The sequence below is a fragment of the Leptosomus discolor genome, chromosome 7, assembly GCF_034619465.1.
Source record: "Leptosomus discolor isolate bLepDis1 chromosome 7, bLepDis1.hap2, whole genome shotgun sequence".
Taxonomy (NCBI): Eukaryota; Metazoa; Chordata; class Aves; order Leptosomiformes; family Leptosomidae; genus Leptosomus; species Leptosomus discolor.
In genome coordinates this window covers 39,419,414-39,561,949 of record NC_141397.1, presented here as the reverse complement: position 1 = coordinate 39,561,949, position 142,536 = coordinate 39,419,414, and the positions used below count along the sequence as shown (strand labels likewise).

At 46.7% G+C, this 142,536-nt stretch overlaps 4 protein-coding genes across 8 annotated transcripts; 3 read left to right on the top strand and 1 right to left on the bottom strand.

The window, feature by feature from the left end:
* Positions 1-41,263: 41,263 nt before the first annotated feature.
* Positions 41,264-75,100, top strand: LOC104343515 (serine/threonine-protein kinase PAK 3-like). The gene is given in 12 exon segments (XM_086468561.1): positions 41,264-41,802; positions 46,605-46,671; positions 59,126-59,254; positions 60,237-60,393; positions 64,620-64,683; positions 66,231-66,311; positions 66,676-66,721; positions 68,773-68,866; positions 69,297-69,312; positions 69,314-69,490; positions 73,315-73,452; positions 75,028-75,100. Coding segments are annotated over 12 exon segments (1,581 nt in total).
* A 41,107-nt stretch (positions 75,101-116,207) lies between these two features.
* KLHL30 (kelch like family member 30) lies at positions 116,208-121,046 on the top strand. Its single transcript, XM_086468259.1, has 8 exons — positions 116,208-116,407; positions 117,410-118,244; positions 118,334-118,502; positions 118,735-118,821; positions 119,050-119,196; positions 119,291-119,479; positions 120,056-120,201; positions 120,795-121,046. Exons 1-8 carry the CDS (start codon positions 116,208-116,210, stop codon positions 121,044-121,046), a joined length of 2,025 nt encoding a protein of 674 aa, XP_086324385.1.
* A 650-nt stretch (positions 121,047-121,696) lies between these two features.
* On the bottom strand, positions 121,697-140,768 carry ILKAP (ILK associated serine/threonine phosphatase). 5 transcript variants are annotated; one of them, XM_086468034.1, is made up of 13 exons: positions 140,705-140,768; positions 139,774-139,839; positions 139,336-139,392; positions 138,138-138,260; positions 137,116-137,242; positions 136,154-136,260; positions 135,583-135,676; positions 133,702-133,789; positions 132,278-132,399; positions 129,219-129,338; positions 127,760-127,841; positions 127,382-127,563; positions 121,697-121,740 (listed from the first exon to the last, which is right to left on the bottom strand). In XM_086468034.1, exons 1-12 carry the CDS (start codon positions 140,748-140,750, stop codon positions 127,423-127,425), a joined length of 1,173 nt encoding a protein of 390 aa, XP_086324160.1. In that variant the 5' UTR covers positions 140,751-140,768; the 3' UTR covers positions 121,697-121,740; positions 127,382-127,422. The 5 variants fall into 5 exon arrangements, with proteins under 5 accessions (XP_086324160.1, XP_086324159.1, XP_086324162.1 ...); XM_086468033.1 differs by lacking the exon at positions 121,697-121,740 and adding an exon at positions 127,085-127,268; XM_086468036.1 differs by lacking the exon at positions 121,697-121,740 and adding an exon at positions 127,275-127,296.
* On the top strand, positions 122,139-123,904 carry LOC104349291 (erythroferrone). The gene is given in 9 exon segments (XM_086468560.1): positions 122,139-122,267; positions 122,309-122,377; positions 122,738-122,905; positions 122,907-122,962; positions 123,041-123,141; positions 123,214-123,303; positions 123,387-123,440; positions 123,443-123,486; positions 123,806-123,904. Coding segments are annotated over 9 exon segments (810 nt in total).
* Positions 140,769-142,536: the final 1,768 nt, after the last annotated feature.

The window sequence follows — 142,536 nt, the reverse complement described above, 5'->3', positions numbered from 1 at the left end:
ATAGTAGAGCAGCCTGTGAAATTGAAAGCAGGGTGATACCATGTGGTGGTGGAGCTTTGGCACCTCCTAAAGTTCACATGAACTTGGTAATACCTTTGTTCTGCGTGCAGCATGTTTTTCCTGTAAATTCTTGTTTGTAAGATTATCTGTTTTTTGGCATGTTAGTTTAACAAAGTAAAGGAGTAACCACGTGAGATGCTAATTTTATTTGATGCCTAATAGAAAATTAAGATTTCTACTCGGAAGAGCTAGTGGGGGCTTCCCACTAATGAAGCTAATGAGGGCTTCCATTTGAAGTTACAGAAATTTCTTTTTGAAATTCTGATTTGTTTGATAGGACAAGTGTCACGGTAGGGACTGACACCTACAAAAATATATGTAAAAAAGGCAGCCTTTATTAAGTTACAAAAGGCCAAGATGGCCGAGATGGCGCAGCAGAAAAAACATACTCTTTTATAACCTTTCTTATCTGTCCACCAGTTCATGCACTAAGGCTGCTAAAATGATTTGCTCAATAGCTCTGTCCGTTCACCTCTATTCACAAACTGATTGGCTGGAGCTCCTACTGTATTTCCCACTTCATTCTCTTGCCAAATTTCTGCTCTGTGGTATTCACTTGTTTAGTCTCTTCTTGCTCAGTCTGTTATTGTGATAGGTAGAGACACAGACAATTTAAAGTGTCAAAATCCAATGTGAATTTTATTATATTAGCAAGCGAACAAGAGCAAAGGCAGCGCTGGGCGGCCGGGGAGTCTGCACTCCGCCAACGGCTCGCAACTTCCCGCCTCGTGTAAGCACATTATATACAGTCTCATTTTCTGTATTCGCAACGTCACAATCAGGGTGATGTCGCAATCAGGGCGATACTCTGCGCATACTCCTTCTGTTGCTAGGGGGTCTTTTTCTACCTCCTGGTGGTCGTAAGGATGAAGGCTGAGGGTCTTCCTCGTTGCCCTGTGGGTGAACTTATGCAAGAATGTGATTATTCAACCCCTTCAGCCACGGGTCTTGTTTACTTTGCCGAATGTCCTTCAGTTGAGCTATCAAGCCTTCTTGTGAGCACATAAATCTTTCATCTATACCCTCCCATACAGGTTTAATGAACAAAGCACAACATGTTACTTATTACAATCCCCCCTTTTTCTTTTGTCCATTATTTTGTTCATTGAACCTTTGTAGCTCTTGAGCACTCAAGACAAGGGTTTCTGCTAAATCAGGCTCATCGGGTACCAATTCGTATTTCGCTCGAACAAGCATCAGGTGAGCGGCTTCTAAACGGTTCTTAACTATCGCAATAACTTTATTAAAAATACAAGGTCCGAACGCAAGCGTTAAAGTGAGCAGTATTAATGGTCCCGCCAATGTTGACAATAAAGTAGTAAGCCAAGGAGAATGATTAAACCATGATTCGTACCAACTTTGTTGGGATTCTCGTTCTTTCCTTCGTTGTTCCAACCCCTTTCTTAGCTCTGCCATTGTGTCCCGTACTATTCCGGTATGATCTGCATACACACAGCACTCTTCCTTTAAAGCTGCACACAATCCCCCTTGCTGCAAGAATAATAAATCCAAGCCACGTCTATTCTGAAGCACCACTTCTGATAGTGATCTTAGTGATTTTTCCAATGCGTCTATTGATTTTTCTATTCTGCTCAAATCCTCATCCACTGCTACTCTAAGTGACTTAAATTCAGCTTGTTGATTAATCAGAGAGGTTATCCCTGTGGCCGCTCCGGTTCCTCCAATTGTAAGGAGGGCGGCTATGGTCAGAGCTGTAAACGGTTCTCTCCTAGCAAGATGGTGCTCGGGGGTGGTTTGATAATTGTAGACAAACTCATTTGAGTGATATACAATTTTTGGAATTATTGCTACTTGTATGCAATAATCTTTGTTTTTATTAAAATTTTGTAGGCTCAAGCAGGGTGTTACTCCGATACTTGAGCACACCCATTTTGTGTTTGGCGCTGGTATTAACCAATCCGCGGGGGCTTCCTTGGTGAGTGAAATACTTACATTACACAGATGCTGTTTTATGGGTGGAATTGTCCCAACGCACCGTCCTTTTCCTGTTACTTGTTCCAAGGTGAGACCTTGGACCTGATCTTTTCCTTTTCTCCATAAACATTGTGCAGGGTTCGTCCCATTTACACGCTTGGCCTTAGATGTAATTCCCACAGCCTCGTAAAAGGGTGGTCTAATGCCGTAACACAGCCAACAGGAGCTGGTCATTTGTGGGTTAGTTTTATTCAATATTTGGTAGCTCGCTTGCATCACTTTCCATAAGGTATTCCCTCCTAAATCTTCTTCCGGGATAGTTATACCAGAGTGAGGGTTTTTACTAGTAAGCTGGATATTATCGCTAATTTCAGTATCATTTGCGGGTCCCAGAATTTGTTCATGTGTGAGCACAGGATTTGGTCCAATTGGTTCAGGATCATTTGGAATGGCCTCCTTTTTTATAAAGAATAGGCTACCAGGGTCGGCACCGGCCACATAAAGCCGGACACCCCAGGTTTTTCCGATTATCCATGCTGAGTCCTCTGGGTTTAGGACGGTTATGTTTATTCCCTGACATACGTTTCCCAATGGTGGCCCGTTTCCAGTGTCTATATAATTATGCCGTGTTGGTTTCGTGCAGCCTGAGGGCCTCCACTTTACTGTAATGAACTTGTCAACTCCTCCCCCAGGGGTCCAATCCAATGCTATGGTTTCGCACCCCCAATATGCACAATAATAGTGCCCCGGTGAGTTACAGTATCCTTTGCCTGGGTTTGAGGCTGGGCACATATAGAATGGTGCTACCCGGTCTGGGTGCCAATAGGGACTGAGGGATCCCACCGTCAACTGGAAGGTGGGTGCTCCTGACTTAGTGATATTCTTAATTAATGCTTGGTCTTCCCATCTAGATAGGGTCCAATTAAAAGGTTGGTGTGCGTATGGCTCACAGATAGGGACGCAGAAGACTACCCAGATTGCCCCTATAAATATGTATCGGGAAAAATGGTGGGTTTTGTAATATACCAATTGCTTATTCCTACCCCAATTTGATACCCGTACCCGATTTTTGTCATTTGCACTCCAGGGCTTCGCCTTTTTGCTACCATCCTTGAGGCAAGATCTCAAGCACTGCTTTGCGGTCCCAATCATTGGGTTCGTTCCTCCACAGTTTTTTACTCCTCTGCCTCGCTCGTCGACTCGGTTGCTTCGAGCCACGAGGGGTACCATCTTCTCGGCAGCAGGGGTATTCTTCAGGAGGGCTAGTGCTTACTTTAGCAGCTTGCCTCAGGATGTACGAATTCCAGTTGGTATCTTTAACTTGAGGTGTGTTGCACTTCACCCCTTTCAGGAACTTCCGGCACTGCCCTCTTACTATTTCAGCGACAAAAGGAATCGGTTCTTTCGAATGGTAACAATAATTTTCGGGCCAGATTCCCTTAGCAAATATCCCCCACCATTCCCTTGATTCGGGAATAGTCTCTCCCTGTGATTCTTTTAATTTTTAGTGCCAATTTTGTAAGTTCTCTTTCCCACTCCCAGCAGATTCAGCAGACGCCCCTTGGGATCTTCAGTCTCGGCAATGGGCCCACCACCGTTCCCGACACACCTTACACACAAAGCACATGAATGAGTAACAGTTACAACTTAATATCTGCAATCTTACATGCCCATCTTTAGTCAGAATTGGATTTTCAATATATTCAATTTCAAAAGTATTCATTCAGGTCTTTTGAAATTTTATTTTTAGGTCCCCAGGTACACTGGTCACTTGCCACTGTTGATTCTTTATGGGTCCTTTGATTCGGCTGGCGTGAGTCCACCCTCTTTCAGCTGTTCGTATGGAGGTTTCTGTAGTAAGTAAAACAAGATAAGGCCCTTCCCACTGTGGAGTTAATGAGGTCTCTTTCCATGATTTAACCAACACCCAGTCCCCGGGTTTCACTTTATGGATTGCCATGTTTAATGGGGGTCGTTGGACAAGCAATCCTTTTTTCTTCAACTGTTCCCTACGACTCATTATTTGAGTGATGTACCACAGTACATGTGATTCTTTTAATTGAGGGTGATTATGTGGAACTTCTAGGTCATAGGGCATCCCATATAACATCTCGAATGGGGAAATCCCTACATCTGTACGGGGTTGGGTCCTTATATTTAAAAGTGCGAGGGGCAGACACTTGACCCATGATAGTTTGGTCTCAATCATCAATTTGGTGAGCTGTTTCTTTATCTCCCCGTTCATTCTTTCTACTCTTCCTGAACTTTGGGGATGCCAAGGGGTATGATATTCCCAATTTATTCCCAAGGCCCCCAAGGTATCCTTAACTATTTTAGACACAAAATGAGGTCCCCTGTCAGAATCAATGGCTTCTATTACCCCATATCTTGGGATAACTTCTTCTAACAGCACCTTTACTACAGTTTGGGCCGTTGTTCGTGCAGTCGGGTATGCTTCCACAAAGTGCGTAAGGTGATCCACGATTACCAGTAAATATTTGTACCTACCCACCTTTGGGAGTTCAGTAAAATCTATTTGAACCCTCGCAAAAGGCCTATGTGCCAGCTCTCTTCCCCCTAAAGGTCTTTCTCTTACTTGACTCCTGTTGACCTTTTGACACACTAAGCAACTGTTTGTTATTTGCTTGGCCAGACTATAAATACCCATACACATGTATTTATTAGCGAATTGGTCTATCAAAGCTTGGGTTCCCCAATGTGTGGTATCGTGGATTCTTTGTAATACCCCCATAGCCAAGGATTTTGGAAGTACCTGTCTCCCATCAGGTAACACCCATTTTCCCATTTCATCCTTTTTTACCCCTATTTTATGTAATTTCTCCTCTTCTTGAGTGGTGAAACTGAGGAGGTGGACCACCTTTCCATGATGCAAACAATGCTTTGCTCTCGGATTCTCACAGGCACATGCTATCCCATCCATGCCCCAATCCTCCCAGCAAGCATAACAAGGTTCCTTATAGAGATTACCTCCACAGTTGATACATTCTTCTCTCTGTTTGAAGGGATCCTGAGCCCTTAGAACCATTAGAGCAGCTTTTCTAGCCTCCTGATCCGCAGCATTATTACCCCGCTGTCGGAAATCTAGGCCTTTCTGGTGGCCTCTCACGTGTACCACTGCAATTCGGTTAGGACCTCTTAGGGCGTGAAGGACTTGGGTTATTAGGCCCTGGTGTATTAAATCCCTTCCCTGGGAATTTATGAGGCCCCGCTCTTCCCAAATTTTTCCAAAGGTATGGACTACCCCATATGCATACTTTGAATCTGTATATATTGTTCCTGCCTTTCCCTTTAGTAAACATAATGCTCGGAGTACTGCATAAAGTTCGCATGCTTGAGCTGACCATGCTGCGTTCAAGGGTCCTGATTCTATTACATTAAGATTTCTTCCCCCGATTACTGCATACCCTGATCTTCTCTTCCCTCCTACCACTCGAGAGGACCCGTCCACAAACAGCTTTTCTCCACCTTCCAGTTCCTCCTCCTCCAAGTCTGGCCTTATCTTTGTTTGTTCCTCAATGGTATGTAGACAATTATGTGTCAACCTTTCCCCTTCAGGTTCCCCGTACAAAAACTGGGCCGGATTTTGTAAAGTAGTGCTTTCTAAAGTTAGTTTTGGTGAGGAGATTAAAATCCCTTCGTATTTTAACAACCTAGAATCGGTGATCCATTTTTCGGCTTTTTGTTGTAAAATTCCCCGGATGTTGTGAGGTGATAGAACTTTCAATTCGCTCCCGAATGTTATTTTGTGTGCCTCTTCCACAAGCAGAGCTGCTGCCACTATCGCTTGCAGGCAGGTTGGCCACCCACGGCTCACTGGATCCAAAAGTTTGGACAGGTATCCTATAGGTTTCTTTTTCCCAGCCCACTCCTGTGCCAATACTCCGAATGCCGTACCCCCATCGATATTCACAAACAAGTAAAATGGTCTTTTTAAGTCTGGTAAGCTTAATACTGGTGCATTAATTAAATCCTCTTTTAAGCTTTCTAATTGCTTTTCATCCTCCTTAGACCACTTTAACAGTCCCTCTTGGCTTAATTTGGCATATAGAAACTTGACTTTGTTACTATAATCTTCAATCCATTGTCTGCAGTACCCCATTAATCCCAACAGCTGACGAACCTGTCTTTTGTTTGCCGGAGGGGGCATTGATAGTATCCCATTTACTCACTCGGGATCTACCTTTTTTTTCCCTTCGCTCAGCCAATGTCCCAAATATTTGACCTCTGGTTCTACAAACTGTAATTTTGATCGGGAAACCTTCAATCCCTTTAGGCTTAGGAAATTTAACAATTTGATACTCTCCACGCGGACTTTTTCCTCTTCTTGTCCAGCTATCAGGAGGTCATCTACATACTGAATCAGCTGTACTCCTTCTCCCTGCTCGTACTCTTGGAGAATGTGCTCCAGGGCCTGTCCGAATAGATTGGGAGATTCCGTGAACCCTTGGGGCAACACTGTCCATCTTAACTGCTGTTTTCTGTGGGTTTCAGGATCCTCCCATTCAAAGGCAAAATAATCCCTATTGTCCTTATCTAGTGGGCAAGCCCAAAATGCGTCTTTGAGATCAATCACACTGTACCATCGACTTTCAGGTCCCAGCTGGCTCAGTAAAGTATACGGATTTGCCACAACTGGGAATCTTGCAAGTGTTCTTTTATTAATTTCCCGTAGGTCATGGACCAATCTATAAGACCCATCAGTTTTCTTTACGGGTAAGATGGGTGTATTGAAGGGAGACATGCATGGTTCCAGTAGCCCTTGTTTAATTAATCTTTCAATCTCTGGTTTCAACCCCATCCTGCCTTCTCGTGAGATTTGGTATTGTTTTATTTTTACTGGAATTTCCGGATCCCTGATAGTTACAGTGAAGGGTGGGATATTCAATTTGCCCACTGTCTCCGGAGTGTACCAAACCTCGGGGTTAATTTTTACTTCATCCTCACTCCTAAGGGGACATAATTTTACTTGTAACTCATTATTTTTAACTTCCAAATTAATGCCTAGTGTGATGATCATATCTCGTCCCAGTAGGTTATAATCTGCTTCTGGGACCAACAATAGGGATCCCACCCCAAACTTAGATTCCGTTTCAAAAAGAACGTCTTTTATTACTGGAACCTTGAAAGGCTCTCCTTTTGCTCCAATTACTTGCATTGTCTCCGGGGACAAGTGACATCCCTGGGGTAACTCTTGTACTGTGGACCTCTCGGCCCCTGAGTCCACAAGGAACTTGATTTCCTGTTGCTGGGGACCTATTTTAATTTTTATCAAGGGCTCGGTTTTATGTCTAGCCCCCAGCAAATAGAGCCCCTGACACCCCTAATCCTCCTTGAATATTTTCTCATCCTGCAGCCGTTTTCTGCATTCCCTTCTCATATGACCCTTCCTCCCACAATAATAACACTCCACGTCCTTTCTCCTTGTTCCTTCCACCCCAGGCCTTGGGTCTGTCTTGTGAGTCGATCTAATCCCACCCCCACGCTGTCCTTCCCGAGCCACTGCCACCATCAATCTTGCCTGCTTCTTAAACCTCTCGTCCTCCCTTCTGACAAACACCTTCTGTGCCTCCCTCAATAACTCATCCAAGCCTCTGTTTTGCCAGTCATCTATCTTCTCAATTTTTCTTCTAATATCTTCCCATGCATTTGCTACAAATTGCATTTTCAGCAGAGCCTGCCCCTCCTGAGTGTCTACATTCAGACTGGAATACATTTGGAGACTCTTTCGTAGTCTCTCTAACCATTTAGTGGGCGACTCATCTGCTTCTTGATGTTCTTTGAAAGCTTTATTAATGTTCTGTCCTCTAGGGACTGCCTCCCTGATACCCTGGATGATGATATTTCTAAGATCTTGCATGTGGCCCCTATGTACCAGGTCCTGGTGATCCCAATTGGGCCTCTGTAGGGGCCATTTCACATCTGCCGCTGGCCCCTGGGCATGCTGTGCGTCCCAAATTCGCATCCCTGCCCTCCTGATCATGTTTTTCTCCTCTGTGGTGAATAAAATCCCTAAAATAGCCTGAATCTCATCCCATGTATAAGTATTGGGTCCTAAAAATTGATCCACTCTTTCCGCTACCCCCAGCGGATCTTCCAGGAGATCCCCCATTTTATCTTTAAAGTGTCTTACGTCCCCTGAGTTAATAGGGACGGATACGAACCCTATTCCTGGCTGTGGACCCCCCATTGGCACTTCCCTCAAGGGGTACAAACCGCCACCCTCATGTGTACGTCGTGTTTGGCTCCTGGTTCTACGTCTGTAAGTTTCAGGGGAACAGGGGGGCGAATCAGGGTTCGAGCGGTGAAGGGCCGAGGGCAAGGGTTGAAGCGGTGCGGGTGGTGGTGAAATGGGAGGGGGAGGCGGTGGAGGGGGAATGTATGGTGGTGGTATTACAGGGACCGCGTCTTCCTCTCTATTCTTCCTCCCTCGGTAGCCACCCCCCTTTTCTTTTAAAGGGTATAAATTTACCCTAGTGTCAGCTACCATCCACAGACTGGCATATTCACTTTCCTCCAAATTAAATGGTTCCTTTGAGTTAACATAAATGTTTAGCGCCTGACATATCCAGTCCTCAAATGATCCAAAAACAGGCCAATACAGATGGTCTCCTCGAATCTGTTGTCCGCCCCAGACTTCCATGCAATAATGGATCATTTTCACCTTATCTTTTCCCTGCCTAGAGGGAAAGTTATCCCAGTGTTTCAACATCAGCCCTAGGGGACTATCGGGCGGTATTTGGGGCAATTTCACATGGGGCCCCTCTCCCATGGGCTCAAAGGGCTTGCTTTTCCTTTGTCCCATCTTCTGAGGCACTCACACACACACACCAACTGCTCCCCTCGTTTGTGGCTCGCTCCCTCGCGGGCTACGAGAAACGCACTACTAGAGGGTCCGCACTCACTTCGCCCTGGCAGGACGTCTCATACACCGTGCCCCAGGATACCCAACCCAAACCGAACGGATTCCCGGCCTATACTCACGCGTCCTGCGTCTTCGTTCGGGGCTTCGTGCACAAAGATTACAGGGTTACCGGTTCTCCTTTGCTCAGTGTTCAATTTAGGTTCGTCGGTCGAGACAGAAGCGACCTGAGGGCTGCAGGGGCCGCCAGATGGCGGGGCGCCTCCCCAGTGCAGCTGCAGGCCACAATCTAGTCGCGATCCGAGTCACGGCACCAAATTGTGATAGGTAGAGACACAGACAATTTAAAGTGTCAAAATCCAATGTGAATTTTATTATATTAGCAAGCGAACAAGAGCAAAGGCAGCGCTGGGCGGCCGGGGAGTCTGCACTCCGCCAACGGCTCGCAACTTCCCGCCTCGTGTAAGCACATTATATACAGTCTCATTTTCTGTATTCGCAACGTCACAATCAGGGTGATGTCGCAATCAGGGCGATACTCTGCGCATACTCCTTCTGTTGCTAGGGGGTCTTTTTCTACCTCCTGGTGGTCGTAAGGATGAAGGCTGAGGGTCTTCCTCGTTGCCCTGTGGGTGAACTTATGCAAGAATGTGATTATTCAACCCCTTCAGCCACGGGTCTTGTTTACTTTGCCGAATGTCCTTCAGTTGAGCTATCAAGCCTTCTTGTGAGCACATAAATCTTTCATCTATACCCTCCCATACAGGTTTAATGAACAAAGCACAACATGTTACTTATTACAGTTATCACCTCCTCAAACCTGTTTACAATATTCTTCACCCACTCCTTTCATCTTCTCATGGGTATACGGGGATGCTGTCGAGGCCAATTTCATCTTCCTCAGTCAGGCTATCTCCGCAAACAAGAATTTTTTCTTTAAAAAAAAAAAATTAACTGAAGTCATATGTACAAGGAGTGCCTTGAGAGCAAAACATAACATGCTTGCAGTGTTTTGAGACACTCTAATTAGTTAAATACCACCATGTAGTCTGAGGATACATTTCCAGTATTCTTAGGAATATGCAGTTTATTTTGAATCTTGCAAGTTCAAGGAAAAAAAAAAAAGGAAAAAACAAACAAACCCCATGTCCTAGGTTACAGTGTAAAATGTGCCAAAAGGAAAAAAAGTATTCTATTACCATCTTCAGGAGCTGTTGAGACCAGGTGGGGCGGTGCTCCCTGCCTCCCCCCTCTGGACTATCTCCTGTTACTGGGCACAACAATGCCTTATCGCCTGACCCATCGATAACTCGCTCCTGGACTATCTCCTGTTAATGGCCCATCAAGGAACTGCCTCACGACTCCCCATCCCATTGTGAGATGCTCCGCCCGGGGGGAAGGAGCCAAGCAGTCCATGCCAAATAAAAACTGAGATTTCGAACACCCTAGCAGGCTTCTTCCACTGGATTCCCAGAGGAGTTTTTCCCCCCACTGGAGTTCCAGAGGACAAGAGCTACCTACCTACCACTGGACCTTCGGAGGAAGACCAGACTCTTTTACCTGATTGCTGCTTCCACAGAACTACATCCATCGCTTCAGGAGGACTGCAGCCATCATCTTATCGGACTGCTACTGCCACCCTAACAGGGTGTCAGGTTGTATTTCTGACTCTGTCAGTGTAAACCAGTGGGTTGTTTGTTTTTTCCCTGCCTTGTGTTATATATATATATATATTAGTAAAGAACTGTTATTCCTATTCCCCATATCTTTGCCTGAAGGCCCGTTAATTTCAAAATTATAATAATTTGGAGGGAAGGGGGTTGCACTTTCCATTTCAAGGGAGGCTCCTGCCTTCCTCCACAGACACCTGGCTTTCAAACCAAGACACCCCAAAAGAAACCCCTTTTTCAATCTTTGGGAATCTTGGTAGTTCTGCAGATTGAACATTTCAGTCATGTTCAGAGAATCAGTGAAGAATAAATGTTGTCTTATCCTCCTATCGACGGTAGTGATATTTTGCAGTATATTCTTATTCTGCAGAGTAAAACTATTGAGGGTACTGTCATGTGACCTCGGTGGAATCAGTGATGGCCTGTTGCTTGTGTGCTGTTCTCAGACAGACCCTCAGTGCAGATGTCTTAAAATCTTTGCTTGCTCACCTAAACTTGGACATTTGTTTAGTACCCAAAGGAATGGTGAGGAAGAGCTGGTGTCCTTTAGTGTCAGTGTTGTTGTGACTCCTGATTGTAATCACAAGCATTTCTATTTTGAACAAAGAAAGAATTTTGTAATGATTCATTTTACATGACTCGAAGTCAAATGCTCGGAGGTTTTAGTTCATAACGCTGAGGAAGCTCGTGTTCTTCAGCCTTAAGTTAACTTCTGTAGCACAGTGCTGTCAGTTGCGTTTGTGTTGATTTTTTGTTTGACCTGCACCACGCACTTGAGGAACACTTTAGTTTTGGTGAACGTTGGGATATTTTTGTATTCACAATCAAGTTACAAGACATCTGAGTTTTAGTCCTTGAAAGCTAATGTCTGCAAACAGAGAAGGGTGTTAGACCAGCTTGTTTTCCCTAGCCCTCACAATTGAAATGCAGACTTTTGGGGGTGGAGGGTGGTCTGAATTTTTCACTTCTAATCCTGTATTATGGGAGGGGAACAGTGAGTTTACTTTGTTTCATGACTGCAAATATGTATGTTGCTGAATAACAGAAGGCCCTTGAGTGTTTATCTCACTATCGTGGCTTTTGTCCTGTTAGGAAGGACTGCAACAACAGCTTGCAGTTATTCACACTTCTAAATTTTAAAAATATATGTATCTTTTGGAGAGAAGAATAATTTTTTTTACAGTAGTAACTGCCACTTTTCTCCAAAACATTTTATTTCGGAATTTCTCCCAGGATCCTACTGAAATTTCCTCCTCCCTGCAACTGTCAGCTTACATTACTGGCTAAAATTTCTGTCTAGCTATAACTTGGAAATGCTAAATCCTGTTCTGTGTTAAAATAATTATTAAATGCTCTTTTCAGAACATCGGAACAGATATGACTGAACTGACTTAAGATGTCCAGTTCGGTGAGAGAATCCTTTATTGCTGAATAGATTCCGCTTGGCTTGACTTTAAAATGATAGTGTTGAGATTAGGCCTGGTAGTTAAATGGATGGTAGAAGGGAAGCTGCGTAGGGTACAGAAATTAAGCACATGCCTCATACCATCATTCTTACTTCCAGTGTTTCACAAAAGATTAAACTGTACTCAGCTACATTGGTCTATTTTAAGACAGCACATGTAAATAAGAGAAAAATTGTGATTTCTAAAAGTTTTATAAAATGAAACTAGCAGCTGTTGTATTTTTGTGTTTTTCAGGACAAAGTTACAAAGACCGGAACGTGTGGCTACTGCAGACTTCAGTTTAAACAGAAACATCACTGCAAGATTATCCCTGGGTGCTTGCAGATTTCTGGTCAGATGTTAATGTTTTGCTATAAATAAACAAGGTATTTAGAAAGCCAAGGTTAGGGTTTGTGTTTATCTCAATGATGGGAAGTCCAGTCTGTACCTTTTTAAAACCTAACTTGTCAGGTATTTGAGAGCTGAATGGTGTTATAATATCCGCTTTGTGCTTAATTTGGTCTCCATGGAACAAAGGTCCTGCTTTGTGTGGCAGGCTTCTCGCAGGCTTGGAAGTGGCCCTTGGCTGCAGCATAGGTTTGGTTTGTGTTGGGTGGATTTGTATTCTTTTCAATGCTGAATTGGATGTAAGTGTTTACTGGGGGATCCTAGGTGTTTGCCTTCTGGCCTTGTTTGACACTCTGAATTTGTTCATGGCCTAGTATCTATAGCTAGATTCACAAGTGGAAGCACAAAGATACTGTGATACTCAGCATTACAACACTTAACTGCTGGAAGCAAGACTGTCATCTCTGAATTAAGTAGCTACACTTGCTACTTGTTTAAAAGAAACAGCCAGTGCCTTACAATGGTGGTCAGTGTGAGCTGGAGAACTACCTGATCTGGCACACGTGAAAGGTGAGGACATAAGCATCTGTACTCCAGTGGGGAGGATCAGTGTGTAAATATCTGATTCTGCTTGGGATTCGCACCCTTGAAACCTCTTTAGGAGCTGAGTCTTGTCAGACTCAAAGTAGGGATTGCTTCATTACAGGTAGCAGCTTCTGCTCCTTTAATACAGATAATCTGAAAATGAGAGCATCCACCTATGTGTAAACCACCCAGGCTGTGTGAGGCTGGCTGTAGGACATCATCTACGTTCTTGCTTAATTTCACTTACATAGCATGTGTCTGGGGAACGAGGATCTGAGCTTTGGTCTTTGCTCCAGAGAGCATTTTAATCTGTTGTCAGCAAGTAACTTTTTTTTAAATGCTGGTGATGGAACATGGTCCCAGATAGTAATTGCTGCTTGGCCAACAGTTAATGGGGGGGTGATTCTAAACCTGCTGTTTATATCACTTTAGTTAAATTGATGTGGTGGTATCAAGTTGAACCAAGTTATGTGGGCCTAGAGCTGCTTAACTTGCTTGTGTCAATTTATAGACGAAGTCGAACCAACAGTCAGGCTAAAAGCAAGATGTGAACTATTCTGTCTGTGGAAGCTGTATGTTTAGAGGCTATACTGCACTTACTCACATGCAGGTACACCCCTCCTTTTTTCATTCATTCCACCTGTAAGAGCTTAATCTCCCCTTCTGTCTCTTCTCCTTCTTCCTTCCCTCTCTTTTTTTCCTTTCCATTGCTGCTGGTCTGACTGGCCTCCATTTCATTCTCTGTAATGACCTAGATTTAGGAAGTAATATTAGAGTTATGCATTGTCAATTCAGCGTAGGTGACTGAGCACTGACTTTTCTGTAAGTCAAAGACTTCTGTTCTCAGTCCAAGACCTGACTGAGGCTAGGTGGCTTTTATGATGTTTGTAGCTTTGTGATGTTAGTGCAGTGACCCAGTTCAAGAAGACGTAATGTATGCTGTGTTTCAAGTGGCACCCGAGCATGTACGCAGATGGCAAAGGATCTTTTCATAAAACCCAGTAACTTGCTGCATTCAGCCTGTCCGACCTTATGTACACTATCTGTCAACTGAGCATAAATGTTACAAGTACAACTGGTAAGTCCGTCTCATGCTCTAAATATAAAATAATTGCTTGAACTTGCAGTGTCTGTCTTTAAGCATAAATCTGGTTGCTTTTTAATCTGGCTCTCTCTGCTTTTTAATCTACTCTCCTAGAGTATCTTTGCCAGCAGAGTTCTCTCTCATGGTGCAGTCGTCTCTGCAAAGAGACATGAAACAAGTAATTGTATGTGGTCATCTTCCTTGGGCCTTTGATTTTCTTATGAATAATATATCTGCTTGGATCACTGCTGCTCATAACAAATTAGCAATGTTTAAATTGGCATGGTGTTTGCTGAGGACCCAGACAACCCCAGTGCCACTGGTCTCAACTGTGGAATGCTGTTCTTGGATATTCTCCCTAAAGTACTTGTGATACGTGAAGCTGTTGACACCAGTGAAACAAAGGAGGTCTCTGTTTTTCCTGTGAAGATCACCAGAGCAAACTTTAGACTTTGCTCCTTAATTCTCCTACTATGTGCTAAGTTTGTGTATCTAGTTGTGAATGGCTGTTTATATGAAGCCTTGCACTTCGAGCCACACCATCCACATACCTGTGGAAAGGCCAGGCTTGATCTTCAGGGAAAAGAAGTGAGGAGAAGGAGGAACTCCTACTGTGTTGGTCACAAGCAGATACATGTGAAAATGGATCTGTGAGGATAAACTAAAACACTTAAGTAACAAAGCAAGGATAGACTAAAATACATCAGTATCAAATCAGCTTTACAGGTCTTAGGCAACAAATTCAGGCTAGGAAGCAATATGGAGTAAAACTTTCAGACTTAAATTCCATCAGTCGCTGGTTTATTCTTCATAGATAATTCATCTCAGGCTGGAACTATAGTCTCTTACTCCAATTACCAGAGTACAAACCACAGTTTACACTCTGTCACTATGGAAACATGGAGTATTCTACATTGATGGGTAGCTTGTCTGAACAGCTGTATCTTGCCTTTACCTGCTAAAACCAGATAGGCTCTTTTCTCTTTACTGGCACATATATTAAGCTTTTCTTAGTGAAAATTACTATGTATTTAAACTTCCAAAACAAATAAGGGCCATGCCTCCTTTTCCCCTTGTTATTTGGTAGCTCTTTGTCCTCTAATTAAAAAGTAACTGAATTTACGAGGCAAGTCCTGTTTGTTCATGAGAGCACAAAGCACTACTATGACTATGGCATAATATGCAACTGTGTGTTTTTTTGAAACTTCCTTCAGTCGTATGGCATCTGATTGTGCTCTTGTAACAGGTTTCTCCAAATCAGCAAACAGTATCCCTATACCTCTTACTCTCTGGCCTGCCAGTAATACTTGCACTTTTTATTTAATGCTGTTCCAAGTACTAGATAAAATGCAACATACTGTAATAGCAGTAGGAATGTTTGGTTCTGTCATATCCACGCTGTTGGCATTCTTTAGTGTGTTCCCTGCTATTGGTTTGTGTTGGTTTGAGAGGCAATTCAATCTTTGTGTGGTAGTCTCTCAGTGTGTAGTCTAAATTTAAAGCCAGGGATTCCTGAGGAGCACATCTGGCAATTCAGTCCTGCCAGTGGAATAGATTCATCAGGGGAAAATGACCCAGCATTCACCTTGTTGTAAAGTTCATGGTGCACATGATAACACGTCTGCCTCTCCAGAGGTCCCTCCGGACCTGTGTCACTGGAGAAGAATAGCAGTTTCAGTTTTCATAATCAGAGGTAGTAGAGTAAAGCAAGAAAAATAGAATGAAAAACATGATGTGTATCACTGTTGTAAATGTCACTTAGATTGGGATGATCATCCTCTCACATGCTTTTATTTTGGTCAAGCATTGCCCAGTGTTAGCAGCATGTGCAACAAGATATACTTTGAAGACCTCCCATGCCCACCTAGTGACAGCTTTCGCTCCAGGCTTTCCAGATCCCAAACCACTTTCTACTCACTGATTGCAGTGGCGGGTTCCAGGTGGAGCATAATGACCAGTTTTTCCACGTGCGAAGCAGCTTATGGAGCTCAGATGTGTTTGAGATATGGTGAATTTGACTGACAGTTACAGGAACTTATTTTTCTGCACCTGCAAGTTACGCAGTCAGTATTGGTTATTCCAGGTTTGTGTTGCCACCCATCACCATCCAAAATCCTCAGTATTCAGGTGTCAAAAGCTGAGCTGACAAAGCAAAAATTGCCCTGTGGAAGAACAGATTCTGCAAGTGCAACAGAGGAACCAGTAATGTGATCTATGCAATGTGGAAATGCTGTGATGGAGCATTGGGAGCATTGCCTTAAAGCTCCTCTCATTTTTTTTAAAGGGGCTGTTAGTTTCCCTCAGTGTGATGCAAATGCTGTGAGAATATGCATAACTGCATTTATCCATACATCTGCTGCTGATAAAACATCCTGCTCTAGGAAGTCCTCTCCATCAGCCTGCTGTGCACACATTTTTATTGACGTACTGGCAACTATATGCCAGGACAAATGCTATCCACAACGCTTTCTAGTGGAGATGTCGTTTTAGTGAGCGTTAGAAATCAAGCAAAAAATTCTTATCCCTAAGCAGTGTAAGCAGTGTGAATCCAGTTGTGAAATGAAAATGTATTGAAACATTACAGAATATATAAAACTAGCTGCAGCTTTGTAGGTCTTTTCCCACCTTTCTTTTAACATTTGGCTTTGGACGTTTTTTCTGCTTTACTTTTTTTTTTTTTAACTTTCTTCCTGTCTTCATGTCTTCCATGTTTCTAATGCTCCCCGCCCCCCCCACTCAATCACTTTATTAAAGACTGGGTCTTTGACAAAGCAATGGTTATCTTATAATAAAGCTGTCTCTTTGGAACAGCCTTTAATGGTTATCTCCTGCTTCAATAAAGACTGCCTAACTCGAAAGCCTTTTCTTTAAAAATGAGCTAACAGCAACTGTAGCAGAAAACCTCAAATGGTGATAGGAAACAAGATTGGCACTAAGCATCTGTTCATTATCTGTAGTGAAAACGGTCATGCTGTGTTGGAGAATTCCGATGTGACTGATGTGTATTGCAGATTTCATGTTAACAGTCCTAAACCTTAATCTATTAAATTGTGTCCTGAACTCTGACTTGAAATAGTAAGGACAGGGACTTTCTTGTAGTGCCTTTTGGTAAACAACTGTGAGGTGTCCTTTGGTGGGGTTGGTTTTTTTTGTGTGCTTCACATGGGTAGTTGAGACTACAAAAGAGAACTTCTTTGGCAGCATGTTGGGCAGGTGCTAAGGATAGACATCTTGGTTAACATAAAGTTGCTTTCAGATTTAAATTTTAAGAGTGCCATTATCCCTTTTGTGTAATGAAGGCACGTTGGAAGTACAGCAGTGAGACTGAAGAATGGGATCTGCCCGACCTAATTGTAGCCTGGGTGTAAGGGAGGTTGGACACTGAAAATGAAAGATTGTCAGAGGAAAAAGGTTTTCTTCTGTAAACATATTCCGTATGGCGAGGATTCCACTGTTGTGTCCAACAGCCCAGGTACCCCTCTGAGGAGAGAGGGAATGGACAGATTTGAAATAAGACATTTTAAGGGTTGAAGTTGTTGCAGAAATCACCAGATTTAGGATTTTAAGATACTGCTTAGAAATCCCCTTACTTTTCCCATTTGATTTGAATATCAAGAATTCTAATTAGTGAATATTGATAGGAGAGACTAATGATTATTTTGGGAAAATAAGTCTCAAATGGAATAAATGATCAAATATAAAATAAAATCTGTATTGCCAATGCTGCTAGCATACTCCTATAAAATTCCAGACCTAAGGTATTCATTAACCAATAATCTGTTAGTGGTTAGAAACAAGGACAGTATGTTGTAGTCCAAGATGTCTGGAAGACAGGATTTATTATGGTACCCATTGTGTACAATCTTTGAATCATGACCAAAGTAGGTACAAGCCGAGAGCCTGCGAGCCAAGGACATGTTCCTTGACCATACACGGTCAATTCAAGGAATGGTTGAGACCTCCGACTCACAGTCCACTTACCCAAGTTATACCACCTACTCAAAAGGGAACAACAGAAGACTATGATAGAGGCTGTGCACTAATTTGCATCAGAAGCGAGAAAAGAATCAATCATCGAGAGGATGAAAATTAATATGCATTGTATAGACTGGACATGTATGAATTTAATATATAAATATTTGTTGATTGCAATGTGCAGGCGGACATCTTTGGGAAGGAGCCCATGTCCCCGGTGCGCACGGTGCGCATTGTTAATAAAGGACGTCTCTACTTATCTAATTTTGTGTACACAAGTTTTTCTTACCTCTGCAGATTTGCAACAGTTTTGGTGAGCCAGGCAGGAGCCTTGTGAGGGGACTGAACGGGATCAGGATTGGATTGGACTCCAGCCGCACCAAGAGCTTCTCGGGGAGAAATATCCTCCTTTCCCCAAAAAGTTCCTCGCAATGTTCCTCTGGATCAGGTAAGAAATTAGACACATCCTATCTGGTTCTGGGTAAGCCTGCCTGTCAGACGGAGCGAAAGTTCCGCATGATTTGGGCTAGGGAATTCTCATCTTTGGAAGCCTAGGTGCCACCTGGTAAGACGAATACGAAAGTTTCACAGGGTTGGCATCGGTAAAGGCGTTTGAGTCCCTGTCTGGTAAAGGGGTTTGAGTCCCCATCTGGTAATCTGATAAAGGTACCTGAATATAATACCATCATAAAGCTGCTATTTTAATTGTTACTTTGATAGTACTATCTTTGTTGATGATTTATTGTATATGAGTGTGAGTAATAATGGGCCCTTGTTAATTGTGGTTTGAATGAGACATAGCTCAGCTACGAAGCAAATGTGGAGCTTTGATCCGCGTTTCTGTTATCCCGCAAGGGGTGCAGCTGGAGATAAGCGAAGCGAAAGAACGGGGTGTGTGTTGGAAATATTATACTATATGTGGATTTGTTCTTTAAGAGAAAAAACCTGAGTGGCAAAAGAATGAGGGTTGTCTGATCGAGTAATGTCTCTTATGATAAAGGATATAAAAGGCTCAGGAGTGTTGCTCTGCATGTACTAAATTGAAAGTTTGTCTTAAACATTTAGCATCTAAGAAGGGGGGACAGATAAATACAGGTCCTGAACTAGATGTTGCTCCTACCACCCCAGCAGCTCCTGCTGACCTCATACTTCCCCCTATCCCAGTACCTTCTCCTGAACACGAATCTGACCCCAGATCTGGCCATCCAGTGGGGCAATTGGGCGAGGACACTGATTTAAGAGAATGGGACCAGCCTTGTCCAGGCAATAGTGGAATAGAGGACGAAGACTTTGAAATAGAACCCTCTTCACCAGTGTCCAGGAGAAATCTATATTGTACTCATTTAATAACTCCCTTAAGATTGAGGGCTAGGAAAAAAAAAAAAAGAGGACATTTTTAGGAGCTGCTAGAGCAACATTCTCAGTTTTAAGTACACAAAAAGGAATGATAGGAGCATAACCAGCAAACATTATTGGAGCCATAGGGAAAGAGGAAAACTGGCCATTCCTACAACCCCTGGATTTGAAATTTGGAAACAAAACTGTAACACATGAATTTTTGTATGTTCCAGAATGTCCGACACGCTTAATGGGAAGAGATGTTATCTAAATTAAATGCACAAATCGTTTTTGAAAAAGGGGAACTGTTGTTAAAAGTACCTTAAGCAAAGATAGGAGAAATTTTAATGATATAAAAAACAAAGATACAGGAAATTCCCCCAGAAGTAAATTATGCAGTAATCCCCATGGTATGGGAAACTGATATCCCAGGAAAATCTAAATTGGCACAAACTGTAAAAATTGAATTAAAGGAAGGTGTGAGACCGGTAAGGATTAAACAATATCAAATCAAACCTGAAGCAAAGCAGGGAAATAAAAAGTTAATTGATAAATTTTTGGAGTATAAAGTTTTTAGAGGAGTGTGAGTCAGAATATAATAGTCCTATTTTACCAATACAAAAGCCTGCTTCCTTATTTGGAAGTCTACGTTTGTCATCAAAGAGTTAGAAAGGTAGCAGTTTTTTCTCGTAAAGTTTTTTTTCTGAAGAAATTAATATGTAGTAATAAACAGAATTTGAAATTTGCTGGAGCATTCATTTTAGAACAGGACAGTGCAGAAACACCGCGGTGACACTGATGAATGAGTTTCTGACCAAAGCCATGACAAAAAATAAATAACCTTACCTGTGTTTTTAGATCTCAAGGTCTTCTGGTGGTTTTGATGGCAATTCTTTTCTGCTTTTCCTAGAAATAAAGGAATTCTTTGTCTTTTAAAGGGCTAGAGATTTTAATGGTCAGCTTCTGTGTAGAGTTGCGCAAGACTTACTATTACTTTCTGTCAATATGAGGTTTTCAGGTGGTTGTCCCAGTCCACAGCCATCGCTATTAATACTATGATGTAGCAGTCACCTGTGTGAGAAGTTCGTGTTGGTTTGTGCTTTGCTCTCAAAGTTCTTTGTATTTATTTTACTTCTGATATATTCGAGTTAATTGGCTAGGACTTGTAATAATCAGTTAAGTGTTGGTCTTAACTATGCAAAATACTTTTTAAGCACATAGTTTTATTCCTGGTTACAGTCTGTTTACTTCAGTTGTCCCAAGTGTTTGAATGACCACTGGGAGAGTAAGTGTTGACTGAAGAGCAGTCTGATGGTTAGGGTGTTGGAGTTCAGATTTTGTTTTTTCCATCAATTTCCTCTGAGGCTTTGGAAAATGCTTCTAATATCTATAAAAATGTAAAATGAAGTAGAAGAGAAGTCCTGATTTATAATTTGGCACAGTGCTGCACTGGTAATCTGATCTAAATAATTTGAATCTACTTTATAACATTTTCACTTCTTGGTCTAATTACAAATGAAAAATAGATCCTTTTCTTCATTTTCCTGAACTTTGCTGTCAGTACTTCCAGGGTCTTTTGTTCTGGATGCCTGAACAAGTTCACGTGTGTCAGGTCTTTCTTAAACTCATTGTTAATAATCTCATCGTTATTGTTGAAAGGATTGAATTACACCTTTCTCTCAGAAGGACCAGGAGCTGGGACAGCGAAATAATAAAATTGTTTAGAATAAAAGTGATGCCATTAGTACTGGAAATAAAATGCAAATACTTCCAAATCTGAAACACGAGAATGGGAATATTTGTGTTCTGTGATACTGGTGTTCACAGAGATTCTTCTAGACTTGAACTGTGGAGCCTCTAGTTAAGTAGTACTCTTACTGCTTTACAAAACTGAGTACATCCTGAGAATCTTTTTTTTTTTTTTTTTTTCGCGAGTGAGAGATGGTTGCAACTTTATACTTCAACAGCCCAAAACCATTTTACTAATTAGCGATCTTTATGGACTGTGAGTTAACTGCAGCAATAACTGTCCAACAGACCTCAGGGACAAAAATTCGGAGGTATGATTTGTCAGTATACTTCTGAACTTGTACAAACTTCTTAATCTGTCTCCTGACACGGGGTGATTAGCATGAAGTTGTTGCATGGCTTCAGAAAGAGCCTTTCTTTTCAACTCTTGGAAATGTGATAGCTTCTGAGGAACACTCTTAAGGGCTCTTTTAAGGTGTGGCTTCACTAAGCAGTTAGCAGTAGGGCTGCCGCAAAGTCTATCGTAGCATTGACATTAACAACCTGCATGCTTTCAGATTTGGTCAAGTTTACTGACTTTAGGAAAAGTCATAGATTTGAATTCAAGTCCATTTCTTACTCAAGCTTGTCATGATGGGGCATGTGAGCTGACATAATGTGCTGGTAAAAGCTCTTAGAGCATCTCACTATGAAAAGTAGAATATACCACTGGAGGTACATGGATGAACAAAAACAGTACTGAAGATGCAGAATCGCTGAATAGTGCTTTACAAAGTTAACCTGGCTCTTCAGATTCGGTTGTTAATACCAGTGGCAAGGGTATCTAAACACACGTGTATAAAGCAAAATCTATTTTCAAAGAGATGGAGACAATCACTTCTCTGACAATGAAAAGGAAAATATATTCAGTAGCTTCTAGTCCTTTTTTTTGGTTGGTTTGTTTGTTTGTTTGTTTGTTTGTTTTTTTAAATTTTAGGGCTAGCTTCTACTATGCCAGTAGCTGTAGCATGGGAAAACAATGGTTTGGGCAGATTACCGTATATGTATTCTGCCATCAGCTGAAAAAAAGACCTAATAAATGCTTGTTTCTGTGAGCCCTTGGGTAAAAAGCAATAAAGCTACTACAGAAAACCAACTAGTAGGGAATAAACTGGTTTCAAATGTTTACTTTGTAATAGCTTCATCAAAAGTTATATTCACAATGCATAAAACTACCTCTCATAGCTAATCTATGGTTATCCCCAAGTTTTACCTGTTACTGTGATAAGGAGACTTTGTCCTGTTTACTTACAAAGCGTACAGCGTCCTGGGAGTTAAATGGTTTCTATTTTGTTTAGTTTTGTCCCCTCTCCATTGCACCTTCTTTTAGCTAATATTTAGTCCAAAAAGTCTCCGACGTGCTTTACGGTTTTTTGGTTTTTTCCAGATCTGTACTACCCCTGCTTTTGTACAGAAACCCCTTAGTCCCCATGGACCCTTGATTAATGCAGTGAGATGTCTGTATTTTGTTTGGATGTTGTTATTTCAGTTATCAGGTTGTACTGAGGAGCTTAATGAAGTCCTATGGGTATCTTAAATGTGGGAAGTCCTCCATTCTGTTATTAAATATGTAGCTTTTAAACAGATAACAGATAAAAAGCGAGGACTTACTTTGATCCAACTAAATGATGATGGTGGTTGTTATTATTATTTTCTCAGTGCATTGGAAATGCAAGTTCTCTTCCATTCTTTAAGCAGTCCTGTTGCTTTTGATGATCCATCCAACTCAAAGGCGTAATACAGTAAGATTTGAAGTATTTGCAGTAAACTTGTGTAGATATTTGATTCCTTTTTCTAAATATGGTAATCAGTAGACATAAGTTTTCAAAACCTGAATCAATAAAGTTCTGTTAGTGGAACTTTGTATGCAGGTTTGTGTAATATATGCTGTTCCTTGACATCTTCAATTTAAGCAGGATTTTGTGTAAAGCCAAACTTCTTAGAATAATAGCAGCAATCCCAGGGGACATAAAAGAAAGTATCTTGGGAGCAGAGGTAGACCTGTGTTTTTGATTGGTCATCTTAACTTTGTTGTCAGATGAGAACCAGTTCTGTAGTTGTAGTTGCAAGGAAACATTCAACTTGGGTTTCCAAGTCAGTCCAGGAAAATACTGTCTGCTTGAGCTGTCGGAGAGCTTAAAACTATAGCTCTGAGGTAACCCATTCTTAAAACTATGCCAGTCTGAGTGCCAGTAGTGATCGTAGAATCGTAGAATCATTAGGCTGGAATAGACCTCTAACATCGTCAAGTCCAACCATCGAACTAATACCACCAGGCCCACTAAACCATGTCTAGAAGCACTACCTCAACACATTTTTTGAACGCCTCCAGGGATGGTGACTCCACCACTTCCCTGGGCAGCCTGTTCCAATGCTCGATAACCCTTTTGGTAAAGAAATTTATCCTAATGTCCGATTTAAACCTCCCCTGGCGCAACATAAAATCATTTGCGTTGGAAAAGACCTTTAAGATCATCAGGTCCAACCATTATCCTAACACGACCAAACCCACCACTAAACCAGGTCCCTGTGCACCACATGTGTACGTCTTTTGAACGCCTCCAGGGATGGTGACTCCACGACCGCCCTGGGCAGCCTGTTCCAATGTCTGTCCAGTCTTTCAGTAAAGAAATTTTTCCTAATATCCAATCTACATCTCCCCTGGCGCAGCTTGAGGCCATTACCTCTTGTCCTGTCATTAGTTGCTTGGGAGAAGAGACCAACGCTGGCCTCACTACAGCTTCCTTTTAGGTAGTTGTAGAGAGCAATAATGTCTCCCCTCAGCCGCCTCTTCACTAGGCTAAACAACCCCAGTTCCCTCAGGTGCTCCTCATAAGACCTTTTTTCCAGACCCCTCACCAGCTTCGTTGCCATTCTCTGGACCCGCTCTGGAACCTCAACGTCTTTCCTATACTGTGGCGTCCAAAACTGCACGCAGCATTCGAGGTGCGGCCTCACCGGTGCTGAGTACAGGGGCACGCTCACTTCCCTACTCCTGCTGGCCACACTACTGCTGATACAGGCCAGCATGCTGTTGGCCACCTGGGCACACTGCCGGCTCATGTTCAGCCGGCTGTTGACCAGCACCCCCAGCTCCTTTTCTGCCAGGTAGGTTTTCAGCCACTCATCCCCAAGCCTGTAGCGCTGCATGGGGTTGTTGTGACCCAAGTGCAGGACCCAGCACTTGGCCTTGTTAAACCTCATACAATTGGCCTCGGCCCATTGATCCAGCCTGTCCAGATCCCTCTGCAGAGCTTTCCTACCCTCAAGCAGATCAACACTCCCACCCAACTTGCTGTCATCTGCAAACTCACTGAGGGGAGCACTCGATCCCCTCATCCAGCTCACCGATAAAGATGTTACACAAGACTGGTCCCAATACTGAGCCCTGGGGGACATCCCTTGTGACTGGCTGCCAGCTGGATTCACCACCACGCTCTGTGCTTGGCCGTCTAGCCACTTTTTAACCCAGCTTAGAGTGATGTTCTGAAATGTCAAGACTACTTTACTGTTTCACTATTCATTGAGATAGAAAGTAGTACCATATTTATATACATCTTACTTGCATTCTGAAAAATGTAGAGCCCACACAGGCTGATAGAGTCAATAAAATGAGTACAAGAAAATACATGTACCTGGATATTAAACTAAAGAGCTGCAAAGTCTTAGATTTGGAATTGCTTTTCTGAAGTAAGTATTGTAAAACTTTAGACTTACTGCTATAATTATTGTCGATTCCGGATGCTTCAGTTGTAGGGCGTACACATGTTAATTAGCGAAGTTTAATAATATTTATTTCCTTGAACAAAAACTACCTTCGTTGCTTTTTCTTTTGCTTCTTTGTTGTTGGGCTTAAGGTTAACTGTGATTGGATGGCTTGAACATTTGTCAGAATACATTTGTGTAGAAACTGGAGTCAAATAAAAAAAAAATCCAAAGCCAACTGAAATACTAGACGAGATCATAGGCTTTGAGCAGGGAGGTTGGACTAGGTGGTTTCCAGAAGCTCCTTCCGACCTCAACCGTTCTGTCAATCTGTTATGTGACAGAAGAATTGCATTTAATAAACCTGCATTAAAATAGGTTTATCCAACTAGTTTGTATTTCAGATTTTGTTCCTTGTTTTGTTGAAATATTTTAACTCATTCTGTTGTCTTCAATTAAAAGAAAGAATACCCAAGTCATTTCTACATAGTGGAAATTAATGGAATCAAAACTAAAAACAAGTTTTCATCTCTTCCTCAGTTTTGAATGACTATCGTTGATCTGTTTGACAAAACAGAAGTGAAGATACTTGTTCTGCATCTGCTTGAGAGAGATGGTCTCTGTCACAAGCCGGATTTAGAAAAACTCTGTAATTCTAGGCTGCTTACTTTTCAATGTCCGTGGTTTGATTTTCTTTAAAAATGTTTGTTAGACATGGTTTCCTTAAGATTTAAAAGCGTTTAATTGGAATGATGTTAATGGCCTACAGCAAACATAAACCTCAGTATAATTTGTTACACATTCAAATTTAATCATTAAGAGGTTTACTTTAAAAGGAAAGGGTTTGTTTGCAGGTTGCTTAAACGGAAACAATTTAGGTTTATGGCTGTCTCCTAATATGACCCTATCAAAAAGTTGTAGTAATTTTGTGGTGTTCAGTTGCTGAGGGGTTTTTGGTATCCATTTTTTGAGAGTGAAATGGTGACAGTTAACTGTTTGGATAAAGGACCACGATTTTAACTAGGTGAAATTAAAGGATAAATTCAGTACAGCTAACAGAGATGCACTCTGGTTGCTTATGCTGATGTACTGCAGCTGCTCCACTCAAGCATTACAGACTTCTAAGAACTATCTGAGTTTGAGGAGAGATATACTATTAAGTCAGTACGGGATTAAATAGTCTTCAGTCGTAGAACAAAAGGAAACAGGCAACACTTAGTAAAAGTTGTATAGTTCAGATTAAGTTACATTTTATTATTGGCATTTAACAGCTCACTTAGCATGCAGAGTATCTCTTCAGCAGATTTACATTTGTCAGTTCTAGTGATTGCAGTGAGTACCAAAGAATTTTAAACTAGGAATACTTAAACACAAGTGAAAATTAAAAAAAAAAAAAAAAAGAAAAGAAAAAAAAAAGTCTGAGTTTGACAGTGCTCTTTTAGTCCTGCAGGTGAAACTTTTTAGAATGCAGAGGTTTCAACCGGAGTGCTCCTTATTTGAACGCACACACCCACGTGCTGTAACCAACATACATGGAGATAAAGTGTACATAGTTACAAATGTTATGGGTTTTAATATACAATGTGTCTTGTGTTCAGTTTGAGTGGGTTTGAGCTCTATGATAAAAATATCACTTCTTGCATGCTTTTGCACATATGTTTTTGGTATTGTTATTGATGCATTTTTATGTTTGTATTCTTCTACTGTTTGTTTTATAGCAGCTTTACTGTTCTTTAGCCATGTGCCATGACGTATAAGCATACTGGCTCTTTCTGGCTTGGTGAACAACAGTATTCATTCTAGCTGTAATAAAATTAATGAAAGTAGTTTATTGAGAGTAGAGGACACAGAAGAGCTGCTTGGTGATTTTTTATTTTATTTTTTTTAATACTCACGGCAATGTACAGAATTCAAAGTAGAAGTTTTCTGATAACTCAGAGCATGTCACCTGATACTATATGCTTTCACTTGTTTTGAATTATGTGGCTGCAGAGTAAGAGCTGGCGTTTGATTTTTAGAAAAGTTTAATGACTTTGGGTTTTTCATCCCTTTAAAGAATGTAAATATTTCACATGAGAAGCTACTGGTTATAATATTCCTTTATAATAAACTCTTTTAGTGCAAGTTGACGATGTAATTCGTTTGTATCGATAATGTATAATGTTGATAGAATTCAACATTATAGGAAGGCAAAGAACTGCAGGAAGTTAGAGAGTGCAGCAGTCATCCGTAGTTATGTCAATCACTTGATAGAGTTTGGCTTTTCAAACAAAGTGGGATGTTGTTTGTGAGAACAAAGAATGTAAGCAGTGTCCATGGTATAGAAAACAATGACTGTGAAAAGAATTTTGGGACGTTGCAGAGAAGCAGCTCAATGAATATCAGAGTGATGCTGAAAGAGCTGATGTCGGTTTTGGTTACATTAATAACAGGCGAATGCTGAGGAGGTTGAAGGTAGCATTTGTGAAACAGATGGGATAAGCAGTGTGTCCGACTCCTGCTCCAATGTATTTTAAATTATTTTGCAAAAATACAGAAGGCTCAGGAGAGAGCTCAAACATGTGTTTTCCTCCTCTGGAGGATAAGAAGATAGATTTTTGTTAGATTGTATTAGGAGCTTGTGAAGAAGAGATGAGAAGTTCTAGTCTACTGAAAAAAAACGTGGAAAGAACAAACAACAGCTCAAACAAATATTTAAGGAAAGAAGAGTTTTAGAGAGGGGGGTCTTAAGTGATTTTGAACTGCCTGTTAAAGTGGTAGCCTCCTCCTAAAGCTAGCCATGGATCTTTCTAGAATGACTGCTTTTGTCATGTGAGCTACTGGATGACCGGGTTAACTTCTAGGTCTGTAATATCCTGGAAGGCCGATAAATTGATCAAATCTTCCCCCATAACTTAAAAAAAGTACGTTAAATATCAGTCCACCGCATCAATCTGATTCAGTACTGTATCAGTGTGGCGTAATGTCTGGTTGGGAAGTACTGCTTCTAGTTCCGTCTCAGCAGTGCGGAGTACTAACCATACTTGTGAGGTAGAAGGATTTTGAGTGCCAGTTCCCCATTAGGCTCCTTGTGTTATCTCAGAGCTTACTGACTTGTGCTGATCTGAGCTATATACAAATAGTTGACCCCAAGTATTGGGGATTTAGGTAAAAGCTGTGGGTAGGATTGTGCTTCCTGTATCTTGGAGCTCTTGAGAGAGCTCACTAGCTTTGCAGCACCACTCTAATGGTGTTACCCCGTAAGAAACTGAAGAAATAAATGCAGAGTATTTCTACAGATGGACCTCTTCTCTGTTGTTGTTGCAGGTACAATCACACACAGACACACACATACAATTTTGAAATACCAATGAGATTCTGGTTTTCAGTGTTTTCTGAATTCTTAAATTCCTTGTCTGTGCCACTTCTGTGTGTGTCCTCCATCCATGAACCTAGACTGATTTTCAGAAGTCATGTGTGTTAAGTTTTGTGTGTTGGAGGTGCTTCTGCCACCAAACCTTCTCTTGCTTCTCCTGGGTTCAGTCATATGTATATGTTGTTCAGGGTACCTACTGTAATCATTATTCGTGGTTTCTCTGTCTGGGATACGAGGGCATAAAGATGCTTCTGAGCAGCACTCGTCCTGGTCAGCAGCTTTGCAATAAAATGCTTACTTTCAATAGCCATGCTTGTACTGTGGGCAAATTTTACTGGCCCAAGTGCCGATGCGTTCCTCCGGCATTCAGAAAAAGCTCTGTCTGGGTTTTTTTCTTGAAAACATGGGGAAAGCTATCTAGGAGAGTGGTAAGCCTAGTGTCTATACTTAGCCAATCAATAGAAGCTATCATTCTGAAGAATGTAGTCAGTAAACAGCTAGATAAATGTGTTGCACCTGAGAAGATTCAAGATGACTTTGTAAAATTAAGAACACTCACAAAAAATTTTTGTAGCTTTTTGTAGTCATCAAGATGATGTGGATGAGGGAGAATCGATTTTAAAAATCAAAACAACGGAAAAAGCTGCTTTTGTCAGGGCTCTTGCCAATGATCTGTACAGAAACTAAATAGCCGTGAAATAAGTGCTTTCCTGTGATCCTGCTAAAAACTTGATCCTGTTACTCTGTAATGGTTGAGAAAGAAAATTAAATGTTAGGAATTACGGAGCAAGGGAAATATAAGCCAATAAGTGTACATGTAAAAATCTGTAGTGTGCTTGCACCTCAAATAACTGCAGTTCTAACCTCTTCATAACCTTTCTCCCATCAAAATGGATATAGGAGAACTGATAAAGATGAAACGGGTAAGTTAGGATTCCAGAAGAGACAAAACTGGGTAAGGAAGGTAAAAGCCTATGAAATCTTGAGGGATATAAAGGGAGATATGCATTGGCTGTTTACGGTCTTTTCCAATGCAAGAACCAGAAATCATCAAATGAAGCCAGCAAATGGCAGCTAGCGAATAGGAGTTGATTTTTCACCCGTGGGTTGTTGAACTGCTGAGTTCCTTGCCACAAGATAGTACAAATGCTGAAAGTGCATGTTGCTTCAAGAGGAGTAAGTCTTTGAAGAAAAATCTGTTGGGAGCTATTAAATTTGTCAGAATCATGCCTGGCCCAGGAAGCTGCAAGTGGTTAGAAGCTCTAGAGAGATTTATCAATAGCTGCTTACCCTGTTCTTGAAGCATCTGCTTTTGGGTACTTGATAGAACCTGATACTGGGCTAGTTGCATCTTTGGGCTTACCCAGCATAGCAATAGCATCTTTTATGTTGGCATCCTGTGTGCCTGGCCAGGAGAACACGACGTTTCAGAAGAGCTATGTTCACACACTCCTTCCTTGAGGTTTGAACATTTGTGCACTCTTTTGATGCCTTCAGAATTTTTTGGTGCTTTTGATACCTGTGACCCGTTTAGAAAAGGTCTGACTTGTAGAGATCTCCCAAGGACAGAAAACCATAAGAACGAATTTGCATCCAGTTGCCAACTGGACCTTGGTGAAATTTTAAATGCTTAATATATGAAAACAGGAACACATGGCAGTTTAAATATGAATTGGCCATCGAAGGTCACAAATTTCCTCCAGCACAAAGGTCTCCAATTTGTTCTTCGGGAGTGATAACTGATTGCATGAACCTTGTTATTACATTCCCCTGATGGCTCAAATGGAGATGATACACTGATTGCAATAGTAGTGCCTCGGGTACAGTCTTCAGAGGTATTGAAGGATGCTCGGAAAAACTTTTGACCCCTTACACTTCAAGATTTGCCATTTCTTTGGTAAGAGAAATGGTAAATGTTGCAGTCAAAAGTTTCTTAGACCTTCAAAGATTACCAAGGTTTACTGCTCTACTGTAGAAGTATGGCTGAACAATCTCTTCAGTTTGGGACAGGTAACTAATGTGTCTCTGCTTTTGTTCTCAAAGGCTGAGTCGCAGCTCTTGTCTTGCAGGAGAGCTATGTCTGCGCTGTAATTGATGCATTTAGTTACATCAGCAAAGCTCTCGATAGTACCCACCTTCATGCCAGAAGCCATTGTTCAAGATACTGGAATTGAGGTACACATGAAGAGTTCCTCAAAGAAGAAAGGTTACTTCTCTGGGAGCTGCATGGTTCTTAATGGCAGTGTCCCTATGTGTTTCACAGTTGGGCTTCCTTCCCTGCAATTGTGAAGCCCACACAACATGGGTTCAGTTCTAGTGGAGGAAATGGGGGTTGTAGCCCTTAACGTCTTTGGACATAAAATTTGAGTGGGCATGCAGGACGGAGGTGTGATCTCCACAGCACTGGTATTCATAGTACTGGTGTTCTTGTGGCAGGTGGTAGATGCACACCCAGAAGTGGAGTGTGTAACACTTAAAATGTTTCTAAGAACGAGTGTTATTGTAAGGTAAGTATTCTTTTTTGACTGAACTGCAGGAGAAAGATCAGGAAATGTTCACACCGAGGAGCTCCTCTCAAAAATGTCATGCCGTAAGCGTGAGCTTGCATGCATGGCCATAAACGTACAAGTGTTGTGTTCTCTGTTGCTTTGTGGCCTCCTTGTCCATGGCTTTGACCCCATCTGTGTTCCTCTTGCTTTTCCAACCCCTGTGATTCGTATTTCCCTCCCTTCTTCACATGCTGTATTTTCAGAACAGGAAGTGCTCCTTCAAGCAGTATGCTCCTCCTCTTTCCTCCTATTGAAATAAAAATGGAAGGCGCTTTTCCTTCCCTTTCCTGTGATTTCAACTTAACAAAAAGAAAGCTGGACTTCTCTCTGGTTTTGCTTTATTGGCTGAGTCTGGTGCTGCCTCTGCCATTTACAAGTGAACTATTCATAGATCATTAGGACTCACCACAAGAGAAGTGAATACTGTGCCTGTGCGTAGTGGCGTTTTTTGTGTGCGCGCTGTGGCCTCCCGTTTCCTCCTTTGCATCAGAGCTCAAAGTTAGGGAGTGGGTAACAGAGGGTGAGAGGAGACTTCTTTGTATTTCATCTCATGCACTTGCAAGATAGGAAGAATGTCCAGTTCTACTTCTTACTTTGTTTCCAAGGAGGCTCACGTGGCTCTGGTGATATATTCCCCCCCAGCAGCTGTACAGCACTACAGGTTTTGGTAATTTTGCGATGCTCGTCACATGCCGAGTCTCTTGTTCGTCAGGGCAGTGGGTCTCTGCGGGAGCTGCGTGAGGACACTGACACGATCAACGTGATCTAACAAGTGAACCTTTATTTCCGTGTTTCCAGTGCAATTTATAACCCTCGACCACACCCAATAAATGCTGATTGGCTTCATCGCAAATAACAGCCCATAGTCCAACCTGATTGGCCACATTGCGAGTCATGTTCAAGTCACGTTCACAAATGTTCACACCCATCTTCTTCAAGAAATTAAAACTGCGTCATTAATGGCGGCTGTCTCTTCTCCTGCACCTGTAAGATGTTCATGCCCCCTGCACCGGAAGTTGTTTATGCTTTCAGCAGTTCCGGTACGTCCCAGCTCAGATTCTCTGGAAAGGCTGGATTGTTCACATGTCCCTTGTTTCATAAATGTCCTCCCACAGGTCTCTTTTGTGACCGCAGTACACTTTGTTGCCTGTCTTTACCAGCAAGACATGCGGTGAACTCCAGAAACATAGGGAATCTCCTAAACAAGTCAAAAGAGAACTAGGATGACACTGCCGAATGTAGAACTAACTGAGAGGTTCTGCTTCCAAGAAAAAAAAAAACACAACAACATAACAAACCAAACCAACCAACCAACCAAACAAACACGGGGCGGGGAGAATTTAAGTTCCTCACTTTCACAGGAGATCCAGCATGTGGAAATGAAGAAAAGCAGAAGAAAAAATGTTGCTGCTTGTGAGGCTTTTTTTCCATCCAAACCTGAAAAGGGAAATTGCTATTTTTCCTGCTTAAAAATCTGAAACAATAAGGAGGTTAAAAAGATGGTATGCATTTTTATAAAGTGTATGAAAGGTCTGCCAAATTTTGTTAAGGCTCTGTGATTTATTGGTAAGGTCAGTAAATGACAAATAGGTTTTCTTAACCATATTTTGATTGATATGATGCATATTTCAAAGTCTATATTAGGTTGTTTCACAGCAGTTCTGCAGAATTTCAGGCAATTTTTACTTCTGTCTTCAAGGGTAAATGTGCTTCATGGCTGTCCAAGGAACTAATCGCTGAGTTACGATCCTTATTGCAAAGCATTGTGTATCCACGCTTCTATATGCTCTGTCCAAATATTCTGCTTTTTCTTAGCAGGGTACTGTGCAGGGATGTCTGATAAATGAGTAGTGCGGAGTACACAACCAACAGTTGAAAAATGGGTGTGGATTTTGAATTGTGGGAAAATTGCTGCAAAGTGCTTTCTCTTCTGTTAAAATAATAAGAAGGAACAAGACTGGAGGACCAAATAATGAGGTGTGTTTTCATATTTAATTTCAACCTGTGTTGTACATTTTAAACAAGACCCCTGTAAACTCAGGAAAATACCAAAACTGTAGCCTTAGGTTGACTGAAAAAAAAAGACAGTTTCAAGAAAAGTATACCAAAAAGACTGTCCTCTTTTGTGTTATAGTATTTCAAAGCATGAAAAAAACCAAGGGTGGCAAAAGAGGGTATCTCTTCCTGTACCATAGTCACCGTTACCTTACAGAAAGATTCAGAGTGCTACTTCTGCCTCTCCGTTTATGCCTTCCTATTTCCTTCTCTTTCCGTCTGTGCTATCCAGAACTCATGTCTACCTGCTGCCACTGTGGTGGGTTTGCTTTTACTGTACAGAAGGCACTGAGTTTTCTCTCCCGTGACCTCATTCCGACTATGTAAGATCATTACAAGTAAAGCCTTGAGTTATAAATTCTTCAGGGGCAGAAATAACTTTTTTTTTTTTTTTTTTTTTTTAAATGTTGTGCACTAATGTACATACAGCTAGCTCACAAGTAACGTTTAGCATTGCTTAACCGATATATTTGCTGTGGAAAATATATTTACATGGACACCATTTCAATGAAATCGAAGTAAGCGTTACCTTGGATGTGCAAGAGCAGAAAAACCTGGGGGAGTTTTATTTAGAGATTGTGTGGAAGACTGGTAAATACACAATCTTGTGCAATCAGTAACAGTCTTTATGAATTCTTATTTTTCTAGAGAGCTCAAACTGGAAGAGGGATAGCTTGATTTGGCCTTGACTGTCCTGTAACTTGTGTAAATCTCTTCTCTTTTAATGTCTTTTGATGAAAAGAAAGAGAACAGATTTGCAGCTGAGCTGGATGAATATCGGTCAGATACAATGAGCAAAATAAATATTGTTTGGCTAATTATCTTAAATGTTTGGAGAACAATGAGAAATGAGGCGAAGTTTTAAAAGGTCAATGTATTTGACTTACTGCTTTTTTTTAAAATTATTGTAGACTTTGTTGAACATTTCATGTAACTTCTGTAACTTTTTGTTCTTTATTTGTACACCTTTTCAAATAGAGCATTCTACCACTTTGTAAGACTGGATTTTGCATGTTGCTAAAATGTAAAATACTGAAGCCCTTACCTTTCAGTAATGTTACATAATGATATTCCTTTTCACTTCTTTACGGGTTTTGAGAACAACTTACCCGTTTTCGCAATTTGTCATGTATGGTGCTTTTACTAAATTAAATACTTGAACTTACTTTAAGCTGTCAGACTTACTCGTTGTTTTGCTGTTTAAGACCTTACATTTAATACTCAAATGGTTCAGTCTCTAGAAGTCTTGTTCTGACCAAATTCAGACCTGATCTTTGTGATTTACTTAATTCCGCATACTCTTTTCAATTGATGAGGGATATTCTTTCCTGACTTGTAAATAGTTAGGGACTTCTAAGTATATATGTTTACCTTTACAACAAAGAATACTAATACAAAGTTAATAAATTTAGTTGTCACGGTTTTTAAAAGGTAGGGATTTCTTTGACTATGAAAGACATCATGCATATTAACACATCCTCTGTGTTTTTCGAGGTGAATCTAATGAATTACACTTTTGAAAACGTGGGATTTCATGTTCTTCATCAACGTTTTCCTGTATTTACTTTCTGAGTTCTGTCTGATTGGTTTGATAATAAGGCAGATGTCTACAGGTGGATCTATTGATCCATTTTGTTTGTTCTTCTTAAGGTCAGATTCTTAACATGGGAATAGGTGTAAGCTAAAGTCAGCATAGGGAGAAATAACCAATTCAGCTCAGGTACTTGAAAAAGTCTATATGCAGCAACACGATCTTATTTACTCTGCTGTTGTGCAGTTATACCCTCAATATTTCATCTCTGTGTATTTTTCTGTTTAAAGTACACAAAAACAAAACCAATGTTCGGTCACAGTTCCAACGTATCTGAATAGATGTACTATTTTGAAGTTCTGTAAGGTTTTTATTCTGTATATACTATTCATCAGAAAGACTTTTAATGAACTGTCAGGTTTCTGTTTTACTTCACGGTGCATGCCAACAAAGCTAGGCTTAAAAGTAGCACAAAACAGTGTGCAAGATGTTAAGACAGTAACTATAGCTGCTTAAAAATAGCCTTTGTATGACACGTATCACACTGGGCTTCACTCTTTGTTGGAGTGATTTGGTATTGTGTGATATGAACAGCTCATAAAACTGAGTACTGATCCGAACGTCATTCATGACGTACATAGAATTTCTGTTAAAGTTAAATACTTTTCAGCTAGGTGGAAACTTGGTTTAGTGCTGAAATTATAAATTTATGTTCAGCTGAGATAGGTATTGTTAATACAGAAGGTATTATATTAACAGTTGTATTGATTGTTAATATTGGAGGGTTTTGTTCCACAAAAGTTCACTCAGTTAAAAAAACCATGGAAACAGATGAAGAGAAACTTGAGTTTCTATTTCAGTGGTCCTTTAGGCGAGTAAGGAAAAATAGTATAAAGTATGTCATTGAGATGGACCTTAACAGTAGTTTGCTGTAGCACACTCTGTGTATATCTTTAGAATACATAAGTGTATATTTATGTGTGCCACGTTTTTTGAAAGAGCCATATGAAAATGTCCTAGGGGAAATTTTATTTGCTGGTTTGTAACAAGCTATCATAAAAATACGTTTTTATTAGTAGAAAGAGCAACGCTCTCCTGATTGTTTATAACGAGGCGTTCACTTTCACACATGGAAAACGGTTGATCGTTATGTTAGCTGGGTCCATGGGAATCTCCAGTTGTCAGACAAACTGGATTTGATTGATGGAAAGCGTGAAACGGCGAGACTTTTTCGCATTCAGTTCTTACACGTATGAACAAGAGGCTCACCGGTAAGATTTGGTTTTCGTTACACTTCACAAAAGCAAAATAGTCTTTATAAAATTATTCTTCAGTATCTTTTCAGTTAGTATGTGTATTTTCATAAGGTCACAGAAAACTGTTTTGCGTAACATGAAATGTAAAGAAAGGCAATTCAAAAGCGGTAATAATGGATTGAATGGTTAAGTCTCAGAGATTAAAAATAGCTGTTTATTTTTAACAATGAGTACTCCAGATGTAATCACGCCAGTGAGTCTCTTCTACTGACTGAGCCTGAGAATGAATGCTTTTTAAAACAATAACCAATAAATTGAGAACGTCTTAGAAAGATGAGATGATTTTCTTCCAGGGCAGACAAAGCTGCATCGAATATGTTCTAAGTGACATTTCCTGTGAAGCAGACCTCTGGGTGAGATTTGATGATAAGACAAGAAGGGCTCTGGCTTTATTAAGTACATCCGTCATGCAAGTTGTGTGTGGTTCTGTTATTTTGATACTAACATCAGAGGGAGCGGGAGCAGGACAGAGTGATATTTACACTGCTCTTTCTTTGAGACCCCAGCAGTTTCCAGTAATACCAAAGGCTTTCCTTGCCCAGATTGTGAGTGACTGGACTAACTAGACTGTTTTCATGGCTTCGCATGAGCCCTGAACAGCACCTGAAACGAGAGACAACTACTCTCACTCATGTGGTCTGCGCTGCTGTTATCGTCTTCTTTCCTACCATAGTTCTTCTTTCCTACCCTCCTTCTGCTTTTTGTTTTAACAGACATGTAGCTGAGCTGACCGGGACCGATTATTTTGCCAACTTCTGTGGACAAAAGGACAACTTAGAAACTGCTGTCCTGAGCAGACCAGCATTGTCTTAAGCCAGCCAGAAATGGGAGTGTCTGAAGCTGCCGTTCCTTAACAATTCAACCCAATTCAAAAGCGTTGCCATCTTTTTTCCTTTGACTGCAGTTGCCTGTGTCATCTCTTGACCCAGTGCAGGTTCTTGTTGGTCTTGCTGGTACTGGCCAGGGGGGCAGCACTGGCAGCAGAACCATGGTGGTGTTCAATTGGTATTTGCCAGTTTAGCTCCCTGATCCGGTTTACCATGTTACCTGAAAAGTACCGGTGTTGGAGTAAGGGAAGAGAAACGCACAGTTAGGGACAGGGAGTAGGGGACTGGCATACTGCCAACATAAATATGCTTGAACTATGCCTGCAAAGACTGTTCTGCCTGTCGTTTTCTCAGATGGCGGTGAGTGGGAGTGAGCAACAGAAACATGCTTCATTTTCTGTCCTGACTGTTCTTTTCTCTTCCCTTCTGTGCACTTATGTTTTGTTACCTTTGAACCTTTCCAGATCAAAAAAATAGCAGTTGCAGCAATTCCCAGTCACCTCAAATAATTTTTTTTTTTCTCTCAGAAGAATCATCACTGCCATTTAGGTAGATACTCCTTTTCTCCTTAGCTGAAAGAGATGTTAGATGGAATAGCATTAAGAACAGATTTCAGATATTTTATTTTTTCTGTATTTTTGTATCTCTCACTAAGTTTTGCAAGACCTTTTTTAAAGGTGTTTCTTTCTTTTATTTTATTAAGCTGCCTTGAATATTCCATAGTAGACTAAACAAATCTAACAGGGAGATGGTCATAGACATATGGATTATTAGTCAGATGATTGAAGAACTTGCTGAAAACTAGAAAAAAACAAACCAAACCAAAAACTCTAGCTCTTGCCAGATCCAGTCCCTGACCACCTCATCACACATCTGAGCTCATCACTGGACACAAATTAGTGCAAGGCAGCAGCAGCAGCTTATGCTGCTGCAAAGCTACACTTTCAAACCCCAGCCTGTTTGTGAGGTAGCAGGGTCTTGTTAAAGCTGTTGGTTCTCGAAGTTGATTTATAACGTCAAAGTTAAAGAAATTATACCTAAGCCATTCAGTACAATACTTGAATACGTGGTGCGTCAGGCAGAGGGCTTTTGAACAGTGATTTAGTTGCTTACAAAGAACAGAATCTTAGGATTATATGGGGTTGTTCTTTGATATTTGGAGATTTTCAGTCCTTTGCCACTCATGTGTGTAACTTTCAGCTATTTTGTTTTTCATTGTGAATGGACACAGCGAATACCTGGCTATCGGTGCTTTTAAAGCCTTACTAAAGCATTGAATAATAAATAAATAGGGCTGTTTTTTTCTCATGTTGCTACCTCCAGATACAACATTTTGTGATGTCTTGAACAAGGTGAAATTTCTTAAACTTTTTGGGGTTTTATGCTTCCTATGCTACTTGTGGCATCATCAGGGAGAAAGCACAATACTCAGAGCAAAGCAGCAGACTTTTGAAACAGGCTAACTTAGATTCTTCCCTTAGTTCTCTTGCTGCAAAGCACGTTCTAGTTACTTCTCATGGTTAAAAGCTTGGAGGCACAATTACCAGCTTATGCAGCTCTCATGTCATTTCTCTGTTTTCTCAAATGTTGAAATAATAATGCAGTGCATCATTCCTGGAATGATGACCGAGAAAATGGTCATCAGCTGCATGTTATACTTTGTTTTCTTCAGTATTCTGCAAGTCTAAAAAAAATACAGTTTAGTAAACGCTTGTTCATGACTGTAGCATGGCCATCCGTATATATCGTTGCAGCCTGTTGGATGTTTATTTTTCCATAGACAACAATTAGAAGTACTTGATTTTCAGTTATTACGGCTAAATAATGAGGAAACACATGGAAAAGTTCCACTGTATGTGATAGAAAATGTACCTTAAAAGTGAGAGTATGGCTATTTATTTTGGAAAACTAGTTGTCCATACTTTAAATTCTGGAAATGTGTGTACTCACACAGTTTGATACACCCATGTTTATTCTGCATTTTTGAAATTACAGTGACTATATCCTACCTGGTTTGCAGTATCGTGTGGCATCTATATGATGCTGTGCATTGCAAAGCCAATGAATTGTATTCCTGTGACACCCAGCATCCAGCAGCGAGCTCAAATGAAAGCCCTGCAATGTGCTCCCTTAATAATGGAGCCAGAATACCGCTTCTAGGGCAATGCTCTTCTCGTGTTAGACTTCCAGTCGTTACATCCTTCCATTGTGATAGCATACAACTACTGTTTTTCAACCTGCCTGGCATATGTTGAAAACTTAGGAAAGTAAGTGGTTAATCTTTTCTGACAAACTTTAATTCCATAGAGACTTTAGCATCTTTTCTAAGGTATGGAGAAACCCTGGTTGTCATTGGAAACCATGGGAACTGTCCTGGGTTACAGTGTAAAATGTGCCAAAAGGAAAAAAAAATATATTCTATTACCATCTTCAGGAGCTGTTGAGACCAGGTGGGGCGGTGCTCCCTGCCTCCCCCCCTCTGGACTATCTCCTGTTACTGGGCACAACAATGCCTTATCGCCTGACCCATCGATAACTCGCTCCTGGGCTATCTCCTGTTAATGGCCCATCAAGGAACTGCCTCACGACTCCCCATCCCATTGTGAGATGCTCCGCCCGGGGAGGGGGGGGGGAAGGAGCCAAGCAGTCCATGCCAAATAAAAACGGAGATTTTGAACACCCTAGCCGCCTTTCTTCCACTGGATTCCCAGAGGAGTTTTTTCCCCCCACTGGAGTTCCAGAGGACAAGAGCTACCTGCCGACCACTGGACCTTCGGAGGAAGACCAGACTCTTTTACCTGATCGCTGCTTCCACAGAACTACACCCATCACTTCAGGAGGACTGCAGCCAGCATCTTATCGGACTGCTACTGCCACCCTAACAGGGTGTCAGGTTGTATTCCTGACTCTGTCAGTGTAAACCAGTGGGTTGTTTGTTTTTCCCTGCCTTGTGTTTTATATATATATATATATATATATATATATATATATATATATATATTAGTAAAGAACTGTTATTCCTATTCCCCATATCTTTGCCTGAAGGCCCGTTAATTTCAAAATTATAATAGTTTGGAGGGAAGGGGGTTGCACTCTCCATTTCAAGGGAGGCTCCTGCCTTCCTCCACAGACGCCTGTCTTTTTCAAACCAAGACAGAACGTATGAATAGCACCATTTTCTGCTACACAATAGAGATGATAAAAATCTACCGTGTGGGGGTGTGCGTGTGTGTATGCACGCACATACACATACGCACATCGATATGTATTTTTAATTAAACAGAGAATTAGACACTGTTCTGTTAAAAAAAAAAAAAAAAGAACTCTGTATGTCCATGTGTGTACAGCTGTCCCATTATTGTGGTGATGCTGGTTTCTCATATTGCTCCAGAATAAGTTAAAATGTCACATAAATCTACTACCTATTTTCAAAACTGGACTAATATTATTCCGCTGTATGTTAATAAATTATTGTTGTTCTCTTTTAACAGTTGTAGTTCATTCTGGTCTTAACTATTCAAAATGAAAAGATACGATGAGTTACTCTGTGTGGCATCTCTTAGGGAGCTTAACAGCAATTCTGTTAATTGGGAAAAAAATCTCATTGGTCATTATAACATGTCATTTATAATTGTATATAGCTAAGAAATTTTGAATGATAGTATGTTTGTTTATACCTGAGATTATAATTATGATTGTATCCTTGCTAGTGTTACCAGCATTTTAAAGTGAGTTGGTGGTTTTCCTTGATTGGGCTGTAAATGAATGAATTTGTCTTCATATTTAATTTTTCTCTTTACTAGATAGGATGCGTTCAAATTTGGCTGTACATCTCTCAGAGTACTTCTTGACTTACTTTACCGGATTAGACATGATATCACAGTGTCACCCAGTGGGGCAGCTTTTGTCAAGGTAACGGTATTAGTGCTCTGTGACAGGCATTTTCCCTTCCTGTTGGCTGACTAGCTTAAGATCATATTGATCTTGTAGTTTATATTTTGCTGCATTACGAGCAGACAGAAGGGGGGGAGGTTCAGTCAGTCTCCCATTTCCCCATGTTTTTTGATATCTGTCAGACAGCTGACCTTCTGGCAGTTCAGGAAATATTTATGCTTTATGCTTTCATGTATACCAAAGGCTTATCTCATCAATAATTAAACTCTGTTTTACTTGTGCATTTTGGGGATCAAACAGTAATTATCTGCGTGTAACACTTCATTCTTCTTCTGCCCGTGTAGCAGAATGTTTTCCTAGAAAAAGAGTCATGGTTCGGGAGAGGAAAGTCCCTGACATGCTTCCTGTTGTTCTCATTTGATGTTACGTGTCTGCTGGCTGGTTTGTAAGGAAGTAATAAATATGGCCTGGAGCTCTTACAATTAGCCAATCACCAGCATACATATATTTAACGTAAAACAGAAACTTTAAGTAAAGAATATTGGCAGAATTTTTAAAAGATAATATTCCTTTAGCATTTAACATTTTGAGAATTAACAGTTAAATAATGAAGTCCCATTTCAGTCAATAAGGTTATCTAAACATTGGGTTAGTGGGGCTAATGCAAACAAAGACCAAAAAGCTATTTACCCTGCCCTTAAGAACTTTGCCTGCATTCTAAATCGCTTGTAGTAGTTGTGGGAAGAGCCAAAGCGTTGGTGCCTAAGGCACCTTGCAAATTAATTTGTCCTCTTAACAGTGATTATCTTAACTGTTCTGGGTTTTGCTTTTACGCCTAACTATTTAGGTTGGGCTTTTTAACATAATTTTTTTCTTTGTTCCCTTTGTGGCAGCCTTCGATAAGAAAGGGTGTGCTGCCAGGAATGCTAGAAGAAACCTTGAAGCCTAGGATAATGCTGAAACAGTCCCTGAAGGCTTATAAGCATGACAAGGGTGTAACTCGAATGCTTGAAGCTCGGCAGTCGAGTCTTAAATTTATAGCTGATTTTACATTTGGTGACACTGCTGCTAATTTTTCTAGAAGAATGCCAGCTCGGGCGGGGCGGCCCTGCCACGGCGGGAGCGGCCGCTGGCGAGAGCGGGGCTGGCCCAGGCCTGCGGCCGGGCTGGGCGGCGGAGAGCGGCGGAGCCACCGCCTCCTCGCTGGGGCCTGCTGGAGAGCGGCGGCCGCGTCCCGGTCCCGGTCCCGGTCCCGGTCCCGACGGGCGGCGCCGGACTCCGCTGCCCGCGGGGCGGGGCGGCGCGGCGCAGGGGCAGCGGGGACCCACGCGGGGCCGGCCGGGCCGCGCCTGCCGCTGCCCGCGGGGAAGGAGGAGCCGTCGGCCGCGCGGGACCGGGCGGGGGCAGGCGGGGCCGCAGTGCCCGCGGCGGGGCCGGGTCCGGGCTCGGGCTCAGGCCGCGGGTAGTCAGCATCGACCGTGTGGGAGGGGCCCCGCGGGTGGCGAGAGTTTTCACTGCAGGTGTCGAGCGCAGGGCACGGCAGAGGTTTCTGCGGGGCTGCCCCGTAAATGCGGGCAAGGCGGTCTAGGAGCCGTTCCAGCTCGCCTCGCTCTCTCCCTGGCCAGGGCACTGGTGCTGCATTGGCTTCTCCTCAGTGTCGGGAGGGGTCATAGCGAGGAATGAGGCAGCTCCAACATGGCCACGCTGGCGCTTGTGTCAACCAGTCCTGCCCTCCCCGACTGGGAGCTTTGTGGTGGAAAAAAAATCAGCTCGTCCCGCTCTTTTTTTTTCCTGTGGTTTTGTTTGGTTGGTTGGTTTGGTTGTTTTTTTTTCTTTTTTTGTTTTTTTTTCAGTGACCAAAGGGCTATGGTTTTGTGCTGGAATCAGAGCCGATAATCCAAGGAAGTCTTCATTCCTGCTGAGCAGTGCTCACACAGCATCCAAGTCTTTTTTGCTTCTCCCACTGCCCCACCAGCGTGGGGCGTGCAGAAGAATTTGGGAGGGGACAGAGCTGGGACAGCAGGCCCCAGCTGACCGAAAGAATATGCTGTACCGTGTGACATCATGCTCGGCAATAAAGAGCTGGGGGAAGAAGAAGGAAGGGGGACACGTTTGGAGTGGTGGTGTTTGTCTGCCCAAGTACCCGTAAGGCATGGTGGAGCCCAGCTTTCCTGGAGAGGGCTGCACGCCTGCCTGCCGATGGGGAGTGGTGACTGGATTCCTTGTCTCGCTTTGCTTGCGTGCGCAGCTTTTGCTTGGCCTGCTAAACTGCCTTTATCTCAACCCACAAGTTTTCTCACTTTTACCCCTCTGATTCTCTCTGCCATCCCACCGGGGGGAAGTGAGTGAGCGGCTGTGTGGGGCTTAGTTGCTGGCTGCGGTTAAACGGCAACCCTTCCAAAGCTGCTGTTCCTTCACAGAGGAAAAGCCAACAGGGGATTAGGTCTGGAACAGGCGTGGGCTGTTGGTTTTGCTGTTCAAAGTGCAGGCAAGGATAATAGAGGGGGTTATGACTGCTAGGGCAGGAGGAGGGTGGGGGTGGTGGGAAACCCAATGGGCAAGTTTTCTCACTACCCTGAAAATTTTCTTTTCTGCACAATCTTCCTAAAATCTTCCTGGGTGCTGTATATTATGGTTACAGCTCGGATTACTGCAATATGAAACAGCCGTGTACAGTAACGAAGGCATGTAGAAGGTTCTGATTTGATGATTCTGGATTGTGTCCTGAGACTTTTGCAAGACAAGGACTTGCTTTGTGTTTTGCGAGCAGAAAGAGGCAGTGACCGGCTTTCAAGTCAAAGTTGACGAGGGAGAGAGGAGGGTGGGGTGATGATGTACAGGAAAACCCAACACAACTGATCACATCTTTGCAGTGCAACCGTTACAGAAGCCCTATGGAAGTCCTGCTAGAAATTTGGACTAATGGTGGCTGGGTATTTGTTTCAGACCCGCAGATCACTTACTTCATTGCTCTTTTGAAGCAGAAAAGTGTTTAGTTGACAGCACCGATACTAAGTGGTTAACACCAGGATGTGTTTGGCACCTTGCATTCCAGTGGCTGTGTATTGCATTAACATGGTGCTCTTGACTTTCTGCTCCAAACTGCAAGCTCGGAGCGGCTGGTCACGAGGAGTTGCTATTGTCATCGTAATGCAGGAAGACACCTCTCCAAGTTTGGTCGGTTGGACTGGAACCCTTCTAGTTTATCTGCACTGTTTAAAGTGGAAGGGAAAGTCATGTCTAAATACGCTGAGCAGCATGCTGTGCAAGACACTGAAACGAGCAGGTGTCCCCGTGTCCTCCAGGTGTTGTCAAATGAAAAGGGTCAACAGTCACAAAAATTCCTGGTTTCACAACTAGATGGGCTTGTGTAGTTGATGGGGGGGAGGGGGAGCATCAGACCTTGGTGGCACCAAACTAATCTCAAACAAGACCACGGGAGTCCCGAGATAAGAGAATGGTAAATGTCTGATTCCGTATGTAAAGTTAGGAGTGACGTCTTTTACTTCACTGCAGTTACTTTGTTGTTATTTTGTATATAAGACTGGGCTTGTTTCCCCAAAGGGATGCTAGCTTTGTGGAGTTATCACCTAGCACACTTTTCTGTGCAGAACTGGAATTAAACAAATATCCCGACTGTGTGTTTTTCAGCTCTTTGCACACCGGGTAAAAGAACCCTGATTTTTGGGACAACAGGACCAGGGTTCTAATATCCCCCCAGCTTCTTGGAAAACACATAGAAGAAAGTGCGAAAAATGAGCTCTTGGAGAGGAGGGAGGAAAAAACCCACTAGATGACTAAGAGCTATGTCTGTAGTTGGATAAAGCTGCTCCGAGAGAAAGAAATCCGTCTTCCCTCCATGGAAGAGTAAAGGCAACGATTAGAAATAAGGAGCTGTAATAAGGTATCTTTTTTTAACCCCAGTGTCGAAGCTGTCCTTTGAGCATTTCCTAATCCCACTACAGCTGAAGTGGGTCAGATACCTTAAAAGCATCTCTTCACTAACCCAGATAATATCTGCAGTTGTCGGTATGTGAAGTGGGAAAATATCCGGTTTGAATAATGGCCTAATTAATCCTTTTAGCCTAAGGGTCGGGCTATGGACTCTGACAAGCATGAGGAGTTGAATAGACCTTTTAATGGGTCTCCCCCTTTTGCTACTAGTGTTTCTGTAGAGATCCTTGATCTGTTAAGTACAGTTCTTGCCTCCTGTCCCACTCCTCTCTCTCTGCTGGTTTCAGCTGGTAGTGAAAAGTCGGGGGGTTTCTCCATTTTTCCCTTTCTAAAGCAAGAGTTCTATGGTGTAAAAAAACAAAAAACAAAAACAACAACAACAAAAAGCTACTGCTGCCTTTCATTTAACGTTGCCCTGCCCTGTTGGTCCTGTGGTGCTTCTGACTGCAAATAAGCCTAAACACGCAGGACAAGTGGAGGGTTGGAGGCGGAAATTATGCCTTGCTGTAACTGGAGTTCCAGGACAGTAACCTGGGGGGCCTCCAAACCCAGGTGCCTGGTGTCCTGCTCTGCCTAACTGGGCAGTGAGCTCGCTGAGCCAGATTTGAACGCACTCTACAAACAGAGCTTGGCTTGTGCTGCTTTCTATGTTGACTGATTTAGATAAAACAGATGTGTGTACAGCTAAGCATCTGAACTATAAAAGCTGAACACCGTGTTAAGAGCAGGAGGCTCTCCCAGCAACATTAGCTGCAGATTAGTTCATGTTTTCGTACTCCTCCATAAACAAAACCAAGGTAATACTGAATTTACTGCATCAGGCCTGTTTAACAGACTGCTTCGTTAGATGTCCTTCAACTAGAACACCCTTCCAGAATCAGCAGCAGCACAGCAAATACATTTAACTAAAAGAAGCCAGTGTTAAACTGTCTTGTTTAATGTTAGCAGGAAGATGATGGGAATATCCTTAAATCAAAGCTGGTATGGAACCGGAAATGGGTCGAAAACTTCTGCTGTGTAACCCTTAGTGGAGTTCAAACCTTTTCATTTCCTGGTATTTAGTTCTAACTGTCTAGAGCAATGCAAATAAGTTGTGTTAAGATGGTAGCAACTTGGATCTTTTCTTCTGTCCACAAATGGTTTTTTAAAAAAAGTAGTTGTGGCTTCTAAATTGGGTCAAGTTATCTAAAAATCATCAGCAGGATTTTTTTTCTCATTTATGTTAATGCTGGGTAAAAGAGCAGAAGTTGGTTTGGAAACCTGTAAGCCAAAGGGTGTTTTCCAATAAGTTTCTTTTTTTTGCTTTTGTGGAGTCTTCAGCATTTTATTTTCTCCCACAGTAGTTTTAGGCTGCAGAACCAGCCTCAGAGGCACTAATGGAATTACTTTTCCAATGCTTGGCTCCTTCTAAGGATATAGATTGCCGTCATACTCAGAAGCTGGTTGAAGCGATGGAAGCCATGTGAGGTATTGGAAGATGATGATAGGGGGCCATATAGAAAATATACTTTCTAACCGGAGATATATCGAAAATATTAATAGAGAGCTACATAGAAAACGCTAAAACTAATAAATCCTGCTTTCCCAGAACTAACATGCATGCAAGTAGGCAATTAATTACTAACCCCTGCAAACGGCCTGAGAAGGAGGCCCAGAATGCTAGAGAAAGAAGCTGATAAGGGGAAACAGAAAAGACGAAACCAAGGATGTAATTCATAGTTCAAAGGTGTCAAAGGTGGGAGGAGATAAGGGCTAAGGAGGGCTAGCTAACATCCATCTTCGAACAATAACAAAAGGGAGGTAGCCAGATGTGCACTCAAGGACAGACCAGGCCGAAACCGGTCTGGGACTGCAAGCTCAGCCAAATTAGAGATTTCAGGGGAGAGGTGAAAAGTACACAGCGAGGAAGACCTACGGCCTTCATCCCTGAAGACCCCTGCCCACGACCACCTGGAGGGACTGCGCAAGCGCACGGAGGAGGGGCCCAAGGCGGAGATTATGGAAATGGAGTGACCGGAAGGAACTGCCTTTTCGGGGATAGATCATGAACATGTATAGATGTCTCTGGAATATGTAGTGTTTTAATTGTATAAATACTGGACAAGTGGCCACGATGGGCATGCACGTTTGTGGTGGAGCGATCCCCTGTGCATCTGCGCGCAATAAACATACCTACTTTATAACCTTTCAGGTTGTAAAGTTTCTTTCTGCACGTCAATGAGGAAGAACTGAATCGCAGGTATAACAAAACTGTAAAACTTGTTAACCTCTTCAGTTTTTTTAGGGCAAACTTATGAGTTTTCTTTACAGGCTGATTGTTCTTGGAAAACTGAGTAACTTGGTCAAAGAATGGGTGTCAGACCTTGGTGAGAGCAAGGTAAGGATTTTTTATACGTTCTTACCAAAACAGCTGAAGCTTTTTTATTTCTTTTAAAGGCCATACTACTGGGATTTATGCTAAAGCTCAAGTTTTAACTTTCTTCTGAAGTATTGAGCGGAGCCGTAGTAACTGCCATTGAAATAAGTTATAAAAGATACTTCAGATGAAGATCTTGAAGTCTTTGGGGCACTGATTGACTCTGTGAAGTGGCTCTATCGGTTGACTTGTAGCAGTTAACAAAGCTGAAACAAGGTGTTGTGGGGTGAGATGGATGGTAAATGGGCACTAATCTTGCCCCAGACAGCCTGCAGCACCCAATGTGGTTTGACATTATTACACGAGACTTGCCTTTTGTATAGCTGCTTCATGTGTGTCTGCTGCAGGGAAGACTAATAATTGGTCTTATTTGTCTTATTTTGGATAAATTAATGAAAGGACTGCTACATTACCTTTTTTTTTTTTTTTTTTTTGAGTTGCAAGCACTCACATCAGAAAAACAGCATCAGTCTCTTAGACTAACAACTGCGTAGGGGGGTGAGAAGACACTGTTTATGGAGGCTGTTGTGGTCTTTCAAATAACTTGCATGTAGGTCAGTGTGTTTCTTATATTCTAAAGTAAACTCTCTTCGGCCCACAGAATCTTCCCCCTTCAGCAGCAGCAAATGTTGGTGGCAAATATTTACATTAGGTTCTTAGAGGCTTGGCGCATGCACTAAAGGTAGAACTTTCATTGTCTGATCATAGTTCTAATGTTTGAAAGCGACTTACAACAACAGCAGAAGAAGTGGAATCTCTTTGTAGGTGCTGACATAGATGCTGTTTGTGTTGTTTCCTAGACATGTGGAAAGATCAGATTTTTTGCAGTCATTGTTTGAAAAACTAAAACATCAGGAGGAAATAAAGAAATCTAACAGTGAGTAAGCTTTCTCCTTGATAGATTGTGCAAGTTCTACAATAAGACTATTCATGTTCAAGACTCGTATTCGTAGTGAATGTTTTACAAGCCAAAATTAAAAAAAGAAGTTGTTCCTGAGCACCTTGTAAAATACTATTTTATGCAGCATGAAAATGCTGAAGTCAAGCTTTTGGTTCCTTTCCCCGATGACTGTACATCGGATAAGAATCTTGGTGGTACGCTTCTCCCCTACCCATGTTTTGGGAGTAAGTCAGCTGCATCAAAAAGCAAGCTTGTCCCTAGGAGCCTTGCTTTAATCTTAGATGTAGTTGTCACCAAAATCAGGAATAAACCTCTTAACCCCAATGCAGCATTACAAGGCAGGCGTTCTTTTATTGCGGCGCCGGTTGCACGGGGGATCGCTCCACCCGACGTGCATCCCGTATGCGGCATCAACCAAACCTTTTATCCCCCTGTTACATACACAGGCATGAGATTTCCAGGAAAGTTTAGATATGTTCATCCTATTTCCTGGAACTAATTATCATAATCATAGTTGCATAGTTATTAGGCATGCGGCCTGGGTCTCTGAAGGGCTTCCATGGGGTCTTTGGTGGTCTCTGGTGTCCTTTAGTGTCTTTTCCATGAAATCTGAGTCTTTCTTCCGTATATGGGCTTATCTTGTCTCATTGCCCTGTTTGCAGGTTCCTCAGTGTCCTTATCTTGGTAGTTTACCAAGGGAGAGTTGGAAACAGGGAGGATGTAGTTGAGACAAACAGCAAAACCGCGGGTGGAGTGGAGCTCTTCTAGCCCCGACAGCACTGCTGTGCGTTGTGCTCAGTAAGGTCAGTGCAGTGTTCCCCGCTGAGGTGACTGGTCTGGGGTACCAGAGGAGACGGATGAGCATCAGGCTAAGCTTAACGGTGGGAAGAGTCACAGGGATTCACAGAGCTCCTCCTGGTGGGAGAGGAGGGAAAGGGAATGGGAGCACAGCAGTGAGGACAGAAACTGGGCTTCACTGAAATAATTAGCGTTTTAAGTAAACTATAGCACTCTGCCTGGAGCCGAGGGCTGGAGCGTGGCTCTGAATCACAGCATAAAATCGAACAGGGGTCCTGAGACACTGCTGTTGTGCAGCCAGGGACAGGATGAGTCCCCAGACCTGGGGCTTGGTCTTCCTCAGGGTGAGGGGCAGCAAGGAAGGCTACAGTCCAATGGCAACTGCGATAAGCTGGGAACTTATCAGGGGAAAGTGGGGAGCAGTTGTAAAAGGCAGGCAAGGGAGAGAACTGTTCAGTGAACAGCTGAGGTGCATTTTTCTTCTCGAGCAAGCTGAAAAATGTCATTTCTTTTATCTGAAACCAACTGTTTCATGTCAGAATCTTGCTGAGGTACCATGCTTGGAACTTTATGGTGCTGTTACTCAAAGCTGTGCCACAAACAACCCTATGGTAACAGGCGTGTGTGGTAGCAGGAGAGAAAGAGGAAGACTTGAATTGTTTTCAGGATGTAATAATTTTCCTGCTTAGGTTTTGATTGATTTTAAAGCAAACATATTGCTCATTTTTATGTGTAAGAAAGTACTGAATTGGTACTTCTGAATGAATTTCCTTTGGGCAGATTGTTCCCCAGGACTAAACGCTTTCCAAACACAGAGCAAGGAGGGAACAGAGATCATAATGCTTGCTGTCGATATCCCCCCAACATGCACCTTCTTTCTTATATCATAAAAATGATTCACTACCACATAGTTTAAGATACCAGGTAGTTTCAGTACACCATTTAAATTTTGCTTTGGAAGTCTGATTTTAGAGGAAAATTTGAATTGTAAACAGCTACAGGAAAGAAGTTGTAAATAAAAAATTTGAAAGTCTTTAACATGGAAAAAAAAAAGCTTTATTTTAATGGTAATAAGTGATTTTTAGGAATTGGCCACTGCATTTATTTATCGCAGTAATCATTCAGAGCAAACTTCTAATAGAGAGGCTTCTGAATTCTACCAGAAGGTTTTTCTTGCGCTCATCCCTCCCCAGGACACCAGCCTCGGCATCCTTACCTGACAGGCTTGCTTTCTGTTCTGCTTTTGCAGGAGGCTGTGAGGGCTGCTGAAGGGTCCGATGGTCTCAATATTGAAGAGAAATCTCCAGCCCAACCATTGAGGATGAACAGCAACAATGGCAACTCTTCAGCACTAAACCACAGTTCCAAAGCGCTCCCCATGGTCTCTGAGGGAAGAACAAGAAAGCCAGGCTTCACTCCATCTTCCTAGGAGGAGGGGATAAAAGTGAAGTATCAGCAGTGCGAATGGGTGGCTACATCTCAGTTTGCTTTCTGTTGTTTGTGGGTTGCCATATTTACTTTCTGCCACTGTTTTCTGTTTTAGTTGCAGAACATGCTAAAGTCCTTCCAAAGCCTTCTGTTCCAATGGCTCTAGTAACATGTTTCAAAGGAGGAGGTGGCATTCAGTCAGTTACTTTCTTGTAGTTGCAAAGCCAGTAAAACGTGCCTGCGTTTTGTGACTGGCTTTTTAAAAATAACTTGATAGTTAAGATGGGGAATCCTGTCCTTTGGATTTTGCTTTGCATTTTCAGTAAAAACAGAGATGAGATTGCGTACTTTTGAAGAGACATTGGCAGAAATGAGAAGGCAATGTGCCTGACACTTTTGGGTTGTTATTTTCAGTGCACTTACATTCCAGGAACAGGAGCAAGGCTCTTGTTGCTTTTGCAGCAAGAGTGGACAAGGAATGGCTCAGTTTAAAACCTGCAAGGTGCGATTGCAGAAAGAGAGTCTTTTAAATGAGCAGGAGACAGCATTTCAGTTGCATGCTTTGAAATGTATTGTCAGAAAGGAGTGTGTTTTGAGTTAGCGTGTTTACAGAATTATGGGAAGGGATCTTAATTTTTTGTAATGCCATGGGAGCTGATGGGCTGTACTCACAAGTGCTGAGGGAGCTGGCTGATGTCACTGCAAGGCCACTGTTGGTTATCTTTGAAAAGTTCTGGTGCCTGGGGATGTTCCTGATGACTGTAAAAAGGCAGATGTCACTTCTGTCTTTAAGAAGGAGGATCTGGGGAACTATGGGCCAGTCAGCTGCAACTTGGTCCCTGGGAAGCTGTTGGAGCAACACACAAATGAAGGCTAAGAATATGATCAGGAATAGTCAGCAGAGATTTCATGCTGAGCTACACTGACCGCCTTCTACCAGGAGATGTCAGGCTCGGTGGTGATGGGAGAGCAGTGGGTGCTATTTCTTCTTTAGTACGGTGTTCAACACAGCCTCCCATGGTATCTCACAGACAGACTGTAGTACAGTCTAGGTATGTGGATGGTGAGGTGGACTGAAAAGTGGCTGAAATGCTGTGCTCAAAGAGTTGTGATCAGCAGCACAAAATCCAGCTGGATTTCGAGGGGGATTCCACCTTTGATGTGCCTCACTGTTCCTCCAAGGAGAGCTCAGAAATATGGCACTGTGGTCATTCCCTCAGAGCTCCAGCTCACCTGGGCTGCTCAGCCACCCCATTCATGAGTCCTCTCCACAGGTCATGTGGAGCAGCTGGAGCGAGTCTGGCATTCAGAACTCCTCACAGGCAGTAGAAGGCACGATTTCAGCCCCATTCCTCCCCTCAATCAGGAGAAGTCCTGATGACTTCTCTCATGTGAAGGCTGTGACTGGATGGGCCCGTTCCTCAGGCAGACCTGGCTGGTTTACCCTGCAGAGTGCTTTCCAAAATGTCCCCTTCTGGGAACAACATTAATTTTCAATTGATTCTTTTTAAAGACCAAAATTAAAATCTCTCCTTGCTTGTTTAGTTCCTGGAAGAACTTGGGTCATCTCTTTTCCTGACTGCCAGCGGGATGGCATTACCCTGCTCCGAGAGAACATTTCTTGAATAGGAAGTGCTGTGTGAAATGCATGCAGAAAGGGGGAGATCCAGAAACAACCCCTCCTGGAAATGATCGGTGACATTAAAAATAGATGTAATTAACTAGCAATCGGAGCAGTCTGAGGAAGCATACAGGTATCGTGATTTTCAATGTGACTGTGAGGGTGAGTAAGCTAAGATTTATAGCTTGATTTTGTTGGGTGAAATAATAAGCGGAGAAAGTTTAGCTTGGCTGGCCAAGGCCCTTGAGGTGGTTTCGTCTCAGGGTTGGTTTGTAGGTCAGGGTATCAGGTGGCCTGTGTGTGCTTCACAGACTCAGTGACACATTTTAGAGAGTCCTGCTTATAAAACAGAAGGTGATTGATACGGCTGCTCTCATCTAATGCAGTACTTTGCAGCATCACAACTTTATATTAATAGTCCACCACTGGTACTAGTAAAGAGAACGTGAAGAAAACGCCACGGCAGGGTGTTTCTGCCTAAACCTGCAGGAACTTTGTTGTGTTCCATTTGCTGGTGAGACAGGAGGGATGTGAGGATGGATACGCTACGGTATGGTCTCTCCAAGGTGATGGTGTGTACTGGGACTGCTGTGCTTGGGGACCAGGAATCTTTTGCAGTCACTCCCCTGTTGGAGTGTAGGGTTTTCAGTTAGGGTTTGAGCACTTCTGTGTTCAAAAGCTGGTTTTGGCAAGCCACTGCTGGCTCTGTGGGGCCCCTCTGTGCTTCTGCAGTTGAAACAAGCCACTTAGGCATTAGTGTCCTGCTCCTTCCCTTAGCACCTGACCTCCTTAAGTTCTGTTGTACAGCTCCTCTTGCCCCATCTCTGGGGTAAGGTAGCCCGTTTTCTGAGGGCAGGAAGCCGAGGCAGACAACTGAAATTTGTTTCAAGTGTCATGTGAGCAACCTTTGTGGAACAAGGAGCTGAACTTTTTCCCCCATAGCCCGTGCTGCCGCTGTGAAATTGGCCTGCCTTCCTCGGAGGTAATGGTGGTGATGGGAGCCTCGGTGGAGTTCACAGCATTAGTGCTTCCTTTCAGCAGAGTGCTTTGCCTGAGGAGGATTGAGAGCAGAAGGGAATTACTTGTGTTCTTCTGGTTGTTTGATACAGCCTTGTTCTTCGTTCATTAAACCGCCTGTAATTGCTGTGCTATGGAATAAATTAGTACTGTGTGTGAACTGGTGGCTCTGTGAAGGTGCTGTAGAGCATTCAGCCTAAAGAAATGAAGGGGCAGCAGAACCACCACAGCTCAGATGCCCCTTTCTGCTGAAGAGGTACATCCATCTTAAGATTACTAGGTGAACAGTATCAGTTCCGCTGAAGCTGCTTTAGACTGAGCTGCGGATGGGAACAGTCTGACCTTTAGTCATCCGGTTGCCTCCAGTACAGAAAAGCAAGAATAGAGGGAAGTAGAAAAAGCCAGTGGGGTTAAGATTAATGGAGGAGAAAGAAAAGGACAAGGCTGCTGGGGTAGGACAGGAGGAGCAGAGCAGGAAGGAGGATGGGAGGACAGCGTGAGTGACAGTGGAAGGGAGAGGGGATGGAGGAAAGAACAGAATGAGATGAAGAGGAGGCAAGCAAACAGGAGGGCATAAGCGTGGGGTCAAACCCTTCCTCCCTCTCTGGAGAAAAGCTGCTACTTATCTGAGTCATGTTTTTCTGCCAAACAACTACTCTTTTAACATAATAATAATGGTGATGCTGCAGACCGTGGAAGACAGAAAACTCTTTCCTTGTTCTCTTTTAGTCTGTAATAGTTGCTGAGATGGTGTGGGTGGCCCTTGTGGCTAACTGCTGTGCGGCAGGAGTGTATCGTGAGGGGCATTTATGAGAAAATCAAATAGGAATGTACAGTATAAACCCCTTGAATCCGGTCAGTCATTGCTTCAAAGGAGTCGTGCCTTTTCGTCTCATTTTGCCAGCTTACATAAAACAGAAGTGATGTGATTTGCAGGGCACAGACAGAAGTGTCAGAGTTTTTAGACTGGGGAGGGGTGAAGGTGTTGCAAAGGAGATGTTGAGTTCTTTATTTAATTTATGGTTTATCAGCGTTTGGACCATAGATGTTATATCCACAGTATGGTAGGCAGAGGTCTGTGAAGCAGATGAGGCAAATCTTAGGGAATGAGCTGGTGGAACACTTGCCCCCTAGCAGGAGAGGCCTAGAATGGACAAGGGCTGCTTTTGATGGAACGTTTCCTATAATGCCTTATTTCACTTCTAGATTTGACTGTTGCTTTGAACTGAACTTGATGATCCTTTAAATCTAATTTTCACTGCATTTGCTTGCAAATGATGAGGTAGGAGAAGCCAGTTTTCTACAGTAAAAAGTTATATGTGCCGAATGGAGATGATGTCTTGTAACTGGAAACATCTATCCTGAAAATTAAAGAACATCGTCTTAGAGATAAAAGGAGAAAACCCTTTGCATTTGTATTTGATACATTGCTGCCGTCTTTACTGCATGCTAACTGAAAAGAATTCATCACCTAGCATTGTGTAGAGGTGTGCAGTACAGACAAAAGGTGACAGTTAATTATTTAATGAGGGTGAATACAACAACGCAGAGAAAGGATTAGAAACATCCAAAGTACTCTAGACTGTAATTATGAAGAGCAGAGCATCTTCCAACTAAAGGAGGCTGTAAGGTAGAATAAGAAAGGTTCACAAAGAGAGGCTTTGCGGAGCTACTGTCTGTGAGCAAAGACAGACCCAGGCTGGGAGGGGTGCTGATACATAGCGAGTTCAGCCTTTGGATGAGACCCCTAGGTAAACTTAGGAAGCTGGCAGACATAATAGTAAAACATCAGAGAAAAACGTTAATTAAAAGTCCGTGAGCATAGTAGTGCTTTATGTTAGAAGACTGATGTGCCAGGAAATAGATTTCGCGAAGCTCCGTCCTGGTTGGTAAGGGTAGAAGGGGACACTTGCTTTTGAAGTAAGACACATGCAAAATTGTCTTCATCCAGCTGTTTTTGATGTGCATGGCATGGCTGTCACTGGCAGTGCACTGAGGGAATACAGAAGGCAAAGACAGGACCTGAACAACTGCTCAACTGCTCCTTTCTCTCCTGCTGATCTGTAACTATGGCACATGTATTTGTTTATGTATTGTTGTTAATAGACGGTGATACACTGGCCTTTAGAGATCCCAATATAGAGTCCCATTGTGAGAAGCACAGTATAAACCTCTAATATATCTCTGGGTTTCTCACAACTGTTAGCGTGAAGTCATGTCACATCAGATCTATAGAGCAAACGTGGTCCACGGTGAGGATATGTCGACCAGACACACAGGTAAGGAGGGCAGCCAAGGAGAGGGTGGGATCCTGGGATGCAGAGTACTTTCTTGAAAGATATGAGATGATGTGACTTTTTTGTATTCTACATGAGTGCTTTAAGCGTGACTTTATTCCTAAGTTTGTGTTAATAACTCTCGCATACTGCAAGTGAGCACTGTAATACAGTAATTTGCTCTCTACAGCTACCTAAAAGGAAGCTGTAGTGAGGCTGGTGTTGGTCTCTTCTCCCAAGTAACTAATGACAGGACAAGAGGTAATGGCCTCAAGCTGCACCAGGGAGATTTAGATTGGCTATTAGGAAAAATTTCTTTGCTGAAAGAGTGGTTAGACATTGGACAAGGCTGCCCAGGGAGGAGGTGGAGTCACCATCCCTGGAGGTGTTCAAAAGACGTGTAGCTGTGGCACTTAGGGACATGGTTTAGTGGTGGGCTTGGTCGTGTTAGGATAGTTGTTGAACCTGATGGTCTTAAAGATCTTTTCCAGCCAAAATGATTCTATGATCCTATAACATTTGTTCCATAGTTTTTCCACTGAAATGACAACTGTATTTGGTAGAATGGCAGTTCCCCTCTCCGCTGTTACAGATGTACCACTGGCACTAGTAAAGATCCTACAAACAGCTCTTTACTGTATTATTTAACCATGTGGTAGTTAGTCTTGGAGCACACTGGTTCTCCAGGGAAGCCTGGAGAATATTTGAGGTACCCACCAGCAGGATAGATGTTTGCATGTGGGTTGATGCTGTGTTTATCTGGGTGTTTGGGAGTTGTCCAGAACTGGCACTATTGTGACCATTTCTCAGAGAAATAAATCTCTGTTGAACATGGGTTCTTGATGCATCAGAGTGAAGGCAGATTCTCTCAGACTTTATTCCACGTATGCTTTATCAGGGTCAATAAAAGTGGGCTGAAGTGAGGTTTGTCAGTCGTAAAAGGCACAGGAGATGGATGACCACAAGGGAAGTTCCTTTCGAAATTTGCTAAAATCAAAGGGAGATGAGAAACATATGCAGATTGACTGACTTCCAACTCAGTCAAAACCTAGATTGGGGTGTGTAATGGGTCTGCCTGAGATGCAGCCCTCACCGTGCTGTGCAGTGGTAGCTAGATAACATACCAGTGTTTTGACTGCTGCTGAGCCGGGCTCACACAGCACCAAGGCTGCTTCCCCAACATTTCCCCAGTAGGCTGGGAGTGGGTAAAAACTTGGGTGGGGATATAGACAGGACAGCTGACCCAAACTGTCCAAAGGGATATTCCATACCACATGACGTCTGCTCAGCAATATAAGCTGGGGAAAACAGGAAGAAGGGGGGGACATTCGTTTCATGTTTGTCGTCCAGAGCAACCGCTACGCGTACCGGAGCCCTACTTCCCAGGAAGTGGCTGGACATCGCCTGCTGATGGGAAGTAGAGAATAAGATCTTTTGTTTTGCTTTTGCTTCCGCGCGCGGCTTTTGCTTCATTAAACTGTCTTTATCTGACCCACGTGCCCATTGTTATATTTTCTCTCCCCTGTCCAGCTGAGGGGGTGAGAGTGATAGAGTGGCTTTGGTGGGTACCTGGCATCTGGCCAGGGCCAAACCACCACAGGGTGGCACCAAGGCTGAGTGTAAAGGGACTTCAGGTGGAGTTTTTCATTCAGTAAGCCCTGCAATTGGCTGGTAGATGTTGGCTGTGCAGTATATGGGGAAAATGACAGGCTTTCAAATTCAGGAAATTATACAGGATATTTAAAGCAATTGTTCATTAATATAATTTCAATGCAGAGCTGAGGCTTTCAGCGATTGGATCAATTTTCAAATGTCACCCTCACTCATAAGATGTCCGAGAATTCATGTAAGGCTTTGGCACTCTCAGCCTGTTTTCCAAGTCCCTGGTTTCTGCATCTTTACAGTAGAGAACCTAGAGAGCTACAGGAGCTCGAAAAAGAGACATCTTTAGCAGCAGTGGCAGAACTCAGTGTTACGATTTTGAGAATTTAAATGCAGATTCTTAAGCCTGTAGGGCTCCCTGGTACGCTGAAAATGAATTGTATCAGGATGGGGTTTAGCTTTTAATCAGACAGCAGTGATCATTTCAGCAAGATGTGTTTGCATTATTAAGCATTAAAAATCCAATGTAAAGCTCCTAAAATACACAGTGGTGTCCACAAATATAGAACAGTCTTGTTATGTCTGCACTGAATCACCAGGAAAACAAGCTAAGCCTTAAATCGTTATGCCATGAGAGAGCAGAATTGATTTAAAGATGAGTTTCAAGCCCTTTTTCTCCTATCTCTGTCCGAACTTTCTTTCCTTTTTAAGGTTGGATCCTGGTTTTAGCTCTATATTTTGTTAGAGAACGATTGCATCTAGTGTATAAGCTACTAATTTGAATGGTAAGGTGTCAATCAAAATTTGTGAAAGTAATCTTACAGGTAGCATGGGATCTGTGAGGCTGTGGCTGTTCAGTATTCTAAATGCTCATTCTTTCCACTTGGCATCTACAGGGCATTCCAGAGCAGTGGGCCAGGCTACTGCAGACCTCCAACATAACAAAACTGAAGCAGAAGAAGAACCCTCAAGCTGTTCTAGCTGTTCTCAAATTTTATGATTCCAAAGATGCGATTAACAACCAGAAATATATTAGCTTTAGGCCAGGAGATAAGTCAACATCTTGCTGTGAAAAAGGGAGGGTCAGGCCCCAAGATGAGTCAGACCAACGTTCAACATGCAAGTGGTCAAGAAGCAACCTTAGGAAATTCCACTTTGTGGAATGCTCCTGAAATGAATTCTATTTCTCCTTTTCTCCCCTAAATGTCATTGAAACGGTGTCTTTTCATTGTCACTTGTTTTTTGAACTAAATAAGGTACTAGATGGAACAATCATTACCATTTTTAGTCAGAAGCATCAGTGGCTGAAGGTCATGTTTACTTTTTGTCTTCGCATCCTTGTTCCTTCACAGTGTTCAGATTGGGGTACAGGGTATACTTGTTTGTGCGTTTTATAAGTTACTCTTGGATCCTCCAGACTAAGAGGATTTTTTGGGATACTTTGTGACAGAGCACATTTTTCAAGGATATTCTTACATTAGCTGCAGAGCAGAGTTGGTTGCTATGCATAAATTCACAAACCAACCTAGGACGAAAGCTAGGAGGGCTGCTATTGTGATATAACGGGAATGTTGCCCCAAAGGAGATGGAAGGTGTCAGTGTCCAGAGCAGCCTTCGTAGCACACTCCTAGGCATGAAGATTAGGTCTCTCTGTTCCCTGTGGCCGGCCCTTGCTGGTATTTATACTGGATCAAAGTGATGCCATTTCACAGGTAACACAAATGAGATGTGAATATGCAGAATAGTGCCTTTGATTTGCTGCAGTTTTCAAAGTGGCCTGTTGTAGCCAGCTTTCAAGCAATTGGTAAGCACCCAAAAAGGCACCTTTTCAATTTTTTTGTTTCACCAGTGAATTTGTGACAATGTGATGTTAATGCCCTGCCTCTGAGTAGCAGCTGGGACTGGTGGGGGGGTGTCAGCTCATGTAACTTTAAATATCTGCCCTGTAGGCTTCAGTTTACATGTGAGCAATGATGAGGTGGACTTCCCTGCCCTACTCTGTATTTGGAGTCTGCCTGAAGGTGGACTGCACCCTGGCAGTGGCTTTTATTCTCCGATGCCTGTAAGGGGAGCCTGGGTGAGCAGTCAGGATGCCTGCCTGGCAGCCCCAGGCAGGGCGGCAGGATGCACCTTGCTGCTGAGAGGGATGCATTCACTCTTGGTTACCAGCAAAGACTGGAGAGATCAGTGTGTTAACTGTTGATTAGGTAAAGAGGAGGATGGTGCTGAAAAAGGAGCTGCTAAACAGGGAAATTCAGCACTGTGGGAACAGGCAATATGGTTACCTCTTGGGTAAAATGGTAAAGAAACAGCTAGCCTTTCTCTCCAAAACGAGATTCCCAGCAGGATGATGCAGGAGGCCTTGCACTTTGAAGTGTGTTAATTAACCTAGCTGGTAAACACCTGTTAGCTTAATTAGCTGTTACCATTTCTGTAGACACAATGCCAAAGCAGTTAACCAGCAACTAGGTGCGATTTGTAGTGATATGGTCAAGCATTACATTTTGTGAAATTAGCCTCTGACTAAGCATGGGAATGATTTAGTTGTTTTGGCCAAACATGAAGAACACCAAGGCAAATTAACAAAACAGCAGATTAATTTGTAACCTTTAAATAGTGTTGTGCCATGCAGAACTTAGCACTGAGGCCTGTAGCACTACAGATTTGTCTAGATCGGTTGCTGATGTCTAAGCAGACTGAAGTGTTGCGTGATTATCAAACCTCCCAAGCACCAAAATGGGGACTGTCACTCATGCTACTGTCTGTCCATAGAGCACAAAATCAGCATCAGAACCCCCGCTAGCTCCTTCTGTTTCTGAAGGAGAGGATGAAGGTGGTGAAGAGGAAGATAATGACGAACCTCCCTCTGTTATCGCACTGTGGCCTGAACATACAAAATCAGTAAGTCCCAGCTTTGGTTAGCATTGCAGTTGGTGTATTTCAGAGCTGCATGTTTCTGATCAGACAGCATTTGGCGTTCATGGATGAATGGGCTGGAGTCCTATCATGACCCAGTGCTTCACCCACGTCACTGACACCAGGAAAACCTAATTTGAACTTTCACAGGTAGTCGTGAGTTTCCTGTGATTCTGATAGGGAGCATGTATTCATCTTAGTATCAGATAAGAGGTAGCACTATGTCTGTTAATGCTACCGATGTAAAAGTGAGCAGCTTTGTCCAAAGTATCTGTATAGGCTCTCTGGCATCAGTGGAGAGAGTGATCATCAGACACAGTCCACACCCTTGCAGGATACTTAGGGGAAACTGTCCCCTGGAGGTACCTGTTGCTCTCTGCAGACTTTATAAGGAGATAAATGAACAGCTTAGACCAGCCCCTTAGCTTTTACATGGCTGAACTTTGGTGAGGAGAGTCCTACACAGAGATGCATTGTAAAGAGAAGGTAGGCCTCTGAAGGACTGGAATGCAGTTCCTAATGGCCACTCCCTAAGGCTTGAAATACTGATGAGAAGTCAGTTCCACCATTGTGATCAGAAAAGGAAGATGTTTCCTGCTTCCCTTTAGATACTTGGGTAGCAACTAAAGAGTCGTTTTGTTACCCATGAAAACACACCAACATCAAGGAACAAGGCTCTGGGGCCCTGGACGGATCTAATTCTCTATCCTTGCAACACAGTAAATTAATTGGTTCAGGCATCTTTTTAGAAAATCAATGAAAATTGAAAACGACACTGGCCATGAACTTGTGTAAAACCAGCCTGTCATTTTTGCCTGTTGAGTTTGAGAAGTGGACAGCAAAACCAAACGTTTTAAGAGCCCTGGATGGGGCAGACAGCATCTTCCTAAGGGTTTGCATTTGAAATACAATCTCAGGGGCGTCTCTGCAAGCCACTTTTCTGACGCAAAATACTTTCTTGTCACAGATCTACACATGCTCTGTAATTGAACCTGCTGCTGCACCAGCACCAGCTAAAGGAGCCACCACTCGCCAGCCTGAAAACTCAAACACTTTGTACAGAGACATGTACCGGCAGCAAAAGATACCTAAAATGACAGATGAGGAGATCCTAGAGAAACTGAGTATGTATTCTGTACTTTTTGCCTGATAAAGCAGAGTATGCTGTTATGTAGGTCTCGGGATTATAGATACTCAGTGTTCATCCTCACTTTAGTGTTGCAGAGTCACGACTCCCTACATGAACTGTTACTGTGCTTAAGAGGAAGTGAGAGAGCACTCTGGGTATTCCTTCTGCCACCGAGGGCAGCTGTGACAGAGTTGGATTTGCCTGAGCTGCCTTCTATGCTAAAGGCTAAAGCAGAGATTGTTTCTGGTTGAGCAGAAGGCTGTGATCTACTGACTGGCCTAGTGAATGCCTGTGTGCTAATCGCTAAATGGAATAGAATATTTGGGTTCCTAAATTATCTTTATACTCCTGATTCTTACCAGTCATTGGAGCCAAAATACTTTGCGGAAATCTGTTGCGTTGTTGGTTTTGGATTTTTTTGGTTTGTGGTTTTTGTTGGTTTTGGAGGTTTTTTTAAACCCATAGACAACTACAGCACTAAGCTGATTCTTCCAGCCTCAGGGAGCTCTCCTGCCCCAGATATTCTATTGGTTCCATTTTTATGATTGCTGTTACTACTACTTCTACTAATATATCTGAGTTCATTTTTATAAGAATTCCACGTTTTTGTCAGAGCGAACTCCTTTGAAAGAACATCAGTTGACACCATGGATAGAGAGGAAGAGGTGTTTTCAATGTGCCCCAACAGGAAAAAAAATACTTTTATAACAGTCCTTATTTTATTTCTTAGCATTATGCATATAAAGATGTACCAGAGACACATCTGTGTGGCATGATCAGGTAAAACTGCACTGCAAGTCTTTCTCAGGAGGCAGCCTGCAGCACATCCACTGTATATCCTTCAGATACATGGCACTTTGTCGTAGCTCATTCCCAGACAGTTAATACTATTAGAATCCTAACCATTGGCCCAAACCCCTGTGTAGGTCATACTCTAGGAAAAGACACCAAGCCCTTTGTGATTCTGCAGTACAACAACTTAATCTGCTTCTTGCACTTAGTAACTGCCAGTGCTGTGTTCTCAGATGAAAACTTATTGGGTTCATAACATAGCCCAGTTTACTCTGTGCCTACCATTGACTGTTAGGACAGAAAGTGGATTGAGCTACACCTCCTTGTGTGTGATCTCAAAGCCAATACCATTCTGTCTTTAATGGGGGCAACAGCTTGAAAAGGGGTGCAGTCTGGCTGTGGCTTCTTCACAGTGGTTGTCAGTGCTCATTCTTGTGCTGTACCAACCTTTCTGTTGTACCTGCCCTGCCACTGATGGCTGGTGTGACTGCAGAGGCTGAAGCCTTCCTCAAGTGTGAGATTTCAGCTGCTTGTGTAGAGTTCTCTGCACCCTTAGCAGGTTTACAGGACTATCAACAACTGAATCTCAGTGCCATTAGGGAGTGTCCAAGGGCTAAGTTCAATAGCTTTAGCTGAGGGCACAATGAAGTAAATTCCAGAGCAGATAGTTACTTGCAGGTATGTCAGCTTATAATTCCTCCCTTTATAAGTTTTCAACTGAGGCTAAATGTTTGAGGCAGGCTTTGCAAAATTGTTTTAGCAGGCAGTGTAGCAGGTGGTGGGGATGTCCTGTCGTCTTGCCGTTCTGGCAGGCAGGATTCCTGGCTAGGCATCCAGTCAGATGCCCATTTGGATGCTGAAGCCCTCTGCTCCAGAGGAAGGGCCTAGACTGGGGAGGGAGGTGTTTGTTCCTACTTACAGTGAAATCTGTGTCACCTAATTTTGTTTTGGATGCACAGGTGAACAAATAAGCATGTGTTTGTGTTTGTGATACAGGAATATTGCCAGATTGGTCCAACAAAATATGCTGTGAAACATTGGAAGTCTTCCTCCTGAACTAATCATCTTAAAGTATTTCAGTGATGCACATTCCAAGTTAAATCTTTGGAAGTCATTTGCATTGAGCCGTCACTTTCGTTGTTTGTATTTTATCTGGGAAACTACCAGGCCAGAGAAAGCAATATTTTTTTTTTTTTATTATGCCTTCAGATTTGTTTATCAGATCTTGGCTTTTTCACTCAACACAAACACAGCATCCTAATGACTGCTTGCTTTCCTTCCCGTTCAGACTGCCTGCACCTCTGAGTAGGCAAGAAGCCGTCAGACAGTGTATGCTTTACTTTTTGCCTTCGGTGGCAGATGAGCTGCACAGTGGCTGATGGACCCAGACTGTCCCTTGGCCTGTGCTGGATGGGCTGGCCCTGCCTTCCCCTGCCACAAGCGCAGAACTGCCGGGAGGCAGCAGCAGCCCATCTGGCCTGGCTTCTGACTTGCATCACCTGCACTTCTGAAATGATCAGCATCTCATTTGTGCAGCTGTCTGTGTGACACTAGCGCCTGAGGAGTGTTGCTGCTGCTGTTACCCAGCACGGCTGTGCTTGTAGGTGAAGGTCAACCAACGTGTGTGCAGTGTTGGGAGTGCGAGTCAAATGCTAGTTACTGATCCGAGTCAGGCTGAAGACAAGCAGTGTGGTTCTTAAAATGTCACAAACAAGGTCTTCTCGGGGACTTAGCCTGGTAATAGATGATTAGGGTCATAGTTCTTAAAGCCCTGTAATTCTTGAGATGCTGCTCTTTAAAAACATAAAGGCATTCTTTTGGCAAGCCGCTGAAACGTTGAGAAGATCCCCTCCTGGGAACACTTTGCAATATTCTTCCTGTTCTGCAAGTGTTATGAATTGTAATAATTATAATTGCCATAAGCATAGCGATATCGTGTGTAAAGTCAGCCATAATGAAAGCCATCCATATACGAATAATTCAGTTCACCGACTACACCCCTGTAGGAATGGAGGAGGAGAATCTAATCGATGTCCCAGGTATTGATACCTTAATTTGAAATCAAAGTTTGAGCGCTTGGGTATGACTATAGCCGTAGGGTGGGATTGTAGCGAGAGCGCAAAGTTAATCCCAAAGTCTGAGTCACATACACCATGTAGCTGCATGCCTGGAAGCATGAAATTCAGCATTGGGCGAAGTGGCAAGCACTGGGCAGGGGGCAACCATCACTAGATCGATATCTGGTGTTATGTGGATTGCCCGAAGGAGTGTGAGACAGGTGGAGGCCTCGTGGTCCCAGTCCCCCGTTCTCTTTGCCCTGAACAAAAGGAGCCACTACCTCCCCCCCATGCAGGTGTAAATTGACAGACTTTGTGGCATTAACATAAGTGATAAGATATAGTCATCCCCACCCACATGTATACCCTGGTGATGTAATGTATGTAATGTAATGTAATGTAATTTTGAGTATAAATATCACCCCAATTTCGGCCCAAAAATTGGGACAGGATCAACTCGGAACCATACCAACGACCAGACGGATTGACGAATTCGCTCCTTCTCCATCCCCCTCACTTGGGACGCTGTGTGGGTAATATTATTTACCTCAGCAAACGCTGAGAGATATACTTTTCCTCCCCGGGTGTATTTCACGTTTTCTTCTCAGGTTCATTTCTGTGCTTCCCTGAGTGTATCCTTGATTCTTGTTTGTCGTGATTTTACTGTCTCTTGTTCCACTGTATCCCTGTTATACAGGCTTGTCTATTTGCCAAGTGGTCGGGCCTACAGTGGACAAGTTGTTATTGTTGTTGGTGTGTATGTGTGTGTATAGTGAGTGTTGTTGTTATTATATTAGTGATAAACCTTGTGTTATACCTGTAGCTTTTAATTTGTCACCGGCAATACAAAAGAACCTGCAAATGTTGCTGTAAACGATTACTATTTGTCTCCCAATGTGCATCTGTCGCATATTTGGTGCTGGCCGCATAAGACCGGATTGACTTCCCCATTTTCGCAACAGCAAGTGGCGCCTGTTCATCAAAATTGATTCCAGAACCCAAGGGGCAGTTAACCTTCAGAAGTCTTCAACCTTCTGGTGAATCGCAGAGACTATTTATTCCTAAGAAAATGAAGGCTCTGTTGTTCCAGCTCTCATGAATGTTTCTAGACAAGAAACACTTGCATTGGTCCTTGTTCTTTTCTGATACATGGCTCCTGTGAATGTTTCTCAGTGTTCTTGGTTTCCTGTCAAGGTGACTCTCCAGAGGACTGTAGAAAATCAGTCTTCATGGAGACTATCTGTGCTGCAGAGCTGCCTATATTGTTGTTGTCACCCAACTGGCTACAAATGGCTCACAACCCCAGACAGTGGGGCTGCCTTTCTGATCTGCTGGAAGGTGGTATCTCCATTTTTAATGTTGTTTCTTTCAGGGAGCACTGTGAGCATGGGAGATCCTAAGAAGAAATACACTCGATTTGAAAAAGTTGGGCAAGGGCAAGTCCAATCGCAGTTACTTATACAAAAGTGTGGGCCAGGTATTTTGCTGGAGTAATATTGTGATAGGTAGAGACACGGACAATTTAAAGTGTCAAAATCCAATGCGAATTTTATTATATTAGCAAGCGAACAAGAGCAAAGGCAGCGCTGGGCGGCCGGGGAGTCTGCGCTCCGCCAACGGCTCGCAACTTCCCGCCTCGTGTAAGCACATTATATACAGTCTCATTTCCTGCATTCGTGATGTCGCAATCAGGTCGATACTCTGCGCATGTTCCTTCTGTTGCTGGGGGGTCTTTCTCTGCCTCCTGGTGATCCTAAGGATGACGGCTGAAGGTCTTCCTCGTTGCCCTGTGGGTGGGCTTATGCAAGAATGTGACTACTCAACCCCCTCAGCTACGGGTCCTGTTGACTTATGCAAGAATGTCCTTCGGTTGGGCTATCAAGCCTTGCGGGCACATAAATCTTCCATCCATACCTTCCCATACAGGTTTAATGAACAAAGCACAATATGTTACTTATTACAATATCAAGCGTGAAGTTGGGCAAGCTCCAAATGTGTTCAGACACTGGGTTTAGATACTCCTGTCTCTCAGTACTGATCAGAATTTGTAACTGTGGTCAGAAGGCGTCGTCAAAGACCACTTGATGCTGGCAATATCTTGTCTGCAGCAAGGAGCAGGACCTGGAAGATCTACTGTCCCTCAAGTTTGTGACACCCGTTTGCTTGTTCTCTTAGGAGAAATTATTTTTGTATGTCTCAAAATAATACGGCCATGCTAAAGAAAGGAGAAAAAACTTTATTGCCTGAAAGAGCAACTTAGAACCTGGTAGTTGTCAGGCAAATAACAGTTCTCAATAACATTTCTTTCAAATATTTTGCTTTAAAAAATATTCAGTGATCAGGATTATAACAGCATAGTTTAGAAACTGAAACCAGAGATTAAATAATAAGCTGTCTTTTCTAGCAGAGGTAGTGAAAAACAATAGTAATAAACACAGTGTCAATGCATTGTCCTTTCCTCAGATGGCTGGCACATGTTCAGGGCTCTCAGAATGACTGCATGGTGTTGCCAGAGTTTCGCAGATAGATCCAAATAAGAGGTCTGAGAAGGCACAACTAGACTCTGTGTGTGTTACATTCGCTGGAAAAAAAACACACACACACACACACACCCCGGAGGGGGAAAAAAAAAAAAAAAACAACACACCTCAACAGAGCAAAACTGGAGAAAATGGGAAAAGGATGATATATATTGTTTTCCAGTTTTTGTAGGCACCCCGCCCTTCATTTTTGGACTAAAATAATTTAGTATGAACTCAGAAGATTTGTACCAGCCCTTTTTCTTCCTGTTGGACCTAAGTTTTATCTTGGATACCCTGCATGGCAGGGGGCTGGTGGGCTGCTGCATGGTGCGCTGCTGGCTCAAGGAGTGGAGGAACTAAGGTGTTTTAGAAACACTACAGGCAGCAGAGAGCTCCTGACAGGGCTTTCATTTATAGGGTTTAAACCACTTCTCATGTCTTCACTGCTCTTTTGTTTCTAGGGCATCTGGAACTGTCTATACAGCACTTGACATCACCATGGGACAAGAGGTAGGTGTCAACAGCCCCAGCAGATTTTGCAGGTATTCAGCGCTTTCCCCACCCTGGTGCGAACAGTGCATGGGCTTTCGGATCGCCTGCAACATACTTCATCCGCTGTCTTCAGCTTTTCAGGGAAAGCTCTTTAAGGGCAATGTGTTTCTGTGCCTCAGGAACTGAATGCTTCCTGCGATTATCCACTTTCCAGCAACCATTACACCGAGGGGTTGATTAATACCTGAAAAGGTGCCTGCAAATTCCTGGGGGGAGGTCCTGGTTTCCTTGGAATCAGTAAGAGCCTTGGTGCTCTCTGTGTTTGGGCTGATGCTTCACCCATCGCTTTCAAGGCCCATCATAAGAGCATTGGTTTTTTACTGTGTCTTGAGAACAGATTGGTGCTCTCCACAGTGTTGTTGGTCCCAAGCTGGTACCATATTACATCATCCCTGACTGGGTATTTGAATGGAGAGAAATCTGTAAAGAAATCCCAGCAAGCCTTTGGGCCTGCTAAAAACTATAATTTTTACTGCCAGTGTGAATGTATTGATTTAGAAATTGTTACATCTCTGTTCCCCAGTGTGCACAAAGTTGTGCTCCCACAGAGAATGTTGGTCTCTATATACAATTTAACTCTACATTTACAGCATGTAAATCTGCCTGTGGACCTGGCCATAGATTAGTTAGTAATACAAACTGTAAAATCTAAAGATCTGTCACAATGAGAGGCCTCAGGAGAACCCCAGGGGTGGTCACAGATTCCCCTGTTGCTGTGAGGAATAAATAGCTTCATTATGTCCCTTAATTTCGAACAGACTTTGTCCTTATTAACAACCAGCAAGAATGCAAGGAGGGCAGTGGTATCTTTCAGAGAACACACTAGCTCTGTCTTAGTTACTGAATATATTGATGCATCCATTTGCTGCTGAAGGCTGCTATCATTCAGTCCCAATTTATCGTAATCACAGGTTCAGACAGTAATACTATTTAGCATTTTTTTCTATCACGTGTTTCATCTTCAAAGTATGATGCAAGACCTAATTAAGGAGAGATCGTGTTTAGGACGCAGTTTTGTGTTTTATTCACACTGAAGATGGTTGATACACACACTGACAGACGAGAAGACGTATATCAAGAGCAAAGATCTCTCCAAAACAATACAGCCGCGTTTAGGTCCGGTGTTGGTGACAGCCCGTTACAGCCCATGAACTGGTTGCAGGGAAGTGGGGGCCAGGGGGTTGAGAAGCAGATCTTGAAGGAAAGCAGAGTTATCGCTGACAGTCCATGTAGTGGCCCATTTAAAGTGGCATCTTAACATTAATTTCCTTTTCCAAGCCAGAGGTTTTGAATATGTACAAACTCTGCCTGAAAATTTGGCTGGAAAACCTGGCACGAGAGCAGAGGGCTGCTCTCTTATGGCCTGTGTCAAGAGCAGGACTGGACAGAGGGGGAGGCTGGCCAAATTGCATAAGGAGGGAAAAAGAGGCAGACTTTAAATATCCCCAGGGCCTCGTCTCCCCAGGAGGAGTGTGTCGGGTAGGAGGGCTCTTCTGGGATGGGTTTGTAGGAGCCCTTGGCTGGAGCTGAGCTTGAAGGCAGGGAAGGAAGTAGGGCTGAGCCCAGAGGGATGGGGCTGGCAGCAGTGGGCTCAGCAAGGAGGCCAGGACGAAAAGCTCAAGCAGGGAGCATGGTTGCCTGGGGGAAGATGGAACTGGGTGGAGGAACCAGGATGAGGCAGAGGCAGGATCGCTATAGGGTTCAGAGCAAAAGTTGTCATATTAGTAATAATCAGACAAGGTGGTGTCTTAGAGAATCCTGTTGCTCTTTGGGGCTACAGCTTCAGATTTCTGATTAATCATTTCTGCCTGTCAGCAAATACATCTGAATCTTACGGGTAGTGTCTCATCCACCTGCAGTGCTGCACTTTACAACTGCTTTTAGACAGAGGCCTACAAGGCATCTAAAACCTCTAAGCTTCTAAATTTTAAAAGAAGAGCAAAGAAAAATAGAAACTCATTTGTCACAGTCCTCGGCTTAAACGGATAGCATTCCACCCAAAATGGTGTTTGCTTCTGAAAAATGACTAATGTACTATTTCCAAATGTGCTGTAGAGCCTGACAATAAAATCTTTGTCCTGCAGCCTCCCACCCAACAGTGATCCGCTTCATATCGAAGGAAGGGTCTTTTTCATTTTTGGCAAACAATAGTTTGTCATATGGATGGAGATAGCACACTGATTGCAGCAGCAGCCATTCTGTCTGTGATTTCAGGGGATAGTCTGTAACAGTAATTGACATTTCTCTTTCCAAACCTGATATGCCTTCATTTGGAAAGTTGTTACTTTAATACTGTTGAAGCAGCAAGCTATTCCTCTTGACAGCACAATATCCGGGCATTACTCACAGTTCATTTAGAAATTAAATCTTTTAGAGGCATTTCCTTCTTGTGTGATGAAATCAGGTCATTAATTTTTACCCTCATGTTTGTTTTTTACCTATCAGTGCCTGCAAGCCCTGGATTTCCTTCATTCAAAGCAAGTGATTCACAGGGACATCAGAAGTGACAACATTCTTCTTGGAATGGATGGGTCTGTCAAATTGGGTAAGTATTCATGGTCAGGCACAGCCTTCCCAGGCTGTGGCATGGGGCTGCTTTTCACTGACTGCCAGTTGCCGAAAAGTGATGCCTGTCGTAGTGCGCTGACCACTGCTGCAAGCTACAAGCACAATTCCAATGTGCAGAGAGGCATTGAAAGGAGAAAGGTGTAAAGAGTGGCTTTGGTTTGTGTATGGCCCTTCCAGAGGGAGGGAGTTACAGCCTTAAGGTTCAAGTAAATAAAAGGCACTGCAGGAAACTTGAGGGGTTTTTCTTAAGTGGCCAATTCAATATTTCCGTGGCTACAGCACTGTGTAAACAAAGCATGGCCGCTTTTCCAGATAGATTCAACATGTTCTTGGGCATATAGTGGGGATTTCTTTTGCTTGCTTTCATAATTCAAGCTGGCTTTAACAACACCTGCTTTTCTCCTCAGCTGATTTTGGCATCTGCTCGGATCACCCCTGAGTAGTGTAAACAGAGCACAATGGTCGGGTCTCCATATTGGATGGCACCAGAAGTGGTGACAAGAAAAGCATACATCCCCAAAGTGGACGTCTGGTCGCTTGGAGTCATGGCAATAGAGATGGTGGAAGGACAACCTCCTTACCTTGATGAAGATGCTCTCAGGGTAAGGTGCACATAAAATCAGATACCACTGTCTTTCAAATCTATCCCATGTTAGATCCCCATGAAACAAAATCCCAGCTGCATCAGCTGCAACCAGTTCCACCACAGCCCACTTCTAAAAAATGTCACTGGAGCACAGCAGCATGTACTGTAGCCTTGGTTAAGTCAAGGGAAGAACCTCCAAAGAGCAGTGACTTGTAGCCAGTTCAGAAATGTGCCATTTCTACCTTCAAAGGTGCTTGAAATATCTCGTGCGGTTTTTGAACTCTTTGAGCTGCATCTCTGAATGACAATAATTTTCCACGGGCAAGTTTATCCAATTGGGGAATTTTTCTGAAAAGCATTCCAACTGTATCTGGAGGCAGAGAAGTCTTTTCAAACTCAGGTCAGTGCTGATGGCTTACCTGAGCCTTTCAGGAAGTGTCACTGTTTATAGAAATGCCATAATTACTCATTAGCAAATAACTTTCTAGAAATGTGTTTTAGCACAGAAACTTGTAGTAAACTAATGTATTTTTAATGTTTTGAAGTTTTCAGTTTCGTCCTCATTCCTTAAAATGAAATTACCATCTTTTATCCCAAATGGATATGTAATAGTGGAGGAATGTATACCAAGATAAAACCTCATGACTTAGATTAGGTGCTGCACAGTTAGTTCCTGATAGGGATGCAGGAATTTATGAGGAAATTAATTGTGACCTATGTGTATAGATACATAATTTTTGTTAAGGCTACAAATAAAATACAGCATGACGTGTCGCTTTTCTCATAGCAGTAAGGCTGCACTCTCTCTGGTCTATGGCACCTAGACAGCGTACTGCAGGCTGAGAGAAGAAACAGCAGAACGGTCAGGAAATACCGCCAGGCAGGCTACTTAAGAAAGGAATACAACAACTACACCAAGGTCAGTCTTTCACTCTGTTTGAACAAAGGTTCCTGAGTTTTCTTGGAAGACTTCTTTTGGTTTGGTAGGTGCCTTGGGGTTTTTGGTTCCAGTGCACACACGAGGAGCGAAGTGCACTGTGCCACCTCGTGAGGGGGGATAAGAAGCAAACAGGTTTAGGTTCAGACTGATACTGAATAAGCTGAGTGCACCGCAGCTGGCAGGCTGGCAGTAGGCCTGTGTCACTGGTTTGGAGGCTGAAAGTTCCCAGCTCCCTTAACCTCAAATATTGATTAGGGCTCCTCAAGAAGCCTCAGGTCAACTGTTAGGAAGGGAACTGTATTTCTTATCCCTGATCAAATTCACATTCAGCAATTCCTGCCCTTGCCCAGATTATTTGAGATGCTTTTTTTCTCCATACATGCCTCGTCTCCTGCTGGAGTTGAGATCATCTTAAACACTTAGAGCTTCAAGGCGTCTTCAGGTGTCTAATTGCAGGAGGTTAAAATCAGGCATCTGGAGTTGGTACTATCTGTGTTAGCTTCCTGTACTCTTGTGCAGAGGTTGTTACCTCTGAGCTAGGAACAGTGAACAGCTTGTGATGGACCACCTCAAGTTCCCCAGTTAGCAGCTGATTTTATTAAGGTGAGTCAGCCCCAACAGGGACAGGATCCCTCTGTGGTTGTGTGTGGAATCACAGACTGCGGTGAGAGCTCTCAGCTGCATCCAAACAGGAGAGCTTATAAGCAGTCAGACCTGTGTTTACAGGTCAGGTTTTTAGCTGATGGCACACAGTAGTTATTTGGGTTAACAGTCACATTTAGACCATACCCAGGGAGTTCTGCAAAGCCTGGAAACCAAAGGAAGCTCTTTCAAATTTTTGTGAATGCTTCTTCTAATAGTGCAAGGCACACAGTTTCTGACATGAATTGAAATACCTAAATATATTATAAGGGCATTAAAGGATCATTAATCATAGAGTTAACACCATTCTTAATGTAGATGTATTTGTTGTTTTCCACGTGTAGAGCAAACGCATCCCCTGTTGCTCAGGTTCTTTCCAGCCTATGCAGAACTCACACGAATGAACCATCTTCCAGCCATGAACGTCCTGGATATTTCTGTGACAATGTTTGTTTTCTCTCACTGTGATTTCCTTCCACGAGACATATGCCGAGGGCCCGAAGGACAAATATTGGTGCAATAAATAGCCTTTGAAATGCTGGTTGGACCTCCCCAGTTTCGGTTTTAAGAAAACCCCAACAAACCAAATCCTAGGCATTTCTGTTTACTTTTTCATTTATTAACCGCAGCGCGTCAGTTTTCTTCAAAACTGTAGCATATTTTCCAAATCATCTGTATGTTGTTCTGTCATGTATCCTGGTGGCCTGGATAACTTTAGGGTATCATTTTCACAGACTGCAGCTGCAACTGTATGCCAAATCCGTTCTTGTTTCTTGGTACGTTAAAGGAATACATGAGCTTATTGTCCCTTTTCAGCTACTGCAAACACTCATTTCCTTTGTACTGTACTTGTTTGTTTTTCTCTGCCAGCTGGATCGCAGGAAAGCAAAAGATACATGACAAGAAGGTACTTCAGCTTCCCCTAGACCTTTTTCTGTTGTTATAGAATTATTTTAAAGGTGCAGTACCTAGCTAAAGATGACTCTCATGATTGGTGTCCTGTGAAGAAACAAGCAACTGAAACAGCTCCATTTGTCCTGGCACTCCTGTTTCACAGCCAGTTGAATGTAGCTGGAATAAAATTTCCAAGGCTGACATTGGTGTTGTATTCCTTTACTGTAGGAGAAGTGACATCCCTGCGGCAGCACAATTTAAACAGAAGACAGGCACTCCGGCTCACCACTGTGCCCGGTGCCTGAGGTCAGCTGCAGATGGACAAGACAAGACTGATTTTGTGACACTTATGTTGTGGGAAAAGTAAAGAAACTTCCTTTCATTGTTTTTACTCTAGGATAGTTCATTTGCGTTTTTAGGCCTGGAAATTTTCCTCTGTATTTAAGAGGATAAGAGCAAAGTCACTTTGGCCACTGTCTCTTTAAATGCCAGTAGCACAGAGCTGTTCTTGTCATGGCAGACATTTTTATGGAAGACTCCTAGGCCTATTTCTATTATTATTACTGTATATTTGAGACATATTCTGTAAGTTTAAGTTTGAACAGTTCAAAATGTTTGTCTTGCATTTCTAAAGAACATCTTGCAAAAGCAGAATAAACTCATCTGTCTAGCTTCTCAGCATGTTAGACCTTGGTTCCAAGTGAACCGCACTGGATAATACTTGCCCAATGTTTTGCAAAATTATGTTCTAATTCCTTGGCCTGAGGTATATCGGGAGGACTTGCTGATCTGGAATTTGGAGACTGCTGAAATAATATATAATATTTGTGCATGCAACTTACATATCTGTGTTGAAAATGAGGTTCCAAATGTTTCTGTTTCTTTATCCAAGGAATAAGCTGATGGATCTACTTTTTTTTCATCCAGTTACCATTTTTATCTAGAACAGAGCGAAAAACTGGACTATCTTTGTTTTAAGGAAGCTGTACTTTAGGGAGCAGTGAGCACTGCAGGGATGCATATTATGTAATAATCCTTTGAAATAATACAGCTGGACCAAATTCACTCTTTAAAATAGCCAGTAAAGCTGGTGTCAATACATGGAGAAGCAAAATGTGCTTTTGCTGATGTAGTTCATACTAACGAGGTCAGCCAATGCAATCAGCTGTCAAGGCAAGATCACGTTGATGTTGGAGTAGCTGTGGCTGCATTGGGGTTTTTTTTGCAGGTATAGAAAAATCATCTCTAACCCTCTGCCAGGGAAGAAGCTGACACTGGAGACTGCGCCTTAAAAAATGGGCTCTCTATGATCAGTTAAGGATAATAAAGAAACAGGTGGAGTCTTGTGTTTCTTTTTTCTCTTGGTGACGTATCTGATAGCGACAAATGGGACACCAGAGCTGCAGAACACCAAGCAACTGTCCGCTGAGTTTCGGGCCTTTTTGAACTGCAGCCTGGAGAGGGATGTGGACAGGCAAGGGTCTGCCAAGGAACTTCTACAGGTAAAACGCGACACAAGTGAAACAGCTGTACTGTGTAATGGTTTTCTCATCAGCTGAACTTGAAGGCACCAGATGGAGCCCCCTCATATTTAGTCTCCAGTCTTGGTGCTTTTCAGATGAAAAATAAGTGGAATCATACAGTGGTTTGGGTTGGAAGGGACCATTAGGGGCCATCTAGTCCAAACCTGCTGCAGTGAGCAGGGACATCTTTAGCTACATCAGGTTGCTCAGAGCCCCGTCCAACCTGACCTTGAATGTTTTCAGAGAATGGGGCTTCTACCACCTCTCTGGGCAGCCTGTGCCAGTGTTTCACCACCTTCAGTGTAAAAAATTTCTTCCTAATATCTAATCTAAGTCTCCCCTCTTTCAGTTTGAAATCGTTACCCCTTGCCCTATCACTACCCTCCCTGATCAAGAGTCCCTCCCCACCTTTCCTGTAGCCCCCTTTAAGCACTGGAAGGCCACTATAAGGTCTCCCCGAAGCCTTCTTTTCTCCAGGCTGAACAACCCCAACTCTCTCAGCCTGTCCTCACAGGAGAGGTGTTCCATCCCTCTTACCATTTTTGTGGCCCTATTTTGTATTTTGGTAGTATGTTCAGTTTTACAGGGTGGCAAAATAACTGAAGTAGAATGATACCAGGTGCAGAGGCCTGAAATGGTGTTGGGGACTAGTGTATGCAGAGAGGTGACCAGGGAGGAGCGCAGTGAAATCAGTCCCAGCCAAGCGGTCAGAGGTTTGGCAGTGGGAAGGAAGGGGCTGTGGGTGCTCACTGTGAGCATCAGAGTGGCCCTGGCTTGTCCATCCTGCCCCACTCCTAGAGGTTTCTGCTGCTGAGCCCCACTTTTAGAGGTTTCTGCCAGCAAAACAGGGACAACTGAGAAGGACTTGTCATAACTCCATTTGTTGCCTGGCATAGTCAAGTAGATGAAAACTGCTGCAGGTTTAGTGCCAGGTTTTGTGGCAGATAGGGAGTGGCACCATGTGCCACTTGGCTGTCCCTGCTATGAAGGTGCCAGCCAGCACAGGAGGGGCAGGGGATGGGATGGTCAACACTGCTGTCCCTGCAACCCAGAGCTGAGTCCATCAGCACTCTGTCACTTGTCTTCCTGCTCTTCTCTTGGTGTTGAAAACCTGTACCTCAGTGGCCTTCAGAACATATGGGCCTAAATACCACTGGGATAAACATTTCCTAGAGGTACTGGAGTTCCCTGAGGAATGGCTTGTGTCCCTTTTCTGACAACTAAAATAGCCCATGTCTTTAGAAAACAGGAACCTAAGTAAGTATTTTGAGTTTCCTGACAGGAGCAAGGCGCTGGGACAGCAAGCAGCATTCCCAGAGCACTGGCAGGGCAAAAATGCCAGCAAGCTGAAGACATCTTGATAAATGGATTAATCAAATGATGGGCCATGTTTGCCTGTGATAGCAAGGTACTGGACATGAACACGCAGGTGCAGGTGATCCCCTCAGTCCGATTTCTACATAGTCCTGGTAACCAGAGGAATACTGCTTGAGCCCATGAGTAACTGAGTTTGGAAAATAACAGTTCATTTATTTTTTTTTTTCCTTTGGGCGGCATCCATTTTTAAAGAAAGCCCAGCCTCTGTCTAGCCTGACTCCTCTGATCATTGCAGCAAAGGAAGATTAAGAACAGCCACTGCTAGTGCTTCAAGACAGATTTCTCTCATGCCAGCTCAGCAGATTAAGAACAAAGACTCTAACCTAACCCCTAACCCTAACACTAACCCAACCCAGTCCCTCGAGTAAAAATTTATTGTTTGTCTTCTTCCTGCTTTCTGGCTCCTTAATTTATTTTTAAGGTGAAACAGGGCTTAAGACAGAGAGGTAATGACCAAAAATGCTTTGCTGCCTCGTCCATTTCCAAGGTAAAGCAAGCAGAGTTGGAAGAGTCTCTTCCTTCTCACCCTGTGAATAAGCTGTACATTCACTTTTAAATTGTCAGTTGTTTCTTAAAGATGGAAAGTCCCTTTTATGGTTGTTTATTTTTTGGTATGGTTTGGAACTGAAGGGTCTCCCTCATTCCTAAGTTGCCGAACGCACTGCCTTTTCACTACAGCCTACTTGCTGGTATGTGCCCAGTCATGGTCCTTCTAGATGAGGAAGAAAGTGAAATTGCATTTCCAACCAAAAATGAATGAGGGGTGGGGCAGACAAGGCCTCCTGGTGAGATACAGGCTTTCAGCTGTGAACATACAGTGTTTCGGTTCTTGACAATTTGATTTGTATAACATTGTAATCTGTTTGCCTGGATGAGAGTCTTACTGAACTGAAAAAGCAGAAAGATCAGTCCATGTGCTCAGAAAGGGCTCGTCTGATGCAAAGCTGCGAGAGAAAGGTGAGGTGAGAGCGGGCCCAGCGTTGCCTGGTGCTGCACCCCAGCAGACCCCTCGCAGAGCACAGAGCAGCCTCAGCATCCGCAGAGCCAGGCGGGAAGAAGGCGCTCGTGGCGGCAAGCAGCAGCAGACCAGCACTGAATCTGTGAGCTTGGCCTGGAGAGGGAGTAACCACCTCCATTTTGTGCATAACCTCCAAGAGCCCAGGGCCTGTCATCTGAAGTCCCTGCTTGCATGAGGGCTCCCAGATACTTCAGGCTGATGTGACACCATTGCAAACATGAGGCAAAAGTGGCGGGTTGTGTTTTTAAAGTCAGGCCCTTTTGCTGCTGCATGTTGTGTGTGTCATTTGTCCAGCCCAGCCATAGACTTAGGGATCAGATACAGGCGCTGCTGCTACTCCCATTGAGGTCAGGGAGAATTTGGTTGTTGCCCTCAACGGCAGCACAACTGGTTGCCTAAGAAGCGGGTGCTGATAATGCCCTGGGTGCAGGGGGGGCTGGAGGTGTCCCTCAGCTGAGCGGGTGGAAGGGACCTGCCCATGATCCTTGTTCTCCATCATGTAAAGCTGTCTGGGTCAGAAGTGGGTCAACATAGCAAACATGAAGCATGCAAGTCTCCTACATCTGTGTCTGCTGAGATTTTTGACCTTTGAACTTAAGGTGCACAAAGGCAATTGTTTTTTGTCACACAGTTCCTGTTAGTGTTAAGCAATGCTGCTCAGTCTGTAGCACAGCAACAGGGGGAAAAAGCCTCTCAGCTCCTCAGGTACGACTCTCATAAGGTGCCAGTATCTGCCTTAGCAGGTGAGCAAGTGGAAGGGGAGCTGCTCTAGATGGGAACTAGTAGGAAAGGACTGCACACATCGTAGCCCCAGTGAAGAGAACGCCTCCTTCTTGGGCAGAGCCCAAATTCAGTGGGGGAACAACAGGGAGTTACTCTGGTGCACCAGTGCTGCATCTGCACCACAGGTGCTGAGCACGTTTTGGGCAGATCTGCAAAAGAATTCTGCAACTCTTGACTGGATCAGGATGTCGCCAATGCTAAACTCCAGTTTAGTCTGAAGCAACTAGTTTACACCTGTGCTGGTGTCTGCTAGAAACCAAACCTTTTATCCCCCTGTTACAAACACAGGCATTCGATTTCCCAGAAAGTTTATGTATGTTCATCCTATTTCCTGGAACTAAATATCATAGTTGCATAGTTATTAGGCATGCGGCCTGGGTCTCTGAGAGGCTTCCATGGGGTCTCTAGTGGTCTCTGGTGGTCTCTGGTGGCCATTGAAGAGGTGTCTCTTAGTGTTCTTTCCATGAAATCTGAGTCTTTCTTCCATATGTGGGCTTATCTCATCTCACTGCCCTGTTTGCAGATTCCCCGGGTTCCTTATCCTGGTGGTTTACCTGCATTCCCCCAGGATGTGCCAGTCCAGTTGGCAAAATGTCCTCGTGGGTGTTCCTGCCTGAGGCTCCTTACAACAATTCCACCCTTTGAGACTTCCAAAGCTAATTTGGGAGTCTCACTCAAACTTTCTTATAGTAATAACACTTCTTGTCCTGTCTGAGGCCCCCTGTCATCCCAATTACACCTTGAGTAATTACTAGGAGGCACTGAATCATAAGACAACACAAAATGCATATGGTGACTATGGCTATGACAAGCATGAACAATTCTTTAGGCCATTTCAAACTGGGTGACCAGGAGGTAAGCCAGTCCCACCAAGAAGAACCTTTGGCCTTCTCCCACTCTAGCTCAGCCATTTCAATTGATGTTATTCCCGATTGTTGGATTTTAATCCCATCTTCAATGGATGTGCAACACTCCTTTCCAATTATAGCACAGGTCCCCCCTTGGCTTGCTAATATGTAGTCTAAGGCCATTCTGCTTTACAGGGCTATCATCCTGACCTGTAATAATGCAAACAAGGTGATCTTCAGTACCTTGATCTTAGCATTGGCTAATTGTTCTGCCAGGGTACTCCATTTGTTTATGTACCTCCCATATTTTCCTGCAGCACATATGGGGCACATCATATAAAAGAACCTGGCTCCCTCACTAATCACTGGGCGATCCTTTGTATCTATCGTGCTTTTATTTCTGGGAAGTCCCTTCAGTAAAGTCGTCAAGACTTGAAAAGGTGGGGCTAACACTCCTGTGTAACAGGAGCCATACCAGCCTAGGGAAAGCTATTTATATGCATGATCTCCACCTCTCCAATAAGATCCAGGCCAAGCTCCAAAGGCAACAGCTATGGAGGCCATGTTGTCTTCTCTGCAAAGGCACTCATAAAACAATGCTGCAGAGACAGTGCTGGTTCCCCAGGTAAAGCCAACACTGAGGCCTTCTGCTAGGGACCTGTAGTCCTAGCTGGAGACCCCCAAGAGTGGCACCTCCTCCACTTCCACAGGTGGACATCAGCACCAGACCAAGCTTTCACTGTCATTTCTACTTGGTCCCTGTACTTCATGCTGACATCACTTGTGACAACATTATTGCAAGGAAGGAACAGCTGTTTCTGCCAAGCTTCTCAGCAGCCTGGCAGAAACCCTTCTTTCCTTCCACTGCCATTACTGCCAAAGGCTCAACGGGAGCTCCTGTGTGGATGTCTGCAGCCAGTGCCGGTGCTGGCAAGAAACCTAAAATAGGACTTTGGAGAATTTGCATTGGAGCGTTCGCCATGTGGGAACATCTCTGCCCTAGGAAGGCTGGTTTTGAGGGGTCTTGACGTGCAGAAAACAGACTCCACAATCTGTGAGACTGTAAAATAGGTATGTTTAATCAGCGCTGGGCAGCACAGGGGGTAGCCCCACAAAGTCGTGTGCGCCCCAACGCGGCAACTTGTCCTAAATTTATACAGTCAAGCATTACATAATACATAAGATTTCCCAATACGCTTATACATATGTATGACCTGTCCCCACTTCGTATTAAAATTAGTCCCAAAAGTCATTTCCATAAACTTCTCCCATCTGCGCTTGCTCAGTGCCTCCTTGTGGTGGTCGTTGGGGGTTGAAAAGGTGAAGGCTGATGGCTCCTCTTCATCACCGCTGGTAACCCCTTGTCCTTGCGCAGACTCAGTTGCTCCTCGGCTCTTGCCCAAACTTCAGAGTCGGTTTCAGCTGGTTCTTAAGACAGGTTCATAATTCTTATTGGGGACTGTCTATTGTAGGGGGGCACAGGACTTCTTGCTTCAACTAATTTGTACAATGGCTAACAGAAACATTAAGCAACATCTATTAATTCAGTCCCCTGGACTATACAGCAATTAGGTAATCATTAAGCAGCGCCTTATCTACTAAGAATCCTTTAACTCCTTCTCTCAGTCTGGGTTTTTTTATTTCTAAAGATGAGATCAAAATCATGTGGAATGAAGGGTAGGCACAGGCTGTGACTATCAGCAGAGCCTCAGCACTGGGTTTTATCCTCTGGGGATGAGGGGAAGCAGGCTAAATCAGCCACTTCGGGGCCAAAACAAGAGGCTCTGTTGACCGTTCTGGGAAGGGAGATGCAGGCAGGGCCACCAGCGTGGGGCTGTCTTGGAGTGCTGGGAGTTGCCAGGGTAGGATGTGAGAAGAGGCAGTTTCACACATCCCAGCCTTTGGGGCAAGAGTTGCTTCCACGCAAGGAAGCATCAACCGTCTCTTTTTCCATGTTGATGTTAAGAGGGTTAATGTTTGTGATGGTGATGTTTGGCCTGGTAAATAGCCTGTACTGGCATCACTAGCCACAGGTGGGTTCATTTGTAAAATGAAGGAGGGAGCAAGGTGGGACTGCGCAGCACTGCTAAAGGAGGGAAAGAGCCCATGAGGGTTGTGTCCTGCCCCAGCCTTGACCCAAGGCAAGGGGAGAAGGTGCAGCAGGTGAGGAATGGGGCTGGCAGCTCCCCACAAGGCAGCTTTTCTCTACAGCAGAGGTGTTTCAGCCCTTGGACCATTTTGTGCTGGGGACCCCAGAGCTGGACGCAGTGCTCCAGGGGAGTCTCAGGAGACTGGAGCAGAGGGAGAGCATCCCCTCCCTCCACCTGTTGGCCACGCTGCTGGTGATGCAGCCCAGGAGACACTTGGCTTATGGGCTGCGAGCCCCTATTGCCAGCTCATGTCCCATTTGTCACCTACCAGTATTCCACAGTCCTTCTCCACAGGGCTGATCCCATCCATCCATGCATCCATCCATCCATCCCCCAGTCTGTGCTGGTACTGAGGATCGCCCTGATGCAGGTGCAGGACCTGCACTTGGCCTGGTTGAACTTCAGGAGGTTCCCATGGACCCACTCCTCCAGCCTGTCCAGGTTCCTCTGGACACCATCCCTTCCCTCCAGTGTATCAATCACTCAGCTTGGTGGAAAACCAAAACTGATGTGTCTCGGGTCATGCAGAGACCAGAGAAACGTGGAGCCTGGCCTTAGCTCTCTGCCAAGGACATCTGGGGAACCCCTTTGAAATGCTTCATCCACTTTATCAGAGAAAAATAATACAACCATACACTCGACAGGCTTTTCCCATCCATATGGGGATAAATGAGAGTGTAGGGACAGGGTGGCTCTCACTCAGAAGACCAGAATGGGGGACACGGTGATATGGGAAAGTAGAAAATATCTGAAAATATTCTTTTTGAAATATGTGCTATGCTTTAGTCTCTTCAATATTAGCTAGCTAGCCTTGTCTTTGGTAAACAAGAGTGTAACCCCCTGCCCTTGGCAGGGCTTAAGTAGGGTCTTTATCACTTGAAGGCCTGCTTCATTGTTTTAGGCAAGATGGGGATGGGGGAGGAATTGTCTTTGTGCAACAGACTGTGACCACGGAGGGGGATGTTGCCTTGAGCTGTGGTCGTGGGGGGAGACACTGCCCAGCTGTCCCTGAACTGCCCATGCTCTGGAGGATGGGTTCAAAAGGACAATCATGATGAAGACTATCGAGGAACTCTTACTTCCTCCCCAAGACCACCAAAAGACCCCCAAAGGGGAAGACTGCGCCTGCGCAAGGGGGAGGAGATCTAATTTACATCCGAAGCGGCTGTAGTAAACATACCTGCTTCACAATCATCTTGGATTACGGAGTTCTTTCGCAGATCAGAACCGTGATTATCACAGCAGGCCCCAGACTGGAGCCCCTCCTGGTGCAGCAGCTCCTGCAGACACCACTCCTTCCCTGCACTGATGCTGAAGGCACTTGTGTTAACAAAGCAGAGCGTGCCTGAGGCCCCACTCACAGCTGCCAGGACAGGCCGTGGGGCAGCCTGCGGCTGTGGGACAGGCCTCAGGGGAGATGCTGGAGACGGGGCAGCTGCAGGGAGTGAGTGGGGCTGGGGCAGCTCAGGGGGCTCTGAGAGTCGGGGTGTCCAGTGCCTGTGATGGGCAGGTCTGTCTCCTTCACCTTCCCCTCCCCAGCTCTCGGGTCACCCCTGGGGCTGCCCCAGCCGCCCCGGCTCTGGCTTGGAGCTCCCACCCACCAGCCCTGGGCAGCCAGCAGGCAGGAGACAGCCCCTCGCCCACCCAAGGGCCTCCCTCACCTCAGGGGCAGCCCCAGTCCTCATCTCAGCCGGACCACGGCTGGACCAGAGACTCCACCTCCCGACACCAATATGGCCGCCCGGCAGCCCCTGCCACAGGACTACAGCTCCCAGCATGCCCCGGGGCTCTTTCCTGCTGCTTGCACCTGCGGGGACACGTCCCCCGGCCCGGCCCCGCCCCCGCGAGCCCCATGGCCCTTCAGCGGGGCACAGGCCGAGAAGGGGGTGGGAAACAGTCTGTAGAGTCTGAGGGTCAGCGGCAAGGGGCAGTGTGGGGCCGAGAGGCGGAGAGGGAGAGAGCAGCGATGGCCTTTGGGGTGGAGGAGCAGGGAGAGCACACGGGGCCGGGGTAGGCAGGGAGGAGACTAAAAAAGATAAGGATGACGAGCCAGAGTGAGGAAGAGAAGCAGAGCAACAGGCTGCAAGGCAGAAAGGGAACACCTGGAAAACAGGGAGCCAGAGCCTGAGAGAAAGGGAGAAAGACCAAAAATATCGGCTGTGGGCAACTGCTGCCATTTGTTGAGCACTGCCCAGGAACTGCACGGTCAAGATCTTCAAAATAGGTGCTGCCCGCAAAAGCCCTGCCCCGGGCCCAGTCCTTCAGCCTGATGTTGGTGGTGAATGTCGCCTGACAGGGTGGCCGGGGCCGGAGGAAGAAAACCCACTGGGGGGTGGAATTGCCCAGCTGATTTTTTGTTTGCTGGTTGCTTTTGCTTTTTTTTGAAAAATACCATTACATTTCTTAATACAACTTGCAAGGAGAAAGGAACGAGGCATACCGGGCTGGGCACATTTAAAGCCCAAACCCATTCAACAGCCACACAAACCACCGCCTGCCTGCAAGTACAGGCAACTGCCCTGTTTCTTGAGCGTTCCCCAGGATCGGCACCACCAGGCAGCTCAAAAAACCACACTGCTTGCATAAATTGTGAAATGTTCCTGTTTTGTGTGTGATCACTGAGCAAAACCACCCTGACAGAGCTTGACTAGATACACAGCATCTTTGGTTTTCAGACCATCATTCTGATTCTGTCTGCAAAGGCCAGGGCTTTTAATATATAAAACTGCAGGCAGATTACAGAAATGGCTGCTGGTAGTGCTTTAAAATATTTAGTTGTATCCAGCTTGTGTAAGTACAATATAAAAACCATTCTCGTGGAGGGATCTTTGCATTTTCATTTACTTAGGTAGTTGTTTGTTTTGTTGGGGCCTTATGCAAAAGGTCAGAAGGGTTTCCTCCTCTTCAAAAGACCAACGTGGTGTAAGCCAAGGCAAAGCATGGACAGCTTCAGGCACACACTGTTTTCGAAAGGCTTTTCCAGGCTGTCTTTGTAAGTAATTCCATTTGAATCTCTCTGCACTGCAAAAAGTTAATCGAAAGAATTTGTGTCCCTTCGGTTAAATCAAAGTAGATGATTTGCTTCAGACGGGAGATACCCCTTTAGTTGGAGCCAGTTCTGTCCTGCTTGTGAAAGCAAGCTCAAAACACCCCCACGTTTCTGTTATCCACATTCCAGCACTGCCAGTGTTGTTTCCATTTAAATGTAAGGCGCTGAGCAGCTGAGAAGTGAGTTGTTGAGGGACAAAGCTCCAAGAAACAGACAGAGGTGGCAGGCTCTCTCCTGTGTTCTGCCAGCCTCGAGCACTCGCAGCAGAGGTGAATTGGTTTAGGGAACAGTGATGAAAGCAATGGCGCAGAGTTTTCATGCGTTAGCTAAGTGCCTGTTTTCTTGAAGGGCTAGTCAGGCTTTAGAGTCTGGTTTATGCAGGTGAGACTTTGCTGTGGTTTGTTTTTCTCCAGAGATCTATTGGTTTGGTAGCCTAACAGAAGCAAAAGCAACTTAAGCTAGATCAGGAGAGAACCTTATGCGTTAGCAGGCTCTCCTTTGGTGACCTTTGAGACCAGTTTGCTGTGGGCATTCAGACTATTTAAAAAAATGAAAAAGATTTTGCTGCTTGTGTTTGGTGATCAAACCTGAAGATTTCTTGAAATGTGCTGTTAGTGTGTTGAGACAATAAAAGCATGATGTTACAAAGTTTTGCTTTTATATCTGTAAAGGGATTCTCTGAAGTGCTATGTAGTTACATATTAATATACATTTTTATGAACTGAGTAATGCTTTTTCTGCATTTATGTTGTTTTCAGAATACATAGATGATAATGCCCTGATTCCTAAGAACTCATCGGTAATTGTTAGGAGAATCCCTGTTGGAGGAGTTAAAGCTACTGGCAAACCATCTGTTACTTAAGTATCCATAAAGCATTGTCTTCTTTGTGAGGGGTTTCAGTGTGTTAACTTTTTTAATGGGTATTTGTTTACAGAGGCATTCAGATTGTGTCTGTCTTGTTAAAGCTGCTGTTAGTTTTTGTTGTTGTGGGGTAGATTTTAATGTATCTCTCCTGAAGTTGACTGATATTCTTAGGCCTGCTGGGACATGAGGTTCAAACACCAGCAATGGTGACTTTTAGGATGATTCTGTTGGGTTTGTTCTTGGGTCTTTTGTTCTTTTTTCTGAGAGCCAAGTTGTAGATCCTGTTTCCACTGCGTGGGGAAATTCCTTATTCTATGGGTTGGCTTTTATAGTGAAGATAGATACGCATTGTAGTGTAAACTCATCATTTGTTCCCTTCTCAGCAGAGGCTGGTTCTCAATGTTTGACTATTTCTTGCATTTGGGGGAAGGTGGGTGGATATGGCAGGTATTCTTATGCCCAAAACCTAGGGTTTTTGCATAGAGAAAAAGAAGAATGTCCTAAAGTCTGTTGCCTTTTGTGCAAGTATGATGGAGGAATAGTTAATCCTTTCTGAGCTTGAAGCTGAGTAAGCAGTTTAACACATTACCAAATGTTACTAGTTGTCTTTCTAAGGCTGGTTTTACCCCCAGCTGATATCTGTGCTCCAGGTTTTAATTCTGTATTCCTAAGATTTAGGGAAGACAGAGGAAAGGATGTATTGATTAAAATTACAGATACGCAAATGCAATCCTGACCACAGGCTTATTGCTGTCGTTGATGTATTCATACAGTCCAGTTCTGTATCAGCTACATCAGCATTGTTTGAATGGGGATGTTTTCCAGACTTCTTCGAGATGACTTTCCACCTCAGTTAGTAGATGTTATTAGCATGTGTTTTGCCATGTCTTTCTCGTGTTGGTTCTCAATAGAGAGAGTATGCTGGTGATTTACAGTGTCTCGAACGAAGAGTACAGCAGTATCCTGGTGCCCATGAAGCATTTGCAAGCAAAACCCCCTGAAATTATGTGGCTCAGCATGTAAACTTCAGGCCTATTACTGCAGTAGTTGTTGCAGTGCTTTCAGGCACTACCTAGCAACTTGGGATGCCACAGTGTTGTGCTTATAAACATGGCCTTGCTTGGGGGTTGATTTAAATATGCATGCTCAGTGCTGTCTTGTCAATGCATCCTCCATTTCTGGCTGGATGGCACCTCTCCTGGTATTGTAATGCTGCCCTAAAAGGAGAGGATAGAAGCTGCTGGCATCAAAGATCAAATCAATGCCTGTATGTGGGTGGGGATAAGGAAAGATTGGCACTGCTGTGGTAGTGTCGAAAATGAACCAGGCAGATTAGCTTTGTGTTCCTTCAGCTAGAAACGTTGCAGCTACAACCAGTAGAGTGGTTAATGTTTGGGAATGAGGAGTATATGCTGGAATGGTGGAGAGGCCTTCAAAAATGCCTTACTCACCCTGTAGTATGTTCTTCCAAGGCGAATGGGTGAAGAAACCATTGTGTGGTAATCTAAAGTATTTCGTGTGCTTCCTCAACTCTGGGAGGTAGCAGCTGTAATTGCGAGCCTGGTGGTGTTCTAGCAGTGTCAAGAAGGCTGCGCATTTCTATTTGTACCTAAATTCCACAGCAGCCTTGGAATTGCCTGCACTCATGGGACACTTCGGATGATGTATGAATTGTCTGTTAACTATATCAGCAGTTGCATGTCTGATTCATGATGAATGTCAGATGATACAGATCAATGAGTACATGGAATCTCAGCAAGATTTCAACTATAATAAATATTTCCTAAAACATTGAAGCATTTTCAGGATGACCTTGAAGCAAATTCTGGCAATTAAGACTTTTTTTTTTTTTGTCACAGGGCTCCCACATTGCACAAAAACCTAGAAACAGCTTTCAGGTGACATTTCTACTACTATTTCTAGTCAATATAGCATACATAACACGTTTCGGTTTTTGGCACTTTTGTGGCTGAGCACAGTACTTGGGATTCCACAAAGAAACACTGTTCTACAGATTGTGCTGCTGACATTCTGTTATTTCTTTGTCAGATGACTTTTTTTGTTCACTTCAGCAAACTTGCACTTCAAAGTGTCTAGGCTATCACTGTTCTGTCTTAGAAACTCAAGTGCTGTATCTGGTACCTATTTGTGATACCGGGTACATAGAGATTGGCTAAAGTTAATGTCCTAGTTTGATGGTTGGTTATTGCAGAACACAAAACTCTAGTACAGACTTCAGCTTTTTGATACTTACATAGCAGAGACAAAATATCTGCAGATTTCCTCTCACACTGTTGTATTCTGTATCTGTGAGTCTTAGAGTACTTTGTGACAAATCAGAAATGGGATTTTAGGGTTTTTTTAGTACCAATGAATGTACCAAGAAACAATAGTTTCTGTATGTGAATACATTTCCACATTCACTGGACTATCAGAACATAATGTTTTGATGTTCAGGTCTTATGATATGTTTTCACTGCTCTATGTTGGGTGCAAGTGCTTTATTTTAAGTTCTGATCACCTTTATTTCTTTTTCTGGAAGTGAAACTGAGCCAGTGAGTGGAACATCAAAAGCAGTACATAAAAACAGAAGCTCACACTTTTTTATATGCACTGCACTTAATTCTAAACAATGTAGCCTTTTATTAATTGTCCAAACATTAAATTAATATATTTTCCAGTAAAACATATTGTATGTTGTAAGTAGAATGTATTTGATTCAGCATAGTAAAAAACAAGTAATGCCATTATTTGCACAGTTCTAATGTGAATATTGGTATTTGTGCCTAGTAATGTGTTGTATTTCATACTGAATAGCCTGGAATATTTCCTGTACGACTTTGTACATGACAATGCACAATCGTTTTTAGATCCTGTAGGTTCAAGGTTTGCACAATTGAACATGGTGCCATGTTCTCCGTGTGTCTGTCTATAGCTAGTAACATGTACGTTTGGATAGTGCATGGTGTGCTTTTTGTTTCTTGCAATGAAATTGTTTGGCATGTATTTCTTGCCATTTTCACATTGTTTCACTCAGCTTTTGTTTTTAAGTCCTTTTTTTTTTGCCTAATCATTTTTTAAATTGTTATCCAAAACCACTGAGAAGCCATGATTGTTAAACTGGTGGTGTTTCTTACTTTTGACTTGGGGCTGGTTTCTTACTTTTGACTTGTGGGTTCGAAGAAATACCAAACCAAACATATCCCATACATTTTGGGGACAGTTCTGTCCAGCTGAATGATTCTTTTTCATGTCCTTAAACACTTGGGTATTTGTTCCTAAACCTGTGTAATTGAAGTGATATTGTTTGGGCCCCTCTGAGTCCGTAAATGTCTGTAGTAGACTGCAATGAGTTTGAGAATCGTTGCTACACCAAGTGTTATTTTAAGGTTCTGCATTTGATCTTTCCACTTTATCTGATGAAGCAGTTTAGTTTAATAGTTTGTCTGCAAATGCCAATATCTAAAGCCCAATGTACAGATGCTGGCACAAGGTTAGATTGTGGTGCATTTGTGGGCAGAATCCCCATCATTTTTCTTAACTTCTGCCTGCAGTACATGTTTGGGGCTGGGTGACCTCAGGGTTGGAAGCTCCTTTAATTTCCCAAAGGTTAAGTCTTTCTTTAGGACAACACTACTTTGAAGTTACTTTTGGAAAAGGGGCAGCAGTTTTCTTCGGATTTGAAAATGCTGCAGTTCGGCTGCCAAAATGTAAATAAGTAACACAAGGAAATACTTGACAGGTAATGGTCTAGATCTTAATGTGTCACTTGTGTCGAATACATAGTTAACATAGTGTAACTCTGCATTTCAAAATAGTCCCTATAGTATAAACTTTGCTATGTGGTGGGTTTTATTTTTCATCTTTATTTGAAGTATAACTGCTTCTTCTTCACTAGAATGGTGTGAGGCCCAGTGGGTTAGGAGCAGGGGAATAGGGAAACTCAACCAATTGCAAGTCAGGATGCCGGGGCAATAGTGGGGAATTAGTGCAGGAGCCAATCAGAGGAGACGAAGGGCAGTCCTAGCCAATCAGAGGCTGATGTCACGTGGATGAGCCAATCACAGGCTGAGTGGGTGGGGTGCCAGCCAATCAGAGTGCAGTGCGGGAACAAAAGGGTCTTTCCAAGGCAGTTTCAACTGACACAGGGGATCGTTGAGAGTGGACTCTCAGTCAGTGGATCGGGTCCTGGTGCAGGCCCTGGTTGAAGAAGCATGTCGGCCCCAAAGGGCAGTGCTGGTAGCAGCGAGGCCTGGGAGGACATGTGCCGCAGTTAACAGTCGTTGCTGCAGAACCTGACTTTCAACAACAAACCACGCATCAATGTGCTGACCATCCTGGCCAAGGAGAACATGCCCTTTGTCAAGGACATTGCCTCCCTAATCGAGGCGCAAATCACCAAGGTTTTTGTATTTGATCGACTACTACTCCAACCTATACTGGTGGGGGGACCGGCCATGGCAGCGAGCTAGGGCAGCCTCGGGGGCTCGGAGGAAGGGCGTGGGGGAGATGGTGTGCTGAGGGGCACGGGCAGAGGCAGGCAGCGGCAGACCGATGGGTGGCAGGAAGAGCCGGGTAGAGGGGACAGGGAGAGACAGTGAAGCAGGGGTGGAGTGAGAGAGAGGGAAAGACTTGAGGGGAGGTAATGGGCCAGGTGGAGTGAGGAGGCCAGTGGCAGGGTGGGTATAGCTGGGTTTGGGTGACGCAGGGAGGCTCAGGGGATGTGGAGGTATTGGCCATGTTGGCTAATTAGGGGGAGATCAGAGCGAGCAAGATTTGGACGGAGCAGAGGGTGCTGGAGATTTGGGGTGGGGTGGGGAGTGCTCGGGTTGGGGTAGTGGGAAGAGGGCCAGGAGGCTGGGGTGGCTGAAGGGGAACAGGCAGAGGAAAGTGTGTCTCAGATGGGATCAGGGAGCACGAGGTGAGACGTCAGGGGCTCCTCGTTTCATTGCTAAGATTAAGGCTGCAGCTTCTTTCTACCCTTCACCCCATAGGGAGCAGGGGACTTGAGGGAGGCGAACAGCCCCCACACCACTCTGTTCATAGTAGGAGGGAGGGTTTGGGACTCGCCCCACCAAAAGCTCATGGAGGGCAGTGTGGCTTATGATTTAAGCCCCATGTAAGTATCAGATACAACATGGCAGCCTGGCAGTTACTGGGTAGCAGCAGTACCTCACCCTTGTAGCTGGTTTTCCCCCTACATGGAGCCAGTGTTCAGTGTCTTGAATCTGGTATCTAAACCCTTATATTTAATGATTTTGACAGTACATGAATATTAGAATCACAGAATCATGGAACAGTTTCAGTTGGGAGAGACCTTCAACCTTTGTCCTAGCTCTATCAACACCACTAAACCATGTCCCTAAGTACAACACCTGCCCGTCTCTTAAACACCTCCAGGGATGATGACTCCACCACCTCCCTGGGCAGCCTGTTCTAATGCCTGACAACCCTTTCAGTAAAGAAACTCTTCCTAATATCCAGCCTGAACCTCCCCTGGGGCAGCTTGAGGCCGTTTCCCCTTTTTCTATCACTTGTTACTAGGGAGAACAGACCAACCCCTGCCTCACTACAACCTCCTTTCAGGTTGTTGTAGAGAGCGATAAGGTCTTCCCTCAGCCTTCTCTTCTCCAGGTTAAACAGCCCCAGATCCCTCAACTGTTCCTCATATGAGACATGCTCCAGATCCTTTATTAGACTGCTTCTGTACCCTCTCCAGTACCTCCGTGTCCTTCTTGTAGAGAGGGGCCCCAAACCGGACACAGTACTAGAGGTGCGACCTCACCAAAGCCGAGTACAGGGGAATGATCACCTCCCTACTCCTGCTGGCCACACCATTTCTGATACAGGTCAGGATGCCATTGGCCTTCTTGGCCACCTGGGCACACTGCTGGCTCACGTTCAGCTGGCTGTCAGTCAACACTCCCAGGTCCCTCTCTGCCTGGCAGCTCTCCAGCCACTCCTCCCCAAGCCTGTAGCGCTGCTGGGGTTTGTTGTGGCCGAAGTGCAGGACTCGGCACTTGGCCTTATTGAAACTTACGGAATTGGCCTTGGCCCAGCGATCCAGCCTGTCTAGATCCCTCTGTAGAGCTTTCCTACCCTCAAGCAGATCAACACTTCCTAGAGAGGGTCTGACTGGGAGATTTTGTAGAGAGTTTTGAGGAGGAGGGGATTAGTTTAAAAGAATGAAAATAAGGTTAAGTTTATAGCACAAAAGTTGTGCACTTCTGAAGGACTAAATATAATGACTTTCAAGGATCAGTTAAGATAAGGCTAATTTCCCAGTGTGGCCCCTGTGAGATATTAATTTTTGGGGGGTGGGCACCTTTATCTTATAGAAAAGTTGTGGGTGAAAGGTGATCATCTGCTCTGGATAGAGAAGTGTGTGGTGGTGATGGGGGTTGTTTTGCTCTGCCTGATTAGAGAAAATTCTTTGGGCTTGGGATAATCTGTTTGGATTTCAGGTGATCTGTGCCCTGAGTAATACTAGTGTTGTCTGCATCTGTAATTTATTTTGGTTAGAGTAGTTTATTTGTTGAGGATGGGGAAGAAACATTCTCCCTGGCTGTAGAAACTGCAGCAGCCTGTAGGATCCTAACACAGCATCTGAAAGGCATATGCTATAAAAGGAGGAAAGAGGAGGCTCCCTCTGAGTCCAACCCAGGCAGTCGCTAACATCAGTCCACCACAGCACATGGATGGGTGTTTACAGCACCATTTTAACAGGAACATTTGTAAGAAAAGGGTTCTTCTTTCAGTCCCCCCCTATTCATGCCAGTCACCCCTTCCCCGTTGTTTCCCTTGCTCCCTCTGTTTTCAGGCGTTTCAAGGCTTTTTTTTTTCCTTTGGCTTTACATTGTGGTTTATAATGGTGAGCATTGTACTATCTAATGATAGGGAGGGGAGGATGTTTTATTTAATCTGCCTTGCTATCAGTGCAGGATGGTTTTTTAGTGTTCCACAGACCTCTTCCAGTCTAGTTTTAAATGCTGCCAGTGGCTGAGTTTTGCCATGCCTTGGGGAGGTGACCCACCATTATATCTCCTCAAGGGCAGTGGATGCGTATGAAATGATTTGTGATAAATATCAATGCTGTCAATTTTTTTCCATTTCTGGATGATTTAGATCCTGCCCTGAAGTGTGGGGTTTTTTTAAAGATGTCTTAAATCCTGTATCAATGTTTAATTTTGCCTAGTTACTCTTTGTGACTGTGGTTTATTCAAGGCAAGTTTTCAGTTATTTCTGGGAAAGTGATCTCCTTTCCTAAGCCACTTTTTAAATAGTGAACACAGAGAGAGTTTGGCGAGTGTAAAACTTGATTGGTCTGCTTTACAAGGTTATAATAAATGGTTCTGAAATGTGTGACTGGTATTATAAAATTTGTGAACAAAAAGTGTGAAATATGTATTTGTCTTCTTATTTCCCCTTGTATAGTGCAGAATTTGTTTCCAAGACACATTTTGTACACAAGATTGTTTTTTTAATACAAATTTTTGCACAAGTTTGTGACTTGGGTTTCAATTGCCAGATCTGATTTTAAACTTGAAATCTTTTAGGAAACTAATAAAAAAAGAGCCACACATTTCCAACAATAGTTTTCCTGCCTTATTTGAAGGAAGAGTGGGAACTCTGTAAAGAAATCTTTAATATTATGCTGATGAGCTCAGAGTTGGTATTCTTCTGTGTTCTGGTGAGTCTGCAGCACCTCCCTGCCTTTTGGTTCGTGTCATGTGGGCATCTTTCTTGCTAGGGGATGCTGTATAGACTGCCTGAAAACAAAATGCATTCAAGTCCGTGATTCCCTTTTGTGGTTATTGGAATATGTGCTAGATACCTTGACATAAGAAACATTCCCAGAAGAGAAGACTTAAATATTCCAACCATATTTAAGTCATGGTTCTTAACGTGTGACACCTGAGTAATTTGAAGCAGGGTAGGCTGCTAAGCTGCTAATTCTGTGCCATTGGTTGAAGTAGGCTGCCTTACTAGATTACAGTGCTTCTGTGTGTGATTACTTTTAGCAGTCTGGTGCACAAGGAAAGTGACAATTAAACTTGCTAAAGTGCCTTTGCTACTAAGTGATTCCCCAGGGTCTCAAACTTGAAGCTTAGCTGAAGTGCTAATGACTGTTTCCTGCTAACCTAAGGTTACGTTCTCAAGCGGTTTCAATGGTTTTGAAACGGTTACACTGAGTACACTAGCAGCAATACTGTCTTGTGGGCTTCTTTTTTCTTCTTTTTTTTTTTTCTTTTGCCTTTTTCCAAAGCTTTTATACACAAAATAAGCTAAGACCCACTGTGTTATACTTTGAACTGAGTATCAATTTTCCAGATCAACTTTTTGTATAAACACAAAAACCCAAACCGCATCCCTTGATGTTTATAGTGGCAACCAAAAAGAGAGGTCTGTAATAGTGGGATTGATAGTCTCTCTGTTTAAAAAACTTAAAATGTTTTTGTTGTACTAAACTCTCAGTTTCTCTTATTACTTCAGAGTCATGAATCAGAGAAGCTCCCTGTTATGTACCTTATGGATTCCATTGTCAAGAATGTGGGAAGAGAATACCTTACTGCATTTACTGAAAACCTATTTGCAACGTTTATTTGTGTATTTGAAAAGGTATATATGCTTTTAGAGAAGTTCTGTATTCTAAGCAAAATTTGTTCCTGGTAAAATAAATACATGCTTTTAGTTCTGGGTTTTCTTGGGTGGTGAACTCTACAAACTAATTGCTTTTTATAAATCTCAGTAATGTATCTACACTGGGGAAGATGATTCCTGCATGTAAGTTACATGTTAGCAGAAAGATTCAAAGTCTTATTTAATTTGGTTCATAATTGTCTGTAATTTTCCTATCCAGGCAAGATTTTACTAACAGCATTTTGGTGTACCGATTGCTTACCTGGATGGACTTTTTGTAATGTATAGACCGATTAATTACGAAGTGTTGGTTTATTTTTAAGATAGTAAATAGTCTTATGCCAAGAATAAACTGAAGATCAGTTTCTTGTGGATTTCTCAGAGCTCCTCTCCCCTGGAGTTAGATTTGGCTGACACGCAAAATGAGTGCTTCACCTGTGAACAGTGAATAGCACTGATGCCTGATTCTCTCTCCTGGTGGTCAGTGATTTGAAAAAAAATGCAAGGGGGGGAAAGAGTCTTGGAATGTATTGCTACATTACATTACAAATACACGTTTTAATTTCATTCGACATTGAAAGCTGCTGCCCTATCTTTCAGTTTTTGCTCTTTAAACCCAGTAAAGTAATTGTGCATATTCCTCAGTGGCAAAGGCAAATCAAAGTCCAGCTTTTGAAAGGCTGGGCTTGAATGGGTTTAAGTTGGATCAGAAAGGAAGGGTTAACTTCTGTGGCTTCCTGTATGCTGTAAGAAAGTGGCATCTCATATGAAAGAGATGAACAGAGCTTTTGCATATTTATCTATTGTTACATATCAGCAGTGATCTGAGATCAGTATGCTCTATATATGGTTTTAGGATGTAAAATGCATGATGAAATAAGGAATAGATTGTAATAATGACCATAGAAGACTTAAACTCCTGTGTGTAGAGTAGGTGGATAGGTAGACCTTCAGGATTAAATTGTGAATGTTCTTTTACTGAATTGCATTTGATGTTGCAGCTGAAGCTCTGGTTAATAAACTAATTTTCAGAGTTCTCGTTGTCTACTAAGCTAACTGGAACTATTTAATTAGTGAGTGTTAATCAAATGTGTAAAGTGGCAGTCACTTCTAATAGTTTAATTGGTCGTGTTAAAAGATGCAAGTAGAATTCCAGCACTGACATTGTTACAAATTTTATCAGTAAAGGGTCACTAAGGTATCGTTAGACACTTGATGAAATCAGAAACTTTTGCTCAGTCATTTCTGCGCCTTTGGCAGTGAACTTCATACCCTCTCATTGAAAATTGTACAGAGGCACCTCCCCAATAGCTAAGTATGAATTATTTTCATTGAAGTTCCTGCTCCTCCCCAAAAGACTCTCTGAACTTTGCAGACTATTCTATGTCTTGCTGGAACATCTTAAAAATAAAACTGCAGCAAAAAACATCCACATAGTTAATACTTAAAGACTGAATTGTGATACTGACATTAGGACAGCTGCATATATTTTGTCCTCAAATGTTTTTCATGTATTTTTAATTGAACTACTCAAGTTATAAGATGAACTAGATTTTGCTTTGCTGTAAATTTCTAACTTCTCTGTCGTGACATAATCCAAACTCATTGTTTGTGAAAAGATAAAATGGGCACTGGTCCTACAAGTGTGCTTGTTCAACATAGTAAAATGGCAAACTGTTGACAGAAATAGGAAATAAATTAAATCTTTAAGTTCCACAGAAAAGTTTAAGAAGTTGTTTTATATTAACAAGCCATAGAAATGTGGTTTTTTGTTGTTTTAGGTGGATAAAAATACTAGGGGAAGTTTATTTAAGTTGCACTCCACATGGAATGATATTTTTCCTTTGAAGAAACTGTATGCACTTGATGTCAGTCTCAACTCATTAGATCTTGCTTGGCCAATTAAACCTCCACCCCCAAATGTGGATACTTCTAGCATCCATGTGAATCCTAAGATGTTAAATAAATGGGTAAGTTTCTGTGCCTACTGTATGAACAAATGGTAATACATGTAGTTTTCATTGTTTGTATCCTGCTTTTTGAGATTTGAATAGATTAAGAAAGAAGTATCTGACCTTTGTAGACAAATAAGAGTAATTTACAAATTCAGAATAATTGATGGGTTTGACTTTTATATGTCAAAACTGTATTTTAGATTTTGGAACATTGATGAATTCATATTAAATGACGTACACCTATCACAGCAGGCAAATACAGCAATTAAGAACAGGACCTGAAGACAATAACAATCCTGTCAAACTTTGTAGATAACATTTCTTTATGATCTGCTTCTGTATATCAAGGGTAGATTTGCACAAGGGTCTAAATCAAAGGTGTCTCCACATAACCTATAGTGAAAGATCTGTCTTTGGACCCTAAGAGGACTTCCAGGCTTTGGAGTTCTGTGCAACTTTGGTTCTGGGCAGCTTTTTTGGTTCTTGGGAGGTCAGTCTGGATGTAGGTGTCCACATAGGGAGGTTTTATCACTTCCATCTGGGTTTCAGCCACAGCTATGTATTTTGTTTCAGCAGGAGGCTGTCTCTCTTTGGCTCCCAGAATAATAAATAAAACAGGAGATGGTAATAACAGACATGGAGAAGGATGAGGTACTCAACAATTTTTTTGCATCAGTTTTCAATGGTAATCTTCCCACATCTCTCAAGTCCTTGAACTTCAAGGCAGGAGCTGGGAGAACGAAGTTCCACCCATTGTAGGAAACGATGAGGTCTGAGACCATCTGAGGAACGTGAACATACACAGGTTCGTGGGACCTGATGTGATACATCCCAGGTTCCTGACAGAACAGAGAGGTAGTCACTAAGCTGCTCTCCATTGTATTTGAAAAGTCATGGCCGTCAGGCAAAGTCCCTGGTGACTGGAAAGAGGGAAACGTCCTGTGCATTTTTAAAATGGGTAAAAAGGAGGACACTGGGAACCCCCACTAGTCAACCTCACCTCCGTGCTTGGTAAGATCATGCAGCAGATCTTCCTGGAAGACCTGTTGAAACATATGCAAGACAGGGAGATGATTAGAGACAGCCAGCGTGGCTTCACCAAAGGCAAATCGTGCCTGACTAATCTGGTGGCCTTCTATGCTGGAGCGACTGCATTGATCGGTAAGAGAAGAGCAACTGAGGGCATCCATCTTGACTTCTGTAGGGCCTTCGATATGGTCTCCCACAACATCCTTGTTGCTAAATTGGAGAGCTGTGGGTTTGATGGGTGAAGCATGAGGCATTGACTGGATGGCCACCCACACACCTGGAAAGACACTGCAGAGATGAGAATACAGAACGGTCTGATAGCACTGCAATTCCTACAGGTTGACATGCATTAGGAAACCCTTGCTCTGTCCCTGACCCACAACACTCGCTCTCTGTGCGCTGCAGAGGACATCCCCACCAGGGCCCCACACAGACTTCTCTGAAGCACTTGCAACACCCCAGATCACACCATGAAGGTGCACAGGGGGCTGGAGCACCTCCCCTGTGAGGACAGGCTGAGAGAGTTGGGGTTGTTGAGCCTGGAGAAGGCTCCGAGGAGATCTTCTAGTGGCCTTCCAGTACTTGAAGGAAAGCTACAGGAAAGGTGGGGGCAATCTTTTTAGCAGAGTCTGTTGTGACAGGAGAAGCAGTAAAAGTTTTAAACTAAAAGAGGGTAGATTTAGACTGGATGTAAGGAAGAATTTTTTTACAATTAGGGTGGTGAGGCACTGGCACAGGCTACCTGGAGAGGTGGTAGAAGCCCCATCCCTGGAAACATTCAAGGTCAGGTTGGACGGGGCTCTGAGCAACCTGATCTAGTTGTCCCTGCTCACTGCAGTGTGGTGGACTAGATGACCTTTAAAGGTCCCTTCCAACCCAAACAATTCTATGATTCTATGTTTCCAGAGAACAGCAGCTCTGCTTAAACCAGAGCAGTGCTGAGGAAATGGCTGGTGCGCCTTTCACCAGGGGAGCTGAAGCAGAGAGGCTTGTGCTGCTGCTTCCCCGTAGACCTGAGCCTTGTTCGGTCTCCTGCTCCCATTCCTCTGCCCTGCGGTTTAACAGGACCCACAGTGGGTGCACCTGGTCCCTTGAGTCCCATAGCCTAGGAACATGGCACTGCTGTTGCTAGCACCAGACTGCAGGCAAGGCTTCTGGGAGAGGAGGCAGTAAGGCCCAGCAAACACATGAGGAAATGGTGGGCACCAGGAGAGGGGGGAGAAAGCAGCATGGGTGGGGATAGCAACACCACCAAGACTGATAGCAATACTGAGACTTTTTCTGCAATTTTTATGCCTTTATTTTCTTTTATTGCATTATAACTAGATTTAGGGGGTCGGGATCTATTGGGCAACCAGCCTGAGCTCCAGCTGCCAGCCTGCAAGTATTTTGGCTGGGCCCTGAGGCACCTTCCCAGTGTCACCAATGGCAGGGTGGCTTCTTGGGGGCTGGGAGGCATCACAGCTGTGATAATCATGAAAAAGCTGAAAATTTTTTTCCCTTGTACAAATATTACTTTATAGAATAGCTTCTTCATTTCCCTGTTCTGTGCTGGTAGCTCTGAGCATTTAATCTGGTCTCCTGAACCCCAAAGCAGTGTTCTGAAGGAGGCCTTGTTAGGGATTTCTTCAGCGGTGCTAAAATAAAAGCTGCTTGCTTTGCTGTAAATTGGGATGATGGAAAAGGCCACTCTGGTTTTTGAGTCCTGTTTTCACTTCAATTTTTAGTTCAGCAAAGGCAACTTCTGCTGGGCTTTCTCTTTGCATACATCTTGGTACTGCTCTCGCCAGCTTGCTTTGCCAAACTTAGGCTATTGCTTAAAACTTTTCCATCGGGGTGGATGCCTGTCACATGACAAGGGTGCTTTGGATATCGGGCAATGAAATGGCAATTGTCTACGGACCAAGTCTGATCAACCTCGTTGTAATAATATGTTGACAATCAGTATAATTAAGCCTTAGTGGAGCACAAGCAATCTAAGCGTGAGTGAAAGAGAGAAGGGCAAATCTCACTTGCCAAGTAAGCAAGGTACAACATGATTAATCTGTTACCAGCTGATGAGCAACAGTGGGGGAAATTGTGAACCTGTCATGTTCTTCATCATGATGTAAGGACGTCTCCTTCGCGAGGCAGCACCCCTGGACCAGCCAATGAGTACTACCCCAAGTTAGTGTTGGGGCACCTTTTTTATGGGATTGCGCCTTCTCTGTTTGGTCAGACAGGCCGACGTAGACACGTCCTTTACATACAAAGCTGGACATGTCTCAAAAGGGTTGGTAATCCGCAAGTAGTTATACAGGGCTGGTCACAGGTTTCTGTGTGCGAGTGGGTCCGTGCGGCTGTGTGAACAGTGCAAGCACACTGCATAAGTGCTTTCCACTGTCCCTTGCCTTACCTGAGGTCAGGAGCGTCACACCACACCTCACCCCTCATGGCAGCGGTAATGGCATGATCTGGTGGTTGGGGTAACAGTCCTGGAGAGTGAGGGTGCAAGCCTCTCTGGCCTCTATACGTGCGCAATGGCTGGGCCTGAAGGGAGAGATGGTGAAGGAGGAGGAGGATTTTCCCAAGCAGGGGCAAATGTGAGATGAGTCGCTATCTGTGTGTTCAATCGATTGAGCTATGGCAAAGCAAAGCTCTAATCACAATCCGAACAAAACTTATTAATGGGGCAAAGAATATGACAATATTGAGATTTTTCATTAATATTGCTAATTCTAGGATGGTATTCAACTAAACAGGTCAGAAAAGTGAAAGTCCACCAGGAGATACCACAATTTGATGTAACGTTTGGAAATGTTTGGAAATGGCATGCACGTCATGTTTGATTTGTGGAGATTTGTTAATGTGGGTGCAAGAGGTGGTATGAATCAATGCACAGACGCCTCCTTGTTGCAGGGTAAGCATATCAAGTACTGGGCAATTTTGTTCTACTATCAAAACTAAAGAAGAATTTTCCTGTTGCAAGGCTAAAGTGGCATCTACTGCGGCTTCCATGGTAGCGGATAGATTTCTAAGAGCTCTTTCTAGTTCATTTACCCCGAGTCCAGGAATCAAGGTTCCGATTAAACGTCTCCATCCAGAATCATGGGGGTTTCCTCGTATACTGGGGTGAAGAGGTGGAGGGTCAGATCTACAGAATCACAGAATGGTAGGAGTTGGAAGGGACCTCTGGAGATCATCTAGTCCAACTCCCCCACCAAAGCAGTTTAGGCTAGAGCAGGTTACACAGGACTGCGTCCAGGCGGGTTTTGAATGTCTCCAGAGAAGGAGACTCCACAACCTTCCTGGGCAGCCTGTTCCAGTGCTCTGTCACCCTTAATGTAAAGAGGTTTTTCCTCATGTTGAGGTGGAACTTCCTGTGCTCCAGTTTGTGCCCGTTGCCCCTTGTCCTGTTGCTGGGCAACACTGAAAAGAGCCTGGCCCCATCCTCTTGACACCCACCCTTTAGATACTTATAAGTGTTGAAGGCACATGCGGCAGGAGCCTCCCGCTGCACAAACAACTGCAGGCAGAGGCACTGTGAAACAAACGTCAAACCTTTAACGAATTAAGAAAGAAACAGAGCAACGGGAGAGGGGTGTGGCTGGAGTGGGTGGGTGCAGGTCGCATGTCGTGGGAATCCATGCTCCACACCTTCTCTATCAGCCTCTCAACAGCAGTCAGGAGGGCATGGGGCACTTTTCTCCCTGGCATTCCTCAGGGCTCTGGCTCGTGTGGTGGGCCCGTTGTTGCTGCCAGATGCCCTTTGCTTGCTGCTGCCCACTTGCTGCCTGCTGCTGCCTACTGCCACACTGTCCCTGTCCAGCTTCCCTTTCAAGCCTTTTGCCACCCAGAACACCACCCTCTTCTTCCTCTGCTTGGGTGGGATGTTGTCCCACGGGGAGGTCTTTCGTATATTGGGGGTGCTGGCTGGTGTGGGACACTTGGCCTTCTTGCCGCCTGCCTCTCCCAATCTGGGCAGCACCCAGCAGGAGACGATGTCTGGCAGCAGTGGCAAGCAGGTCAAAACCACCTGGGGCTGCCTCTGCAGCACCTCCTCCACCAGTTGGGCCATGCAGAGTGGGTGACGCTGGGGGGTAGCCACATGGCTCATCAGAGGACTCTCTAGAGGACCCTCAAGGGGATTCTCCGGAGGATCATCTGGGCGACCCTTCAAGGGACTCTCCACAGAATTCTCCAGGGGACTCTCTAGCAGCCAGGTAAGGAGGACCGTAACCACCCCGCCCTGCTTAGGAACTTTGGGGACATCAGGAATCATGTCCTCGCTGTCCATGGTGTCGAGCCAGGCAAGCATGTTGGTGATGTCTACGGTGAGCAACTGCTCATCCTGAAAGTGCAGGTTGTTCCCTCCCTGCTCAGGAAAGACCTCAGCAAAGGCATCTGGGTCCAGGGGCTTCTCTGGAGCTGCCAGGATGGTCACCCCTGCTGAAAAAGCAATGAAAACCAGCCCAAGCCCAGGGCAATACAAACTTTCCTGGGCATGGGACACCTGCCTGTGGGCTCTACCCCCCACCCCCCCAAAAAAGCTCACCTTTGGGTTTTGTCTTTGTTCTGCCATGTGGTGGAGCTGCAGTGGGCTGGTGGGGGCTGGCATCAGGGACACTGTCCTTGATGACCACCCCACCATTGTCAGAGGCCTCCAAAGGCTTCTTGGTGCTGCCAGACAGGGTGTGGACCAGAGGGAGGCCCTGCACCCAATGCTGAACCATGGAGTACAGGGCCTTCTCGTGGCCCATGGCCTCACCTCCATTGGCTGGTGGGGCACCAGCATCCCTGTCACCATCTGCTGTCCCCAGCTGTAGGCAGGGGGACAGGGAGCAGCCACAGGTGGAAGCTGCACCACAGTGGGGAGCTGCACCTCACGGGGAAGCTGCACCAGCTGCCCCAGGACCCCCAGGGGCCCTGGTACTCCCTGCCAGGCAGTGGCCTGGGCCAGCTGGTAGGTGATGGCGTGGAGCTGGGCAGGCTCATAGGACACCAGCAGCCCCAGGACAGAGGGCAGCATGCTGGCAGTGACCGGTGGCAGCATGGCCGGGGTAGTGAAGCTCACACCGGGCACCTCCACCACCATTGGCAGCCAAAGAGGGAACCTGTCTGTTGGGGGAAGCAAAGAGGAGTGATGAGGTGAGATATTGCCAGCAGAGCTGGCTGGAGGGGTACCTGAAGGGCAGGAGCACCAGGAGGAGCGGGAGCCTGCTGCTGTACCTGCCATGGCAGTTGGTCATTGTGGGGTTTGTTGGGGACAAACAGCATTCTGGGGGTTCTGTCCCCATGGCGATTATTGTGCCAGCACCTGTTTCAGCCAGCCTTGCGACAGTTTGATATTTCATACAACAACAACTTCCCATCTCAATGGTGGCCTGTCCCCATGATGGTACCCCATCCCAATGATTTTATTAGGGGGAGGTGATTTTCACATCCAAGGGGAAGGTATGGAGCAGGCATTGCTGGCCCTGTGATGCTGACATGTGTGTGCTGATCCATCTTCTCCACTGGTAGAGATGGGAGGGGGGCTTGGGGCACTTTTGGGTTGTTTTTGTCCTCCCCACTCTCTGGTCTGGGCAAGAGATTAGTCTTGGTCTTACTGTCAGAGAAGTGAAACTCTGTGATGTTCATGAGCCCCTTCCTGGGGAGCGCCGGTGAGGCTGTGCCGGGGATCAGTCCCCGGCATGGCGAAGCATCATGGGGCAGCGGGCAGGCGTCCTTCCCTGGGGGCTGTGCCAGTGCAAGGATTATGCTGGTGGTTAGCGAGAGCTGCGGGAAGCCTCCCCCTGCATCTGTCTCAGCCAGGCTCTGGAAGCATCCCCGACAGATGCTCAGACCCTGAAGGACACCAAGGAAGAGATGTCAGAGGGACACAGAGCCCTGCAAGGCTTGGGCACGAGCTTGACAGGAGCTCCTGGGGTGCAGGGTGTGTACCCAGCAAACCTCCCGGCCTGGAGCTTCAGCGCCATGACACAGCAGATGTGGAAGTGGCAGGTCTCCTCTGACCCCGCAGAGCTGTGGAGGGAGAAGGAGAAAACATCGGGGGGTCAAGGAGGAGCCCACAGCTCCCCTGCCATGGGCAGCCCAGCTGGCCTGTGCCTGCTGCTGACATGAGCTGGTTGAGCACAGTCCCATCGTGATTTAATACCCAACACAATAATTGAGTATACAGTGTACACCAAAGCATTGCATATAGTTAAGACAAAAGCTGAGACCCTATTGATGGGGTCATAAGGAAAACTGACCAAATACCAGGTCTCCATCTCTAGTTATAAATCGCCAATCTTCTTGGCATGAAGTAGCTGCATGCTTTTTGGATAAATCTGCTCTACCATAAATTCTTTTCCAATTCTGCAATACCTCAGCCAAGGATGTCCCCTTCTCTATGCCAGGTGTGTGTCCCATTGTTTTTAACAGCCTAAAGGGACACAAAACTCCTTCTCTGCGTGCCTTACGCTGTTCAGGCTGCACACCCATAAGCAAGCTGCAGCAGGGGAGGGACTTGAACCCACCCCAATATTGAGAGGGATTCAAACCTGCTATAGTATCTCCACCAAATCTGCTCAGGAATTTTAACACTCACCTTTCGATGCCTCCTGCTGCAAAGATCAGGTGAACTCACCCAATGCCAGCAGTTGGATATTTGGAGACAAGAGGATCCAAAGGTGGTGGCCTAGGGTCCCATCTGGGGTGCCAAACTGTTAAAGAAGTGCAGTCCAAACCCTAGGTTTCCCAAAGCAGAGTTTCAGGCATCAAATCTTACAAAAATAAATAATTGAATAGAATAGTACAGTAGCAGGGTCAGTTCAATCTGGGTGCCTCTGGAGAGGGACCCCAAACAAAGAAATCCCTGGGTATTTATACCCTTACAGACTGTGCATCCACCCTTCACGCCATCTTCACGTGCTGTTCACGTGCCCTTTGGTCCAAGAGTGATTCTAGCCTCAGATCCTCCAACACCTTCCGACTCCTTATTGGATTTCTATTCCACTCTCTCCAGGCAGGATGTTACCTTGACTAGTTGCAGTTGCTGTTGATGGTTGTAGCCTTGAAGCCTCCTTATCTTTAGGTTTGTGCTGGTTCTGGAGGCCTTTCTTGCTTGAATGGATACAAGTTCTGTACACATCCAGTAAATCCAGGCAAAAAGCTTACGGCTTGCGGCCTAAAGCTTTGGCAAATCTAGCTTCTCATGTTAAGTAAGTAAAGCTAAGCAAACAGCATACTAAATCACACAACATTATAATTCTTGGTGATTCATTCTATTTAAAACTTACTTATTTAAGCTAAATAACTAATATCTCTTAACAGTGACATTTATTGGTGTAGTCAGCAGGATGTCAATAGAGGAATTATCATGAAGACACAGCTGTGCACCATCTCCCTCAGGTGTGCAATGGGCAAGGGAGAAGTGGTCCGACCCAGAGACAGTCATGGAAAGGCTGGGAGAAAGCCACAGAAGTTTTTGGGGTGGCATAGATAAAGGAACTATGTGTGCCATCCTAGGTGCCTGTGTAATTCAGACACAGGACCATTCCGAAAAGTTGGAGAGAACTGGAAAGAGAACTGGAAAGGGAAAGAGAGTGGACGTGTTTGTTCATGGAGATGACGCTAGCACAAGCAAAAAAGCACCCTAATGATGTTCAAATCCAAAAGTTAATCACGGTCACAGACCCCAAGGATTGAGATGGGGACTTTGGGGAAGATCTTGATGACAATAGCTCAGAGGAATTGGAGGGAAAAGAGGTAAGACCTCTTATTAAAACAGAGAGTCATGAGGGACCACGTAGCGGGAACCCCCGAACGACTGGCCATAGCACCCTCTGGTCGGGACCCGAGCTCAGTGAATTACAAGCTAAGTTTTCATGCAAGCTGGGTGAAACCAAAACCAAATACTTGCGGAGAGTGTCTTTAATGGTGGGTGATCGGTTACTGCTGAGTGATGACAAGGCACCGGTGTGGCAATGCCTCACACCAACAGTTTACTTAGTGCTGCTCTGGTTTAAGCAGAGCTGCTGTTCTTTGGAAACACAGAATCGGAGAATAGATTGGGCTGGAAGACCACTTTAAAGGTCATCTACTCCAACCCCCCTGCAATAAGCAGGGATGTCTTTAGCTAGACTAGGTTACTCAGAGCCCCGTCCAACCTGGCTTTGAATGTTTCGAGGGATGGGGCTTCTACCACCTCTCTGGGCAACCTGTGCCAATGCCTCACCACCCTCCTTGTAAAAATTTTAAACCTTATATCTTGCCTAAAGCTGCCCTCTTTTAGTTTAAAACTTTTACTCCTTCTATTGCAGCAGACCCTGCTAAAAAGATGCCCCCATCTTTCCTGTAGGCCCCCTTTAAGTCCTGGAAGACCATGACAAGGGCTCCCCAGAGCCTTCTCTTCTCCAGTCTCAACAACCCCAACTCACTCAGCCTGTCCTCACAGGGGAGGTGCTCCAGCCCCCTGTGCACCTTCATGGTGTGATCTGGGTGTGCTACAAGTGCTTCAGCAAGGCCTATGCAGAGCCCCAGCGTGGATGTCCTCTGCAGCGCACAGAGAACGAGTGTTGTGGGTCAGGACAGAGTAAGGGTTTCCTAGTGCATGTCAACCTGTAGGAATTGCAATGCCGTCAAGCCGTTCTGTCTTCTCGTCTCCGCAGCGTCTTTCCAGGTGTGTGGGTGGCCATCCAGCCAATGCCTCATCCTTCTCCCAGTGCACCCATCAAACCCACAGCTCTCCAATTTAGCAACAAGGATGTTGTGGGAGACCATATCGAAGGCCCTACAGAAGTCAAGATGGATGCCCTCAGTTGCTCTTCTCTTACCGATCAATGCAGTCGCTCCAGCATAGAAGGCCACTAGATTAGTCAGGCACGATTTGCCCTTGGTGAAGCTACGCTGGCTGTCTCTAATCATCTCCCTGTCTTGCATATGTTTCAACAGGTCTTCCAGGAAGATCTGCTGCATGATCTTACCAGGACAGAGGTGAGGCTGACCGTTCGGGAGTTCCCAGCATCTTCCTTTTCACCCTTTTTAAAAATGGGCAGGATGTTTCCCTCTTTCCTGTCACCAGGGACTCTGCCTGACTACTGTGACTTTTCAAAGTCAATCAGCAGGGATGTCTTTAGCTAGACTAGGTTGCTCTGAGCCTTGTCCAACCTGGCTTTAAATGTTTCCAGGGATGGGGCTTCTACCACCTTTCTGGGCAGCCTGTGCCAGTGTCTTACCACCCTCGTCATAAGGGCAGCTCAGCGACTACTTCTGTCAGTTCCATCAGGACCCTGGGATATGTATCACATCAGGTCCCATGGACTCGTGTATGTTCACGTTCCTCAGATGATTCTTGAATGTGGCAGAAAAGTGGGTGGAAAGGATCTATTAACAGCTCCTGAAAATTCATGTTATGGGGACTTCGAGAAATCAGGATTCTTCTGAAGCCCTGTATATTTTTCTGTCCATATCCTGCACTCTACCAAGCACAATTTCTCATTACGATCTTTTTCAGACACTTACTCGCATAACAGGTTTCTGCTTGTTACATCATGCCTGAGTCTTCAGTATGGCCTGGACAGCTTTGCTGTGCAACAGGCACAAAATGGTGGTACCATCTTATCACCCACCATGCAGGTTTTTGTGGAGTTGGGCTTTTTTTTGCTTTTATAAAAAAGCATGCAGAGCCACAGCATAAAAATAGTTACACGTGGACCATAAATACATCTTTTAGCTGCTTGTCCTCTGATCCCTTTGCAGACTTCAGGGAATCTGTGTGCTTGGTAATCTCTCTGACCTCCCATATGATTGCTCCAGCGTGTGTCCCCTACAGCATGACAAGTCCTGCCAACAAACCTGCTCCAGCATGGGCTCCTCTCTCTCCACAGGTCCACAGGTCCTGCAAGGAGCCTGCTCCAGCATGTGCTCTCCACAGGGTCACAGCCTCCTTCAGGCATCTACCTGCTCCAGCGTAGGGTCCTCCACAGCCTGCAAGTGGATATCTGCTCCACCTTTGACTTCCATAGGCTGCGGGGGGACAGCCTGCCTCACCATGGTCTTCACCACAGGCTGCAGGGGAATCGCTGCTCTGGCACCTGAAGCACATCCTCCCCCTCTTTCTTCACTGACCTTGGTGTCTGCAAAGTTGTTTCTCTCACATGGTCTCACTCTCTCCCAGCTGCAGTTGTTGTTTGGGTTTTTTCCCCCCTTCTTAAATATGTTATCCATGAGGCACTACCACCATAGCTGATGGGCTCAGCCTTGGCCAGCGGCGGGTCTGTCTTGGAGCTGGCTGCCGTTGGCTCTGTCGGACAAAGGGGAAGCTTCTGGCAGCTTCTCACAGAAGCCACCCCTGTAACGCCCCCACTACCAAAACCCTTCCATGCAAACCCAATACATTTATCTACTCCAAGCAACCAGCAGAAATGAGCCAAGATGATCCTGATCACATAGAAAGATTTTCCAACAAGGCTCGGCTTCGTGAAGCTGTACATCCCTCCTTTCTACTTCTGGCAATACCATTTATGCTGGACAACTGTAACAGTGCAAAGAGATTTGTCAGGAAAAGTTAACATGGGGAAATCTGAGGCGTCTGTTCCTGTGCTATGAGTCTTGCGGTCACTATTGGGTATCCTATGACTGGTGCCGCTTCTTTGCTAGAACAGATGAAAATGTTGGTGTTTCTATGGGATGGAGATGCGACAATAATAAATGGCTGGATGCAATCCATCGGTTTGACCTCTATGCAGCAAAATGGATTTCTAAATGTTTAATGGGGACAGATGGATTGAGGGTTATTTCTCTCTCTGTTGGGTTTTGTTGTCTTTTCCAGACTTTCTGCTGCTTTCATGCAGAAGTCTTTGTTTCTCCACTCCATACGTTAGCCTGTGTTCTCTTCATACTGAGAGTCTCTCAATCTCCCAGCCATAAGGGACAAAGCATTTTTGTAACCCTGTAAGGTCCCTGTGTGGGTGTTTGTCTTCCAAATGATGAAAGAATTGACAACACCCATATGAGAGTTGCCCAACTTATGAGGTAGACTGACTTGTCAACAACAGTGCCTGTTTGTGCCTTGGAACAGAGCTGTCTGCCATCTGTCTGGAGTGCAGGCCCAGTTCTCCAGACAGGAATGCCTCAGTTCACATCTAATTTCCCACTTCTGGGGGAATGGGAGTCAACACACTGGGAGGAGAGGGAGAGAGGCTCTTGGATTGTACCACGTTGGGCTCATCAAATAAGTGTGCAGTAGAAAGTCCTTTTGCCATGACCTGGTAAGGTCCAGGCAAAAGGGATTTCAACCTAAACTGGAGCTCTTAGAGTTGCCAGTGTAGATAGCATCTCTCTTTTCTGTGTTCCTCCTTACAGAGATGAAGAGAAAATGAAGAACAAAGACCTTCCCGGGAGTCTTGTAGTTGGCCTGTGCAGTGCCACTGGGCTGTCTGACCAAGGGCTGTCTCAGAAAATGTGTGTCCCTCCTACCACGCTATCTGCAGTGCTGGCAGCCACACACTTGTCCACTTCCAGTGGCTACTTCCAGTGGCTCCCCAGCCTGAGAAGGAAGGTGTGAGAAGAGGGGAGAAGCTGGAGCAGTTGCCAAGAAAGGCTGCCTAGAGCAGCAAAGGCCGTCTGTCTGACCATGCTGTCATTTTCTTTGTGCAGAAATGTTTAATCCCATGAGAAAGTTGGAGTCTGACATCTTCTCAGATGTGCCCGGTACGTATGATGAATGTTACTTTGACTTTCAGGAAAATAGTTTGGGTTTGATGTACTGGTCTTGTACTGATTTATTACCCTTTAATGTAATGGTTCAGGAAAACATCTAAGTGCTATGTATCCTTTAATTTTAGGAGAGGGAAACCAGCCACCTTGTCCCTCCATCCCTCAGTGCAAGAGCACTTTTGACTTTGTGTGCGGAGCTGATTTTGGTGTTTAACACTGTGGATGTTCTACACACTCCTTGCTCTTAGGAGTGGTGGTTGTATCCCAGCTTAGGCCTCAGTCCATGGAAGTGTTGATAACTTGCAAAAAGAAACCTCCTTGCCCAAGAAGATGCTCTGATTTGTTGATGAATTAGGATGCCACATGTACGAAGTGTCAGGAATACCATGTTACAGGTATCAAAGTAGATCTATAAAGAATCCAGTGAGAGAAAGCTTGAAGCTTGATGTTGGCCATGTTTATGTAGCTCCCTGCCTGTGGCAAGAAATCCTCCTGGACTGGAGTTTGTTAATGCAGAGAAAAGCTGTGAAAACAGTGGCGCCCTGGTTATGAATGCTAGCATTCATCTGGTTTGTTGGTGCCTAGCCTGTTTCTCAGGCTCTGTGCCCACCTGCAAACATGCCAGGGGTACGCTTCACTGCAAACCACCAAGAAAAGCTCGAGATAGGGTTTAACATTAATATTGGAATGGAGAAAAGCCCAGCATAAGAGGTTTATTTGTTGGACTTGATGGCCTTTAAAGCTCTTTTCCAACACAAACCATTCTGTGATTCTCTATTTTGTTTTAATGTCAGCATTTAGGACTGGGTTTGGATGTGAAAGGGCTAAAAGATGTATAGAGAGAAAGGAGATCTGGGACTTAGTAGGAAACGACCACACAGAAAGCCAATGAGGGAGATGGAAGCTGAGAGGTGAGGAGCTGTGGCTTGAGCAGGGGCTGTACAACCCTGTGGGGAGGTTCAGAGGCTTCCTGCCTTCTCTGGTCTCATGTTCAGGCCAGGGGGTTGCTGTCATCTGGCATAGGCAGTGGCTGAAATGGAGCTGAGGTTGCTCGGAGCTATCTGGGCGATGGAGTGCTTGTCTCCAACAGCACCCTCTTTGCTGCAGAAGTCCCCCTTGGTTTCAAGGAGGTGAGAACTGGGACTGGGATGTCTGGAGGAGACCCCCATGTCCTCCCCCACCTGTCCCCTGGCTGCAGCAGGGGCCAGCGGGCTGGAGGAGTTGTCACTCTGTCCCTTGTCCAACAACACAGTTTGGCTAGCACTGTGTATTCAGCCTTCACGTTGTCTGTGCTGTGTAAACATTGCTCTTGGAAAGTAAAGCACACAGCAGTGTACAAATAGTATCAATGGCTGAAAAGATTACACAATCAAGCCCGAAAGCAAATGGAAGTTAACGAAAGTAGTTTTTTAGGAGAGGTAGCCGTATTAGACTCGGCATTCAGATAAAAGGAATGCACTCAAAGGATCAACATACGTTAAGGTCTCTTGTAGTCCCATCTTGGTTTTGGTCTTCATAATTATCTTTTTTTTTGCCAAATGTACACACCCAGGTGCACACGCTTACGTACACACATAATATATATCTATCTATCTTTTTTTCCTAATTCCCCTTTGTTGCCATAACTTTGCCATACTAAGAACAAAGGCCAGCTTCCCTTTCATCCTCTGTTCATACCCTTACAGTTGCTAAACAGGCAGTGGAAATTAAAACTGTTTCAATCTAGGTGATACACAGCTAAACCACAGTGAAGTGAATCCCATTGCTTTTCTGCAATTCTGGTCAGTGTTAACAGAAATCAATGAAACCACAAGGGTGTGAGCGAGAGCAGAGCTTAACACAGCACTTCCCCCAGTCTCACTTTGTGGCTTCTGACCACAGAAGGCAACAGAAACGAGTTCAGACTTTTGCTGTCTTGATAGCAGGCACTTGTCTTGCAATGCTGGGAGGGAAGGCCAGGCTGACTGCAGCATGAAAACACTTCTCACCCAAAACAGTGTTGCTTAATCAAGACAATAGCTTCTGCAGAGAAGAGCCATCAGGCTGGGTTCAGCTGACTTTGTTTCTTGTAGGACCCCTGAGCTTCTAAAAAGCATTTCAGTGTTTGATGTGCAGCCTGAACACACAGGACTGAGCTGGCCCCTGGGGTCACAAGATCAACAGTAAACTGAGGCTGTGAATGGTTTCATGAGCCGCTGCCTTGTGGAGCTTCTTAGGCAGCCAGCAATCTGTCAAATGCCATTTGCAGAGGCTGTGATGGCCTCAGACTGGACCAGCTGAGTTTCCACTGCAGGAAAGGATGGGGTTTCATCTCAAATAATCTGCAGCATCAAAGAAGAACACTGGATAATTAAGAGCCAAGGAGGACTTGGTTTCCTCCCATCCCAGGACTAGCATGCAGGATCTGACCATGCTGAACTGATCCAACAGTGCTAAGTAACCTTCACATTCTCCACCCTACCTGTGTGGATGGTCTACTCAGTAACTGAAAGGACCAACCCAAACCAGCACCCGGAGTTGCTCTGCCCCATGCCATTCTGCAGATGCTTTGCCTCCTACACAGCAAAGCACAAGAGTGAAAATAACAAGTTCACTTCTTTCAGCCATGTTCAGTACAAAAACTTCAGCTGAAGTTCTATGACATTTTCTTAGGCCGCTGAAAAATGCAAATCAGCATGCAATAGCTATGTAAATCTGTTATTATCTGACAGGTAGCATCTGATAATTAGAAATCCTCTATCATTAGGACCTCAAGGGGCATATGGACCTGTCAATGTACAAAAATTGGTAGGTAAGCTTACAAGGGAGGATCATTTTACTGACTACTTGAACAGATGTAACAGATTGTTATTTAGGTGAAGAATCAACACTACTAAGCAAGTGGTGTAAAACAAGCATTCACAGAAAGCTGTGGAAGAGGAAGCACAGGCCAAATTAAACAGTCTGCAATTCATGTACTTAAGCTGGCAGCCACATACTATTCACTGAGACAACAAGGGGAAAAGAAAACCATACCTGTGTACGTTTTCCATGGCTGCTACTTCTGCCAGAGCAGCTAAGCTAACCAATGCAGGCACTGCTGGTGTATCTGATGTAATAATATGATTTTCTTCTGCCTCTGCATTTCTGGAGCATTCACTGCCGCAATATGTTTCTGCACTTGTTTTTTGAAGAGTACTTTGTGGCAGCTCTTTTGGTGTCTCCTCTTCAATAAAGAAAGTTAAGCTTGCAGGTCTAGCCCTGAAATTCACAGCAGCCCATCGATATACTGACTAGTCTGGTGTTAACAGAATCTTTACATTTAGGAGTTTGATTTTGCAAGTGTAATCCCACTCATGCTGCAACCTCTTCTGACCCAAGTTATTGGCGGAAGCGTGGTGCTAAGGTTTATAAAGCAGTTTACTCATTTTGCATTTAACTGACTTTGATCTTTTAGGTCAGGCAAGAGAGCTTTTGTGTACATTTTAGACACAGAAAGGGGGGTAAGAATGAAGGATTTCCCAATGCGGAGATGTTAGAAGGTGCAAGAAAACCAAGAGAGCCAGTTATAGCAGAAAATGTTAGAGCAGGCTCTCTGTTCATGCTCCCAAGTACAGATGATGCCACCAGGGGGTGGCCAAAAGCAAAAATTGACAAGACAAAGCGGGAAGTAGACGTCACTGTTCCTCCTAAGAAAGTCAATAAAATAAAACCAGATAAGCTTCCCAAGAGAAGGGGGGACATGGATTGCAAAAATTCTCCTCGAATGGAATCTCCTGTGAAAAAAGTGAAGGAAAGGTAGCCAATCTTAATTCATTTATGTTCTTAATTCATCTTCATATTATCTCTCACAAAGCATTTCTGAATTCATGCATGCTCTTAATTTTGAAAAAAAGCACACAGCATCAATTAGCTTTTCTCAGTGTTTAGCTATAGCTGCTAACCTTTCCAGAGCAGAGCAATGCTGTAAAACCGAATTTTTTTAAAGAGAGAAAGAGAAATCACAGGAAAAGATCTGCCCTAAACCAGTCCAATTAAATAGAAGCGCCAATGACTGCAGATGTGACTTCCAAGTAACTCAACTGGGCTAATAGTGAGAAGTTCAGGTAACTTCTGACTGAGTCCAACATCTTAATTGGAATGTATAATTAAGTGGGAAGCTTTCTCTGTAGATTTCTTATTTGGAAAGTCATGAGTGTTGATTATGTAATAATGTAATGATTTGGTTGTAGTCCAATGCTATTTGTTAATTCCAATCTGGGGATTTGCTCTAATCAGTTAGTACTTTGACAGTGCTGTTTAATTCTAGTTTATAATGGCTTTAATCTTAGTAATAGAAGTCACATTTTTATATTTAAGAAAAATATCAAGACTTTATTTCAAACAATAAACAACATATGATAGAAAGACACCTTTATGTTGTGTATGACAAGCTGTGTCAGGTCACTGGGAGTTAACTTGATCGGTCAATACAGTACACAGCTCCCTTTTACATCTGGTTTTTTTCTCGTACTCTATGCGTCAAAAAGGTCAATAAATTAAAGAAAAAACCTTGAAAGGTTAAATAAAAAGAGGTGATAGTTATTAAAGACTGTCTTTGTGATAGGTAGAGACACGGACAATTTAAAGTGTCAAAATCCAATGCGAATTTTATTATATTAGCAAGCGAACAAGAGCAAAGGCAGCGCTGGGCGGCCGGGGAGTCTGCGCTCCGCCAACGGCTCACAACTTCCCGCCTTGTGTAAGCACATTATATACAGTCTCATTTCCTGCATTCGTGATGTCTCAATCAGGTCGATACTCTGCGCATGTTCCTTCTGTTGCTGGGGGGTCTTTCTCTGCCTCCTGGTGATCCTAAGGATGACGGCTGAAGGTCTTCCTCGTTGCCCTGTGGGTGGACTTATGCAAGAATGTGACTACTCAACCCCCTCAGCTACGGGTCCTGTTGACTTATGCAAGAATGTCCTTCGGTTGGGCTATCAAGCCTTGCGGGCACATAAATCTTCCATCCATACCTTCCCATACAGGTTTAATGAACAAAGCACAATATGTTACTTATTACAGTCTTGGTTCGAAAGACAGGTGTCTGTGGAGGAAGGCAGGAGCCTCCCTTGAAATGGAAAATGCAACCCCCTTCCCCCAAAATTATTATAATTTTGAAATTAACAGGCCTTCAGGCAAAGATATGGGGAATAGGAATAACAGTTCTTTACTAGTATATATATATATATATATATAACACAACGCAGGGAAAAAAAACAAACAATCCACTGGTTTACACTGACAGAGTCAGAAATACAACCTGACACCCTGTTAGCGTGGCAGTAGCAGTCCGACAAGATGGTGGCTGCAGTCCTCCTGAAGTGATGGATGTAGTTCTGTTGAAGCAGCGATCTTGTAAAAGGGTCTGGTCTTCCTCCGAAGGTCCAGTGGTAGGTAGGTAGCTCTTGTCCTCTGGAACTCCAGTGGGGGGGAAAAACTCCTCTGGGAATCCAGTGGAAGAAGCCTGCTAGGGTGTTCAAGATCTCAGTTTTTATTTGGCATGGACTGCTTGGCTCCTTCCCCCCGGGTGGAGCATCTCACAATGGGATGGGGAGTCGTGAGGCAGTTCCTTGTTGGGCCATTAACAGGAGATAGTCCAGGAGCGAGTTATCGATGGGTCAGGCGATAAGGCATTGTTGTGCCCATCAACAGAAGATAGTCCAGAGGGGGGAGGCAGGGAGCACCGCCCCACCTGGTCTCAACAGCTCCTGAAGATGGTAATAGAATACTTTTTTTTCCTTTTGGCACATTTTACACTGTAATCTAGGACAGTTGCTTACTAGTTAAAGTGACAGGCTGGAAGTATGCAAGTCTGAACACACACTCGGTTTACAAAGTTAGCTTATGGCTTATCTAAGAATGACCAGGCTTTATTCCATTGTGAACTAATAACAACAAAGACAGGAGCTCATGGTGAGGCATCTGCTTGGGTCCCCTCTAACACTCTGCTGGCGTGGACCCGTGCTGGCATGCGTTCTGCCATGCCTGCATCCAGCGCTGGGCTGCCACTGCTGTCACTGCCACCTGCCTGCTCTGCCGGCAGCCCATCATAGCTATCCACTGCCTGCAGGTGGAGGATGACCGTGATGGTGTGGCCTGCCATCACCACGGCCGCTTCCATCCCTACAGGGGGCAGTGGCCATAGCAGTGGCAGCACTAGAGCCCTGGAGGTCCCCAGCACCAGAGATTCTCTGCTGAGCATGGGGAGTTCAGCCAGAGCCCTTCCCCACTCCAGGGCATCCCCAAGAGCTGTGTGGTGGCAGCACACCCCGAAGGGTGCCAGGCCCTCACTGCCACCCCACTCCATCTCCTCCTACAACTGGGTGGCTGGGGAGCTCCCGGCATTGGGGCTGAGCTGCTGCCCACCCCTGCCTGCTGCCTTGGCAGACCTTGCTTCCCAGTGAGCGCACTCAAACGTTGGTGTCGGGGGTTTTGGGGGCCATGTCTGCCCCAGTGAGGGCAGCTGAGGATGGGGTGAGGCTGCTCGGGGTGACCACGGCCTCTCAGTGCCTTCTGAGGCCCAGAGATGGATGCAGAGATTAGAATATCATAGAGATTTTGATTGGAAAATGCTGGCAAGCAGAAGGTGGCTCTGTGGTGTTTCCCAAGGGCTCCCTTTGAGCAGCATCCTCTCATCAGAGGCCCCAAGCCATGCTGGGCATGAAGGTGGCCCTCTCTGTCTTTCCCCGGCACTCCAGGGGGAGTAGGAGGCAGGATGTTTATGAAGCTTTCTGGTACCTCGAGGAAGATCCAACCCTTGCAGGGCTTTTGGCAAAATCCCCCCCTTACAGCACAGCGTTACCTGCTCTGGCACTGCAGGTGTATTGCAGGGTGGCATAAGCTCTTCCCCCCATGAGAGCCAGTCTGTGGTGGGACCAGGGAGGGACCTGTAATGGATCCTTGCTGGGCGATCGGTGTTTAAAGGCTTTGATCTGCTGCTTCTTGATTCTGTTCCAGCCCCTCGATGGAATTTCTCACATGTAATTGAGCCCCACTAATCCATCCTGGCCATATATAATGGATGGCAGTGGAGTGGAGGAACACAATCGTGGCTGAATATTTGTAACAGATGTCCAGGCAGTGGTGCGGCACGTCCCTCTGCCAAAGATCCCCCACTGCCAGTGCCTGCCCTCTGTGCCAGCCAGTGCAAAACCCTTCCTCTGTCCCCAGAATGTAGCCTGGCCGTATGCAGGGGCAGGTGGCATGACTAGCTTCGGTCATTCTCCACTGGCCTGAGGAGCAGGATGAGGCTTGGAGCCAAGCCACCGAGCCGCTGTTTCCAGGACCGGTGCTGGTGCCACTCACCAAGCCCTGACACTGCCACTCGATGCCCCTGTCAAATATTAATGCGATGCTCACTGCGCTCTCTGCCCTGCCCCAGTGCTACAGCTGGGGTCCCTGCCCACTCCAGGGCTGCCCAACCCCTCCAGCCCCCCTTTCCGTGCTGTAGTGCTCATTGCTCCCTGCGGGGGACTTTGGGGGTGCAGCTGCACTCGCCTTTGGGTGCTGCCCGAGCAGGGCAGGGCAGGACCCAACTCCCTGCACTCGGCGGGAGGCTCCTGGGAGCCTCCTGACCCCGGCAGTCGACTCAGCCCCCCGCGGCAGGTAAGGAACCGCTGGGGCTGGGGCTCCGGGTGCCCGCATACCCCGGGAAAAGCCAGCCCATCGCCCCCTCCCCGGTGAGCGGGGCGGGAGAGCCGTGGGCATGGGGCGCCCGGAGAAGGGCTGGCGGCAATGGGGGCGGCCCCGGGCTCGGTCCTCGGCTGGGGGGACATCACTGTGTCCCCCGGGGGTGGGGGGGGAAGCGGGAGCAGTGGGGTCTCTGCAGCTCCATCCCTTCTTCTGAAGGAAACGCCGACCCGTGGGTCTTTCCCGGAGAGGGTTCCCCGCAAGGACCGAGGTGATGTGTCAAGCATCCCCCTGGGCCACCCCTCACCTGGTCACACGTGGGTCCATCTCCCCTTGCCTGCCCTCTTCCAGGACGAGGCCTGCGCCTCTTCTCCCGGCAGCCACCCGGCCCGGCGGGGGATGAATCCCGGCAGGTCGGTGCCGGCGGAGGTGAAGCTCCGCAAGTCCTCACAGCGGGCCAGGACCCCGGCCCCCTTCTTCGCCCACCCGGTAGGTCGCTGGCTCCGCCCGCGGCCCCCGGCTCACCCCCTCGGCTGCCGCCCCCTCCCGAGCTCCCCATGACTCTGCCCGCGCAGGCTGAGGCGTCCGAGCCGGCTGCGCCTCCCGGGACGGACAGCGCGGAAGCGGACGCGGACTCCCTGGTGCCCACGTACGACGAGCGGGGCCGACCCATCCCCGAGTGGAAGCGGCAGGTGATGGTGCGTCGGCTGCGGGCCCGACTGGCGGAGGAGGAGGCGGCGGGCGGCCAGGTACGGGGCGTCCTGGAGCCGGGTGGCGCACGCTGACGGCCCGGCAGGGCGCTGACGGCCGCTCCCCGCAGGACACGGGCTGCTGGCGCTTCTCGCCCTCCCGCCAGGCCGTGCTGGGCCCCTTCGGGGAGCTGCTGACCGAGGCGGACCTGCAGCAGCTGGAGCGGGCGGTGGAGAGCCTGCGGCTGCAGCGGCGGGGCGAGGCGTACCTGGGCGAGCTGCGGCGCCTGGCGCGGGAGCTGCGCGCCCTCCTGCCCGCCCCACTGCTCAACGTCACCGTGCGCAGCCCCCCGCCCGTCCCCGGGCAGCCCCTGCCCGTCTGGTGCGGCCGCCTGGCCGGCGCCGTCAGCAGCCTGGCCGCGCTGCTGGCCCACGCCGAGGGGGCGCGCGTCGCCACCTCCCCCGCCGCCGCTCCCCCCGCCGCCGGCGGCGGGCGGCCCCGGGAGCCGGCGGGCAGCTTGGCGCAACGGGAGATCCGGCAGTGCGGCGTCTGCGTCCGCAGCCTCCGCGGCGCCTTTGAGCCCGTGTGGGAGACGGCGGCGGCTGCGGGGAGCGGCGCCGAGGCCGCCAGCGACTCGGGCATCAGCTGCGAGGAGGCGTTTTCCGACGGCGGCGGCTGCCCGGGGCCGGAGTGGGGCAGCCTGAGGAAGGAGCGGATCGTGATGCTCTTCCTGAGCCACTGGAGACGGTCCGCCTGTGGGCCCCCCTTGCCGGAGGACCCCCGGGAGGCAGCGGGGACGCGGGAGGCGGGGGCGGCCCGCCTGGCGCGGCAGAGGGCGGCCATCCAGCGGCTTCTGGGCGTCTGGCGGGACACCGCCTCCCGCCGCCCCCCGCCGCCGCCCCCCGCCGCCGACCGCGCCCCGCTCTCCCCGGAGCAGTTCGTGGCCATGGCCGGGGGGGTTCCGGCCGACTACGACAGCCTGTCGCTGGAGCTCTTCATGCTGGGTTATTTCCGCATCTTGGAGCAGGAATTGCCCCCCGAGGAGCGCCGCGGCCGCCACCTCCTCTGTTTCGAGGTGTTCGAGCAGCTGGGCCGGCACGGCTGGCAGGCGGTGCGCTCCTTCCACCGCGCCGTCACCGACGAGATCGCCGCCGGCCGGCGGGGCTGGCGGGACGGCTTCGACGACATCAAGGCGAGGTTTTTCGGGTCCCACCAAAGCTCGGCCCGGCGGCCGCGGGAGGCCGGGGGAGACGGAGGGGAGATCTGCCGCTACATCGACCGCAGTTTCGCCTTCTGGAAGGAGAAGGAAGCCGAGATCTTCAGCTTGGAGTGATGCCTGCTGGCGGGGGCGGGGCGGAGGGCTGCAATAAACGCCTTTTTGATTCTGTCTAAGCTGAGCGAGGCTTCCCGGGACGATGGCGAAAGCTTTTGGGCGGAGGGGAACCGCCCCCGCCCCCTGACACCCCCCACCCCACCACCCCCCCCCCTCCGCCCCCCGCGGGATCTCTGTCCTGGGCTCCGGCTGCCCTCAGCGAGGCGGCTGCTGTGGTTTATTTGTGGTCGCCAGGGAGTGAGATAACATCCTATATTTAACGCTCGGCAGCCACAGCCGGGGGCAAAGAGGGGCATCAAGGGGACCCCCGGCGACCAGAGGGGCGGAGGATGCTGGGGAGAGTCTTCTCCCCGAGGTTTGTGGCGCCCGGCTGGCCACAGAGGACTGCTTTCCAAAAAGCGGGAAAGCCTCGGAGCAACGGGGGTGGGCAGCAGCGGGCAGCTCTGCCTGCACGGTGCCTTTAAGAGCAGGGAGCGGTGTCCCGTTGCCGCCTAAAAATAGTGTGTGTGTGTCCCGTCCTGGCTGGATCCCGTGTCGTGCCGGAGTGGCCCTCACCAGTGCCAGGACCCCAGCCACTTCCCTCCCGGCGGGCCGGCCAGAGGGCTGCAGAGCCAGGTGAGAGTGGGAGGGAGCAAGTCGGAGCAGGGCTCAACCCAGCCCCAAAGCTGCCCCCACCCCCGAAAAATCGGTGGAAGCCCCGGCAGGGCACCTCCAAGCGTGGGAAGGAGAAATCACGGCCACAGGTGGGAGTGGGGGGGCTCTAGGGAGCACTTCTGCCCCAGCTGGTGTCTGTAAATCAGGTGCTGGGAAGGGCCCGTTGTAGCAGAGGAGGGAGAGAGGGAGCTGTCATCCCCTTTTCCTGACAGAGACACCACGCTCTGCTTGGGCTCTGTTTGCCGGCAAGGCCCCACGGCCATCCCAAGCACCATGGTGAGAAATGTGGATGACTTCGACTTCTGCCTGCCTTCGCATGCCCAGGGCATGCTGGAGGGGCTGCAGCGACTGCGTGCCAACCCTAAACTGGCAGATGTGACACTGGTGGCGGGTGGGCAGGAGTTCCCCTGCCACCGCGGCATCCTGGCCCTGTGCAGCCACTACTTCCACGCCATGTTCTCCGGTGACTTCGCTGAGAGCATTGCGGCACGCGTGGAGCTGAAGGAGGTGGACCCCAGCGCGCTGGAGGTGCTGCTCGACTTCGCCTACACAGGGAAGGTCACCATCAACCAGGGCAATGTGGAGGGGCTGATGCGGACCTCCAGCCAGCTCCACTTCCCCACTATCCAGAAGGTCTGCAGCCGCTACCTCCGGCAGCAGATGGATGCCACCAACTGCCTAGGTATCTGTGAGTTCGGTGAGAGCCATGGCTGCTCCGAGGTCTCCTCCAAGGCCTGGTCTTTCTTGCAGGAGAACTTTGAAGCTGTCTCTCTGCAGGAGGAGTTCCTCCAGCTCTCCAAGGAGAGGTTGGCTGTCTACCTCTCCAACGACCAGTTGCAGGTGCAGGAGCAGCAGAGCCTGGCTGAGGCCGTGCTGCGCTGGGTAAGGCACGACCCAGAGCCCCGAGCCCAGTTCCTGCCCGAGCTGCTGGAGCTGGCCCACCTTGTCTCGCTGCCTGACCAGTATCTGCAGAACCTGCTTGCCACTGAGCCTCTTGTCCGTGACTCAGATGCCAGCAAAGCCCTCGTTGCCCAATCCTGTGCCATGGTGGGTACCCCCTGCCCCAAATCCCACACCCAAGCCAGGGGGGAGGCTCAACTCAGAACCTGACAGTCCTGCCCTGACCCCTCCATCAGGGGCAGAGAGATGTCAGCGCCCAGAAGAACTCCCTGACCCCACCACAGAAGCTGGAAGAGGTGCTGGTGGTGGTCGGTGGCCGTGTGCTGGAGGAGGACGAGGATGAGGATAGGGGGCTGGAAATGCCAGCTGCCCCCAGGAACTTCGCCTTCTACAACCCCAAAAGCAGTTAAGTGCCCATAGCAGGGATGGGGCAAGCACACCCCCCACCCCACCCCCCATGTTAATTAACCCTCTGTCTAACCCAAGGCCACCTCTTGCCAAATGACCTGGTGTCAGGAGGGGCACTGAAGCGGGGGGGGGGGGGGGGGGGGGGGGGGGGGGGGGAAGTGAGATAGGCCTGGCTTAAAAGCATCATTGCTGGCTGAAGGGGTCATCACTTGCCTCCACTGGGTTTCAGGGCGATGGATGGCTCTGCCCAACTTCCCTGATTACAACAAATGGGGCTTTTCCCTGGTGGCTCTGAACAATGATGTGTACGTCACAGGTAGGTGCTGGAGCTTCTGGGGTGGAGTGGGGGTCCCCAAGGAACAGGGACAGAGGATGGGAGACAAAGATGTGGGCAGAGGGCACTGGCATGAGGCTGGGGGCTACTCTCCTCTCTGAGCAAAGCCCTCTCCTTGCTCGTCTACTGGGTGGATCCAGCTGCTGGCAAGGGGTGCCCAGGGATGTCTGTGCTCAGAGGGGGTGGCCCACCTGAAGTGTCCCTCCCCAGGCGGCTCCCAGGACGACACATGGTCAACAACCCAGGCCTGGCGCTTCTGCCCCAAGGATGGCACCTGGAAGCCCATCGCTTCCATGCTGAAAGCTCGGACAAATCACACCAGCGCTGTCCTCAATGGAGAGATCTACGTCATTGGAGGTAAGGCTGCAAAGATCCTGTGGGCACTGCTGGGGCTGGGATCTGTGGGTGCCCTGGAGCAGTAGGGTGGCTGCAGCTTTGTGCCACCCTGCAGGGACAACCATGGACGCCGTGGAGGTGGAGCGCTATGACCCCTACAACAAGAGCTGGTGTGTCATCAGCCCAGCCCTCAAGTACGTGAGCAATTTTGCCACTGCCAGCTGCTTGGGCAAGCTCTACCTGGTGGGCTCCTGTGCCATCAAGTACAATGCCCTCACCCTGCAGTGCTACAACCCTGTTCAAGGTGAGAGCTAGCCCCGCTGCTGTGCCCCACCAATGCCTTCCCAGGGAGCGGGAGTGAGGGGGACCCCCAGGCAGGTGACATCCTCTGCCGCCAGGCACAGTCCTGCGAGATGCGACCAGGTGCGAAGGGGGTCTGGCAACAGCTGTGGCATGGGGCCACGGGCCAGCCAGCAGCGTGACTGCTGGCAGCATGGACCCGCGTCGCAGACCTCCAGCACAGCCTGGACTGGCACTTCAGTGGCGCAGGATCCCCGGGACAGAGGGGTGGGGGAGGCTGCCTGCCTTAGGGAGAAACTAAACCCCTGTGACAACGCCACCTCCTCAGGCAGCCTCTGCACAGCCCATGGTGGTCCCCCCATCCCACACCACCACAGCAAACAATATCCCCCCCCCTTTTTTTTTTATGCAAGAGCCTCATCTGGGATGGGGATGGGGTGCCACCCTGCCTGGCTGCTCTGTCTCCTTCCTTTCAAACTCCTGCTCAAATAGCCATGGGCTTGGCAATGCTTTTTTTGGTCATCAGCAGCTGCATCAAGAGCCAAGGGTGGGATGTGCTGCTGACGGCTTCTCCTTGCAGATTTGTGGAGTGTGATCACGTCCCCCTTCATCCCCAAGTACCTCTCAGCCCCACGCTGCGCTACCCTGCACGGGCTCATCTACCTCATTGGGGACAACACCAAGAAGGTTCACGTGTACAACCCGGAGGCCAACATCTGGCAGAAGGTAGCGGGTTGCGGGGCTGGGTGCAATCACCCTCCCAGAGAGGTGGGGCAGCTGTTCCCGCCCCGTTAGTACCCCACAACCGTACACCCCTAACCTGCTCCCCCTAGGTGCCAGCACCCCCTCTCCTTCCTGCCCACTCATCCCTTGGCTGTATTAACCCCTGCAGAGCTGAAGATGCCCCAATTCTTCCTTCCCTGCTACCCCATCACACCCACAGTAGGAGCACACCATTTGCACCGAGATACTAGCAGATTTTAAGCAGTGTTCCCACTGCAGAAGCGCACAAGGGCCCCCCCCTGTTCCAGCACCACCCTCCTGTGAGGTTTGTGGGTCTCCTGCCTGTGCAGTCTGGCAAAATCCTGCCTGTCCGCTCTGCCCCCGAGGCCTCCCGCTCCCCACAGCACCCTCAGCCTTGCTCCCATACAAGCACAACACAGCAATACTGCTAAAAGCAAGACACGGCCCCAGAGGCCCCCAAACCTTGCAGAAAGGATGGGGCAGGGGAATGCGCCTGGTGGGTCGATGTCCTCCACAGTGTGAGCAGGAGGTCATGGAGGGTGGTCCCAGTGCATCTCGCCCTGCCCCTCACACAGGTGCAGCTCCTGCACACACTCCATGAGAATGGCGGGATGGTGCCACTGGGCAACCAGCTCTTCGTCACTGGTGGCCACTGGAAGGGCATGGACGGGGACTACCAGGTGGAGATGGAGGTCTACGATTGTGCCAAGGACCTCTGGACACAGGAGGGTTCCCTGCCCTGCCTCTGGCTCTTCCACAGCTCCTCCTCCATCTTCATAGACACCTCCAAGTGGACGGAGGCTTTCCAGGGTGACCATGGGTGGTAGGAGAGCCCATAGCATTGCCTGTCACCGTGCGCAGCCGTTCTCCCCCTCTCTCCCTGCTGCCAGTTCAGCTCTGCGGGGGAGGAGATGGAAACCCCTCTGCCGGGCTGGCTAGGGCGTCAAAAGCATGTGTGTGTGTGTGTGTGTGTCCCACCACAGGGAAAAGACTTTTCCTTATAAACACGCTTTGGCTAATGTTCTCTTTTAGTTTATGGGTTTTTTTTCTAAGAACTGCCTTTTTCTCCCACCAAAACCCACAAACTTTTAGGGTATTTTGAGGCCTCCCAAAGCATGGCCCATCCCATCAAGACTGGCATTGTTGCCTGGTAGCCATGGCCCCTTTCCCCATCACGTTGACACTGAGCATGGGGAACCCAAGGGGGACCAGCAGAATCTCTCTTTCCCAACACCTAAAGCTTTCCGGCACCTTGCTGGCCCACAATGAAGTGTCAGACTCACTCCAGCACCCCGTGGAGCAGATTGATAGGCGATAAACCAGCTTCTGGATACTTTATGTCCTCAGGTGGCACAGCAGCATGTGGTGGGGTGCTTCATCCTGGTTTCTCTCCTGGGATGCGCAGCACATGCCTCTAGGAAGTGATCCAAGGGTCGTGGTGAGGCAGCCAGCACCTCGGTGGCTCCTGGTGCTGGGACAGAGCTGGGTGTGCCTCCTGCCCCATCCCGTCGCTGCTGGTACCTAATGGCAGAGAACATCCCAGGACAGGGCAAGCACCAGGACACGCTTCTCTGGCGGTTAGTCCCAACATGGGGGCATCATAGCCCTGCTAGCGTCGTTCCACGATTAACCTGTTCTGTGTCAGTGTTTTTTTTCTTTTTTTTTAAGCATTAAACACGCACACTGAGAAGCTCTGCGGGTCGGGGGGGGACCCCCCGAGGTGGGAGGGAGCGGCCACCGCTCCCGGCGCTCCGCGCTGCTCCCCGCGGGCCACGCGCGATTTTACTCTCGGGAGTCCCCGCGCCCCGGGGGCGGAGAGTGTGGGCTTTCCCGCGGCAGCAGCGCTGTCCCCGGCGGGACCCGGCCCGCCCTCGCAAGCCCCAAGCCGGGGCTGGGGCCGCCCTCCCGGCAGCGGCGGGATGCGGCTGCGGGAGCCGTGCCTGGCGCTCCTCTGCGCCGCCGCCGGCACCGGCTCCCCGCGGGCGGCCCGGGAGCAGTCGCCGGGCCCGAGAGCGGCCGTGGGGAGGGCGGCGGAGGCGGGGGGCCGGGTGCGGCCGCCCTCCGGGCCGGCAGCGTGGACCTCCGCCAGGCGTGGATGCTGCTGGCCGGGAGCTCCGGGCGGGCGAGCGGCAGCCGGGCCCGGGACAGGACGGGCCCGGTACGGGATGGGATGGGGGCTGACACGGCACCGGTAGCGGCCAGTGGTTAATCTCCAGGAAAATCGCCCCAGGCTGCCTTGCAAGCCAGTGTGCCTGGCACGGCCCTTGCTCGCTCCACCCCACCCCCCCGAGGGCCCCGCCGCGCTGGAAGAGCTGCTGAGGGAGCTGCAAGCTCCTGCTGAAAGGTACCCACCGGCCCCGGAGTGCTGCCGGGGTGTGTGTGGGTGTGTGTGTGGACGACGACAACACACCTCAGGGCAGAAGCAGTGTCCAGCGGGACAAGGCACCGTGGGGCTGGGTGGCAGAGCCTGGCACTGTCTCATCTTGGGCCCAGGAGAAGCTGAGGTTCCTCCCTAAAGCCAAGCCATGCTCAGGTTTTGGGATCAGGCATGGTGAAGGAGCAAGCAAAGACACGGAGGAAGGCCTGGGAAGGGCGTGAAGAGGAGGAAAGCAGTGAAGGTGACCCACAGGCCAGGTCCCATTGTCGCATGGAAGCAGCCTTCCACTGCCGGACATATGAAAACATCTGTCAAGCAGAGAGCACAGCAGGAGCTGCAGCTCTACTACATCATGAGTGCTCCCTCGTCCTGCCCATGGGGGCACCTCCCTGGCACAAGGGCTCCTTCTCTAACCCAAGCCTTCACCCATCCCTAGCCAGTGAGGGCGGGGATGTTCCACCATGGCTTGGGGCTGAACCTGACCAGCGCGCAGTACACGGCCCCCATCACAGGGTACTACACCTTCACCGCCGCACTGCACATCAGTGAGCCCTCAGGCACCCCCACGGCCCCACCAGGGTGGTCCAGGATGGCTCTCACCCTCCCATCTGTCCCAGTGCAAAGAGACCAGCAGAGGAAGGGGCAGCTGTGCAGGGGGAATAATCTGCAGGTGCTGATCTGTATGCAGCCCCGCTGCCAGCACAACAGTTATGGCAGAGCAAAGGCGGGAGGGGAGACGGAGGAAGGATCCCGGCATCCCTAGGGGAAGGGAGGGAGATGCTCTCCCCAGTACCACCCTCCCACTTCTCCAGCCATTTGGAGACCGTGTCTCGGCTGGAGAGTGGCAGGACCTTTTCACCGTCTCCATCACTGCAATCCTTTACCTGCAGGTTAGTGGTGCCAGCTTTGCTTGGGACTGTGCGGGCAGAAAGATGCCTTCTATGGCCCCAGCTCCAGAGCTGGGCATCAAGTCTGAGCCCAGCTCTGAACGCAAAGGACACTCGGGGTTGAGGTCTGCCAGGACACTACAGCACATACCATGGCTGGGCTGCCCTACTGGCCTCTGTATCATCCTTTTCCCAGAAGGAAGAGGGTGACCGGCCCCTCCATCTCTCACCTGCTGCACACAGGGGAGAGCTCTCTCCTTTCCTCTGCCAGGCTGTGCCCAGAGGAGGTATCCCAGCCCCATTAAGCCCTCTCTCCCTCCAGGCTGGTCAGTACGCCTCTGGTTTTGTGGACAACACTGCAGGCTCCCCCCTCACTGTTCAAAGCAGCTCTGGTTTCAGCGCCATTCTGCTGGGGGCGTGAAAAGGCGCTAGGCACCACGCAGGGAAGCAAACCTCTGCAAGGAACGGCCGAACCCTTCCCTCTGCCAGCCACTGTCCCACCTCCCTGCTCAGCACCAAGCCCAGGGAAGACCTTTCGCTGCTGCAGAAGCTGCAGGCTGGTCTGATACCAGCTTGTGCTGCAGAACCATCTGAAGCTGGACAAAAGATCAGGGAGGAAAGGAGGATGATAATAAATAATTAATAATAATAATAAAGCAGCCTGATAAGGAGCTAGAGGAGTTCACTTTTATCTAAAAGCCAGGGCTGGAAGTTTATTTTGAAAACCCTGCTGACAACAGCAGCCGCCAGCTGCTTTCTCTGCAGGGCTCAGCTCCCATGGTGCCTGGGATGAAGCCCCACGCTTCAGTTTTCACTCTCAGCAGATTTCCCTGCCCAGCTTCTCAGCAGCCCAAAACAGATTTCTATCACTTTAGCTCCCCTCCAAGGTATTAGCAGTGAAGGTTTGCTGGCAGAAGCCAACGTCTTTCACAGATAATCTTCAAAGCAGCCTCCCCGATAATGCTGCACATTCAATTAAATCAAATTCCCATCCCATGACTTTCCAGACCAGGTGTTCCCTGCCCGCGGCACAGGCCCAGGCTGTGGGCAGCACAGATACGCTCCTTGCTTCGGCTCTGACAGCCATCTGAGCCGAGGATGGGTGCAGGGCTACGTGCTTGAGCGAGGGCTGCATGAGAGGTACCCAGGCAGGCTGGGCGTGGGGCAAGGGAGCCACACATTTTATATCTCAGTAGCACATAGCGCTGGGCAAGCTGTGCCAGCAACGCTGCGAGATAGCCAGAACTGCACTCAACCCCACCTTCCCTCGCATGTAGGCGAGGGGAAGTCTCCTCACGCTGGACCTTGCTCAGGAGGGCTTTGCTGTCCCTGTCTGGTCTTCTCTGCAGGTCGCCTCTCCTCAAGGAGCAGTGAAGTAGCCATCGCTGGAGCTCTTTGTGGGTGGGGGTGTTTGGATCTGGGGCAGGGCTCTGGCAGAGACCAGGCCCCTGCAGCTCCTGCCCAGCTGAGGAGCTCAGCCCTGGCAGTACCTCCTGGTTACCCCAGGACCGTGAGCCCAGGCAGTCTGCCTCAGATCAGCCACCTTCCCCTCCTACCAAACACACACGGGAGGGCACAAGAGGACTCGCTGTTGGAGAGCAGGGTTTGCTGAGCAGGTAAACTGGCCCCTGGGAGCGACATACAAAGAGCACAGTGCACTTGAACGCAAAATGGGAACAGCTGATGAAGTCAAAGCTACTAGGGGGCCAATTCAGGTGTTGGGAGGGGGCAAGAAGCTCAGTCAGCCCCAAGGGAGGGGAGCTGCATGTACAGCAACTCTGCATGGGCAGCCCTGGGGTGGCGGTCTCAAGCACCTCACAGTAGCAGGATGCTGCTGAGCAATTAGCCAGGGAGAGCTTATTTTCAGGAACCCTCTTGCAGATCCCACCCTACCAGGAAACACAAGCAGTTTTTTGACTTCCACTAAAGCTAGGGTTGAACCTGCCCTTGGAACCAGCTAGCTACTCACAAGCACAGTGGAACCTGCTCTAGAGTGTTCCCTTTGCCCTGCAAAATGGATGACAAAATCCAGTTTATGGAAATCATTAACTGTATTGTAACACATGTATTATGTTCCTAGTGGGAGCTGTGGCTTCAGTACTCTCTTTAAAGGGAAGGAAAGAGTTGTAAGAGAAGGGAGGGGGAGAGAAGACAGTCCGAGAAGGACAAGCTGAAACTTCTCTCCCCAGCTCCTGTGCTAGAAAATTAAGAGAGGCCTCCTGGAGGGTGCACCAGGGAGACAGGTGCTTGGCTCGGCTCTCACAGCACAGCACACAGCTCTCCCCGGCGCAAGAGCTGTGAAAAGCAGGGAGGTGAGAAGGGAAGGAGAACTGCCCTCCTGAGATCTGTTGTCAGGGTTTCTTTTGCCACAAGCTGAATAAACTCCATGCTACCCAGACAGGGTTCTCCAAATTTGGCTCTCCAAATTTGCCTTTCAAGAGCAGAAGCAGCAGAACTAACACAGGCGATTCCCTCTCAGTTCAACCTGCCGCACAACCTTACATCAGAGTACACAGGAATGGCTGGGACCAGAACAAGCTGGCAGAAGCAAGCACTACCCAAAATACATGCCAGAGGTCCACATCCTTCCTCGGTTTTCCGCAGGAGATGGAGAGTTAGCACGAGCTAGGCCAAGTGAGCCTAACTGTTAGCATAAGCCCATGAACTTTAACTTATTTCTGCTGTAGCAGAAATAAACTAGAGACGGTCAAGCCACCTGCCCCCAACAAGAGGATAGCTTTTGCGTGCTCAAGAAAACACCTAGCCCAGGATCCGCGATCATCTCCCAGAGCTCCAGGGAACACAGGGAGCAGAAAAGAGCCCAGGAAGCCTCTCAACCCTGTGCAGAACTATTCGGAAAACAGCAGGCACCACCGTGCCAACCTGCCCAAGCTCTCTCTGGGACTGCACCGTTTCTCATGCAGCCCAAGCAGGTTGCGCGAGAAACCACTGCACAGACCCACTGGCTCATCTCCCTCCCCACCATCTCACCCACAGGACATGACAGTTGCATCATCTGGAATTTAAGTGCTTTCGTAGCCCAATCCATTTAGCTTTCACATTGTCATTTGGTCACAAGCCAAATTTTCTCTGGATAACATCATACCAACCCCCTGCAGCTGGTAGAGAAATGGGGACGGGATGAGACACCAGACACTTAATAGCAGCAAGTACCTAAAACCTGAGATGCCTGCTCCTCAGATAGCACACAGAGGAGCACAGAGCCTGCCCTTACCTCAGCTGCCTGGCCATTTGATGAAAACACTTTCCCAATAAACATCAAGAGCAAACTTCAGGCACTTTTGCCATATCAACAACTGGGACAAAACCCCAATGCCTTCCGCAAACAGAGGGAAGGTACACTGCTGCTCTGCAAACGGTGTCTGGATCACGCAGCTGCATGCAACCTCAAAACCCAGCTTCAGAACCAGATTTCCTTCCCAGCACCAAGACAGCACATGCTGCATCCCAAGCTGCTGGCGTGGGGTACTGCACAGTCTGTACGGTACGGCCCGACCAGGAGCTCCCGCTCCAAGCCCCAAGAGCTCAGGACTCTCCCAGGGCCTTACACAAAGCTCAAAGAAACGAACAGCAGAACCGCGCCATTTGGAAGAGCTGGCAGAGTTCATGCCCACAGATGCCTGCTCTTGCTAGCACCTCTGCCAAACAGATTTATTTGGTTTGCCAAGACATTCATGGGGGTTGACAGGACAAGGGATTTCCACATAGGCTGATCCACTGTGGCAGTCACTTAGTGAACACTGCTAGCCAAGTGAGCTAAAAAACTATTAGAAAAAAAAAAAAACAACCAAACTTTATTTACACTGTAAGAGCACCCAGCAGGATCCTCCCTCCCCCAGCCACACCTGCACGCACACCAACTTCTCCCCTCCCTTACATCTATCACAAGCTGGAGATCCTGCTGCTGCACCTCATCTCTCAGTGCTCTATCCGGACCACCATGACTGTGACGTTGTCCGCCGACCCTCGCTGTACTGCCTTGTTGGCCAGTCTGTTACACGCAGCTTCATATCTAGCGTCTGCTTCTAGCTTCCCTTCTCTCATCTGGATGTTCTTATCCTGTTGGGATGAGGAAAGACGACGCTGATTGCTCCCAGCAAAGTGTGTAGGTGTATGCACATGGTAATTTCCAAGCATGGGGAAGCAAAACAAATAAGGACATCTCAGGTATAAGGGAGGATGCCCTGCCAGTCAGTCATTCCATTTTGTGCCCCCTGCGCTGACAAACCCAGCCCCCTCGCTGCCTTCTCCTCACCTCCAGGCAGGACATAATGAAGTTCACAGCTTCTTCTGGTGTAAAGACTTTAAAGAGGCCATCACACGCTATCAGAATGAACCTGGAAATCAAGCAGAGACAGGTTCCAAGGCTGAATCTTTGGCTCCCCAGCTACAGCAAAATCTCCCCAAGCTATTTTATGAATTTCCACACTCCAATCCAAACGGAAGATGCCCACACTCCAATCCAAACGGAAGATGCCAATAAAGCTCATGTGAAAATCCTTTGAGATTACCAGAAATCCTCTGGGGCTCCAGAACCTACCATTCATGGAGCTGAGGCAACATAAAGTACAGGGCAGGGAGCCAGGCAAACAATGTAAGACTTAGATCAGGACATCCTAGCAGCCCTACTGACACTGCACCATTAAGCAAGACCATACACCACATCCTGCTGGAAAGCTCCATTACTTCTCCAAGAACTGCATCTTACCTTGGAGTCCTTTTCTTTCACATATTTTCCCTGTGAAGTAGCTAATGCAAGGAAACAGAGAAACAGAGCCAGTATCCCTTTAAATCCTTTACATTTCCATGCTCCTGAGGGATGTGATAGCTTAATTTAAATAAAAATATTCAAAAGAAAAGCAAGCAGCTTAACCCAGAAACAGCTGCACGACTGTGATAGGAAAACTCTGCCCCAAGGTATTGCCGCAGGCTGCAAAAGGTCGAGGGGATACAAAGCCCAGGGTAAGGAGAGCTGCCTCCTAGCTCTCCGCCAGAGGAGGGGGGAGACAGCCTGCTGTGCGCTCCCTGCCTGCACAGGGCGTTGTATTAACCAGGAGTCCTAGCTGGAGTCACCGGACAAGGAGAACTACAGCCATCCCTCAGAGGTGGCCAGCCTACCAGAGCAGTACATATCTCTGAAGACATCATTTTAGAGTCTGACGCTCAGAATATCTTTAGAAATATTTTAGTGGATCACTTGATATGGAACTCTAATCCCAGAAAAAGCAGCAGTACTCACCACAGAGAGCCTGCGGGGCCACAAAAGCTCACAGCAATTTGTCATTGCCAATTACATGTGGGAAAAGTCTCTCAAATCTTCAAATATCAGAGTTGAATACAATGGTATTTGTGGGCACCGTGACTGCTAGAAACAAAACTCTTGGACAGGGATCCAAGCATTCAAGCCGTAACCAACTGTGTGAACTTATTCACAGCACGAAGAAAGTCTAAGGCTCACGTGCGTTATCACTGCTGCGAGGATGGTTTCTCCAACAGGAGCCTTCACAGCACCTCAGCAGAGTGAGACAGCAGCATTATCCCACTATATCGGTAAGGAACAGGAGCGGAGAGACGTCAGCAGTAAGAGCATCCTCTAATTCTGGGTGATCAGTGCCCCAGCTAACAGCAGAGCATACAGGGCCGTGCAGCTTGTGCTCCTTCTGCCAAGCAGAGCTAGGAGGCAGGCAGCCCCCTTGGGTGTGGCCACACTTTACCTGTCATTGTGCGTGAGTTGGCAGCGTTTGATATCTGGCACAGAGATAACACCACAGCGTTTGTACTGGCCATCCCCAATGGAGCGGGAAACCTCCAGCACTCCAAGGACTCTTCCATCCCTGCACAAGGGAAGAAAACATTGAGAGCCCTCCCCACGCATGCTTGTCTTGCTGCACTGCCTGACAGGGACACTCTTCATGGTGTGTTCAGCTGTCTCGTACAAATCCTGACCCGCTTCCCTAGCAAGTCCAAGTCTTCCCTTCAAAGTCTCTTTCCCTTTCTGCATGTTTGTGCGAAACAAGTGGAGAGGGGGAGGAAGAAATTAAGTCAGAAGAACTCAAGGCTGTTTTCTGTCTCCCTGCCCTAACTCAAGTCCTGCTTAGCCTAGTAAGCCAGGGAAGTAAGAGTCATATGCCAAGTTGAACTCCCAGAGGTGGAGGTTTGAAATCATGGATTATTTTTCAGCAAGGTATCCAGCAAACTGCACTTCAATAGAAGCATAGAGTGGGAGCAGGCAAGACCAGGTCTGAGCCAGCAGCCTCTCCTGTGCTCTGCCTATCAGGGCACCAACCCCTATAGACCAGCTCAACTGGGGGCAGTTCCAAAGAGCAAGAACCACAGCACTTTCTCCTGACTGTAGAATCATCAGATGGTTTGGGATGGAAAGGACCTTAAAGATCACCTCATTCCAACCCCCCTGCCACAGGCAGGGACATCTTCCACTAGACCAGGTCGCTCCAAGCCCCATCCAGCCTGGCCTTGAACACTGCCAGGGAAGGGGCAGCCACAGCTTCTCTGGGCAACCTGTTCCAGTGTCTCACCGCTCTCACAGGGAAGAATTTCTTCCTAATATCTAATCTAAGTCTCCCTTCTTTCAGTTTGAAATTGTTACCCCTTGCCCTATCACTACCCTCCCTGATCAAGAGTCCCTCCCCACCTTTCCTGTAGCCCCCTTTAAGCACTGGAAGGCCACTATAAGGTCTCCCTGGAGCCTTCTCTTCTCCAGGCTGAACAACCCCAGCTCTCTCAGCCTGCCCTCACAGGGGAGGTGATCCAGGCCCCTGAGCATCTTTGTGACCCTCCTCTGGACCTGCTATAGCAGGTCCATGTCTTTCTTGTGCTGGGGCCCCAGAGCTGGACGCAGCCCTACAGGTGGGGTCTCACCAGAGCAGAGCAGAGGGGCAGAATCCCTTCCCTCGACCTGCTGGCCACGCTGCTCTTGATGCAGCCCAGGATGCCCTTGGCTCTGTGGGCTGCGAGCACCCATTGTGGCTCATGTTCAGGTTTCACCCACCAGCACCCCCAAGCCCTTCTCCGCAGGGCTGCTCTCCATCCACTCATCGCCCAGCCCGTGTCTGTGCTTGGGATCGCTCCAACCAGGGGCAGGACCTTGCACTTTGCCTTGTTGAACTCCACGAGGTTCGCACAGGCCCACCTCTCCAGCCTGTCCAGGTCCCTGTGATGGCCTCCCTTCCCTGTAGCATGTCTTGGTCTTTACCAACCACTGATCACAGCAACCAGTTTTGTGTAAACCAAGTTGCAATCATCCTCAGTTTTGCTTGCTAAACTTTTCTGAGTGCTGCCCCAGCAGAAGCAGCTTCCCACACTCCACCTTTCCAGCAATAAAGCATCTTCTTCCCCAAAAGGCTCTTCTGTGCACTCTGGAAAGACACAAGCTCATTCATCTCTTAGTCCAACCAGCCCCGTTTGAGACAAAAGCGAAAAGCAAGGCACGTCACAGAGAAGAGATCTGATGCTTGTGCACTTTGCGACCTATCTCTTGGGTCCAAAATATTGAACTACAAGCAGTAGGGGAGGCTCCCAGGCAGCCAGGGAGATGTTCCCAGAGTTCTGAAAGGAGCTAACAGACACTGGCCCGTCTCTTTTCTGTGTGCAAATATAGATCAGTGCTAAGCATAAGCAGCAGCATGTGCTCTCCAGAGATAAGGGGAACAAGGCCCTCCAGACATGGCAGCGTGACAGATCTGAGCCCATCCCTGCCCACCCCAGGGGGGATTCTGCATCTGCAGGCACTAAGATACTTCACTTGCAGGAGTCCTCTCTTGTGAAGATGCCATTAAATCAAGAAACAGCCTTCAAAGGAGGCAGAGAACCTAGCCAGGGAAATCAGACACAGCTGCCCAAACAGCCATTCACACCTACATGCACAGAAATATTAAGATAATCGCGCCCTGACTCCAGAATCATGGAGTGGTTTGGGTTGGAAGGGTCTTCAAAGATCCTCTAGTTCCAACCCCCCTGCCATGGCAGGGACCCCTCCCACTAGACCAGGTTGCTCAAGGCTCCATCCAACCTGGTCTTGAACACTTCCAGGGATAGAGCATCACCAGCTTCCTTAAGCAACCAGTTTGTGTCTCACCACCCTCAGGGTGAAGAACTTCTTCCTTGTATCTCATCTAAACCTGCCCTTTCCCAGCTTCCAACCATTATCCCTCGTCCTATCACTGCAGGCCCTTGTAAGAAGTCTCTCCCCAGCCTTCTTGGCTGGTACTAGAAGGCCACTATATGATGTCCAGAAACCTCCCTCCTACTGCAGACCATCTCAGTGCATCAGCTAACCCCCAGGGAAGCAACACCAACTGACACTGAGGGCTTCTTACACCCTCTCAAACCACCCCCAGCCCCCCCTCTTACAGGACAAGGAGACGTGATGCTGCAAGCAAGGAACTGAGTTCTGTTCAATGCCAGAGTGTGCAGCAATGCCAGCGTTTAAGATAACTTGTTAATCAAGTCCAGGTCTTTAGGTCAAGTTTAAGTACGTCCATGCTTGCATTGCACTGCCAGGCTTTCACATGGGTTCCTGCCTTTGCAGCACAGCACCCCAGCGCCCCTGGGAAACCAGCCCCCATCAGCCAACTCAAGCCACTGAATCCTTAGACACCTCAAGCACCACTGTGCCTCCCACAGGCAGCAATAGATTCTCTCCAGGCTCCCACTAGCATGAGCACTGCACCCAGGAAACTCCAGAAACTCAGTGCTCAGACCCAAAGTTGGGCCAGGGTTTAGATTTGCTCACTCACACCTTTTAGGCACTTACCTGACATTTCCCCCAGCTTTCTGTATCCGCATACGCTCCTCATATTGGGTGGGGTTGTGCTCCTTACTGAGGCTTAAGGCTGCATGTTTCTGACTCTCTTCGTTATAACGACACAGAATCGCCTGTGCTGACAAAGACCCTCGTGAGTAAACAACAACAAAACTGCAGCAAGAAGAACTTCCTGAGAGTGAGCTGCAAGTTGCAGTGAATGGGGCTACATGTGGCTGGTGACAGGTCACCAGCGGTGCTCCTCAGGGCTCTGTGTGCTGCTCCGTGTTTTTATCAGTGATCTGGATGCAGCACTATTAACAAGTTTACTCATGGTGCCAAACTGGGAGGCCAAACTGCTGAGGGACAAGAAGCCTTGAAGAGGGATCTTTATAGATGGGAGCATCAGGCAGTCATCAATGGCATGACATTTGGTGCATCGAAGTGCCAGATCCTGCACCAGGGACAGAGTAACACCGGACACAAGCACAGACTTGGGAGAGGAGTGGCTGGAGAGCGGCCCTGCAGAAAGGGATCTGGGGATGCAGGTTGGCAGCAGGCTCAACAGGAGCCAGCAGTGTGCCCTGGGAGCCAAGAGGGCAAACTGCTTCCTGGGAGGCATCAAACACAGCATAACCAGCTGGTCAAAAGAGGATTGTCCCACTGTATGCAGCATTTGTGCAGCCTCATCTCGGCACTGTGTGCAGTTCTGGGCCCACCATTTGAGAAGGATGTGAAGGTCCTTGAATGCATCCAGAGGAAGGCAAGAAAGCTGGTGACAGGGCTGGCAGGCATGTCCTGTGGGGAGCAGCTAAGGACTTTGGACTTGTCTCATTTGGAGAAAAGGAGGCTGAGGGGCGACCTCACTGCTCGCTACAGCTTCCTGAGGAGGGGATGCGGAGAGGGAGGTGCTGAGCTCTTCTCCCTGGGATCCAGGGACGGGATGCATGAGAATAGCTCAAAGCTGCGCCAGGGGAGGTTCAGACTGGACATAAGGAAGCATTTCTTTACTGGCAGGGTGGTCAGACACTGGAACAGGCTTCCTGGAGAGATGGTCGATGCCCCAAGCCCGATGGTGTTTAAGAGGCATTTGGACAGTACCCTTAATAACATGCTTTTGCTTTTGGTCAGCCCTGAAGTGGTCAGGCAGTTGCACCAGATGATCATCGCAGGTCCCTTCCAACTGAAATATTCTGTTCTATTCTAGACACCGTGAGATATCTAGTGCCACCAAGAGAGCTACCACGCACAATTCTTTTACACTACAGGAGACAACACAGAAGCAGCCTGCACCTACCCTATACAAGATGCTTTGTAGGCACGGCTGGGGAGCTCATGACAACTGGGACACCCCACACAAACACCTTGCCCTTCAGGGCGAATAAAGGTCTCTGAGGAATCGAGATGCCAGCAGTGGGCTTCTCCATTCTGCTTACCCGGCTGTCCCCAAGGTTGGCTATATAGAGAATATTGTCAACAGCTAGGACACAAGTAGCTGTGGAGCCATCCTTCCATGCTGGCTTCCTGAAGGGAACAGAAATGATATTATTAAGGGGGAAAACAACATTTAAGTTAGTCACAGGGCATTCCCGGGGACTCAAGGAAGCGTCACGTGCCAACATGCAGCAGTCAGCTAGCACAAGCCCCCAGCAGCTGCCTGCAAGCAGCTGGGGCAACTGTAGGTGTTAAACAGCAAGCTGGGCGAGGCCAGAGGAGCTGCGCAGAGTATCGCCTTCTAAATGCGCGGCCAATGCCCAGCTGGTTCCAATACTGCCAGCCACGCTCCCCTCGTCAAGCCTTCCTCACGCTCAGCTCCCAGGAAAGCTCATCTGTGGCTGGATCTGGCTCAGCCCTGATGACTGCCCAGAAGCTATAGCATCATGAGCAAACAAGCACCCCAAACTTGTCCTTGGGAGACTCCTTCTTTGCAGCAAAAGGAAGGCACAGTCAGGACTGCAGCAGAGTTGCCTGCCTTTTCGCTTTCATTTCCCTTCCTTTTTTCACAGTACCCCTGTCTGCCCACCTCAGTCCTCACCACCCCACATCAGGAGCAAGACCACTAGCTCAGTCACTCTCCTGCTACTTCACTTGCTATAGTTAAGCTTGTATCTCTAGAGCTCTAGGTAAAATGAGAAGATCACAGTGGCCAGACTAGTCCTCCCTACAATGAAGCCCGGCTACGATGTCACTCTTTACTGAAACCAGCTTTGAGAGACTGATTTCTAGATATATTTCGTCTAGTTTCAGTGATCCTTTGTAGCATCTTTGTCATAACTCACATTTCTGACCAAACAGAGACTGGTTTGGGAATGACACTGTTGTGACAGACTCAGGGAAGCTTTTTCCTTTTCATTTGTTGGTCTGATTAGGCTTAAGAGACTAAGCCAGTCTGCAATTTACTTAAAACTGAAAGTTTGAAGGGAATCTCAGAATTATAAGCATCAACAGTCTCTCTGTGTTAGTGGTGTCACTAGGAAATACACAAAACCAAAGAACAACAAACCAAACCTCTAGAGAGGACTGGTAGCAAAGTGACTGTATTTTAAATGCAATCTCTATCTTCCCTAATCCACAGAGTTCAACAGACTAACAGAAGGCAGGGGTGCTTCCACTCAAAACCCAGCTGGGAGTCAGGCTGGCATCTATCCCACAGGAAGCAGCTGCTCTGCTTTTCAGCTTTGTTTTAAAAGAATGTTAGAAACAAGCTGAAGATGAAGGACATTCTTCAAAGTTTTCAGAAGAGGTGAAGAAAGCAAGATTTAAACGTACATTGGGAGTGTTAACTCCTTCAACACAGGATATCAAAACCAACATCAGAGATGTGCTCCAGCCTGGCAAGCACATTCTCACTACTGGGAATGCAGCTCTAAAGAAGGCTGCACACAGCAGCCCGCAAAGCGCTGTTCTACAGATACCCTCCCGTCACACCTTGATGATGACGACATAGATCCCATCTCGGGCAGTATGGGATACGTCACTTCAGTAACAAGGTAAGTCTTTAAAAAGAAGGCAACCAATATGCTCTGGTAAGAAGAGAGGCAAACTCTTGGTCATGTTTTGGTCCCTTCCTTTACCTCAAATGCGTATTTGAGTCTAAGGGGTCCTACGGATCGCTCCCCACAGCGCAAGACCAGAACATGCCACAATCTAGCTCTAGCAGGCACTCAGCTGGCAGAGTTACAGCCTGGCACAGATAAGCTGTATGGGGTTTTGCCAAAGCATAGATACAACTAAAGATTTCCTCTGTCCTGCTCAGGACTAAGGCCTGTGAGATACAAGGTAAGAAATACAAACACATGGGAAGCATTTATACTCACTGGCTGGATGCCTGCTTTAGAAACTCCTCATCTGTGTGTTTGAAGGTGTCCAAAAGGCATCTCTTCACGGTTTTCTCCACGCTGACTACCTCACCTGTCAGAAAGGGAAAACAGAAACTAAGCTCCAGCTAAACCAAACATATCTGACCTATCCCAGTCCCTCATGTTGCTCATCCAACATTCAGTCAGGTAGTGCCTCTCTCAGACCCTCTGCAGAGCAGCTAGGACACATCCTGGGCTCACGCTACCAAAAACCTGTGCGGTAGCATGTACAGAGAATTTACGACATACGCCTCTCCCCCACAGGCATATTTTCAATGCTTGAAGTGGCACTGCCAAAACTGGCAATGGTGCATCTCACGCTTGCGTAGCACTTCACAACTGGTTACTTGTACCCTCATGTCAAAAAGGCTTCCAGCCCAGGAGGCAGTGCAGTTTCACAAGTCCACTGGGAATAAAGGATGGGAACTACAGAACTACACTCAAACAAATCAGTTTCCCCATCCACTGCCATAATGTCAAGCCAGAAAAGGTGATGGTTGTCCTACAGCCCTTATTCCACTACTCTCACCTTTAGGAAATTTCTTAATCAGGTTTTGGTGCAGATTCTGTGCTGCAAATTTTGAGGCTCGGACTCCCCCGTGGCCATCAAAAACAGCGAAGTACGAGACACGTGTGCTGCGAGGGAACAAAGAATAGCAGAAAGGGACTAAGAAAGGCCATCAGCCAAAGGGTGGGATCGAGTACATTTGTCTCCATAACACTCTACCCTGTGTCAGCCAGACTGAATAAACACAGCACATCTCTAAGCTCACACAGTGTATGTGTGCAAGCACTGAATGGAGAACCTTCCTATGATTTTCCATCCCTCAAGAAAATGAAGGGCAGAACAGTTTATAGATCACAACTTGGTATAAAAGCAGCTAAACATTTCACCTCAAGGACATTGCAACTCCCCAGTACTACACAGACATTAGTCTAACCAATCCTACAGTTCTTTCCAGCTAAATCCAGTATCAGGATGATGCTTTAAATACACTCACTCTCCCTTACACACACTCACACATGTTAATTTCCTATAAGATTGAAACTTTTCAAATGAGAGAGTTGACACATCTGTTTTCTTTGAACATTCTCCCTTGCCACAGCTAGGGTTTTGCACACTGTAAAATCCCCAAAGCAAAGCCTGATCACTTACAATTAAACTGAGGATCTCTAAACATCCACGCTTACATTTGGGTAACAGAGGCTCAATATCCAGTTATTGGGCCTTCACAATCCTTGTGAAGTCAGCAACTGAATCCACTGAGCATCACTCCAAGGGAGGTATTTGTATATACACTAGTCCTGTGATTTGCCTAGGAACAGAGCTAACAATTCAACCCAGGCCTCCCAATAACAAGCCCAAACCACATACCACGACACAGGTGTAGTCAAGAGCATCAACTGCTCAAAGCAAAAAGGATCGTATCACGCGCTTAGCTGTGAGAGCTGCCATCCACAGCTTTATTCTGACAGTTGGGACCCACTTACATTTGGGAGGGCAGAGGCTGGCACTCCTCAGTGATATCATTTAGGATGACGTGTGCGTCCTGCATGTCTTCTCTTTCACCTTTCCTCTCTGCCACGTAACCCTTCAGTCCAAGAATGCCCACTGACCCTAAAGGAGAACAAAGCAGAGACACGCATGCAAACCAAAATCCTCTGTCTCCTCAGCTCAGGCTAAAAACCAGTAAATCAGTAACTACTTTTCAGCTTTCAGAACCCTATCCTGGCACTGCAGAGTACAGCCCTCGTCCTGAAACAAAACATCTGGCACCTTCTGCTGAACAGGATATATTTCTTTTGTAACATGCATTTTTAAGGGCCCCCAAGGTCAGCAGCTATAGCCAAGCAGCCCAAGGAGAGGGCTCTTACCAAAAAGGGGCGGGGGGGGCAGGGGAAGCACGTGGCACTGAACCTGCAGATTAAACAAAGCACAACTTTAAAGAGGGTACTAAGGACAGAAAATCAGGGTCTGCCATTTCCAGAGCATGTCCTTCCTTTTGTACCCCTGAACACTTCTTATTCCCAAAGCTGCAACATAACACGTGAGCACCTGCACTAAGTCAGATGCCCTATATGTAAAAGCAAGTGTCTCTCTCTCTCTCTCTCTCTCTCTCTCTCTCTCTCTCTCTCTCTCTCTCTGGCTTTTTAGCAGCCACCCAGTGGAGAGATTTGTGGATGTGGCAAAAGAAACTGGGGTGGCTCTAGCCTTCCATAGGTTTCACAAACAATCCCCCTCTTGACAGCACAGGAATTCACCCTGCAAATGCTGAGGTGCTTGCTGCTCAGCTTCTGCCACTTCAGCAGGACCAGTAAGAAGGCCCACATGAGGGAAGCAGAGTGTCAGGGAGCTCGAGGGGCTTCCACAGACTGCCGCAGCAGCTTGTTCCCTATGAGAGGCTGAAAATGCAAGTGGACTGAAGAACCAAAGCTTAGCTTTGGTCTTGACTTACTCAGCCCAATGTCAAAAGTACAAATCAAGTACATTCGTTTTCAAACTGTCTGAAAACCTTTACAAACTTTCTTTTCCACAAGTTCTTCCCCGCCATTCTTCTCTTCCTCCTCCAAGGACTTTCTCTTCTCCCCTTTCCCATGGCTCCCTGCTGATGAGACCTGCTCAGTAGCACTGGAGGCTGAAAGAAAGCAAATTGCAGGCAGCTGAAGTTTTCCAGCTGTTTTACTCACATGAATTCAGCAACAAGTCCTTTTACACCGAAGCACTCTCAGGAGCGCAGGCTCGCAGTCACACAGCATGAAGTGACCAGAGTTATCACTGAACAAAACACACTTAAGTGACCACAAACACCCACACACACAACTTCACTCAGCATGTACAACCCATGGCACACACCACTGCCTAACCCAGTGAGCACCAATTTGAACACTTTATGTTGTGTGACCCTACTCAGGCGCACTGCAGTTGTGCGTGGCTGGCAGGCTGTTGATTCTTCCCACCAACCCGCAGCTTGTTTCTTAGCTATCAGCTTTTTTGCAGTTAACTGCTCAGGAAATCAACGTTTCAGGTTGGAACACTTCCAATTCATTTATTTACTGTTAGTTGTGTCTATAAATTGTGCCCACAACAATGCAAATAAGTGTGTTTTATTACTCTGAACATGCCTATTAGTTGGAGCCTTCAGAGGACAGGTTACAAACCAAAGCTAGCAAGCAAAATATGATTCCCATGACATCAGAACCCTAGCCTTTTCCTTCAGGAGATTTACTCTCATATGGTAGAATGAACTATGTCACCTACTCCCAGGTGATAGCAAACGCTTGGCTGCCTGCAGAAAGCCTTGCCAGCCCAGCAGTCTGGTTTCGAAGACATTTACAGCGAGGAAGGAGAAGGCAGCCTGTGCCCACAGCAGAAGTGACAGAAGCCAGGACAGCGGCAGCACGGGCCCAGCACTGCCTTGGCTCGCAGCAAGCACAAGCGTACTTTCACTCCCAAAGCAGAGAGCTTTCAGGCACGGACGACAGAGGGCCACAAAAGACATCCAAGGGATGTACTTCTGGGAACAGACCTAAGTTTAAAGATTCAGAATCCAAATTTAAACAGTCAGGGCACAAACAGATCACCACAACCAGCACCAGCAAACCCTGCCACCAGGTTAGCTTGCCGTGTCTCCAACACAACAGGTTACATCGCTGGGCTTTCCTGAGAAGGGCAGGTCAGCAGAGGCTTGGTGAGCTGATGCTGCTCCATACCTGTGTCACCGCTGCTGGCTGGAGGAAGATCATCAAAAAGTAAAGAGCCTCCTTTTCCTGAAGCACAAGAAAAAAGGCAACTAAATACCTTTGTCCCTTTGAGGGAATAATGCCCTGTGTAAGCCCCTTCTGAGGTGCAGAAATGATAAAACGCCAGTTTATCAAAGAGATCCAAATTTCAGCTTCTGTTACTGGATGGTAGTGGCAGACTCAGGCCTTACATTTGTTTCAGGGAATATTTAAAGGGAATGTATTATGGAATATATGTGAGACACCTATAACATAAAGAAACCACAAGAAGAGGAAAGCAGCTGCCATGCTGATAACCCAACAGTCTTTATCCTGTCTAACAAAGGAAAGGGGTTACACAACTTTCATCTCGAGATGCTGATGAAAACACAGGAAGCCAAACTAATGGCAGTAACAGAGAACCCATACCTGAGTCAGCACTGCTGGCTGGTGGGAGATCATCAAAGAGCAGAGGCCCTTTCTGGGCTTCCTTCCCTGCAAGACACCAGGGCAGAGTCAGGACCCATTGCAGGGACTCAGGATTTGGTTTCTGGAAGGACTGTCCCCCAGGTGAGCACAGGTCAAATAACCAAGGAGAGCCCTGGCTACCTTTCCTCCATCTGTAATTTAGACAGCTCCTACACGAGCAAAACAACCACCTGCCTGGGGATGATGTGAATTTTTATCTTGAAAACAGCTTTTTTTCTTTTTTTTTTTTTTTTTTTTGGTAGCAATACACTCAACTTGGGGTAGCATCCCTCAGCAGCCTGATCAAGACGTTATAGGACAGGAGGGGCCCAGGAAGCACCAAATTATTTCAGGTAACACCACTACAGCTCTCCATGGATGCTCAACCCACTGCAGCACCGAGAGAGCAAAGGCTCCAGAATGGCCTAAACCACACGAGTAACTGAACGAGTCCCAGGGGGAAAAAAAAGAAAAAGAAAACCACAAAAGAAAAAAAAAAAACAAACCAAAAACCACATCCCCAAAAACCCCAAGCCCTGTAATTTCTCCAGCGATTTTTAAGCCACCCTCTCCTGCAGCCGCCCCCACTCCCCCACCCGCCCGCCCGCCCCCGCTCCCGCTCCCGCTCCCTTCACCGCCGCCCCTCAGACGTTGGGAGCCCCCTGCGGCCACCACCACCGCCCCGGGGCGCTCCTTGTAGCGATGGACCAGCTGGGCGCGGAGCCGGCGCCTTCCTCCGGAGAGGCCCGCTGCCCACGGCCACGCTGAGGCCCGGCGGGGCCCCGCGGCCTGTCAGGCCGTGCCTGGGTGAGGCCCCGCCCCGGGGCCCCCCGGGGCCGGGCCGGGCAGGGGGCCGGTGAGGCGCCCGCCCCAGCGGTCGGGGCCCCCTCACCCGCCGCCGAGGAGCCGGGCTCCGGGAGGTCCCCGAACAGATCCATCCCGCCGCCGAACCGGCAGCGCCGCCACCGAAGCCCCTTCCTTTTGCACAGGGGCCGCTCCACCTCCCCCCGGGCTGACAATCACCCGCGAGGCCAATCAACGACGGTGGACGGGACGGAAGTAGGCGCACGGCCCGGCGGCGGGGCGGGAGCGGAAGGCAGCCTTGGCCCCGCCCCGCGAGGCGCCTGCCAATCCCCCTGGCGGGAGGCGGGGGAGACCCGTCAAACAACCCCGCCAATCGGAACACGGGACCGCCCTGCCAATCAGGCCCGTCCCCTCGCGCTTTACTCCGCCGCACTCACCAATCCCGCGGCAGGGGGGGAGGGGTGCCCAGCACCGCCCTCCTGTGTCTACCAATCGCTGGCGGGGCGGGCGCGGAGCGCTCCCTGGCGGCTCCAGGATGGTGCCCGGTGCGGCCTGGCGGCCGCGCCGCAAAAGGGCCTGGCTCTGCGCAGCCCCGGGCGGGTACCCCGCGACCCACCCAACGGGCTCCACAGCGGCCCAGACCCCTCTACCCGCAGCCCTAAGCCACTGTGGACCTCCCCGCTGCCGGTGCTGCGGGCGCGGCGGCACCCACCCACCCCAAGAAGGAGCGCTTGGCGGTGCTTGCGTTAAATACCACATTTATTTCAGAACCGAACAAGCCTCACGTGTGCGCGGACGGCCGGGACCCGAGGTGCCAACCCCTGGGCACAGGGCAGGGAGGGCCTGGGGATGCCGCTATTGCCAGCAGGAACTGGAGGGCATGAAGGGTGGTCTCCCGCCTCTGCAGGCCCCCAGCCTGCCCGCTGGTGCTTGCCCTTCTGCACCACTGTTTCCCTGTTTAATTTCCCTTCCGATGGGGCTCACAGTTGTGCCTAAACCTCGGGTTTGCGTTCCTCATCCCCAGGGGCGCTGTGGTGGTAGAGGGGGTAGGTGGACAGGGGCCTGACTGGGAGAGCGTGTGGTGCTGGCGAGAGAAGAGCTGGTAAGACAGCAAGGGTAGCCCATGAGCTGGGGACATCCAGCTGGCATGCTGCAGAGGTCTGGTGGGCAGCCATGTCTCCCTCAGTCCCAAGTGCGGCAGCCCCCAGCCAAGCTGGCTGCTCTGCAGGTTTGCTGGCCTCAGGCATGCTTCAGCTCTGGCTGGAGGATGCCCATCCTATGGCCACCCCTCACCTGTAGCACAGGCAGCACCAGCCGTGTCTGGTCCCTGGCAGACGCGGCTCCTGACTCTAGCAGAAGCTGCCTCAACCTTGGAAGAGCCTGCCCTCTCACCTGAGGCACCCAGCGTTTCCACTCCTAGCCCCTTACATTGAAATTTGGGATGGTACCAACTAGTCTTTGCCCAGGGCACGGGAGCCGGGATGTCACAGCCTGGGCCCCCGGTTTACCCTGGCCACAGCTCTGCTCCTCCACACCCCTGGGCAGTACCTGTCCCTCCATAAAGGCCACGAGTCAGTCTCCAGGTCTCTCAAATGGATCACAGGAGGGGAAAAAAAACCAGTTTGATAGGGAGCTTGTCCTGGGCAGGCAAGCTGCTGCCTACCCAGGGAGCAGGGCTGGGAGGAGCAGCCCTACTGGGGCCTCGGGCTAGAGCAATGGGGCAAGATGCCCAAGGAGCTGTGGTGAGGCCAGACAGAATTGGCAGGGGCTCAGGAAGGATCCCAAAACGCTTTCCATGACCTGAAACCCAAGCTGAACAGTGCCTGACATGCAGCGAGCGGGTCCCTGCAAGCCTCTGCCTGCCTGCCATGTCCCTACCCATCCATGCCCCCACAACACAAGCATAACAGGGAGAAGATG

What these genes read in the sequence shown, in the direction of transcription:
- KLHL30 (XM_086468259.1), top strand. Translation starts at nt 116,208, where the DNA reads ATGCTGGGTTATTTCCGCATCTTGGAGCAGGAATTGCCCCCCGAGGAG. An exon ending in CAATGATGTGTACGTCACAG is followed by an intron (nt 118,822 to 119,049) that starts GTAGGTGCTGGA and finishes GTCCCTCCCCAG; the next exon opens with GCGGCTCCCAGGACGACACA. An exon ending in AGAGATCTACGTCATTGGAG is followed by an intron (nt 119,197 to 119,290) that starts GTAAGGCTGCAA and finishes GCCACCCTGCAG; the next exon opens with GGACAACCATGGACGCCGTG.
- ILKAP (XM_086468034.1), bottom strand. Translation starts at nt 140,750, where the DNA reads ATGGATCTGTTCGGGGACCTCCCGGAGCCCGGCTCCTCGGCGGCGG. An exon ending in GGAAAAGAAAGTTTGTAAAG is followed by an intron (nt 137,243 to 138,137) that starts GTTTTCAGACAG and finishes GTTCTCCTTTAG; the next exon opens with GGTCAGTGGGCATTCTTGGA. An exon ending in AAAGCTGGGGGAAATGTCAG is followed by an intron (nt 129,339 to 132,277) that starts GTAAGTGCCTAA and finishes TCCCTTGTGCAG; the next exon opens with GGATGGAAGAGTCCTTGGAG.